Genomic DNA, 119,815 nt, shown 5'->3' on the forward strand with positions numbered 1-119,815 from the left:
TCAGCTGTCTTTTTTTAAGCTTGGGGATCTGGGTGTCCCATTACCCAGGAGGTAGTCCCTGGTCTTTTGTGAGTTTGGAGGTTGGGGTCAAGTCAGACAGTTCCAGCTGGGCTCTGATTACCATCTGATCTAGGATCTGTTACTAATGCACTTGCCCTACATTACACTGCTATTAATTGGTGAACTCACCTGACCGCAGAACTGCGGCCCACGCTGTAAGATTTTCAGGAGAGTCACAGGTGGCTGAATATGAGGGCTTGAATTGCAGACATCATAAATATTAGTCCTTTAATGAGAAAGAAAGATGATAGACAGAGAGATAGATAGATAGATAGATAGATAGATAGATAGATAGATAGATAGATAGATAGATAGATAGATAGATAGATAGATAGAGAGTCAAAGTCAAAGTAAACTTTATTGTCAATCTCTACAATGTTTTCACATACATAGAAATTGAAATTCTGTTTCACTTCAAACTCCAGTCTAACAGGGAGTCAACTTCAAATTACAGAATAAAACAAACAAACAAACAAACAAGGTGACTATAAAGTCACTGAAAATAAACTGACTGTAAAAATGAGAAAAAATAAGGTGACTAGTTTAGTTCTTCATTTTTAATTCATTTTTTACAGCACCAGTGGACTGGTGGAAGGTGCAGTTCAGTGGTGATGAGGTAGATGATGTGTGTGTGTCAGGGTTCAGCAGACGGTGGCAACGGGGCAACAAGAGGGGAGTGGGGGCAGGGCCGAGAGAGAGCTCAGCTTCATGGGCCTGGCCTGAAGACTACGTAGTCTCCTCCCGGATGGCAGCAGACTGAAGGACTTGTGGGATGGATGGGTCGGGTCATCTGCAATGCAGAGAGCTTTCCGGGTAAGGCGGGTGCTGTAGATGTCCTGGAAGGAGGGGAGGGGGGCACCGATAATCCTCTCAGCTTCCCTCACGATGCGTTGGAGGGACTTCCGGCAGGACGCGTTGCAGGCGCCATACCACACCGTGATGCAGCTGGTCAGGATACTCTCCATGGCGCCTCTGTAGAAAGTGTGCATGATGGGGGAAGGGGCTTTGACTTTCTTCAGTTTGCGGAGGAAGTGGAGACGCTGCTATGATTTCCGAGCCGGTGATGTGATATTATCTGACCAGGAGAGGTTTTCTGCGATGTGCACACCCAGGAACTTGGTGCTGCTCACTCTTTCCACCAATGTGTTGTTGATGGTCAGAGGAGCATGCTGAGTGTGCGCTCTCCTAAAATCTACAACCACCTCCTTCGTCTTTTCCACGTTCAGGAGGAGATTGTTGTCTCTGCACCAACCAGCCAGGTGGTTCACCTTGCTCCTGTAGTCTGTCTCATCACTGTTGCTGATGAGACTCACCACTGTAGTGTTGTCCGCAAACTTGATGTAAACGTCTCAGCTGTGTGTCGGGTGTGCAGTCGTGGGTCAGCAGGGTGAAGAGGAGGGGGCTCAGCACACATCCCTGGGGAGCCCCCGTGTTCATCGTGATGGTGCTGGATGTTTTGTTGCCGACTCGCACTGCTTGTGGTCTCCCCGTCAGGAAGTCCAGCAGCCAGTTACACAGAGGAGTGTTGAGCCCCAGCTGAGCCAGTTTGTGAATGAGCTGCTGGGGGGATGATGGTGTTGAATGCTGAACTGAAATCAATGAACAGCATTCTGACATATGAGTCCTTATTCTCCAGGTGAGTGGAGGTCTGAGTTCAGGTTCTACCAATAATATAGATATTAAGCAATGCCACCAAAAAACTGTTGAACAGTGCAAAGGAAACTTCCAAAGGCAAGAACATTCCGACTTACAAAAACAATAAAACACCGTTTTGACTGGAGGAAAAGAAGCCGCACGCGCCGCCATGTTGCATAGATAGATAGATGGATGGATGGATGGATGGATGGATGGATGGATGGATGGATGGATAGATAGATAGATAGATAGATAGATAGATAGATAGATAGATAGATAGATAGATAGATAGATAGATAGATAGATAGATAGATAGATAGATACATAGATAGACATTTGTGACATACAATTTATGACAGAATCTTTAATACTTTGATTCTGATAGTAACAAGCATGGTAAGAAGTACTTTAGTGAGATTTATTGAGTACATTACAATATTAACCGACCTGCTTTCTATCACACATAGGATTTAACGACTATTATGCTTTAATAGCTTTCCCAATGTCTACACTTACATGGAAAAATCTAATTTACTTTTCTTTGTTTTTTTTTGTTTTTTCTTTTTCTCAGAAACATTTAGACAACTTGTCAATTCTCTCATACATGACATTTTTTAGTGATTAATGCACAAAGCTAAGGCTTGTTTCATCAGACTAGCACTTCGAAAAAGAGCACAAAAAAGTCACAATTTTCTTTGTGACATAATGTTATTTTTTACCGACTACTTAAACGAGATTCTATACATAAATATATATTTAAAAATACATATGATATTAAGAATGTGTAGCTTATTCTTGGCTTATTCTGCACTAAACCTAGTAAAATCTTTTGCTTATTTTTTCAAAGTCGGTAAAAAAAATTGTAATATTCAACTCCCCAGTAATTTAGACTATGTACTTGCCATGCAGTTTTACAGTAGAGATTTGTTACCCCCTGGTGGTCAATATTTAGAATTACAACGGTCAAAGTCAACGCAGTGATGACAAATATAGCGCTTTGGCTCTAAACGTATGCGCATGTCCTATGGAATTATCCAAACTCATTTAGATTCATTTTAACGTGACTTTGCATTATCTTTGTGAAATGTGAGGTAGATTCAACAAAACACATGCAACGTTGAGACATTACAAAAATACATTGACTATTTACGGGAAATACATTTGGTATAATTATCAACTTTTTTCCCCCAATATTTCTTGAATACAAATATAATTTTTAAAAAGTCTATTGTTTGCGTGTGAATTAGGATCAAGTTAGCAAATATAAATTAAATGTTGTTTTTGTTAATCTTTTTACCTTCAAATTAAAAGTCCTGAAATAAATTACCATCGCCAGGACATGAAAAACAGTAAATATAAAATAATGTATGCTAAATCTACAAACCACATATCTATATAAAAAGCGCAAAGTATACAAATCTTTATACAAATGTCTTTCAATCTCCCGTAAATTGATTCGACACGCGCATTATTTTGAAAACTCTAACGGAAAAGCCACCAGGAAGAGCCGCAGCTTGAACGTGATGAACCGGCGGCTGAGGAGCGCACACAATCTGGAGATTATCATCGCAGGTGGAGAAGCCATCAATTTCCCATTGAGAGACGACAGAAGCAGGTGTCAAGCTGGTGCTGCTGAAGCCCCCGGGTCACGACACAAACCCCCCCGTCCACGGATCGAGGTCGCTGCTGTTGGATGTTCTTTGCCTTCCTCGAATGACCCACTATGCGGTCCTCGGCTTGGTTCGTAGCCCAATGCGCGCTCATCGCATGGACGCTCCGTGTCATCCATGGGGCCGAAGAACCGCGGCAGTGCAGCGAGGTGAGGACTACTTTTATTCTTTAGAAACAGAGATGCTCACACTCAGATCTCATACGGGATTCTGTAGTGATTTAAATATGATGACACATTTCCGGTCAGTTTAATTTAATGTGCGTCTTTATGAAAACCCCTCTACATTGATTGAGCAGATCATCATCATGGGGGAAGCTTGTAACGGCGCTGTCCTTTAAAAGCAGTCAGTGCAACACGACAGCATGAATCTCAGATGAGGTCTGGTGTCTGTTGAACTTCACCAGACAGTCCCAGTTGTTCAGAGGGTTATCAGCTTCCTGCACGGACTGGCTTTTCCTTCCCTCCGCCGTGGATCAGCATAACACCTCCTCCTGATGAGGCTGGCAGCACAGCTCTGAGACAGCAGAACAGCATTCTTGTGCGTTCTGATAACACAGTAAGGTGACACACAAATGCTGCCTATCCAGTTCTGGTATGATGTTCTGCAGATCTGATAGCACTTCCTCCACATGAGTTAGAATAATGCACGTATGAAAAACAGATTTGTTAAAATAATATCTGATTGACTGCAGCTATTATGGCAAAAATATCACTTAGTGCGGCATATCTCACTTAAAAAAATGTATTAACCAGTGCCCCTGCACTCTTAATGCCAGATCTGCAAACTCGACATTCCACTCTGCAGCCTGTATTTGCTTTAGTGTCAATATCCTGTTTTTCTGCAGGACTAACTTCAAGAAAACTGTCTAGAAGCAAGCCGTCCTTTTTAGGTAGAAAGAGCATTAAATCTATGATATAAATGTGTCAAATGCACTGATTGGATGCCTCGTCGTTCCTAATAAGCGTTTCTAGTGCATTGCCCCTGCTGCCATCGCCATGGAGACGATATGTTGCATGTCCAGGGCTGAAGAGGGCTTCACACTTGAGTGATAAGCCTCAACAGACACCCTTGTTTTTTTGTGTTATTTTTTAGCCTGAGCGTGTGGTAGTAGAAACTCAGATCAGTTAGCTGCTAAATACACAATCCTATTACTCTGTTCTGATTTGCAAAAACATATATATCCAGCCCAACATGACTCAGCGCCATCATTTGGGTGGAGAACCCTCACAGTGATTTGTTTACTCACCTGCCTCCGGACCATATTTGCTTCTTGTTCAGCACAGATCCTTTTCTTTCTAGTCATTTGTTGACGCTTTGTTTGTCTTTCGCAGGCTGACTACTATTTTGAGTACACGGAGTGTGACAGCACAGGATCCCGCTGGAGAGTGGCCATCCCGCGGACTCCTGGGGCCTGCACTGGTCTTCCGGAGCCTGTGCGCGGAACAGAGTGCAGTACGAGTTCTTCTAGATTTATGGAGAATAGAAGATTAATCTTGTTGCTTGCATAGGCCCCTCTGACCAGGGATTAAAACACAACAGTTCTTCTTCTTGCTTATGCTGACACGTGCCACCATGATAGTCATGATTTGGACTTTTCTTGAGTTTATTCACATTGGGTTTCTTCATAAAAAATAGGGATGCCAGAATTCTTGGTTTAAAACCAAACCCTATGTTACACCATTGAACTGAATTGTGGGAAACGTAAATTTTAAAATCTCTACAGCTACATTTGCATATGTTAACAAAGAAAGTGTCAAACACGTGTTGTAATATCGTTTTATGACATTACAGCAGGCTTAATAAAACCCCTATCCTATCCTATCCTATCCTATCCTATCCTATCCTATCCTATCCTATCCTATCCTATCCTATCCTATCCTATCCTATCCTAACCTAACCTAACCTAACCTAACCTAACCTAACCTAACCCTAACCTAACCTAACCTAACCTAACATTTTCTATAGATATATAAGATTTTTCATACTTTATAATGCAAAGGTTTTTCTTTATTGTTATTAGCAAAACCAAAAAAGGATTTACCTGAAGTTTTAGTTTTTTTGTTGTCTTGTAAACACAGATCATATATTAAACCAAAACAAAGCTGTGAATCAAATCGTGAGAAAAGTTAATCATCGCATCCCTGATAAATATCAGTGTTTCTCAAGGTAACAGTAAAAGTGCTTTTTGGGGGCTATGATGCCATAAAATAGCATCTTAAGATGAATCCAGGATGACAAGTTGTAAGCTTTTGTTTGATAAATGTGGAGCAGGTTTGTCCAGGGACTTTTTTTTACAGCCTTACCTGCTGTTGAATCACCTTTAGTGCCTCTTAGCAAACTGCAAAAAGCTAAGCTAATCATTCTACCACCCACTCTTGGTTGAGCGCCGTACATATTTTCATTTTTATACTTGTGTCTTTGAAGAAACAATTTATGGTCATGATTGTTTCCTTTAATATTCTGTTTCCTTGTTCCTTTTCAGAATAGAATTTTTTCTCAAAGCTTAAGAAACAAATATTTTCCTGCTGTTGAAAGATCAGAGGAAACTTTGAGATATCTGTTGAAGACGTGTCATAATAATAGAGAGATATGTTTGGGAACCCAACTTTCATGAAAAATTGATTTCCAAAAGCAAACTTATCCATGACGACTTGCCTGGAGGTAATCCAACGTGCTCCGGTTACTCACCAAACGGCATGTTTGCATTTCGGAAGTAAAGGCATTCCAGTGACATTCACCCAGGCCAGGTATGAGGAAAAGCTGACACTGTCAGACTCCGGTAAGAGCGGAGATTTCATGGCTCAGTGGCAAAAAAAGTGCAGAGGCAGACACAGTGTGTAACAGGATGCAAGGATTAAGCTATTCTCTCACCAGGGTGGGCAAAACCAAACGCAGCAGTGATTAGCGTGACTATTTGTCTGTCAGCTTTGTTTTCATGCTGAACAGCACGTTTGCTTTTATAAAAAGGAATGTGAGAAAATGTAAAGAAATGTCTTTTCTTTCTCCCTTTTTTTTTTTTTTTTTTTTTTTGTTGATCCCAGCCTTCTCGTGCAGAGCTGGGGAGTTCCTGGAGATGTCCTCTCAGGATTGCACCCAGTGCCCAGCAGGAACCTACTCCCTCGGCAGCGGGATTCGCTTCGATCAATGGGATTCCTTGCCGCCTGGTTTCAGTAGCCTGGCTACCTCACTGGAAAATGGACAAGACAGAGATATTAAAGCCACTTGTAACAGGTGAGTAGTGCAAAACATAAACATAGGCTATGTCTGAATTCCCTCCCTACTCCCTAACTACTAAAAAAGCCATCAAGTGGCCTGGATTTTAAAAGCAATTCAGACATCATGCTTACTTTCCCATTTTTTAACTGCAAGAAGTATTAGATCACAGATTTCCCAAAATAAATATAAACAAATAACTATGATAATCTTACAAAGACTAAGTAGAAGTTTAGTTTAGAGCTGCACTAAGTGATGGAGTTTGGACTAATCTGCAATGTTATAGCCAATCACGTTTTTTAACCTTTTATTCTTATCTTCAGCTCTTCCTGGTTGCCTCAGGGAAATTATCTGGAGTCGAACAGCGACGAGTGCACGGTTTCCCTCATTTATGCCGTTCATCTGAAGAAGAAGGGCTCCGTCAGCTTTGACTACCAGTATCCAGACAGCAACTTGCTATTTGAGTTCTTTGTGAGTTTTTTTTTTTTACTAAATATTTCACATATTATTTTGCTTGTACTTCAAATATGAATGATTAAGTGCAGAATACGAGAACACATCAATTACTATCTGATGACTCTTACTCGTTATGTTTTTGGCAAAAGAAAACTGAAAACACACTGATGATAAATACAGATTTATATACATTTTTCAGAACTTACATTTGTACTTTTTTTCTCTTTTTATTTTACAAATCATCTGCACAAAATTTACTCTGTCCAACTGAATGATTTGACTTGACAAAAATTTGATTGTGCTGCATTTTTTGCAGTGGCCAGCAGGGGGCAATAGCTTTCCTTTAAAAAAGTGTGAACAATATGTTTTCTTCTAATCAATTGTCTTCTAAACTAATCTAAATGTATCCTCTGCATCATCTTAACTCTTATCACGTTCATGATCTTCCTTTTTGGTATTCAGTGGCACAACAGCTGTCACTACATTAAAAAATGGAAAAATTGATCTCACAGAGAACTTGCTTTTATACATTTTAAGACAGGAAGATGTATTGATAAATTCCTGTTTTCAATTCTCAAACTGTTTTATTTTCATTCTAACCAAATTTTTTTTTATTCTCCATGATGAAAATGAATCAGCTGTTATGTCTATCAAATTTTAAAAATCTGTATGGAGGACAATTAACACACCCTGACATGTATAAACTGAGAATAAATGTCATTTTCTTCAAACATGATTGAGTTTAGTTAATCTAAGGACTTCCTATTTACACAATACATTTTATTTACTGTGTTGTAAGAAACCCATAAGGTAAAGTTCATCTGTGGTTAAATGAAATAATTTACATGCAAATGGACATTTTTGACCTTCAATTGTGTTTAGATCCAAAATGACCAGTGTCAGGAGATGGATCAGTCTGCAGACACTAAGTGGCTTAAGCTCACCAAACACGGCGAATGGGCATCCCACACGGTAAGTGTTTCCTCTTGCAAGATAAAAAAAAAAAGAAGATTAAAAGAAAGATCTGAAACAGCTGTTCCTCAGTAGTCCTTCAAAAATAAATCAGTTCTTTAAACAGAAGGTGAATGCAAGCAGGAAGTCTTTTTTTCTAATCATTTTTCTAGTCATGCTGAAAAACAAGTTTCTGCACTTGATCACTTTGAAGAGAGGGGAATAGAAGACACAAACAGCAGTGGGAAATCTGTATATCAAAATAATTAATTAAACCTTTTTTTCTTTATGTTTATGAATTATGCTTAATCATTTCTAAAACTGCTTCAAAAATCCTCTCTCCGTTTGAGGTAATATGAAATTAGGAAAAAATGGCAAAAGTTTTTTTTTTTTTTTTAGCATTGTATTCTCCTCAAGATCAGTCGTTTACTGTTTTCTACTGTTGTATCTTTACTACTTAATTTTTTGGTGAATTCATCTTTTAGTTGAATTTAAAATCCGGCACCAACGTCTTGTATTGGAGGACAGGAGGCATTCTAATGGGGACCAAAGTTGTGAAGCCAGTTCTGCTGAAAAATATTCAAATTGAAGGTCAGTGAAATACTTTCCTCGTGTTTATTTTTTAGAAAGCAATTTAGAAATGCATAAAACATTTCCACCCCCCACTCCCCCCCTCCAGGTGTTGCTTACACATCGGAGTGTTTCCGATGTAAGCCGGGGACATTCAGCCGAGCGCCAGGCTCCTCCTCCTGTGATCTCTGCCCTCAGGACACCTTCTCTGGTCACGGAGCCAGTTCCTGCACTCCATGTAACACCAGCACTCAGTATGCAGGTACCGCTCTGCTTCACCGTCAGGCACCAAACTCCAAAGCACCAGAAAGCTGCTCTTATTTTTATTGGCATTGGTCACTTTAGCTGGTAAAAGCCAGCTTTGACAGATGATTCAGACAGCTAATGGTTACCTTGAAACCACAACACAGGAAATGATTGAAGCAGCAGGTGGAAAAGAGAATAGATGAATGGCAACAAGCTCTGTACTCTATTTATTTTCTTAAACATTTAAAAAAAAAAAATCATTTTTGAGCTATTCATGTATCCGAAGAATTCTAGTAACTATAGATATAAGGACTTAACAGGAAGAATTGTTACGTCTGTCATATCAGCAAATTCCAATTTCAGTTTAATTTGCAACGTCTCTTCAACTATAGAGTATATATAAATATCTTTCACAGCTTTCAGCATCTAATTAGTTCTCTTTTTAATTTTTTGAGAAATAAAAAATATATTTTATTCTAACCCCCTACTTTGTTTTTAAGGTGAGGGATCAGATAAGTGCAAGGCAAGACCTCCCTGTTCCAAAAAAGACTATTTTAAGATCCACACAGCATGTGACAATGACGGCAAGGTAAGACAAGAAAATGAAAGCCTTTTATTTGCTTTTATTTTGAAGAGTCAATTAACAAAAATAGTCAACACGTGTATTTTTTCAGACTCAAATCATATATAAATGGATTGAACCTAAGATTTGTCTGGAGGGTGTCCCTGGAGCCCAAACACTGCCTTCAAGTGGCGATCGCGAGCCCTGCCCCCCCTGTAACCCCGGCTTCTACAATAATGACACTGCTACCTGCTCCCCCTGTCCACCTGGGACGTACTCTGATGGGATGAAACGTAATCAACTCAGCACTGATGTCACTCATTTTACTTTTTAAATGTGTTTAATGATTCGACAGTGTGGTTCTTGATCAAAATGATATTTAATTTGATCGTATCTAGAAAGAACCACAATAAAAATGTGTTTAGTTTTTGTACAGTTATTGTGGCTTTAAAAAAGGAATGTTACATTTTGTGATTTCAAGCAATTACCCTCTTTTTCATGTCTTAAAATAATGTCCTATTGCCATTAATAAAGGAAATCTTTAATAAACATTTTTTTATGTTGACCCAACTGTGCTTGTGTCTGTTCCACCAGCTTGTCAGTCGTGTCCAGCAGGAACTGAGCCCACTTTAGGATATGAGTATAAATGGTGGAACGTGCTGCCATCCAACATGAAGACGTCCTGTCTCAATGTGGGCAACTCCAAGTGCGACAAGATGCATGGTGGGTAGTTTTTCACATAGTTTATTGCTGTCTTTTTGTTCCTATCGACTATTACAGAGAAACTGACATGAAGTGATGTTTAGGCTCATTAAGTTGTTATAACATTTGTTTTCTACTTTGTGAAGAAGCAATGAACATTTTTTTTGCTTTTTCTTTTTCCCCACAGCCACTTTCTTTCATTTTGATCACTTATAACGTAGATTGCTCTTGCCCTTGGACTATAAATGAATACAAATGTTTGTATCTTGAAGACTTTAATGAGCATTTTAATGCTTATTGATCAGAGCTAAGCAGTTAATAAGGATTCATTGTTTGTATCTTTAGCCATTTTTGGTAAGTGCGTTTTTATTTCTTTAATTTCTAGGGTGGGAGGTAGCAGGTGATCACATCTATAGCGGAGCAGGGGGCTCAGACAATGATTATCTGATCCTCAACCTCCACATTCCCGGTTTCAAGTAAGTGTAATCCTGTAAACTGTCACTGTTGTCCCAGAAGATATATATTTTTGTTATTGTCCTGTGTCCAACTCTGCTGATGGTTTTTGCTGCCAGGCTGCCTACATCTGCATCCAGTGACTCTGCGACTGAATACGGCCGCATCACATTTGAGTTTGAAACTTTGTGCACGGCTGACTGCGTGATGTACTTCATGATGGTGAGCACGGCTTCTAGAGTTCATTTTCCTCTTTTTATAATAAAACACAGATACTCTCTGAGGGTAACATGCGGTTTTTATTTTAGGATGTCAACAGGAAGAGTACGACCATTGTGGAATCATGGGGAAAAACACAAACTAGGCAGACCTACACGCACATTATGACCAAAAATGCTTCTGTTGCCTACACCTGGGCTTTCCAGAGGACAGGCCAGCCTTATGATGTGAGTATAGTTTGTGAAGTTTAAACACATTCATTTGTGTAATAAATAGTCTACATATTTCCATGTCAAAGAAATGCTTCAAATTGATTACAAAGCTGCAGGATTACAATGTGTGATACTAAATTGTGTTAAATGCTAAATCATGTAAATTTACAGTTTTTGTTACACTAAGGAAAAGCGAGGAGGGATTTATTTTCATTTTATCCCCAGGAATATGCTTTTTAGCAAGTTAGGGTTTCCTTTATTATTTATGTGAACTGGCTAAAGCTCAAATGAGAGGGCTTCTGTGTTTTTCTCTCACTCTGGTAAGTTTAGAGAAGAACATGTTAAAAAAAAACTATTTCTAAAAACAAGTAGTCGAATGTTGTAAGACAACAGAAGGAAAGTCTACTTACACAACGGAGACCTCGTTATGGATAAAATAGAAGTTTATTTGCATTAAAGATTAAAGAGTTTCAAAAAAATATAATAGAAAGTGAAGAAACATTATCAAATAAAGTTGAATAAATTAATGAATTAAAATCAAACTGAATGGCAAGAAAAGAATAAAAACTCAAATATACAAAAATTGTTCAATTCAATTTTACAGAAAGCCTTTAAAAAAAAGAAAGTATTAAGATGTCAAAGAGAGTTTTTGTTGCACTCCCAAGCAGACAGAAAGTAGGGCATCCGAATGCTAAAGTAAACCTTTTAACCAGTTTTGGACATAAATATGCATGTAGATTATTCCAGATCATCATTTGAAGTCTAAACATGCTTTGAGGTTAATTTTACTAAATGGTTCAGTTACTTTTATTTATGGTTCATCTGAGAGATCGAGCGGCCATAGACGACAACAGGAGTTTATCAAAAATGAAAGTTTTAATTTTTCTCAAAAAATGTAAAAAGATTAACAAACTGGGCCCTTAAAGAAGGTCAACAGAAACATAATTAACTTAGGCAAAAAACTTAACTTTAACTTAAGCAACTGAACAGACTAAGTAACAGAAACAAACTGACCTAACCAAAGACACAACAGGGGAACATCTACTGGCTGATCAGACCACTTGAGAAACTTGGGGGGGAAACTCTCATAACCACACAGACATTTAACAAAGACTTTAAAGACAAGACTAAACACAACACTTGGTCTCTTAGTGGAAAAGAAAAAAAAACATCAAAAGTAGAATTAAACGAATAATAACCAACAGAAGCAAAGCAAATAAACATTAAATAAGTCCATTGGTTTCTCCCCTTGGAGGCTTCTGTAGATGGCGCCTGCCCAATTGCCTGACTGGAGTATTTAAAGGCTGTGAAGGCTTGAGCTCCTCCTTTGCCGGTTCTCCCAGCACAGCTCCAGGAGCAGAACCACAGCCACACCCGTAGGGACCAGTAGCACCCTCAGCACTGGCAACTCAAAAAACTGGTGGCATTAATTAAACAAACCCAAAATAAGTAAACTAAACATATGTATGTGTATTTGCTACAAATAAATACTGAAAACAGAATAAATGTATATTTTAACTCAAAGAAATGTGTGGATTTATTTAAGAATAAAGAATCTGAAATAATAGAATTAAAAAGAAAGTGTGCAGCGCTGGGGGGAGGTTACCGCCATTTTGTTTGTGGGTGTGGCAGGGTATGCTGCCATCACAGTTCAAATAAAATAAAAATTCCTTTCTTTAAAAAAAATCTAATAAAACTCTTTGTGAATTGACTTTCAAGAAATGGGTAATTTTATGGAAACACTGTGATGCTGAGTGACTATAAGCCAATTTACAGCCCTATTGAACCACTTTATTTTAGAAACATTAGATATTTCCAGCAGTTTGATATTCAAAGTACTTCATTTCAGAAGTACTCAATCCAAAAGCACTTTGCTTTAAACAATAATTCTAATCTTGAGTAAGAGCATGCGTAAGAGTATGCGTAAAAAAATGTCACTATTTGCTTTTTTGTGTGTGTTTTGCTCATCCAGACTCGTCTCTACATGAACGACGTGGCTCGAATCTACTCCATCACAGTGAACAATGCGGTGGACGGACAGTCCTCCGGCTGCCGCGTTTGCGCCCTCAGCGCTCAGTCCACCAGCTCGGCGTGTGTGCCATGCCCACCAGGGCATTACATCGACACGGACAGCAACCAGTGTAAGGAGTGTCCAAGCAACACTTACCTGGTCTCGCACGCCTCACTGGGCTCTGAAGCCTGTAAAGCCTGTGGGCCGGCCAGCAGGAGCGACGAGGTTTGTTTGACGCGGTACAGACCGTGCGCTCAGGCTGAGAGGTTTCTTCAAGGCTTTTTATCTGTTGCTTTCCAGGACCACAGACTGTGCTACAGTGACTGTCACTTCACTTACACGGACGGCAACCTGACTCTGACGTATAACTTCAGCCTCCTAGGCGCCACTGGGTCGCTGATGAACGGCCCGAGCTTTACCTCCAAAGGAACCAAATATTTCCATCTTTTCAATATCAGTTTGTGTGGAGGACAGGTCAGCAAGAGAAGTGGAAAGATGATGTTGTTTTAAATCGCTCTTGTGCTCCAGTAGGACTCAAGTACAGTTTTCTCTCGTTTTTTCCCCCCCATCAGGATCAGTTAGCAACATGCACAGACAACGTTACAGACTTATCGGTATCAGACTCCCAGGGAGAAAAGGGTGATGGGCCCAGTGCTGTCAAGACCTTTATCTGTCAGTCGACGATAATCCCAGCCACCGGCCGAGGCTTTAACAGCGCGCTCTCGTCGCAGTCCATTAACCTGGCTGACACGTTCCTCGGTGAGTGAGCAGAAGGTGCAGAAAGTACCGAATTTAAATACATGTTTCTGCTCCGTTGAAGATTTTCAAAGTGAGGAAAAAGATGATAACTACTCTATGAAGAAATGTGCACATACTTGTGGGTTAATTTATGTTTAAGGAGCCACCGTGGAGGATCATTTTGAGGGAATAAGCGCAAAACCCGACCAGTATCCTCAGATCTCTAAGAAAGTCCCAGACGTGAATTTCTACTACAGGTATTTCTGGAGATGTTTATTGAAGGGAATGCACATCAGTGATAAAGGTCTTCATGTTATTCTGCTCTTCTTTTTTTGAGGTCTTTAGAACCGACCTCGTCTTGTGAGTCGGGCCGGAGCACAGTGGTGACACTCCGCTGTAATCCAGAGATGTCCATTAAGGGGCAGCTCTCAGTTCCCAGGTATCATTTCTCTCCTTCGGTGTGCTGTGGTGGTCCCATTTCCAAACATGGACTTCTATTGAAGCAGGTTTTAGGTAGATTGATAAAGAGGGTCTGCTTTTGTTGTTGCAGTCAGTGTCCAGCAGGAACGTGTGATGGGTGCACTTTCTATTTTTTGTGGGAAAGCTCAGGGGCCTGTCCCATCTGCACCGAGAGAGACTACCATCAGATAGAAGGAGTCTGCAGAGGAGGAAACCAGGTGAGTTGGAGAATCTGAAAAATTCAATTTTTTGAACATTAAAATCTGCTCCCGTTGTTTAAAAACTGCTTGAGACATTTAGCTCTGTAAATTTTGATCATATCCTATCTTGCTCGGTCACATTCCCTCTTAGGAGATTCTGTTCGTGTGGGCTGAACCAAAGTTGTGCATGGGAGGGGTGACCTTGCCTGAAAAGAAAACCTTGCCCTGCAAGAGTATGGAGCTGTGGGTTCGGCTCAGTGCTGTGATGGGAACCTTCACAGCAGTGTTGCTTGTCTCTCTGACCTGCTACTTTTGGAAGAAGAACAAAAGGTTTTTTTTTTTTAATCACGTTTTGCCCTCAGGCACAATTGTTCTCCTCTCCTAAATGCAGTCTTTCAGCTTTACCGTTGCCCTTTACTTTTACTTTACCTCCTCACCAATTCCCTTGCCGTCCTGTTCTTTTTCTTCTGGGATTAAAACTTTCATGTACACATTATTCCTGGTATTAATTATCTTTTTTTTTTGTCTGTGCAAGGTTGGAATACAAGTACTCTCGTTTGATTATGTCGGCTAATAAGGAGTGTGAAATGCCAGGGGCTGACAGCTGTGCAGTGATGGAAGGAGAGAACGAGGGAGACATGGAGGATGAGGTTGTGTACACTAAACCTTCTATACTCGGCAAACTCAAAGCCATAGCCTCCAAGGTGAGAGTGAGCATAAAGGCACATTGAGGAAAGCCTCTCAGATGAAAAAGCGGTTAAAGTAAACATGTCTGCTTGTGCTTTTCAGAGAAACGGAGACCACTATGAAAACGTCCAGCTGAACTCGTCTCAATCCAGAGCTCTGGTTTGGAGCTAGAAAATCAAAAGGTCGCGAGGAGGGAAGGAGGATTTCGAATCCTCCAGACACTTTCACCCAACCCCTTTAACCACCTCCGTTTATGAGCTTTGGTAACCTGGAAAACCACCGGTGTGTACAAACACACATGCAAAGCCCCGAGATTCCCCTTAAAGCCAGGTTAGGAGAAGTCACACAAACACGGTGGCCTTACAGCTTGGTACGACAGAGCCATAGTATTTTGGAGCAAGTGTGATCATTTTCTGATTTACTCCTGATGTCAGGGAGCTGGTTTAGAGCTCAGGGTTAGACAAGAACTTGTTTGAGTTCTTGAATTCACATCTGTCTCTATTTATTTGATTTTGTTTGAGGAGTGTTGTATCTTTGACAGTCAACATATGCCATCAGTGTATCTCTATCAAAGTGGTTTGCTTATTGCGAAAAAAAAATCTTTACTGTCGTTTTTTTAAATTTCCTTAAAGTTCTGGAAAAATGCTGTCCACTGATATTGAACATGACATGAGGTTGAGGTGGTGGTTTCAACTGTAACTGTCAAATAAATTATGTATTTATGTACGTTTGGATGGAGTGTGGTTCAATAATAATGAGTATAAAAAATAAGTTTAAACCTAAATTTAGAGTTTATAACTGTTATTACAAAAACTCTCTTTAATTCATTTTTTCTCCACTTTCTCTTTAAGTTTTGATGTCTGAGCATTGAGACTCTTTATGATGCTACTTCCACAGGTTGTTGCCATGGGAACTGCAAACGTCAGATTAACAGAGATGAAAAAATTTCAATCATTCTTCCAGTCACCCAAGTTTGTAAATCAAAAGGAGTAATGAAAGGAATTTGTGAACAAAACCTCTGACCTTGGCACAGAAGGCCATTTAAAATTAAAACGTGAAAAAAGAAACTTATTCTTCTAGATTTGTGTAACTGACACAAACTGGTTCCTAGCCTTTGTGTATAGCATTTGGATCCGACAAAGCATTCTGAAGATGAAAACCATTTATTGATTCTCACACTTTTTATTAAATTTGACTGTAGTCCTCCTGAAATATACATTATTTGTAAAGACTCAGTAATTTTAGATATTTTTATACATACATTTTGTGGGTATATCATTTGTTTTTGTATGAGAAAAGCATTCAAATGTTAATATAGTAACCCTTTAACCCTTGTGCTATTTTATGACCCTTACATTGACGTGTTCTCCCTACCATGACAAAGGTGGATAAAGGTGAAGAGGATTTCATGTAATCCATGGACACCAGTGAAGATCACAAATCATTGAAGAAAAAGGGTCCAGTACACTGTCTTGTGGGGTCTAAATGACCCAACTCCCAATGTTAAAGTGCCTAGTATAGCACAAGGGCTAGACTGTATAAAACAGCATTTGCTTCCTTGTTACAAGATTTGATTAAACTTGAACAATTTCTACAATGTTGTCCAGCAGGGGGCAGAAGAGAATAGCTATTCTAAGAGTAAAACAATGAATGTAACTAAGTTGAAAGTATGAGCAGAGCCTTGTGAAAGTAAGTCTGTTACAAATCTGCTGCAATGTTTTGAGATTTACAGTTGCAATGAACCAAAGTAACCAGCAGAGGGCAATCCATGCCAGAGAATTGAGAAAGATCCCATCTGAGTACACAAACTGCAGATGGTCATGTAATCATGATCAAAAACAAACAGAATAACGAAAGTAAAAAAAAGAAAAAAAGAAAAGAAGCCACAAAATTGCTTGCTTTCAAACAAAGCAATTAAAAACCAACCAAACACAGATCCCTTATCTATAATTTCTATCCACAGTGAAAGAGCGTAGAAGAATGTGAAATAAAAATTGCTCTAAATCCAAACTTAGTATTTGATTAACACTTTTGTCCTACTTTTACTTCCTAGTAGTACCAGTATTAATGTAGATAATGATATAGGTAGTTAGTCCTTCTTCCTTTGATAGGTTTAGTTGTGATGCTGCATTGTTCTGAAAGCAGGGAGCACTTCAGTAGATGGTTTAATTGGAGTGCCATTACTTAGGGAAGAGATGAGAAAGAGAGTGCAAAGCCATCTTTCAGCTTTTGCCAACACACACTATGAATAGAGTCTGTGTTTTGCTAAAGTGATGGCTTTGCGAAACTTCTGTTCATCAGTCAGATCTCAACTGAGTTTTTTGGACCGCGAACATAAACCCTTCTGCTTTTTCCACACGGAAGATACAAAAGGATGAGCAAACCAGAGCATCTATTTGCTTCGTTTTCTTTATTAGAATGTCATCACAGCCTCATTATTGCACATATCATAAACACAGGACTATTGCTTGGTGACTGGTCAGCTCTAGAGATCAGAACCAACATCGGCTTCATATCGCTTTCAGAGATCCAGAGTCATTTCAAAGCCCAAAGGCCAAGAACACATTCTGTCACACAGAAGAGGCTACAGCACAGAAATCTTTGTAGAGCACATGGCAGTTGGCAGAGCCTGAATAGAGGAAGACGCCCACCGTGAATGCCTACTTGAAAAGGATATTCACAAGTAAAGCCAATTAAAGAAGTTTCTATTTAGCGTTTTTTTCTTTTTGGCCAGATGAGATGATAAATTCAGAAATTTAATGAGTTTTGGATTGATGCAATTTCTTTATAACTGAATTCCAATTTAAATGCCTCATTCAGTCCCCAGATTCTTTGTCTGACATCCTTTTATCCTCTCTCCAACCTCCTCGGGGCAGCCCTGATGACATGTGCAGAAGTGGTCTCCTAGATCCAAGTGCCCCGGCTCAAAGCTGCCAGTCTGTTGCTCTGGCTTAGGTGGTCTTGGCTGAGACCATTTGCAGAGCAAGTTTCACACACAGCGTGGAGATGAGGCGCACAAAGGCGGCGAGGGAAAGGTTGACGAGGTGAGACGGATTGTGTGAGAGGGGGTCAGAGGAAAAGTGTGAGACTGTTGTCCGAGACTTGTCTCTGGACTAAATTAGCAGAGAATCGGGGTTAAGTGCTCTGTTTATGTGGCCATTAAAACCTGCAAGTACAGGGCTCGCAGAGCCAAATCTCATCAGTCACTGCCAATTTAAATCAGCACAGAAAAACTCTTTCTGCTCAACTTTTCTTGACTGCTCCTCAGCCCTCCTCTAACCCTACTTCCTCCTCTTCACACAGACAAATAGTCCTTCCAGCAGCGGATGTGGTGATGGGGGTTGTCCATAGCAACCTACCATGCAGGGTGTATCTTGTGGGAGCAGGACCACTGACTGAATGGCTAAGCCCTCTTCTAACAAAGGCTGTGAATCTCTGAGATGCTTTGAGCTTCCACAGAAGCGCTGCGACTTCAGAGCTGTGGGAGCGCTTTACATAATCCAGCGGCAGCATCCCTCCGCTATGCCACATCTCTCCTGCTGCTCTCTGCACCTCACGGCCCCAAATGTAGGTCGGCTCATCTTGACACATCTTCTGAAGGTCTTCCAATCTATCATTCAGCAGTGATCACAGACTGGGCATATGCACCGAGGTTGACCTGTCAAGAGACGACAGTTCTGACCTCATCGATTTTTATCATGGACAGAGCAGACTGATGCTTCGAGTAAAAAAAAGTGATTCCAAATTTTTTTTTGAAAACATTAGATGTAACAGTCAGACTTTATTTTACATCTTACATGTAAACATTTCTGATAAATTCTGTAACAAACTCCTGTTATCCTACACACAACTTTTAAAAATGTACTAAATTACTTTTCTAATTCAGACAACTTTATAGTGCCTCCGTTCATTTATTATTATTTTTTTCAGAAATAGAGACACTTATTTTTTTTTTTTTTTGCTATCAATAACCACACTGCCTTCTTTTGTTAGCTGGGATCTGCCAGCAGCTGACATCGTGTGCTTTGCGTCCCCTCATGAGCCTCTCTGGGGCTGCAAAAGCCAGCTGCTCCACTGTGCCTCGCAACGTCAACACATTTAACACAGGCATGTAAACTGCACACTCCAGTAAGTAGACAACTTCTGTCCAAATATCTCTCCTCCTCTCCCTTCTTTTCCGTGAGTGTACAAAGTAAAACTGGTCGGATGGGTGTGTTCAAAAACATCCCTGTTGTCACTGGAGAAAGGAGGCAGTGGGAGGAGTCAGGTAAGGGATTTCTCTGTCTCAGTTCCATTCAGTGAAATAATTGATGCCAAAAGGCTGAATGTGTAATAAAACCAACTGGCATACCTTTGAGCTGTGCTCTAAACAGAGGGCCTTTAACCCAATGTAGACTTGCTAAAGTAAAACATCTTCTTGTTTAACATACATTAAGGCACATGGCCATATTTGAAACATCAACACATACTGCATTTAACGGGCCCCCAAAATGTAAGCTACTACTTTCCTTTAGGTGGAACAATATATGTTCAGCAAAGCAGGTCGTCTCCTTCCATTAGTGTTACATGTGGGCTGAGGGTTCATAATTACTGGGTAAGACATTGTTGTTGACAGAACTGTTGTTGACTCTATTGAGGATGAAAAAAAAGAATGCATTTGCTAAACTGTATTTTCTTATTCCAGCTATTAATAATTATTGGGGACACATCACTGCAGTATTTCAGTGAAGCAGCACTCAAAGAGTGGGAGTGAGATTCTACTGCTTTGCTCAACACAAACAATGGCCAAACAGATAAAGGGATTCCATTATTAGCATCAAGAAAATGAACATTTGTATCAAAAGCAAAAACATGATTTCCCGCTAAAACAGCTACAGTAGGTCAGTATACAAATCCTGGATGCAATGTGCATCTATAAATGTGAAAGGATGTGTGAATTCAAAGTAAGCATCTTTCTATCTTTTTTTTAAAATTTGCTTTCCCCCTGTTTTTTAGTCCATCCCAGCTGTTTTAGCCTGTCCAGTTTATGTCCACATTCAGTTTAGGGTTACAAGAACTTTAACATTGTGCTCTTTGAACCATCAGTAATATTATATACAAATGTACAGATAAACATTGAGAATACGTACAGAATTGTAATTACAATGAAAACTAAAAAAGGCATGAGAATAAAAAGTCAGTGAGTATTGCAGGTGAGGCAAGCCGAGCCACAGATATACATCCAGACTGAGAGACACAGCCCTCCTACCATGATTGAGTGCAATGTCTATTTACACAGCATCATAACAAAGCTATCAAAAACAAAGGCTCCAAAAAATTCCTCCTAAAAACTTTTTTTTGTTCTTTTGTTTCTCTACGTACAACAATGTCGATTTCATGTATGTACATCCCTAGAAAATAATTTAATTATAGTTACACACTTTCTACATTTGTGAAACGACAGAGTTACAGTCTTTCAGAAGGGTGTTTGTGCGTGTAGGTGTGCATGTCTTGGTGAGTGCATGTGTTTGTTTTTGGGTGGAGAAATGGAGCTGGATGCTGGATGGTGTAATGTTTGTCACCGTGATAACAGTCGCGCGGGGGGTGGGGGGGGGGCAGGTATAGAGCGGACTGGATGTGGTCACAGAGATGAGGTGGTGGAGTCCACTATTTCTCTCCCGTTACACACAGCTGGGACGAAGTGAGCGCTGACAGAAGCTGGATGTGGCGCAGCGAGGTGTGGGGGTTGAGAGGAGAAGAAAAGGAATTAGAACGATCAGCACTGAGTCATTTAACCAAGCGCATGTACACGCAAAAAACCTCTACGCTGACATTTATCCCGGTGGAAATTAAAAGGACATAACTCCAGGAATTCTACTGAATTCCATCATATTCTTGATCTAAATGAAGCCCAAGTGCTCCTTGAAGCTGCTTTGAAGACCCACACCAATGCAAATCATGTGTTTTTAACAAGTTCTTGAGGCATTTTTCTCATTATGGAGGACATTTATAAAAGAAAGTTGGGCTTAAAAGTGCTTTTTTTTCAAATTGTTGTGAATCAGGAGCACCAAAACAAAGTGCCACAGGAAAAGGCCTGTTGCAGCAAATTGATGGATCCATGTACGTCTTTATTTTCCTCGTCTGAGCTGGCATGAGGTAACCCTAACTGTATGCATTTCTAAATTTTAGATCCCTCTTTTGTAGAAGGACCTGTGTTGTATTTCATTGCTTGCAATGTAACAGCTGTAGGCTCCACCCACCAACACTCTGCTGAATGAAACATGGATTACAGTATGGGTGGGTGCCTATCCAAAAGGAAACATAAAGACACAACATGAAAGATTAAGATCCGAATGTCTTTTGTGTGGAAGCCAAAGCCTCAATGCAAACATAAACTGGAATAGATGTGTGACACTGGTTGTCAGTGGAGAACCGGAGTCATCAGGTATAAAGGGTTTCTTGCAATCTCCTCTATGAGATGAGTTTTTTTTAAAATATGAGTTGGAAGATCTTTCTAAGCTATAGAAAGAAATAAAACTTTTGCAAAAGTAGACAAAGAGGTACAGCTTTAAAAAAAAACGAACCCAAAGACTATTCATCTCTGACTAAAATCAACAGGAGTAAATGAATTCTGCTATAAAGTTAAGTGGGAACAAGTAACAAAAGTGGTATTTTACAAGGGTTGTTGAAAAAAGAAGTTGTGCTAAAATAAGTCAGACTGTTCAAAGGTATGTGCTGAGAAGGCTTGGATTCTCCAAAACCAAAAAGCTCAAAAGAAGTCTTTAAATTCACTTGCACAAATAAAAAGATTTTGAGGTTGAAAGCAGTCACGTTTTGAGGAGTGACATCTTTTCTGCAACAGGTTTGATATAAGAATCTACCCTGGGTTTCAGTGTGCTCCTGTTCTTTCCTTATTCACCCTGTGTCTAAATTAGCTGTTCCAGAGATCCCATAACTCCTTAACAGGGCCATTAGATATTGGTAGGACTCTTAGTGACACACACACAATATTTTGGCTTTAATAAAAGGACCTGTAAGATCAAGCACAACATCTTGATAACTCAAGGTTCAAAAAGATAATAGCACAAAGCTCACCATGAGATGCGTACGTTGCAGCAGCTCCACTGACGCTAAAGCGGTTGAGGTTAAGCCTGTGGCTGGTCACATTCTTCTGGGGCTGAAACATAATGATGTGAACCTTGGGAGCAAACATGCAGCCGAGCACCACAAAGCCACTCAGGCTGACTGAGATACACATGGTGGTTGTCTGAACCTGTGGGGAAATAATGAGAAAAGTTTGGTAAGCAGGTGTTGTTACATTTTGCCCAAAACATTTCCACTTTTCATCTTATAGATCAAAATATCTGTTAATATTACTGATCATGTTTAAAGATAGCCATTCAAATTAGAATCTAGAGAAATAATCCAAACTTTAGTATTGGTGGCTAAAATCACAGACAGTTGAACAACGGTGCCACGTGGAGCATCTGCTTCCTCGGTTTTCCAAACAGAACTGGAAATATATGCTTCACATGTCTTGAGAAGTAGTCTTTACATTATTCATTCTGCACAATCATCTCCCAGTAACAGAAAATTCCTAGGAACACATGGGGGAGTCTGTCTGTACGTAAAGTCCAACACATCAAAAATCAGTCAGCTGTTCCATCTAAAATATGAAATGTTCAAATTGTACCACACCAAAGGCAAAGCCATATTTCAGCTCTGTGCAGAAACCCCTGCTTTCTAAGAACAAGATTATCTGTGATGTGAGTAATAAAGTGGCCACATGTTTTTCATCTAGATGAGTCCATGTTTCCACCTTGCTTTTAGAGAAACTGATCACGGACTCTGCTTGGAGTAAAAAAAAAAAAAAGACCATCAAGGCTGCATTGAGCAGGAGGTGCAAAAGCCAGCCTCTTTGATATTGGAAGTGCATTAGTTTTCATGGCACTGGTGACATGCATGAAAGTACCACAGATTCAGAAGCATGCTCCTTTGTACACAGCCTGCATTAAAGTATTGGGGAAACATATGGCACCGTCAGGGCCATGGTTTATTTTTTGGGGTATTTAAAAATTTTAGCATGAGTATGCAAGGCTCCATCTTGCAGAGCTTGCAACAATTTGACTTCACAGACTGAAGCTGATTTGTGTGGAAAATCCTAAGAGCTAAAATGAACACACATTTCTCTGCAATCACACAGTCAGTATCCAAATTTACAAATGTTTAAAAATAGCAATTTAAAGAAAATACATTACACTCCTTTATTGGTGCACCAAACTCAAGCCTTGTTTAAAGTTTTCAAAGACAAGGAACTTAGTAATGACAGCCAGAAACCTTTGACGAGTTTTTATTTCACATTTACTTACATTTAAACTTTCACTGGGTGCAACATTTTTAAAATAACGCACTTTTTACTTGCACTTTGGAACGAGTATTTAACAACTGGCTCAATATCAAGCAGTGATTTAAATTTGCTCTACGCTCAGCCCCATGGTCTTGCAAGAGCACTGAGATTTACAGATCTAATGCTCCTGGTAGTTCCAGGGTCCAGGCTCATTACTAAAGGTGTTAAAGCCTTTTCAGTGGAAGCCCCAAAGATGGTGAACAGCTTCCCCACACCAGTTGAAGGTGAACAGACCTTGGAGGAATTTAAAGGAAGGCTCAACATCTTTTTGGTGCTCAAATCTGTCAATGCAGCTTCATTTTCTTTATATTTCACTTTGAATCTCCCTTTTGCTCTACAATGTTTCCTTTGAATTTAATGGTAGTTTTAAGTAAGCATTTGTGACGTTTTTATATGATTTAAAATATTAACAAAGCAGTTGTTTCTAAATGTGCAAAAAAAAAATTATGAATAAAAAGTATGGCAGAAAAAATAATGTGTGCTCTGATGTTTAACCAGGGAGCATGTGAACACATTGCTGTCAGACCTTTTAACCTTTTAACAGTCCTGAGGATAACAATTATGGAATGGATCAATAAAAGACAAGAGAGACCCCAGAGGTCGAATTTAACAGTCACTCACTGGTAGCTTTAACTTCATTTTCAGTGAGATTAATACTCAGTAGTCTGACTCTCTTTATCACAGCTTTGCAGAGGCGGACCCCGGTGCCCCACACAGAGTTCCCTAATCATTGCTGTAAGTACTATAGGGAATAAAAGTGAAATAACTCAGCAGCACAACTGAGCATGTTAATCAATGATCGACCTTTTGACATCTCTGTTGTCTGTGTGTGAGAATGAGCACTGGGACTGTTAGCTTGTAACAAAGTAATCTTAAAGAAATATCAAAAAGTAAAATATGCGCTCATACCAGCAAAGTAGACTCAGAAACATGAGGGCATCACTTGACATGAGTAATCTTCTCTTAGAGCCTTTCAAACTGCCGGCATGTTTGGGAATGTGTGCTTAGGTTGTGCATTTGTACACTTTGGAGTTGTATGGTTTATGCAAACACTGACTACCTTTTGCTGTTAGGTCTGGATGTGAGTCAGCAGTTTGATATAGCTTGTCACTTAAGCCATGAATGAAGATTTGGGAAACATGCCAAGGGGATTAGAATATATTTAAGTGATGACTCCACCTGTACAGAGAAAGATTTTACAAACTGTGTGCCCTTGTCAATCACGCTGAAGGGATTAAAAAGATTGTGTTCAATTTTAATAGGAAATTTTAATAGAGTTTTATTAAATTATTTTTATTTAAGTAGATAACAAATTAAAGTGTCTGAAAAGTTTAAAAGTGCCAATATATTGTATATTATATGTTCACCCAAAATTTAATAAATCTGTTTCTACAAAAAACATTCAGGAAAATGTTCATGGACTGAGAATAAACACAATTTGTGAACTTTGATAAGAAATTTTAAACTGATAAGCTAAAAAAAACAATATAACTAATGTTATAATTTCTATGAAAACAGTTATTTTGGTGACTAAAAGATATTTGTCTTTAGTCTTTCTGCCTTTGAAAACATTAAGTTATTAATGTTTAAGGAATTAGTTCACAACTAAAGTTGTCCCAAAGGTCTGCACGATAAGCAAAAAACTTTAACATTGTGCTTCATTAGTTATGAATATCTTACTCCAATTCAGTCTACATTATTCATTTTGGACACATTTGTCCTATTTGTATAATAACCACCAGCAGAGGGGACCAACAGATAACATCAATGGAATTTTGGTCTTATCCTTGGACTAAACTCTTGCTTATATTTTTTTGAAATGTAGCAAAATGCAACAGTTTCAAAATGCATGGTTATTGTGCAGGCATAAAAAACACAATTGAATTGGTTAGTTCAAAAGGGGCCCAAGTCCAAGAGGTTTGTTTCTCCAGGAAATTATTTTAATTACGTAGCTTTAAGGGAGGCTACACCAAATGATTAATACTTTACCCAGATTTAGCACCAGTTCATAGCTTACAAATGCTATAACATGAAGCACCTCACTTTTACAACTTTCAGAGGACTAGCAAACTAAAGTCTCTGGACTTGGGCCCTTCTTGAATTAAACAGGGGCGCTGCCATATTGGATAATTAGTGCTGCAATCCATGGGATAAAACAAAACCCATTCAAGAGAGGCCCAAGTCCAGGAATTTTGCACTTAGTGCATTTTAATTGTCAAGCATAGTCAATACATTACAACCGACTTGGGACTTTTTTGCACATAATCAGATAGCTTTTCCCTTGAAGACCATAGAAAATATAATATCTCCATTTTGAAAAATTGTGGACTTGGGCCCCTTTTGAACTAACCGATTCAATTTCACTGTGGTGAGGTAAGCTGGCTGAGCTTTTTTGGCAGTCTATGAATAAAATAATAGCAGTTTACTTTAGGTCAGTCTTCATGAGAACACCCCTGTCTGCATTTTGTGTTAGGCTATTTTCAAATCCGTTTTTGCTGCTTTGACTTTATGTGCTTTTTGTAAGTCTCAAACAATGACTGATGGATGTGAGTTGAAAGCAAAAAAAACTTAATTTAGATGTCAAAAAACACTTGAATTACATCTAAATATATACTAAAAAGGTTCTAGCCTGATAATTTAAAAATAGGTTTTACAAGGAGTGCAAGTTTTTTGCCTACGTTTTATGGAAGTTTCCTACTGTTCCTGGGTAATAACTATGAATTTAAATATTTAAGACTTGTTTATGTAATAGCAGTTAGCATGCAAACGTTAGTATATTATTAGTGTGCACATCTTTGTGTACGTCAAAGTAGTTACCCTGTAATCACTGGATGTGACATAGAAGATGGGGAGGAAGGCCAGCCAAATGATGCAAGTTGTATACATGGTGAATCCAATAAACTTGGCTTCATTGAAGTTCTCGGGGCACTTCCTGGTCTTAAAGGCATACCTAGTAAAAGAAAAACACAGGTCTTATCCAAGAGACATCTGTACGAAAAAATATTTACAATACAGAAGACAAGAAACCATTTTCTAAACTATAGCTGAACGGAAAAATGATAAATTCAATTGGTTTGAGTGGCAATGAAAACAAGTCCAAGAGACTTACACAGTACACAAGATAACCAGGAGCACGTCGTATCCCAGTGACAGCAGCATACTAGAATCCCGTACATTACATTTGAGGATGACAGTCTGTCTTCGTTCTGGCAAAGTGAAGCGTCTTGTCCCCGGGACCTCCAGCAGAAGCCACACTGTGACCATCACTAACTGGACAGAGATCAAACTCAGGCAGATGAACACCTGTAAAAATGGATAAGGGAGTAATGTGGTATCATTAAAAGCCACAGTTTGAGGGTCCAACCATCCATCTGGCTGATGCTGATGAATGGAACCAATGCAGCACTCGCTCACCTGAGAGAATGGACTAATGAAGCGTGGTCTCACTGCACCCGCTCCTTCCTTCACACCATTAAAAATCCTCGCAATTCTGTTGGTTTTGGTAAGGAGGGCAGAGTAGCACACGGCGAAGGATGTTCCCAGACCAAGGCGCCGCAGAGCACAGATGGCAGGGGACGGTTTGGCCAAAAAGAGGAAAGTCATGGCGTATGACATAAAGACTCCTGAGAGGAGTATGTAGCACAACTCCCTGCCTGAAGCTTTCACCAGCGGTGTGTTGTTGTGTCTGATAAACACCCAAATGACCAGACCAGTGCACATGAACCTGTGAACAAGGAAAAAGTCATGCAGCTACAGAAGATCACTGTCTATCATTTTTATGAGCAAAACTGGCCTCAGGCATAGGAAATACAAGTTGGCATACTAGTGGGGAATGGCTGATCACTATTATATTATATTATATAATATTATATTATATTATATTATATTATATTATATTATATTATATTATATTATATTATATTATATTATATTATATTATATTATATTATATTATATTATATCATATTATATTATATTATATTATATTATATTATACATCTGAATATTGAAAAATTCCTAATTTTGTGAAACATCAACAGTAAAAATCCTCCAAAATCTTCAATACTTTCATAAACAAATGATCTATTGTTTATTTATGGTCTGAAAAAGTGCAGCCTGCACTACCTACTGTCTTTATTTATACGTTACTATGACCAACTAAACAACTGTAAAAATAAATGTACATGGAAAATACAGACAAGTATTAAAAATGTCTGCAATAGTCAGTGAAGAATGACATTAGAATTAGCTGAGTAATTTAAGCCACCCAATGATCCAGGTGTTGCGCAATGGTCTCCGTGCACCGTTTTACCTCGCAACCTGCGCCCACCACCCCTCCCCTTCCTCTCCTTACACACACACACACACGTCTCTTTCTCAAAGGCGGGAGGACCGATTCACAATTTCAGGCCGTTCCATACTCTGCCATATATTTCACGATAGCAGAACCAAAGTGCCACAATTACTAATAGCAAGCACTGAATCGCCATCCTATCCAGGCAAGCACCATTGTGCCCGGGTCTTAATTCACTGTCCTCTTACTTAGTAGTGGCCCTACAGCACATGTCCGAATCCACTACCTATGCCTAATGCAAAGCACAACCCCGGTTTGTCAAGAAGGACGCTCACAGACGTTAGCGGACAATCATATCTGTCTGTTTATTTTGAACACACCCGCCTCAGCCAAACAGCATTAACCTCACTTCTGCTCACAGCTCCCTCACTTATGGTGAGCGATTTAACACACCCGAGATTCCCCACTTTCCATGATTCTTAAAAGCTGAAGGCGTGGCTAACCACCGGATCGCCACAATATATTGATTTGCCAAATGAGCAGTGCTATTTTTGGAGCATTCCCTGCGGGCGCTACAAGGGGGGCTCGGGGGCGCCCGCGGGCACAGGGTTGGTGACCCCTGCTTTAAAGGGCCTATGCCATGCTATTTAACCATTTTATGTATGTAGTAAACAATGTCCATGCATGTGATAATATATTACCTTCGGAACACAAGAGAAAGAACTTTTCATTAAATATTTGTTATTTTTCTGAGCTCTTTCCACTCTGAAGAAAAACGCCTCGATCTCTGAGGCACCTGCTTTTGCTCCGTGTGGGTGCCGCCCATTTCATTACGTCAACCTTGAGTTGGCTTTGGCAGCGTGTCTGCGTCCCGCCCATGAAAACAAACAATATCCAAAATTTTGCAAAGATGCGCATTTTGTGCATATAAAATAAAATGCATTTTTGCTGATCACTCTAGCTCATTGGAGAAAGTGTGTGTTTATCTTAGCGTGGGGGCGGTGCTGGTAACACAGACTCTTCCTGGAAGAGGCTGTTCTCACGGGTCTAGGTCATCTTGTGAAAATCCGCTAATTTTCATGGATTGGGAGGGGCTGGTGCTCAGACTGCAGGTTTTCAGAAGAACACTTAAAAATGTGTAAAAAGGTTTCAGAATTCTGCTTTTTTATTCATGAGGAATGAACATAATTATTCCGCTAAAAGCTCAAAAAATAGATTTTGAATGGCATAGGCCCTTTAAACATGTAATCTCATAGTGATCCAAATACATTTAAGAAAAGCTAAATCTTACCTAGCAGTGTTGGCGATGTAGTAGGTTTTAAAAAAAGTTGTGTTTAACTCCAAATACATTTTGACTACTGAAAAAGCTCTTGATAAATTTTTCCTCTGAATACATTTTGATTCCATTAAATGATTTGTCACTCACCCAACACATGCGATGGTAATTGGACCGATGGCCCAAGCATCCTCCCACATTATGTAGTCCTCGGGAAGGTCATAACAGGACGTTAGGTCATCAGTCGGCCACTGACCAGGAGCACAGGGCGCGCAGGTGAACTCATCTGCCAGATATTCATGGGCTTCACAGGCTGTACAGATCCAGCAGCAATACTCGCCTGGGAAATTGGAGAAGATTCAGTAGCCTGTTTTTCCAAAAGGCACTGAAGCTTGGCATGTTTTGTTCACACGTACAAACAACACATACGATGATGGTTTCCTACCTGCCTGCATTTTCTTCATCTCATTGCGCTCACAGGGGTCGCTGCACTGTGAGGTGGGCACCACTTCTCTGGGCCAGTGAATCAAATCACTGTTCAGAGTCAGAGTCTCCGCCCATTCACCTACTGGCACATAACCGTAACGCTCACTGGAGCGCTGGTAGCTGAAAATGTTGTATCTGCCCATGCCGTCGCCCTGGGTATCAAACTTCACCACCGTCTCACTACCTGACGGAGAGAAAGGGGCTGAAAAGAGAAAAGGAGTTTAGAGAGCTCATGAATAGATAAACAATCACAGGCAGTCATAAAGTTGATGCTCCAGTGCAGCTTTTTAAATGCAGTAGTGAGAATCAGGACATTAACCAATGCCCTACTAAGCCCATGAAAACCAGCACAGAGGGTGAAAGCTATTAAAATGAGGCCTTCATTACAGATGACCGCCCATTGTCACAGAGATTGGCAAAGAGGCTATAAATGTTCCGGTTGCTTGGTGATATGTATATAACAGGGTTCCTATTCTAAGACCACAAAGAAAAGTTGCTAAACTGACATTTTGTTGCAAAGTACATCAACACCAAATTGCCAATAAAAACATATAGTCAAGAAGGCAAAAAATTAAATCCCAAGGCAACGGAACAATTACCCACGCAATGATAGAACAAGCCTCTGGGTGTGCTCTCTGAGGGAACCACAGCGCTGAAACTGCCAAACATCTCTGTACACATGTTGTGAGAGGATTACCATCTACCCCGAGGATGTGGAAACAGAAGAAATTGTAAAATTGGTGCCATGCTGAAACCGTGAAAAAAGGGCACAAAAAGCAAGCAGAAAATGACTATGCACCGAAAACTTCTTGATGCGTTGCAGACAGTCTCGGGGCTGATAGTGCTGACAGCTGGTCATTTTGACTCAGACAAGGTGTGTATTTCTCTGACGGTGCCATATCTGTCCCTACAGAAGAGCAATCAACTTTGTGTTGCTGACACAGAGCAGTGTGTTATATGCTGCTATCTGTCAAACAATGATGTGACTGGGAATAGTGGAGGGTATGCTGGGCTTACAACGAATCACTCTTCAACATATAACAAGACTCTGTGTCCTCAGCAGATGATGATATGATGATCCTTGTGTCTCTTTGCTGGGGTTAAGGCAGGAATTTTCAGACTGGGTTCATTCTCCACACATACCGCTTCAGATCAGAGAGAAACATCAGAATGCAGCTGGAAATAAGCTGCCAGGTTGAAGACTGTTCATGACGATACACATGCAAATGCATGAGCGATTCGGTCTAGCGTTAAAGGTGTTGCTCTATGATGACCAACCACTACTCTGACCCTGCTCCTTGTGTGGATATGTAAGCACAAGTATCAAAGACACGGGTTAAAGCTGTTGCGAAAACTTAGTTTGCACTAAGAAGGATGGCGCGTCACATGGCAGCAGAGGGGGTTAGGGTTTATGAAATCTATAAATCACAGAGACAGCGGGACCATCTATCTCCCTCCTCTCCCCCCAATCACAGGAAATCCAAGGTGTCAAAGTCGTTCTTGGATTTCAGGGCTAAATGCTTAAATGACAGTTAAATGAAAATTATTTCAATAAGACTATTCTGATTATATCTGGAGACAAGGGAGAGTTATGAATTCATTATGCACCAAGTTGTCAGATAATAAATTTGCTAATAACACAGAACAACAGACAATAAAAGCTGGATTCCTCTTAGACAGACCTAAACACTGATAGAATTTTTTGCCACAAGGCTGAATATCATGTCTGTGTTTACCAGGACCTTAGATGTAAGCTGAAGCCTAATTATGTCTGGTAATTACATGTAATGCACACTAAAGTGATGACTGTAGACTACTAGGCTTCAGGCCCATAAGATTACTCTGTTTTATCCTTGACTTCCCTCAAACAGATCAAATTCGGAGAGTAAATACTTTGCTTGGACTGGTGACTCTTCCCTACAGCCAGCATAAGCAAGCATGCTGACATGACTGAATGGCTTATCAAAAGAGTGTTTGAGAGTGCCAGCTGGAGCTACCGAAAGTCGCCATGACTCCACTTCAGCAAAGAGCAGAGACAGGTATTCCATGTCTGACAAATGGGATGGATTCTTTCCTCAAATCGCTGGATGGAATTTTTACCAGGACAGTGCAACGTTGGGTTTTTTGGAAAAAGGGATTTTCACACTTTTTTCAACATCGCCTGTTCTTTTTCTAATATATTAAACTAGGTCATGGTAAGGGACACAAGGATAAGGTGGGAATATTGATTCATACTTGAGTTGCTATTTGTAGAAATCTGAACACAATTCACACTTGTGATTCTTCAAAATAAAAAAAATAGTTTAAACTACGTTCACTCAAACAAACTAACTTCAAATGTAGAATTTAGCCTGTAAAGCCCACTAGATACAAAATGACAGAAAATTCTATATTTTTTTGCAATTAATATAATTCTTAAAGCCTGTAATTAAATCCACCAAAATGTGCAATATAAATTATTTTATGAAATATAGTATCAATAGTGATACATTGGGCGATTTCTAAAGTTTTTACTCACAAAAACGTTAGTTTAAGATGGAAAACAAGTTTAATGTTCAAGAAAAATGCACCTCATGTACCCACTGTCTAAATTTTCATTCACATATTTTATGTGAAAGAATTTTTTAAGAATTAATATCGAAAAAAAATCCAACTTTCAATTCAGCAAGTAGTCATTTAATAAAAAAAAGTACAACACTAGATAAGTTACTCTCACTGTAAAGTTTTAAAAATTTAGCTAAGCTTTTCCTGCCAAAAGTGTTTTTGAGATTTCTTGGAAGCAGCCATTATGAGATGAGCAGGAAAAGCTCTTCTACTGCCCCTAGTGGAATGAAAATGCACTACATGGCAGAAAACATGGACCAAGTTGATACAATGGGATTTTAAGGTTAGTTGTGATCATGCTAATGAGATAGGGGTCTCCAGAAAGCAGGTATAAAATATGATACAAATGGTTATATAGGGTTCAAAGGCAATATATGTTGAGCATGTAAAGTTTGTACGTATATGATCATAACAATTACAAAAAAGGCAAGTTGAAGAATCTTAAAGCCACCAAGATAAGACTTCCAACTAACTTAATTGATCCCTAATTTTGCCAGATGCTCAAGCAATCTTATTTTTCTAGCTTAATTAGAAGCATGGTGTGTACGGGCATTTCATTCAGAAGCTGAGAAATTAATTATGTCCTTGGCCATGTCAGGCTACAGCAAGGCCCAAGGGGGATTGTGGGTATTAAAGGCTGGAAGACAGAGAGCAGGCAAATGGGTTTGGGAGGAATGAATAGGAATAATTAATTTAGACATGGAGAGATGTAAAAGTGTTGAGATCTATGCAGACTCTTGGTGAGAAGGTGACTCTTTTGTCTGTGGGGAAGCGCTAAAGCACAAACAGAGACACGTGACAGAGTGTAAACATATAAGGATGTACTCTCATGTCACAAATACACAAAAAGAAAGATCACTTTGGCTATATTTAATCTCCCATTAGATTTAGTCCTGTGGGGCGAAGGCACTGCCTGGGTCACACAACAGCAACAGGACACAAGGGGATACAAGAGCGCAGATAGAGTGGAAATAGGGAGTTGAGAATCAGGGAGAATATACCAGGAGAGTAAAAGAGAGTTGAGACCTGACTGAAAGAAAGACAGTGAGATAGAGGGCACAAAAGAAAGAAACGTCAGGCCAGAACGAGGATTTCTGGCTTGGAGGATGAGCCATTAGACAAGATAAGGGCAAAGAAAGAAGGGAAGTGACAAGTGAAGAGAGGCAGGAGAATAAAAGTCAAAGGGAAAAGAGATAGCTAGGCTGAAATACAAGAAAGTAATGTCAAGTCGGTGGAGATATAGGTGGATGGAAGAAAGTCTTTCCGGAATCCGCAGAGAATAGGTGAAGGTTGGATGGAAGGATGAGCGAAGTAAAGAAGTGGAGGTGCAGACCAGTGCAGAGAGACAGCAGAGGCAGAAGAGGAACCTTGTGAAGTCTGAGTGGGATGAGTGGATGTGCTTTTTTAAATGGAGAGAGAAAAAGGGAGAAGGCTACTTTCACTGTTAGAATGAGAAACGAGATGGAGAGATATCATGGAGATGAGGGAAAAGAGAAAGACAGACACAAAAACGGAGGGACAGAGGAAGACAGTCAAGTGAAAACAAGGCAGAGAATGAGTGAAGGTTGCTCTCTAGCATCTAAACATTGCAGTAAGCTCTCTGCTCAATATGGCCCTGAAGGCACAACGCCTCTGCTAACACAGACATATCACACGCACACATACAGGCGCAGAGAAGTGGGGATATCACATCTATCACCACTATTTCAACAGGAGACTGCATGCATGTGTGTATATACTGATCTGTTTGCTGCAGATTGGTGAGGTGGGTGGGTGGGAGTTGAATGATGGCTCTGAGAAGTGTGTGGGTTGGGGGTGTCTGCAATTTCATGCTGGAGGAAAAGAGAGCATTTGAAGCTGCCTCTTTGCTAAAAAAAAAATAAATAAATAATGAAAACTGACTGTTTTGGTTGTTTTTGTGTATGTGCCTTTCATGTGTGTGTGACTCCTAAATTGGCACAAATGTGTCCCTGTGTCTACAACTAGTTGGCACAGAGCAGATCCCCTGATCTATCAGATCACCTCAACAATCGGTAATGGTGCCAGTTTTATTACCATAGCAACCAGAGAGATGAAACTAGATGAAGAGAGCTGCATATAAAAAACACAGTCCTATCCACACAAAATAGTCACACAAAACAGCCTAATCACAGCTACCTACACAAGTCTAGTGTATTTTAAATAAAAACTTAACAATTGTATCTTGTCTTTTAGCAAATCTGGAGGAGAGATTGAACTTTGATGTACTACAAAAACAGTGCAATAAACATGACTGTGTGGAAAGGAGACAGGAGAGACAGAGTGCCGAGGAGTGTTGGTTTTTCAGTTTAAACTAAGAGCATTGCAGATGGTGATGCTGCAGTATTTATACCCAACATTCAACATCAACTCCCCACAGCTTCCGCCTCCCATACTGTAAATGTATAGATACGCTATATATGTACAGGAGATAGAATGAGTCATTCAACAGAAAAGCAACACATAACCGTATCTCAGATTGACACAACTGTTATCCAGTAACATGAATTATATGTCTGAGGGTACATGTACACCTCATGAGCATCTCAGCAGGTGATGGTGGGAGGGGAAGTGGGGGCTGAGGGATTCAGTAAAATTGATGACAGTTAGTGCCTTGACGACTGTTGCTCTAACCAGTTTAGCTCAAACATTTCCTTAATTTAGCATCTACATGAAAACAAAAGCATACCATATCTGGAAATAAATTCAGGTGTCAAAGGGTTAAAGAAGTGGCCAGTTACTCAAATTTTTCACTTTTTTCTAAAATTTTTATGTAATTTTGAAATATTTTTAATGACTGTGTTTTATTTTGAAATTCTCTAATGAGGAATGTCACTTTTTAGTGACTTTTAAGGAATTGAAGGCTTCTAAAACGCTGTTTAGATAAACTATTTGTATTGTGAATAGAGTTGTGGTATAAAATAAATAAATAAATAAAAATACATCAACCGTGCAAATTAGTAACTCACATTTTCTTTCAAAAGCAGTGCCCCGTCTTTTTCCTTTTCTCTTCTTGGGAATGAGATATGAGATAGACAAAAGGTAACCTTATGGTATCATTGACGTGTTCTTCCTACCATGACAAAGGTGGATAAAGGTGGAAAGATTTCATGTAATCCATGGACACCAGTGAGGTTCACAAATCATTGAAGAAAAAAGGTTCAGCGCACTGTCTAGTGGGTCTAGATGACCCAACTCCAAATGTTAAAGTGCCTAGGATAGAACAAGGGTTAAATGACTGTAAAGCTGGTATTACCTAATCCAGACTGAATGCAGCCTGCGTTTACATTTCCACCGGCCTGCAGGCTCCCGTCAGAAAAATCACTATGTGGCCCTCACCACTTTGTAAAAACTGTGTGTATGATTTCTTGATTGTAATTGGCTTAATTCCGTTATTGGCCGAGGTAAACCAGTACCAAACACTGTCACTGCTGCCTTCAGTGAGACTTAGTAGTTCATTTCTGAAATGTCAACTGTAAACAATAAAAAGAAAAGCGGACAGCAAGAGCCGGTAGTGGAAATTTCAGTTTTTAAAAAGTATAAAAAATTGTTTCTGTGGTTTGTACTTTTAATTAAGATAAGAATTTATTTCTGAAGTTTACAGTGAGCATTTGAAAGTGAATTTTATGTGAACCCAGATTTCTTGATTTTTTTTAAGAAACTTTTTCTTCCTTTTATTTCTAGTCTCCAAATACAAAATTAGCAATAATTTTGAGAAAAATGTATTTAGATATAGTTCTGTCCAATGCAATGAAAAATATTCCATTGCAATGGAATTTCATAAAATAGTTCATTTGTGCCTTGGGTCAGACTGGCAACCTGTACAGGGGGAACCCTGCCTTTGCCCAACAGAAGCCAGAACAGGCTCCTGCGACCCTTTGACCCTGAAAGGGATATAGCAGGATAAGAAAATGGGTAGATGGATAAATGAATAGTTCATTTGCAATTAATTATAATATAAGGGTTCAATGAATGCAAGCCGATTGGTTGGCACTCACACATTACCAGATCTGATCCTATTTGCGAAAGGTTTGTACATCCCTAGTATAAAGCATTCTTTGCATAATCCAACACTAAGGGTACTGTGGACAACTCCATGAAAAGATGAAAATCCATCTGTCGCCTGACTGCCTACGTATCTCACAAATCTCCCCATAAAAAATATCAAGGTGTTTGATTCATAGCAGAGATGTAGATAGGGGATTTCAAAGACAAATGTCCTCTTTTCCTGTTAAAGTAAACATAGGAAAAAACCCTCAGTGATCACTTGTTCTTTCCATCTTTCATTCTCTCTTACTTTTTTCTGCCATACCCCCCCTTGGCGCTACCTCCAACTCTTCTCATTTTAGTCCCCCTGCCGGTTTTATCTGTAAGCTTCCTCCCCCATCCCTCCGTAGATGATGTTATTCTTCAGCCCTCCATCCATCCCTCCAGCTCACTTTCCCCAGTGTCCCATGGCAAAGCTGCTGTGTTAATGTTTTTTTTTTGGCGTCTATCTGTTTTGATGTTTGCTCCTGGTCACGGTTGGTAAAGCACTAAGCACCTCTATACCTGTGTCAGTCCCTCAGACACAGCAGTTTATTTTTAACGCTTCCTTTGTACGCAATCTGTCAGTCAAGCCAATCCACCGTCTCTGCACTCCCAACTCTACAGAGACTGACAGACAGACAGGCAGCCTGCTATAAGAGCTATTATAACACACACAATCTCATTAGCGCAAGAAAGAAGAATATGGCTGACGGATTAACTGCAGCTCCCACTCCTCAAAGGAACTTTGTAGTGTCGCATCAATTACGCATGGGTAATAGGTGTTGTTGGCAACCTGGTTCTGACAATACATAGCAATTAAGTGGATTTGTTTCACTACTTTCCATGTTCTGCGGTTAAGGAGAAGGACAACAGAAACAGGTTCATTAGCGGACTGCTAAGTAGGCACTGGGCTCACTTTTTCTGCACATCCTGTTATCTATTCTCCTGTTTCTCCAACATTCCCACTTGTATTTTTACTTGGTATCCACCTTGAGAGCCTTATCCAAGCTTTTTCACTCTCTTCAGCACAGCATTACTCCCTTACCTGGGAAGCTGACATTAAGGATGTAATCCCTGTAGAGTTTGCGACCATCCAAGGGCTTCATGCCGTCACACAGCTTGCTGGTGTTGAAACATAGACTCCGCTGCATATTGTGAAGAGCATGAGCCATGGCATACACCGCGTTAACCACGAACATGATCTTGGACTCTGGCTCAAAATGATTTTTGTCAATTGACAAGTTCTGGTCACACGGTGGCATGTGTGACGTCTCTCCGTGTCCTGAACTTCCACCCAAGGAACACTGGAACCTCTGCTCCCAGAATTCTTTATACCAAGGATTCCTATGGTTTCTGACAGGGTTCAGACTGAGGAAGTAGCGGTTGAATTCTGGTAAGGGGTTGGCGACCAGTTCGAGTGTGATAGCTCCTTCAGCGGTGACCTCATTCCCCTTGACAATGCTTTCCTGAGCACCCCAGCCATCGCTGGCCACCCATATGAAAGAGGTGTTAAGTCTGGCGGCTGCTGCCAGCAGCTCCCTGGCATCATCACTGCGGAGGAAAAGGACTGCCACACGAGCGTTGGGCTTCTGGAGAAGCTGACGGATCACGGCCTCGTAGGACTTCTTGGCATTGGAACGCCCAACCTGAAGTTGAAGATGCCATAAAGGAAAGAAGAAATGTGAGTACTTCATTCCACTGTTTTATCTAAGAAACAAGCCGAACAAATGTGTTTTACAGTTTTACACCCACATGCAGCTCTGTAGCAAATGGCATGAAATCTGTACCCATGAAATCACGCAGAATGAGTTTTGTAGATAAGCATCCATTTTCTTTCTCAAAACTGATAACAATAGTGTCATATTTAGCTCCAATTCAGTGTAACAGGAAATTAGCCAAAAAACTTTCATACAATGAACTCACAAAGTCAGTATTAATTGTTGCTGGTCTAGAAATAGGATGTAATGTATATCACAGTAAAGATTTCTTTAATAATCTAATTAATATTTGTTTAATAAGTATAAACCACAGAAAAAAATAGAGCAGGAGTGCTGATGATTGACTTGCCTTCTCTGAAGTGGCAATGCAGATGTTTCGCATACGTGCTTCCTGCTCAAAGGCCTCTATACCAGTTTCACCATAATCCCCCTCTGATGCCACGGTAGAAACGTATGTCCAGTTGAAGAACCGGAGGATCTCAGCCATGGCTTTAGCTTGGTAAAAGTCAGGGGGTACAGTGCGGGAAAAGTAGTCGTAGCGTGTCTTATCACTGAGCTTAGCACTCGTTGAAGCGTAGCTTATCTGAGGGATCTGGAAGAGCCTGAGAAGATTGGCAACCTGACAGGAGAAATGAACTGATATGAGACATAAATCACGTAAAAATCCTCCAAACTTCCTCTTAAATATTTTATAAATAAGACCCCAAAAACTGGTAAAGGTTGAAACCAGAATTTTTAGATAAAAGTGAATAAAATATTAAAAAATTAGTTGTAATCTTGTTAAATGCCACTAAAACAGTCTGAAACCTGGACGTTATATCAGAAATAAAGATGTCAGTCAATAACAATAAATCTTTTCATCGTTTGGCCATATACAAAATGTAAAATACTTTTGTCATGCCAAATTCAATAGTTTTAACTAATTATTCTATGTTTGACACATCCTTCTACAGATATAGATTTTGTTGTTTGTCTTATTTTTGTAGGGTTTCTGCTTTGGTTGCTTAAAAGAAACCGTTTCAAAATCCGAATCCCAACTTCTGAATGCTCTAATTTAAAGCAATTATAATGTCTCTCTTTTTGCACTTGCTCCAGACTTCCAATTGATGCAGATAAGAGGGGTTTAATAAACAAAACATTACAGAAATAAACTTAGACTGTAGTGTTTTTTTTTTATTTGAGTTTGGACTTGTTTTAATTACACGATTCAATATGTTTAATTTAATAAAGAATTGTTCTAGAACTTTTACAACTGAGTATTTTGGAAGTCATTTTGAGGTCCAGCTCATTTATCATGTCAATACAAAATTACCTTTTTTTACATCCAGACATAAACTCTGTTGCTAAAAAAAATCCATTTGATTCAAAATATTTAAAGTTATCAGAGATGAATAAGGGTTTTCCTTCTTTTTTTTTTTACTCCTGTTGCTGTGTGAAGTGGTATATATGGAGGACTCAGATGCAGGAGACAACAGGCACATTGAGGAAAGCAATTTAAGGAGTAAACTAAAACTTAAAGAAAAGGTAATTAAAAAACAGGAAGCAGCTACGGTGATTGCAAACTAAACCAGCTGTGAACACAATTAGAAAAACAGAGCTAAGCAGGAACTTTAACCAATAAAAAACAAGACGCAAATGCAAGGACTCTCAAAAAAAAATACAATTTACAAATGATTATATACAGAGCAAAAGCGGGCCAAGGGGAGTTCAAACTTAACCCCTTATATAAAATCAAATCAAATAAAAAAAACAGCTTTTGCGCTTTTGTTTCTGTCATTTTAAATACATTTTTGAAGATGCCTGGCAAAAGAAAGGGAATAGCAGCAATTAAAAATTAAGAGGAAGGAAAATAATTGAAAGGGTTTCGATTTCATTTTACAAAATATTCAGTGATTAATTATATGACATAGCTCAAAATGCATAAAATACGGCAAAATCTGAGTGTTGATGCATCATGAGACGAAAATGTATTCATCCTATGAGTCACAAATCTCTTAGAACATAGCTGTCGCTTTGAAAAAAGTTGCCTATAAACACCTTTCAGTGCACTCAGCATGAATGTGACTTATCAGCAGGGATCTCAGGTACAAAAAAATGTTTTTTTAAATGGTGAAGATTCCTAAAAATAACCTTTAAAGGGCAAGAGTGTTTTTGTACTGTTTGCAGACTTGTGATGGGAAAATCTGCAGCAGTAGTATCTAAATATGACCAGCTTGTAATTTTCATTATATCCATCGACTGTGTCTCCAGACTTCGTCAAGTATTACACATTGCTCCAGGCAGGGGAAGTGACTTGATGCCAGGATAGGTTTTGTGTAAAGCAAAAAAATCTGCCAGTGGAATACTGAATATGTGCTAAATTGCAGAGCTGTGCTCTCATGATTTGTGAATTCAGGAAGAAAAAACACACACTTGTATCATACATTTTTTATAGAAATCGTACCCGTCCCATGATTTTTCTCTGGCTTTCTATTATTGGATACATTTTGCAACTTTTTTTGGACATTAAGAACTATAAAACCTGCACATACAAATACATTGAAACCACACAGTTTGTTCCTGCCTCAGTTTAATCCTGTCAGAGCGCATCATTCTGAGCTTGTATACATTTCATTCATAGCTCAGCTTGATGAGCTGTTTTGACAACATGTTGGAATCTCATTAGACTAATAACACAGAAGATTAGAAAACACACAGGTCGACACATTTTCACACACTAACATTGACATACACGTTCACACTGCTTAGAATTCATCCTGCAGGTTTTATGGCTTGAAGATGCGAGTTTAGTTAAAGTCGTCTCCCCAAAAAAATCAAGCTGTAAAATATAAGCACATCGTAATGCAATAAGAAAACCTTAAAATTAAAATATTTGTAACAGACAAATTATTGATCTGTAGTTTGATCTGTAGTTTGATAGCTAACTTCCAGTAAACATTTACTCTATTTAAAAAAAAACTCTAAAAATGAAAGGAATTACAGTTATAACATATTTTTACAGTTTGAGCAAACAAGATGATTTTGTATATTGATTATGTTTTAGCTGCCTTAATAATAAATATCTGTGTGAGTCTCCACCCTTATAAAGCAAAACAACAAAAACAAAATTCCTAATGCTTTTTAAGCTCCATCATTGGACAAAAGAAACTCACTCTCTGACATTGCAGGAAAAGTAAATTTAATCCACAGTTATTTCAGGAAAATTTATGTTGACATTTAAAAGTCTGGATCTTCTTGTTTACATTTTCTGGTTGCCTGAGGAACCTGTGTTCATCTGTTCAAACAAAAAGTCTTAAAACTATGGAACCAAAAAACCATCCTTCTGCTCTCTGGGATATAAAATTATTTTAACCCTTGTGCTATCTTAGATGACCCCACCCTTGCATTGACATGTTATTCCTACCATGACAAAGGTGGATAAAGGTGGAAAGATTTCATGTAATCCATGAACACCAGTGAGGTTCACAAATCATTGAAGAAAAAAGGTTCAGCGCACTTTCTTGTGGGTCTAGATGACCCAACTCCCAATGGTAGTGCCTAGGATAGCACAAGGGTTAAAAAGACTTTAAATTGTGTTTTTTACTAATGCAATCTGAAGAGCTGCTATTTATAAAATATGCCTAAAATATGCCTATATATATGTATATATATACATATACACATATACACATAATGCACATTCTCAGGTTGCTGTTTGAAATCCCTTTAAGGCGTATTTTTATAGGAATGCAACAGACAGATCAGTTTAGCCAATCAGGGAAGCATGAAGGACGGACTCTAGGAAGAAATCAGGGAGCTGGAAAAGGTCTTGTAAACAACACTCCTCAATGGAAGACAAAAAAAAAATAAAATAAAATAAAAAACTGTTTAAAAAATGGTGATAAGAGTGCACTGTAAGAAAATAAAAGGAAAATATCTTTTTAGATGAAGGGCAAAAGGCAAGAGAGTTATTTTAAAAAATGGCTGCCAAATGAGGAGGAGAACAAGAGGGCTGAGGTCAGCATATACTGAACTCTCCCAAAGTAGCCTGAGGGAGAGCCTCTAGATGCATATAAAGATGGAGGAAAAAAGGGAAGGAGGAAGTGATGAGAAGTAACAATGCAAAGATTTAAAAAGGCTGAAGAGACGGAGAGACAGTTGCAAAGATCAGGGATTTAAGGACTGATAGGAGGAGACTTTTGTGCAGTCACAGAGGGGTAAAAGAGAGAGGGGGTTATGCTAAACTATTTAAATTAACCAGCTCTGTATAAAGAGCTGAGAAAACAGAAAAATTCTGACAGAACTTGAGTCTAAGAAATGATGATGCACAGTCACATCTATAATAATAATAATAAAAAACCTCTATTGTCATTTTTTCTTACACAAAAATGACTGAAAGATGAGATGAGAGGTACCTAAAAGATGACAATGATTGTGAGTGAAGTGTTCAGCTGCATCACTTTTGATTACCTGTATAGAGACACTGCTAAAAGATCCTCCAATGACTCCCGCGATGGCGAGTGGGCTGTCCTCTTGCAGGGCATAAGATCCATCTGGACAGATGAACTCGGTGTCATCCACCTTGGTAAGAGACGCTCTTACAAACTCCAGAGCCTGGAAAAGCACACAAATATTTTTAATAAATGTAACATGCAATTTCAGTTAACTCCTCAAGTCAATCTGAAGGATGTTATGTCAAAGAAAATGTATCACATAAATAAAACAATTTTTTCCCCTCTTTATTTTATAATGCAAAGTGGCTGCCCTTTTGAACGGACCATAAATGGGTTTCACTGCACACTGGGGGCTCCTAAAGCTTTCCGTAGAAAGTCCAAATTGCAAATTAACTCCTCTGAGATTAAGGAAGATTATAACATATTAATGTTATAAGGACAAACAAGTATTGAATCGGCAGCCCATTCGAAGACACCAAACATCGGAAATCCAGGGTTTTTAAAACCATCCAGGAATCTCATTTTGTAGGATCAGTAGATGCATCGTCTCTAAATAGCTTAGTGGTTTTTTTTTTTAAGACAACAATCCGTAAAGGCAAAGTGCTGTGCTTTTTTTTCCTGGCTCATTTCCCTTGTTGAAAATAGCTTAATCTTCTCTATCTCTATCTTTTTTCAGTCATTAGATACTAGATCAACAGCTTTCTCAGCTTTTGACAATATATTTTTTTTTGGCACAATTACCTCTCTTGAATAATAACTAAACTAAGAACTTAATAGTTTTGTTATTATAAAAAATAAAACATGGCTCAAATCTTTCTTAAAACTTTTTTTACATTCAGAATAAAAAATAAAAAATCAATTAATACCATTGGAACAAGCTTTATGTTGAAAAACTTGGCATTGGTTTAAAAAGATTTCATGTTTCTGTGGATACATCCGGAAGTTTTCCGATTGCTAGGCTATTCACTAAAAAAAGAAAATAAGAATATTGCTTATTTATTCTAAAGGTCTTATTTCTGCCCACAAGTAATTATTGTGGGCACTAGTTTACAGGGTTGATGCTCACCCACCTGCTCCAGTGCGTAAGTATCTTTGGAGCAAGTATCGAGGATGTGGACCCCGAGGGTGACTCCTGGCAGCAAAGAGTTGTCTGTGTTGATCCTGTCTATGGCAAACAGCATGGCCTCCAGCCTCTGGATGCCTCGATCCTCATTCACCCGACCACACTCCTCCATTCCGGCTCCTTTTTCATGCACAGGGAACAAACCGCCGAGGACCAGGTCGCCCTCGATGCGGATCTCACGGCGTGATGGCGGTGGGTCTGAGAGCAAGGTGCTTTGACACATCATTACCAGAACCAGAGCAGGAATGCAGGACACCATGTTGGGCTCAGGGAGGGTTTGGTCCAGCAGAATGTGAGAGACTCTGCAAAGTGAGACAGGAGAGCAAAGTGCCGTGGAGTGGAGGTTAGGGGTCAGGGTGGGGGAGTGAGGTATACAATGGGATTGAGTCAAGCAGCAGTCTTGGGAGCTTGAGTGTGTCTGTGGCCCATGAAATGGTCAGGGAGAGCTGAAGTGGACCATGCTTGGACGGGAAAACCATTTGGGCATCGGTTCTCCTTCAATGAGAAAGAACAGACCAAAGAAAAATAACTAATTAGAGCAGTTTTATCAAAACAATATAGCTTTCATAATAATAATAAAAAAAAGACTCGAAAGACATTAAATCATAAAATGAGATCTTTGTACTGAAGGTGTTATTTCATCAACAACTGTCCCTCCAGGTAACCCTAGTGATGCTGCCAAACATCACATTAAATTTGCCAAACTCCTTAAAGACCCACTGCATTGAAAATGTTATTTTAAAAATAAACCCACGTGTCCCATTTGTAGAGGAATGTGGCTGTAATTAAAGAATATAATCGAAGACAGTGCTATGACACAAACAAAAAATACACAGTTGTCAGTCAGACAACTCATGCAGTAAAGAAGATTTATTTCCATAATTCTTTTATTTTGGCATAAGGCTCCGTTTAGATACATAAAACAAAGATCTCCGTATTAAACTACCCCTGACAGAGCTCACAGGTGGAAACCGGGGAGGAGGGAGGGGTGACCAACGCAGAGCTCGCTGAAATGGATGAAGAGGGATTGGACTGCACACCTGGAACTTAAGTAGGACGCTGAACAGGTGAGTTAATTAGACTGAACCACCCGCAGGGAGGAGTAACCAGGTAAATGCACTGCTCGCGTTGCCTGCCTGAAATACTCCCAGGGTCGTTCATTTGCTGAGAGGCTAAGTACACATAGTTTGCACGATGCTTTGGTAACATTGCAGAACAAAAAAAAGAAGAGAATTTTGAGTTGTTTTTCTTTTTGCTGTCGATGTGGAAACTGCACCTGTGTCGATTCAGATGGAGCTGATTGAGCTGCAGTGTTTCGGCACACTGAAGGCAAAGTACGACACTGCAGAACCTACACAGTTTATTCTCCTCATTCCTGCAGAAATGCCCCAGCTCCGTCTACATGCGGCTCCAACCTTGTGCATGTTTGGCAGCACATTTCTGAAGCTCTTCCTAACAAAAAAGCACACAGGTGTCATCTCACTGAGGAGCTCCTGCAGTCCATCTTGAGAATCTCCACAACACAGGACCTCACACCAAACACAAAACCAACTTGACACCTGTGTGGTGTTTTGTTAGTCTTCATCATTGAGAAGAGCTTCAGTTTGCAATGTGGTAGCAAACAACTATTACTTCTAAGAGAGGAAGGGGGGCAGGGTTCCACACAATGTGCAGAACTTACAGTCCCGCCTACAACTCAGAGGCAAATTTTTAACGAACTACTGTCGCTCTGCAGAAACTATGCCCTAGAAAACAAGGGTTTTTATTAATTTGGCTGCTAAAACTGCAAAATCATAATTAAAAGACCACTGCGACCGCTTTTAAAATCGATCAAAAGGTAATCAGAGCGGGACTTTAAACCTGATGTCAACTTTGTGCAAAACTGTTCATTTTCTAAGATACAACCAGAATCTAGTGTATTCTTACGGACCTAAATAAGATAACATATTCCTATCTATGATATTTGAAATGGAAAAAATATACATTTGGATCCTTTTAAATCAACACATTTTTATCAATGCCTTTTTTGGCAAAATAAACATTCATGGAGAATTGAAATGAAATGTGTTTGTACCACAAAGCAGAAAAAACACCAATGCAGACAATCAGTGAATTTGGGGAGATTGTTAACAAGTTATTTTTGTCTCAAGATAATGCCAAGCTCACAAAGTGCTTTGAAACTTTCTCATTCTACTCCACGGTTCCCATCTGTCTGTGTCTCACTCTAAACTTTCTTACTGTATGTGCATGTCTGTGTGTGTGTGTGTGTGTGTGTGTGCGAGTGGCTAAGTGTTGGACCCTGGTCGTATCAGGATAAGACAGCTTAGATGGTTGGTTGATACACAAGCCCAGCCTTCTCAACCCACAGATCAAAGAAGCCTTTCTAATCTGATCTCTGTTCCTACATTTCTCTGCTTGTCCATGAGTTCATACACATAAGTATGTGTGCAAGTGTGTGTGTTATCAGATTTATTGCTCCTCCTCTTACCCGTATAATTACAGTGTGAGGACTGAACAGATTTTTAGCATGAAAGATGCTATCTGACAACAAGGAGCCCGATGACGGCTGACGCTGCTAATCACAGTTTATGACTCAATTAAAGCTGTGTTTTGACTATTTCTTTATCCGATCAGTCTCCACTTCCACTTTTGTCAGAAACAGCCTGAAGTATGAAACAACATGAAGTGTCTAGGACTAGATTTAAAGATTTACCTCCAGATTTCATCTTTTGCTTGACAGAGACAGTGTAACTCAGTGTGTTATATAATGTCCTCAGTAAATCCAGAGGGATTTTTTTGTGTGTGTAAAGTTTTTTAGCTTTATCTGGAATCCTGCTTTAAGCCTGATATTATATAATATTAGTCAGGAACAGGATATGAAAATCCTTAGAACTAGTTTGTTAGGTAGTTTAGGTATTGCTTTTGTTTGACAAATCTCTTATTTTGGGGAAATATGGTGTGTGCTTTGAGCTTCCAGACTTCAGTTTGACAGCATTTTTTAGATGTGATTTAAATCTATGCCGAAGAATTGGTATTGGGTTGCATACACAAAAAGAATATGCAAGTTGTTGTTGTTCACCTTTCTGCATGTTCCTTCAATGCCACAGCAAATCAGCTTTCACTGACTCACACAGGTTTACATACCCTTCCTGACACAACCCTGCGTTTTATCCGGACTGGGGACCACTAAATGCTCATATATATATCTGCGTTTTGGGTATTTGCGATCAAGACTCTTGCGTTCACATGCCACTACGCAAGTTTTTAACCCTTGTGCTATCTTAGATGACCCCACCCTTACTTTGACGTGTTATTCCTACCACGACAAAGGTGGATAAAGGTGGAAAGAGTTCATGTAATCCATGGACACCAATGAAGATCACAAATCATTGAAGACAAAAGGTTCAGCGCAATGTCTAGTGGGTCTAGATGACCCAATCGCCAACGTTAAAGTGCCTAGGATAGCACAAGGGTTACGCCAGTTTTCAGGCTCTTCGTACAAAACGCGAAACGTGGAAGTTAAAATTTAGACCAGTTGAACTTTGACCAATAAAGTGCAAACCATTTGCAAATTTTAACCTACAGTAGAAATGAATAGTTACGGTTTGTGCACAGCCAATAGTCTGACCACAACTCAGAGGCAAATATCTAATGATCTACTGCCGCTCTCCAGAATCTATGCCCTATAAAACGACATGTTTCTTGATTTTGCCCAGAAACAGCATAATCAGAATGAAAAGATCACTGAGAACAATTTTACAATGGATCGAAAGGGATATTGGATTGTGACTTTAATTAATCTGAACTTCTGTGTTATAGGCTAAAAGCGATATGTTAGTAACTGCAATAAGAAAGCAGTATTGAGACGGACAAACTTAAAATCACTGCAACATTCGCTACCGTTTGTTAAAGGAACAAATGTGGAAGCAATGTTTTCACTTCCACTGTTTCCACAGTTTTTGTTGATATGACTCAACTGACCTTTTTCCTAAAATGAAAAATGACTGATTTGCTCTGTAAATGATGAAATACTGGGTGAGTGTGACACTAAACTCTAAAATGTGACTTTCTTTCACATAACTTTTTTCCAACATGCTTGATAATTATTTTTGATTTTCACATTTTTTTGAATTTTTGTTCTTCATCTTCCATTACATTATTTTTCATATTGAATAAGAAAAAGATAATAATACGTTTGAATGCTTTTCTTTAAGTATATTGGTCTGCACAGTTTTTCCGACTTGATAGAAAGAAAGTGCAAGATTGATTTTATAACCAAAAAAAAAATCAATCTTGACCATGGATCAAGCATGTAGAGAGATTCCTGTTGAATGCTGTTGGTGTTTGTGTGTGAAAGAGAGTGAGAGCGTGTGTCTTCCCTCTTTGGTGAGAAGGGAGGAGGATGAAAGCGTCTCTTAGATCCACAGTGCTCAAATTTTTCTGGAGGCAGCTGCCATACCTTTACCACTCTGCTCTGTAATATGACACACACGCACGGACAAACACATACACACAAACACCCAACCTTTGCTTCTCTGAGGGGTTGACCTAAAAGCAGTATATTCCTATGTTTTGGCTCCCTTTTCTCTCAACCAAAACAGATCTGAGCACCTTCAAGACACATGTGAAAGAGGATGGATCTGTGATAAATACCAAAAGGTTATAAAAGGAAAGACTGCGGAGCTGATGCATCATTTTAACCACAAAAACAATTTAAATCCTGTATTCTCTATTAAGGTGGCTATTGTTTCAGTCATGCTTATTTCATCACATTTCATTGTATTTTATGTCAAAATCAGACAAACTACCTGACATGTTTTTTTTTTTTCACTGACTGCCTGTTTTTATCAAGAGTGACACTGATGATGTCTATGAAACATTCATATGCACTGTCAGAGGCATCACACTTGCATCTGTTTTTGTGTCCTCAACAAAAAGTGAAATGAGGACTCCACTGCAAAATATCAAGTTGCTGGAAATAATCATTTTTGTGCAAGCACATTCCACCTTCATAAGGCTTTAACCTGTCATTTTTACACTTTATTCAATGCATTACTTGGTTAGCATTATTTGCCGTGGTTGGTACTTTAAAGTAGGTGAAACTTAAGTGAATATATGCAGATTATCTGCACAAATAATCTCACTCTTCTCCAAGAATTTAATTTAAAAGTAAATGTTTACTTCATTATAAATTCTTGGAAAGTGTCTTAGCTCAGCTTTCTGTCGCATGAACAACTGTGCAAACAAAAACCCCCAACTGTGTTTTTTTGGCTTTGCATTTAGAATTGAAATTATATTCAAGGTTATTCAAGCACAGAGACATTTATTTTGAAGTAGTTTTGCATGTTTATTGCCCTCTATATGTAATGCATACATTATATACAATACATCAGTGTATTTATGTCAGGTCAGAGCCGGTGTTTGCATCATCTTTCAATGAAAAATAATTATAATAAATAAAAATAAAAATAAATAGGAAGCACTAGAAAAGGTTTACAAAAGCAAACAAATGTATAAACCAAAGATGGACCATCTAGTTTATTTTGAATGATAGTTAATTCAATCTATGCACAATGCTATTTCAGCTTAAATAGATCTTTCCAGCTGGAAAATGTATGGTCGACACACATCCATGCTCTCTTACCTTCTTATTACAAGATGATGCAAGGGTAATTTTCTATAATTTTTCAAAAAACAAAAAAGTACTAATTTGTGGTACCAGTGGTTAAAAAACAACCTATGAAATATAGAAGTGCTGCTTTTTTGACATCTTAGAAATGTTGTCTTGTACAGATAAAGTAAAGAGGAACTGCGTTGGCAGAGTTTCTGATGTTTCTATGGGCTTCAAAGTCAAAAGTCAAAGTCAGCTTTATTGTCAAATATGCTGCAAACACATGACATACAGCACAGATGAAATTCCTTTCCTCTCGCACCACAGTGCAAGCAGCTTATAAAATAACAATTATAATAAGCAATCTAAATGGTGCAAAAGAGCAATGAGATGGTTTACAAAAGAAAACAAATGTATAAACCAAAGATGAGCTGTAACACCAGGCTTACTTTCATTGCAGGATTATGAATATTTTTGTGTAGGGCCTGAAGACAGTTTTCACCATTATAAACATTATTTTCCAAAGTTTTTATTGATACAATATGCAGAATTTGTGACGATTCCCTGATCTGTTTTTTTTAATTTATTTTTTAATTTGGTAAGCTTTTTGAAAATGTTGTCACATATATTAGCAAAAATGTATAAATAACGATTAAAAATCCTTAAGCCATTATCTATTTAAAAAAAATATTAGAATAATGATCATTGAAATTGAAGCTGAGAGAAATCCTAAATGCACATTTATTTAATAGAATTACTTACCTGAATAAAGAAGGGCAAGAGAGGAACAGACGATGCCAGCTGGCACATGTCAACAGCAACAATGATATCTGTTAGAGACACAAAGAAAAAACAGTGAATAAACAACAGTTGGTAAAGAAACTATGAAAAGAAACATAAATAATGAACAACGAGACCTGTTTGGGAGATTTACGGGGGGGGGGGGGAGTAAGTAAACAGCATTTGGTGAGGAAACTCTAAAAAGAAACATTTATTTTAAAGAGTAGGAAATGCACAAGAAATGTTTGTGTCTGTGTGTGTGTGTGTGTGTGTGTGTGTGTGTGTGTGTGGGGGGGTGGGGTGGCTGACAGCTGACCATTTCTCCCAGGGAGCAATTATGTAGAGTAACATCTGACAGAAAACCCTGTTTCACCTCTGACCCGGCCCAAGTCACAGAGGATGCAGCTTTCACATCACTGCCCTTCCCTGTTGCTTCTCGTGTTTCCCTGAATCTCTTCCTCCTCCCTTCCTGTTCCTGTTTCATCCTCTCCTTGCTGGTTTTCCTCTCTTCCTCCATTTGTTTCCACCTCCCTCACATCCTTCACAGCCTTCACTCTCCCCTAACAGGCAGGGAGGCTGTGGCTGACACGTATCCAGCTGAGAGCAGCCATGCAGGGTCGATGGACCACAGTACACTGAGCCACACAAATAGTGTGTGTCTGCTGTGTGTCTGCGTGTGTCTTGTTTTAGTGTGTGTTCCTGCGTGTGTGTGTGTGCTTGTCTATTACAAAGCTTGCACAATTCACAGATGCACTAGTGACGTGAATCTCACTGTACAAGGATGCCATATGTGCAAATTTGGTTTAAAGAGAAAAGAAAATGGATGAGTGGTGTTACGGACCAACAACGATCTGCACAATTTTATAAAGTATTTGAAGATGTTAGTCTCTCCTCACACAATTGTGTCACTTTGTCAATTAAGAGCAGGTGGGCTCATTAACATTTAAGGAATTCTCAGTTAAAAAACAAATAAAAAACCATATCTGTATCCCCAGCGTAAAAATTTTAGACCTTTAGTGTTTTTACTTCATGCTTGACAAAACAGTTGTGATGTGGGTGTGCGGGGCATCTCAAATAGCTTTGAAGGGTGCAATGGGCTGTGCACATTTATTGTTTATGAAGGCAATTTTAGGCAGGAAAGACTAATGATCTGTAAATAAGACAAAAAGTTATACAAAAAAAGAAAACACTATTAAACAGTCAGTGCAGTTCCATTAATATTTTTTATGTAAGCACGCCAGACCAAATGCTATAAAAGAGTTTAGGATTGACCAATAAAACAAATCTGAGTGAAATTTTAGTGGGGCTTAAATTGCCATCATTAAATTGACAATGCTTGTGTAGAGTGTTGGTGTTGGGTCTACTTTGGGCTTGACCTCTTTCATCGCTTTTTGCCAATTAAAATCGATAATCAGGTACTTTGAGCTCAGCTTTTCCTGTATTGATTAATGAGTCTGTTGCGTGCCCAGCATTAATTCCAAAGGTTAAAACCCATGTCATGTTAGAAACATAGAAATCGATTTTCTAGACCTTAAGGACAGCTGGAATGAAAAAGATTTAATCACAATGCCATTCAGTTTTTTCATTGTAGAACTACATTTTTGCACTGTCAAAATTGTAATCTACTTATAGATAAAAAAAGTATTTCTATAATAAAAAATATATTAAACCCCAAAAGAAGAAGAGCTTGAAATGCTTAATTGCTCTCTTGTGTGCAGTAGGTACTTTTGACTAAAACATAAAGGACTCTGCATTTTGAAGTAAAAAAAAAACATTCAACCTCATGAAAGGGCCACTAAATAATAGTATTTATGCATAAAACTGCAATAAAACCATAAAAATGAACCTTAACATTTTAGTCAGTTGAACCCTCCTTTGTTAATTTAGTGTTCAAGGAGGCAGAGCTACTTCAGCCTTTTCGCTCTCTGTGTTAAAAGACAATACATTAGGATTAAAGCCTTGAGCAAGTGACAGAGGTCACAGAGCTGGACTTACACCTGCTGGAAGGGGAGAAACCAGCACACTGCAGAAGACAGTGACAATACTCTGCTAAATGTCAAATGTCTTGCAGAAGACGGGTGTGATGAATTCCCCCTTACTTTCTCTCGCAACGACAGAAAGGGCTCCGACCCCTACCCCATTTGTGGTTAGCTGCTCACAGAAATCTGCAGTCATCCGTGGCGGTTTCTTTTAAGGTGTCTGCTTGGTGGACGACATTCCAGTTGGTCAGCATCAACGGAGGGAGGTTTTCTGTATGTGTGAACTCAGTCAATACCAAGTCATTGGGAAAGAGTCCGTGACGGAGGCATTCATTTCACCATGCACCACACTCACCTCAAGAATCCACACATGATTAATTCTAACCTGAATGACTCAAAGGCTGAAACTTTAAATGCACTTTTATTTATGATTTAAATAGGTGCCTTAATGCCAGAAATAAACATTCCTTTGCTGAGAATTGATTTCTAAGGAAACTGTGGAATTTCATTTTTTTTGACGTCCTCCATAAGACATATTTAATTAATGAAACGTACATGTTTTATTGCTTAAAATCCTCAACAAAACACACAAAAATGTTATATTCACGTTTTTTGTTTCATTGGAAAAGGTGAGTTGCGCTTTTCTTTTTAATTTAAATCAGCTTAAAGATCTCAACTTTTCAGTGATTTGTTGTTTTTGCCTGTTAGTGTTTGTCATTTTACTGTATTTACTAAGAGCTTCAGCTTTTTTCAAGGTCAAGAGAGAGCTTTAACTTAGTTGTTGCCTCCATCCTCTTAAAACAGAATTTCAATGGAAATTGAGTTTTTGGTGTTTTTAACATCTTGTTACATTTTTCTTATGACAGAGGACATATATAAAGAGAATAAAGCTTAAAATGGCATTATTTCTTTATTCAAATCGTTGAGAATCAGGAGCAGACAGAAAACCTAATGTTCACTGCTCTGCTTCATTCTGATGCATCCACTTGTAGATGAATAGATCCATGTATGTCTTCATTTTCTTCATACAAGCTGCTGTTGGGCTCAAAACTGTACAGCAGCTCTTAGCTCTTCAACATTTTTTTTGAACTGGTAATGTTAGGTTGGTGTTGCGAGGGGCTGTTGGCTAGCAGGAGAGCGTGTAAACAGATGGATGTTGGGAAGTAAGGGTAGGCTTACTCCACGTCAACAATCCTGCCCAGAAATAAGAGACAAATGTCTAATGAACTGCTGCTGCTCTGCAGAAACGATGTCCTAGAGAACAACACAGGTATTTTTTTTAAATTTAGGCTAAAAACGGAATAGTCATGATTAAAGACGACTTTGAACGCTTTTACAATAGATCAGAATATGACTGGAGTGGGACTTTAAATGGTCTGTTTTGGCGCAAAACAAAAATAACTCTTTAAGATTTAGAATGAATGAAGTTTGAAATCAGAAATATTGCTGTTTATTTTAAAAACATCTTTGGAAATACTGGTTGCGTGTTCTTTCGTTAGATTAAATGCCATCAGCAGTGCTACGAGTCATTGTTCCCAGAGCCACTACACCACAGTCGAGTGAGAAAGCTTTGTGTCTTCATTTTCCTCTCATCGCACATAGTTTCATGATCTAGAGAAAATCTGACATGACATGACTGAAAATGGCTACTCGGGCTAAAAACAGAGCAAGGTTGGGGTTTGTGTGAAAACATTCATCAGATCGTCATTTCATCACCGTCAGACGGAGAATTACCCATCTGTGGATGGCATCTATCAAATTAACTGTCATGTAATAACCCTGTGAGACATTATAGAGCATCAGTCAACCTTGCTATGGCACAGGACTTGCTGAATCCTACTTAATTCACGCTCACGCAGCCGCCCATCTGTCGTCACTGTTGTTGATGCACAATGTTTACAGAGCAACGATGAACAGGTAGGGAATGATAGACAGAGTTGAGCACAGACCGCCTGAAACAAAAGAATAAAAAGATTTGGCTTGAATCGACACTTAAGCCTCTTAGCTGGGGAGAGGACCAGTAAGTTTGATTGATTTAAGCCAATTACTGCAGTCTTTCCTAACTCATTACCAAATTTTAATAAACGTACTAATGTTGTGTTTTGCTCTTTTTGGTTTTCTGTGAGTTCTTCTTTACACTGTTGCTTAAATGGTTTCAGATTATTGTATTTAAACATGTAACATCATATTTGTCTAAATAAAAGTTAGTAGCTGGTAATTCTACCAAGAAGGATGAGACATTTTTTATGCTCCCGGGTCTTTTGTTCCATTTCACAATTAAGCAAATTTCCCCAAATTTTGGCAGTTAAAGAAATAAATAAAAAAAAGATACAAACAAAAAATATATTTATGTTTAAGGGTAACTTTTGTTCAATGTTTATTGCTTAAGAACATTTGCTATATAACCTGTTCAAATTTAATTTAACAAAAACACTGTAAAAAACTGAATCTTAAGAAAGTAGAAATATCTTCTTGTCTTATTGTCTGTCTTGCAAGGAAAATAATCTTATCACAAAGGTTTTCAAGCAAAATAACATGTCTCAGTGACTAGATTTAAAAAAATAAAAATAAAAATTATCTGTCTCATTGGCAGATTTTTTTGCTTATTAATTGACACCTAGTGATGCAAATATGCATCAAACATCTTCAGCTCCAAAGTTATCTACTTGAAAGCAAAAACATGAATGAATTATTTTTTCCACAGTTGTAAAAGTAAATTCAAGCATCAAGATGTTAAAGAAAATATTTCAAATTTAAAGAATTTGTCTGGGGGATGGCGGGGGTGGGGGATTAGCAGTCACCAGTCACTAGTCATTAGCACTCGAAAATGTTGGATTGAGTTTTTTAGAGCTGAATTGAACAATTTCTTTTACTTCAAAAATATAGTTAAATTCATACCTTTACTAATGTGCTTTTCCTTTGAGGCCTTTGCATTCAAATATTTACCACTTTCATGTTTTGACTTGTGACTTTAAACCTAGTTCAGTTGAAATAAGGGAAAGTTGGGATTGCTGACGGAAACTGTCACATTGTCCTGAATAAGACCTTTTTACAGGCCAGGAGCTCCTGCCAGCCTTAGTGTCCACTCTGTGAAGTCGACGAACAAAGACAAAGGCTCTGGGAATGACACAGCTGCACCACAAGACACCAGCATGCCATCTCCAATGAAAGTAAATAAAGGCCAAATCACAGATGACCACACACACCATTGAAACACTCTGCAGCAAAACCTTGAGATAGTTTAAGACAAGATGTATATATTTATAAAAAAAAAAAAGACATTTCAAAACATTATTTATCCAAAACAGATGATAGATGACCTCTCAGCTGTCTTAATTAACATTGGATAGTTTAAGACATTTTACTATCATTCATAATTCATGCACTTAAACTTTGTTAGGGAACACTGAATCCATTTTTACCTGCACATGACTTTGGAGAAGAATAACTTGTTTTAAGACTGAGTCCAAAACACCTGTATTTACGTAAAATGAGATGCAGTTTCAATTCAGTTTGGGTTGAATCTGAAAAATTTGCTGAGGTTGAGTGAAGGTGCTCATAATGCTACAATGTCATGCTTGAACTTTTTTTCTTTGAAATCTGCAAGGCTTATTTTTGATCTTAGACACACTTGCTGCTGCTACAAAACCATTAAAACATTTTTTAATTGAAAGCAGGTGTCATTTATGAAGGTTCTTCAGTCAGCATCAAGAAGAGGAATAACCCAATTTTATGATATAAGAAGTGTCACGCAATTTGCAGTCTGAAAAAATAAGGTTTAAAGAAGAATGTGTCTTTCTGAGTTCTGTCTAAGCTTAATTTTAATTAAAAGTGAAAGTATTACAAAAGCAATCAATGTTTCTGCTTGGGAGCCTGCATTTAGATGATGAAAGGGCTACTACCTACAAAAAAATGACAGAACACAGCCTTGTTTCTTTGTTTTCAGCTAAGACAAAAGCTGATTTATCTGGTTTCTGTCTCCTCATCTTCAGCCGACTTCACATCATGCTACAGTTATCACACCTTAAAATTTCATAAAACAAAGAAGAAACTCCAGTTTCACAAGAGGCACACACCATGGAGGTGTGATAAACAGAGGTGTGAAGATGTAGTTGAACAGAGTACTGTGAAATTATTACCACAGACATTTCATTTATGCCTGAAGGAATTGTGCCAAATACTGAAGATGGGTGTTCAATGTTTTTCCTTGGAACATTTTGTCCCTTGATTTTTACCTTGAAAACTTTGGTTGTCCAGCTCTATCAAGCTGTAAAAAAAAGGAGAAAAATAAATCTATATTGAAACCAACTATTAGTGAAAGTTTTAATTGCGTTAGTTACTCAAGTCTAGTTCCATTAACAGAATAATGTTGTTATTTTGCAGGATTTTGATGAGAAATTTGATAATGATGGTCCGCTCTAGTTGGAAGTGATTAAAAAACACTTGATCAGTCTGACAAGATATTATTAAAGTCCCACTACCATCATCTTTTGATCTATTGTAAATTGTTCCCAGTTGTCTTTTAATTATGATTATGCAGTTTTTAGTCAAAATAAAAAAAAGCCTTTGACGTTTTCTAGGACAGTTTTGGTGGGAGTTCATCTGAAATTTGCCTTGTTGTGGGCGGGACTTTTGGCACGGAGTGAGCTTCCCATCATCTCTCAGTTTACATGCTCTCCTGCTATCTTACAGCCCCTCACACCCCCAACCTAACATTACCGGTGCAAGAAAAATGGTGAGCAATATTGGAGCTATCCATCCAAAATGAAGACGTACATAGATCTATGTATCCACAAGTGGATGCAGTGGAAGGGAGCGGAGCAGGAAACTTGCCTGCTGTAGTACCTATGTCACAGCTACAGGTTTTTATAAACTGCATTTTTTTCTGCTCCTGATTCACAACAATTGAATAAAGACATATTCAGAAATCCACTTTTAATCTTAATTTTCTTTGTATATGTCCTGCAAGATTATGCAAAAACACTCCCAAAACAGGATTTTTAATGGAGTGGGTCAAAGTGCGAAAGACGAAAACAGACAACAAAAGTGATCTTACAGGAAGCAATTGTACTGTTGTGTTTATGTGGAACAGCACATTCAGGAAGAATCTCATGGAAAGATGATTGTTTTCAGCATCCCTTGTGAAATAGGCTTTTTGTATAGTTAGAACACAAATTAATCAAATCCCATCAACCGCAGCAGCAGCCATTTGGTTTCTAAATTACTGTGGGCAAAACAATTATGATACACTGTTGACCACTGACTTTGCTTTTATAGATATCTAGTGTTATACTGTTGGTACAGCATTCTACCTAATGTTTCCCCATCACTTACAGAGGCTTCAGTGCTGTTATCACACTACAGGAAGGAAGTGAACACAATGCTAAATTCACATCCTCAGATGGTTAAATTCAGAATCCTCACCTGGTTGTTTCACTACAAATAGTCATTTACAAATGTCAGTAAATTTAAACTTTTCTAGCTTTCAAAAATGTTTGCCTTAATGGAATTTCATTAACTGATACAAATAAATGTACATGACAACTATAGTGCATGGCCAGTAGGCTACCTTTCACTATCCATCTCACACGCTTTTGTGCTAAAATCATCATTTATTAAAGAGTCTGATCTCTCTCTGAGGCACACCATCACAGCTGTACATTCCACTGGCCTTTTACTGCCTCATCCCCAAGTGCATGTGCATGTGTGAATGTCTGCGTGTAGAGAACAGGGGGGTGTTGGTGAACAGGCGTTGAAGTGCGCAGACCGTGTATGCGTGGAATTCAGTATGTGTGTGTGTGTGTGTGAGTATGTTCAGCTCAGTGTTTGTTGCAACTCCTCTTAGTGACGAGAGGTGAGCCATGGAAAGCAGCAGTGATTTCCAGACTCCTCCCTGCTTTCTCACTGGAGCAGAACAGAGTTAAGGAACACGCTGAGCGAGGAAACTCTATTTTCTTTGGAAAAAAACCTCAGCTACCAAAACTTTAGAAGATCTTTCTTCAAACTAACAAACCAGGAATAAAGGGAACCCAACACCACAACAGAAAATCCATGTTTGGTTTTAAATATATTTCTTTTACTCAGGACACCATTCATTTGAATGATTTCCCATCACATCGTTTGTCCCACACCGGGATAATGTTTGATTTGTTTTAACCACAATCCTGTGAGTAGATAGTTAAATAACGCAAATCATTTGCATCAAAATAGTAAAAAGGATGGTCATAAATAAATGAAATGATTTTTTAAACATTCCTGCAATTAATGTTATTTTGCTGAGTCTAAAAAAATCCTAAAAAATAAGAACTCAGAGATCAAAAAATGTTTTTAAATTATAGATATTAGATTGGATGTATAATTTCCGATGGAAATAGGATTTGTAGTTTGAAGGTTCATCAGAATTTAAGTTCTCAGACAAGTGAAAAGAAATAAAGATACAATATCTGAATGTTTTCAACTAAGGTTTATTTTGAATGTGTGATCTGCTCTTAAATGTGAAAAGGTTGAACCATGTTTAATAAGCAAAACAGAATAGAAAAATGTTATGAGTCAATGTAAAAGTGCTGATTACTTGTTTTAATGCTTCATTTCATTTTAATTATTATTATCTAGCTAAAATAATTGTCTTTATGTCTTAAGACATGATAATTTGCATATTTTCACCAAAGTAAATTAAATTATTAAAACTCTTGATGTGAAAATAAAATGTGCTCTTGTCTGAGAGCAAACAATTAACAACTGTAAAACTGGATTTAAATAACTATGATTTAAACTTCCACTGTTAAAAAAGCTAATATTTCTCCAAAGAAAACAGCCCTTTGCATTGAATTTGATAGCTTGTTCGTTGTTGTTTGTGTCACTTTCTCATATAGAGCTTTTTGGCAATTGATCAGTGTAAATAATGTAAACATGTTTGGGACAATTTCTGCACCCACTGGCTGCACTTATTCTCTTGTTTACAGTTAAAAATGTCTGAAAATATTTTAGAATTTAAAAAGGAAATGTTTTAAAGTCTGTTTTTACCTGGTTCTGCTAGTTATTTGCAATGGCTAAAATGGGCTCATAAGGAGTGTTATCTAACTCCCACATGCCAGCAGAAGTGTTGCTGTGATGCCTAATACTTGGCTATGGTACCTTCCAAAAAGACCAATTACATTTTAGGTTGAATGGGATTGGAGCTAGTTTATTTCCACACCAAGGGCAAACTGTACTAGAGTCCTCTAGATAGCAAACCACACCACCTCCTCAAATGAACATCAATTTTTGTTTGGTCTGGACCCTAGTTTGAATGAGTGTATTCACACCTGTACAGCTAAGCTCTCATTAGAAACAAACTCTGCTCCTTTTTAATTTTAACTTAATGACTCAGGTAGGAATACATCCTTAATAGAATGTAATATCAGCAGTAAGTTCTCATGACATTATACTACAGTATTCATAGGAATATAATGTGTAAATATTCTGTTTTAGTCCAGTAAAAGTATATCAAAGACGTCATCCTATGTCTTTTTTTTCCAGTCATCAAACACCAACCAGAGCCTCAAAGTTCGAGCTAACTGTTAAAACATTTGTCCTCTCCTGTATGTGAATGTGTGTAGTTCAGTTGTTGGATTCATGACAGAAAATATTGTGACACTTGTGACACTTACCTGTTTTCAGTGGGTTAGAGTCCTGTGCACTGTTCTAGGTTTTGAGTCCATGCTTCCATCCTTGCTTCTTAAGTATTGGTAAACACATGAAAACAGACAGAAAACAAAGACAAAATCAAAATAAGATAGCACAATAAAAGTGAATAGATTTTTTTTAATTATAAATCAGTTCAAAATATGTTGTTTTGCATATAATAGAGGTACAGCTGAATGAAATATCATTTCAGCACCATGGATAGCAACACAACAATACTCTGTATTTTGACCTCTCAAACTTCTGTGACCCTTTAGGTATACTTCTTGTTGTAATTACCCTTTGAAACATTTCTCACAAAACAAGTTAAAAGTGATATTAAAATTTTTTCTATCTGTGGTTTAGGAATTTTTTTCCTTCTCAATTGATGTTGTTTTTTTGGTCAAAACATAAATGGGTCATTTACAAAAATGTTCCAACAAAATGATGACATGAAGGATTTTTTAAGTTTGTAATAATAAATAATTTATTAATACGCGACAAAGGCATGATTGAATTATTTAGACTTTACTTTTAAGAAAAGAAAAATCTGAAAGACTGACAGACTTTAAGTGCACTATGTGAATGTGCCATTTGATACATTTCTGAAAGTCTGAGAAAAAAATTAAACAAACAAATAACCAAAAAAAAAAAAGTTTCTCTGGCTATAATTCCTGCAATTAGAACTCCTCTTTAGCAATTGCAACTTATACCAAAATGAACACTTTGCTCCCACAAAGGATTATATGTCTGATGCTTGTTCAAGTTTCTGCAAGATTTTAGCCTTTATGGAGCACAGTTTGAGTTTAGATTGAATTTAGCCTGTAAATATTTTATTTAAACAAGGCAAAAAAAAAAAGAAAAAGAAAAAAATCATACAGCTGTGGTGTCTAAGCAAACGCCTAGTGAGACATGTGCTGAAATGTTCATAAACATTTTGTGCCACTTTGGTAAGTGAAATCATTAGACCAGTGATGTGCAGAACGAATGGATTCAACATAGAACAAAGATCAAACCACCACCGTTGAATTCAATATTTCTGTATTATTTAATTATTTTCTGGCTGTACTAGAATCATTTCTAACTTCACATGTTCTTAAATGCTGCCAGTGCTCAGCATCATTCAACATTATACTGTTTAATATAAAGGTAAAATCAATTGTAATGCTTATTTAAAAGTCAATTAGGATTGGAATTATTGCCAGTTTAAAGGTAGGGTTCGTGGCTTTTCTCCCGCATGTGAGTAAACAAACACAGTTTGGGTTTGGGTTAAGCAAATTCCATCAATAGAAAAACTGATCAAAGGAGAACTATGTTTCAGGAGAAGGAAAAGCCTTCACTGATAATTACAGTATAAAGCTTCAGAAATCAAAGCTACCGTTTTAAGACAAACACTTCTCCATGCAGCATGATAGTACAGCTAGTAAGGATCTGTGCTGCCTGCAGTCCAGTGAGATAAGCTGTGTCAAAGCTACAAGGCCAAATCTGCACATTAATACACAAAGACATACTCACATAAGCCCACTTACTAACACCAAAACGCGTAAACTAAAGGCAAAATTCCTTTATCTTTAGAAATGTTCCACTCCTTTGCACACAGATTAGCTTTTTTTCATCATGTGTACACAGAAACACATGGGAGTGCAGCCTTGTCAAGATCCCTTTAGGATTTGACAAGACCACTAAATGCCCACCACTCCTGCGGCGCCATCTCCTGCACTGTCGTTGACCCCCTAATGCAGACAAACATGCACAGAGACTTTTACTGATAAACTGTGCACACAGCAAGATTTGAAGAATTATTGTGTGACTGCAACAAGTTGCACAAGAAAACGAGTGAAAAGAAAATAACTGCCCAATGGCACATGTTTAATTACTGAACAAAAGCACAAAGTCTGGGACACCATCACATAGTATGCAGACATTTTAATTTTTCCTGTCATTATTAAGGTTGTTGCTGTTGATTTCAACTTCTAATGCTTCAGTGTTCCCCCCAAAAAATATTTGTTTTGATAAAATAATTCCAAATTTACATTTAATTAATTTGTACCTCACAAGGTAAGAAAGATTTAAAATTATGTTCAAATTTTAGAATATTTATACGTCTTTTATTGAAGCTAATCTTTCAATTCAGTTTAACCATTTGATCTAACATTGTACCACTAAAGTTATTCACACGCTCAACAGAATATCCATATTTTGTGGAATTTGATGGCAGACATAGAATCTCAGCACCATTGGAAGTGTGTGACAAATGGATATAAATTTGATCTCTGTGGAAAATTATGCTACAAAAATTAATCACATTTACATGTGCTGTGTTCTTTTGAGATTAATAGCAGTGAATTGTTGTAAAATGAGGCCACTTAAGGGTCAATCGTGAATATTGTGAAGACACAGCTTCAACACAAGAATGCAGCCACCTGCTTTGAGAAACAAAACATGCTGACAAAATGTGAAATTAATAAAAACTATTCAATTTGGCTGCATGGTAATTGAGAATTTCAAATATAAGAATAAAATGTTTTCTATATAATTCTATTTACAAAGTCTTTTTATCACATGGATTGGGTTGCCAGCTGTACCTTTAGCACAAATCCATGCGCATTCTCTCTGGTTTGGAGCAGTTGTTCAAAAATGAGCACAGGGTAGTCAAACAACAAAGATAAACACCAAAAAGATCCGCGGCTCCGATCACTCCTTTCATCCACCTGTATCCTGAGGCACATTACCCACCCCTCTCTCCCTGTAGGACGCCTAAATCCGACGGACATGCCTCAATGTGGTCTGCGTGAATCCAAATAACTTCTTGGTGCAGAGTGAAACACTAACTGCCGACACTCTTCCCTTCACCCTCTGCATGAATCTCCTGCAGAAATTCGATGTTGGAGCTTCTATCACCATCAGCACCCATCCACTCCATCAAAGTGCGCACAAGCACTCTCTGCATCAGATTAAAAGGCATGCATAACAACTATATGCAGCACAAGTGGGTGTTTAAATCCTGCGCAAAGTTCAAAGCAATTGCTCCCCATCATAAGGGAGTCTGACACGCGCTCGAACGCTCCCGGACTGCCAATTTTTTACTGCACTCGGTCGACAAACCTGTATGTAAGACTCCAGCACAACTGCTCACCAGTAAAGGATGTGGTATCCTGGACCTACCTTGGCTGACGCTTTGAGGGTTGCACAGAAAATCTCAAGCTGCTGGAAGTTTGACTTACTCCTGATCCCTCGGAGGAGTCGCACTGAGGGAGAGGACGGGCGCCGATGCACAGCGCGCCAGCTTCGCTTGTGTGTGCGTGCGTGTGTTTGTGAGTGTGTGCGCGCGCGCGTCCACGGGCAAGGGAGAAAAAAGTAAGTGAGAGAGGGACGGGGAGGGAAACAACAGACGCGGGGAGCTGTAGCCCCTTTGCCAAGGATGCTTCAGTCTCCTAGCAACAACAATCGATCTGGCAAGGAGACATTTTTATTGGATAAAAAGAAAACTTCGCCATTCACCTCCCTTAGCACATGTTAAACACTCAGAATAACAACTCCTGCATTGACGAGAGAAGGCAGAGACTGACACAGTGAGGAGACGCAGAGCGGGGGGATGGATGCCTCCGCAGGTGAGCAGTTTACGCGGAGGTCCACAGTAACTCACAGAGACGCCGATCACCTATGTGTCCTTGCAAAGTGCTTCAGATCTTATCCAGTGGAGGAGAAATTAAATTCTCTTTGAAAGCTCGGTTGGTATTAACATTTCAACTGTGTGCGGGGTCATAAAAAAGAACGCACAGCACATTTGGTAAAAACGGTGACTAGTTATCCACCCATAGAAATGTGACCAGAAGTCTGCACACAACCCCATAATGCATATATATATATATATATATATATATATATATATATATATAGTATCATGTCAGCAGAAACAAGTGACATTCTTGGTCTGTGTGTATATAAAAGTACTATTAAATGTGCACGTGCATGCACACTTACAGATCTGTGTTAGCATGATTTTGCATATAGATTCATTAGAATGCAAGTATGCTAGTGTGCCCCTTCTATTGAACAGAAAATCCTCTTCACGCATGACTGAGTCACAGACCATCCTCCCCTCTGTGTTCAACACAAACAGACATGCACAAAAAATCTACAAACACACACATGTGCGTGCACACACACAGGCACTCAGGCTAGAGGTCTGATTTCAGTATTGTAAAGTTAGTCAAGTGCAGAGAGATACACCATCTGAAGACTTGCTTAAAGTTGTTTTTGTGATTGCAGCTAAAGGCCACAGTTCTTTTTTCCTTTTTTTGCCTGCATGAGAGGCACTTCTTGTCTTGCTCAAATGTTTTCTAAGTTTGCAGCACAGAGAAATTCTAAGAAAAAGAGATAGGTTAACTCACAGAGGAAGTAACAGCATCCACTCATTTCATACACACGTACCTGTATAAAAGAAAGAGATGGGAGCTGCTTGTACATTCTGGTGCCCAGTGTCAATCACTGCTTTCTCTGACTTCATCCCATTTTTTCTGCCTTTCCAGTTTGGAGATGCTGGCTACTCAAATAAAGTCCTCATTGTCTACATTGCATGCATATGTGCTAAAAGCTTTGAAAGCCAGCTTTGTCCCGTACGGACTGCTCAGCGAGAGAGCTTTGTGCCTTTCTCCACTGACAGCATGGAAGAAAGAAAGAAAAAAGAAAAATAGAAACAAGGAAAGAATGGTGATTGACAACAGACACCCAGACAATATCAAACTAAAGAGTTCCTGTGAGTTTAGTGCGTGTACATGTAGAGGAATTTAACACTTCCCATCATGGTCAAGTGCACCGGCTCATGCAGCAGGCAGAAGCTCCGCCGGGATTGTGTTTTCTCCTTCTTTGATTCCCCACAGATTGTTTGTGTCCTCACACTAATAGAATTAACCATGCTTCATTTCCCATGGTTTTCTGTCCTGTCTTGGCCTCATGATGGATTGAGCTAGGCTGAGTGGAGTGAGTGAGCTGAAAACGGTGCTAAGCATTTGGGTGACAGCAAGATGACGGACAACCAGAGGCAGCAACTTGACTCACTCATTGTGGTCACTAATTTTTTGCTAAACAAATAACTGAACTTGACCTTAGTTGCACCATGACAACAGCGTTTGGGGCCAAAGTTTAGGAAGGCTTTCTTTCCCCTTCTTTGGTGCTGAAATGGTGTTTTGTTAAATGAGGCTAGGTTCTGAGGTGGATGCATTACTCTGATACTGTATTTCATGGGCATAGTCCAGAGGGGAGAGCAGAAGTCTCATGTGGCCAGCTTAACCCTTGTGCTATCTTAGATGACCCCACCCTTACATTGACGTGTGCTCCCTACCATGACAAAGGTGGATAAAGGTGGAAAGATTTCATGTCATCCATGGACACCAGTGAAGATCACAAATCATTGAAGAAAAAAGGTTCAGCGCACTGTTTAGTGGGTCTAGATGACCCAACTCCCAATGTTAAAGTGTCTAGGATAGCACATGGGTTAAACAAGCTTTGAACTTAGCTACTACAGTGAGTATAAGCTGTTGTGGAAAATTGTATTTTTTATAGCGGGAATGTGGGATAAATATTTTAAATAGTTTAAATTCAAGATGCATATGATAAGTTAATGTCAAGCTAAAATTAAGAAACTTAAAAAAAAAAGTTTGAAACAGGTTAAAAGTAAAACCAATATTGTACACAGGTATGGAAAAAAGTTTAGTTTGAACTTTTAAAGTTCATGAAAATTTAGTAAAACATTAAAACAGTAATATATCTGTTCATATTCCTTTCTTTGATAATTGTGGAGTAAGTTTTGCCAACTTTTCTTTATTAAAATGTTTTGATTTATAGCAGATTTTGGAACATGTGCTCTTTTAAGGTCTTTTAACCATTTTCCTGATCATGTCTGGCTCATTTTAAAACATTGATGATTTATTTTCACACTTTCTGTTGTAGATCTAGTGGTGTGATTGCTTCACATTTTTCTCCTTGCTGTACACATGCTTTATGTCAGAATCATCAATTAAAAAAGCAATAATTGTAGTGGGACTGTGTTTTTAATTGTAAAAATGTTTTTCTATGACATAATCAATGTGCCCTCTGTGTTTCCGGTACTGCAGTGTAGGAACTAGTGTCTGAGTTTTGTCTTTAGCTGTTTATAGCTCTTATCAAGGGGTTGGTCTCTAATTATCCTGGTTACAGAGGCATGGCCGACAGACTGCGGGCCACACACACTTCACAGGATGCGCACTGATCCAACTCCTGGTCGTCTGCTCACATGTCCTGTGCAAACACACACAAATGTGCACACATTTATCCACCTAACAGACCTTCTGTCCGGACTAATGTGAACTTAGATTTTGCTTTATTGTTAGTTTCCATTTTATGACTTCATTGTTTGTGTCTTTGAGAAAGGATTTTTTTTTTAAAAGACCCTCCCTCTCCAACGAAAATTGTGTTTGGTGTTTTTAACATGTTTTCTGTAGCATTTTTCTCATGGAGGAAAATAAAGCTTAAAATTGCATTTTAAAAGTACCGTTACAAAAAACCTGTAGCAGTGACGTAGGTGCTACAGTTGGTGGGCCACAAGCCTGGCGTCCAATCGGGCATCTGGCTTAAATCTGTACGGCTGGATAGCTCCAATATTGCTTGACATTTTTGTTACACTAATGTTAGGTTGGGATTGTGAGGGGCTGTAAGCTAGTAGGATAGAGTGTAAATAAAGGGACGATGGGAAGTCAGGGAGGGCTTACTCGACGCCAATAGTCCTGCTTACAACCCAGAGGCAGGTTTCTTTTTTTTTCTGACGAACTGATGCCGATCTGCAGAAACTATGTTCTAAAAATACAACACAGTTTTTTATTTTATTTTGGCTTAAAATGGCATAATAATCATCAAAAGACGCCTGGGAACACTTTTGAAATCGACCCAAGTTCTTAAAAAATTAAGAAAACAAATAAAAATACTCTAGACTTGATCGCACACTTTTATTACATTAAACTTGTGTCATATTTTATAGCTGTGAACTGTGTTTATTTACAAGAATTTGAAACTTTTTTTCTCCTTATCGTGGTAAAAAGTTGAGTGCTTACAAACCAAAAGAATTGTTGAAAAATGTGTTGAAAAATAGGGACTTTTTTGCACATTTACTCTGTACTAAACAAACATGTAAACTTTGCATGTGCAAACCTCCTTTATACATGTTCACAGACATTTACATCTTTATCATACATTCACACATGCACAAACATTCTGTGGATAGTATGTGATTTGGACTCTCCTCTGAGCTTTCTCACCATGACCACAATTCATTAGTAATTGACCGCAGCAGCCTCACACATTAAACATTAACTGCCTAGTGGTGAATAATTGATTAATGATATGAGTACGATCTGCACCAGCATTCTGACAATAAGAGTGCATAGATGAGCTGAAGGAGAGGCCTCAACACATGATGCAAACACTCACTTTAATAGTCAACAAAATATTTAAACACATGCAATTTTAGCAGCTGCATGGCTCCTTTAAAATGGTGTCTTTACCTTAATTAAAAAGCCAATGTTTTCCTTACAGAACACACTGCATTGTTTCTGCCTCTACTGTTACTAATGCATTGTGTTTGTGATTTCTGTGTCCAGAACACTGCAGTGCCTGGTACTTCTTTTTTTTGTCTTGTTTGTTGGAAAATGTTAGGCTGATTTCTTCTGTAAAGGAGAGGCATGATATTAAAAACCAAAAAGGTAAGCAGTTTTTTTCTTACAGAGCTTATAAAGGTGGACATATTAAGCCACATGTAAGATGTGAGTGTTAATGACTGACTTTTGATTGGTTTAAAAAGGTGTCTTTGCAAATTCCCATCTTTGAAGATTCTTCTCATGACCATGCAGGTCATGTTTTTGTTTTGTTTTGTATTGTATTTTTAAATAGAAAATTTTGAACCGGTAGAGTTGGTAGAAAAACTAATTACAGAAAAGAACAAGCTGACAAGGTTAAACACAAATCATTGATCCTTTGAGATGTTCCAAAAAAGCAAACAAAATCTTCTGACTTGAAGCCCCCAATATAAAAACATTGCCTATTGTTAGTGATCCCCCTGTCATCATGGGGCAGTTTTTCACAGGAAACCAAGAAGTGCTTTGATCCCATCCAGGGAAAGATAATGATGCTGATTTACATTATGTAAAAAAAAAACAACTCAGGAAATCCTAACTGGGGACACGTTAAGATGAGGATTAGGATTGGTGCCTGTTAATTTAACTTTGGTTGCTTTAGTTTCTTTCCCTGAATTCAAGTTATGTTCTGTTTTCCACTGTTTTTTTCCGCCCCTGTTATGCTCCACTGTTGTTTTCTGTTAGATATTTATTCCGCAGTTTATCTAACAGCTAGACCAGGCCTTAGACCAGGCACACACACCCACACACACACATACACCCACACACACGCACACACACACACGCACAGGAGGGTTTGGGGAAGAGAAGGAGGGTGTCACGGTGGGGGGGTGGCTCGAAAGCCGGTTGGACCCAGATGCAGAGGCAGGAGGCAAGGATCAGGGCTAGTGGGTTTTAATGCACAAAAAGAACAAACAAAAAGCGCTGCAGAGCAGGATGACAAAGGAAACAAAAACTTACTTGGCGTGGCATGAAACATGGACGAGGAACATGGCATGAACACCATAACAGGGGTAACTAATGGACCAACACAGGAGGAAGGCAGAGACAAGACTTAAATACAGACAGGGCAGACAAGACACAGGTGAACACGATCAGGGCAGATGGGGACCAAAGGAAGTAAAACTCACGACACAAGACAAGACAGGAAACCTTTCAAAATAAAACAGGAAACAGAACTTAACCATGACAGAACAAGACAGAAAGCAAAACCAATACAAAAGAACCTCAAACCATGACAGTACCCCCCCCTCAAGGAACCGCTCCGAGGTTCCCAAAGTCAACTGAGGGGGGGGGCCCCGGAGGTCAAACCTCGACGGGCATAAGAGTCCAAGGAGTCAGGAGGACGGCCGGGGGTCCGCGCCGTCCGGCGAGGCAGGTCCGGAGGACGGCCGGGGGTCCGCGCCGTCCGGCGAGGGAGGTCCGGAGGACGGCCGGGGGTCCGCGCCGTCCGGCGAGGGAGGTCCGGAGGACGGCCGGGGTTCCGCGCCGTCCGGCGAGGCAGGTCCGGAGGACGGCCGGGGTTCCGCGCCGTCCGGCGAGGCAGGTCAGGCGTGGAGTCGTCAGGCGTGGAGTCGTCAGGCGTGGAGTCGTCAGGCGTGGAGTCGTCAGGCGTGGAGTCGTCAGGCGTGGAGTCGGGCATGGAGTCGGGCATGGAGTCGGGCATGGAGTCGGGCATGGAGTCGGGCTCTGGCGGGTCGGGCCAGCAGTCAGGCTCTGGCGGGTCGGGCCAGCAGTCAGGCTCTGGCGGGTCGGGCCAGCAGTCAGGCTCTGGCGGGTCGGGCCAGCAGTCAGGCTCTGGCGGGTCGGGCCAGCAGTCAGGCTCTGGCGGGTCGGGCCAGCAGTCAGGCTCTGGCGGGTCGGGCCAGCAGTCAGGCTCTGGCGGGTCGGGCCAGCAGTCAGGCTCTGGCGGGTCGGGCCAGCAGTCAGGCTCTGGCGGGTCGGGCCAGCAGTCAGGCTCTGGCGGGTTGGTCCATTCTGTCACGGTGGGGGGGTGGCTCGAAAGCCGGTTGGACCCAGATGCAGAGGCAGGAGGCAAGGATCAGGGCTAGTGGGTTTTAATGCACAAAAAGAACAAACAAAAAGCGCTGCAGAGCAGGATGACAAAGGAAACAAAAACTTACTTGGCGTGGCATGAAACATGGACGAGGAACATGGCATGAACACCATAACAGGGGTAACTAATGGACCAACACAGGAGGAAGGCAGAGACAAGACTTAAATACAGACAGGGCAGACAAGACACAGGTGAACACGATCAGGGCAGATGGGGACCAAAGGAAGTAAAACTCACGACACAAGACAAGACAGGAAACCTTTCAAAATAAAACAGGAAACAGAACTTAACCATGACAGAACAAGACAGAAAGCAAAACCAATACAAAAGAACCTCAAACCATGACAGAGGGAGTTAAAATGGTGTGCCCTGTCTAGGCTACCCCACCTTGGTGGGACATAGCCTGGGTATATAGATAGATAGATAGATAGATAGATAGATAGATTATCTAACAGTTAGTATTCAGAGATTATTTAACTTAATGTTAGTTTGTTTAAATTAAACTTAATAATAACTATTTCTTTTAAAAGGCTGCTAGAAGTTGAAGCTGGGGTAACTATGGTGCACTGGGGTTCTGTCCTCTTTCCTTTTTTACTTCTACCCTTCCTCTCCTCTATTCTTGATCATAATTTATCATTTAGTTCTCCATGCCTCTGTTTGGTGCAGTGCGATTCATGTATTGTCCCTCTTTTCCTCTCCCCTCCTGGGGAGTGGGAGTGCTTCCAGACTCCAGTTGGCTCATCCGTGCTCCTGTTCCTGACCGTTTACCTCGCCTTTGCTCCTGCTCCTACACCTGGCTGTGGATCCTGCCTCTGGCTCATCTCTGGCTCGTCTCTGCTCTGTGCCTGACCGAGTACCTCGTCTCTGCTCCTGCTCCTACACCTGGCTGTGGTTCCTGTCTCCGGCTCGACTCGCGCCTTTGACTGTCCCCACAACCACGGCTGGATGAAGCTCGTCTGCTGGACTTTTATATATGTAGTTGTAGATTTAGATAAGTTAATTCTTCTCTAAGAGTTCTGGTAAATCGCCTGTCCGTCCTGGGGGAGGATCCCTCCTTCATGTGGGCACCCCTGAGGTTTCTTCGTTTTTTCCGGAATCCGTTTTTTTTTGGGAGTTTTTCCTTACCGCGAAGGGGGGTCTAAGGGCAGGGATGCCAGTATAGCTTAGTCAGTTTGTTAGTTCATTTTAGTATTTTTCTATTGAACTCTTTGTATTCGTGATCCTTTTGATTTCATGTTTTACTTCGAAGCCCATCGAGACGACTGTTGTTGTGATTTTGGGCTATACAAATAAAATTGAATTGAATTGAACAGTTGGATTTTCAGTTCATCTTTGTCAGAAAATATTCTAGTCATTATTCCTGGTTATTTCCGTGTTTTGGAATTTGCAACCCTCCACCATCTTATCTGACAGTCATTTGAGGGAGAGTATGGTCAGAACGCTTTTGTGAATGGGGTTTTCTGTCTTTTAGATTAAAGTTTATTTATAGAGCACTTTTCCTGTTGCAGAACACCGTGATTTGCTTTACATAAAATAAATGAAAAAACAATAAAAATAACAGTGTAAACAAACACACATACACGCTATACAAATACCACCAGAAACAGTTCATGAAATCAATTCAAACATAAAAAAATGTAAATCCTGAAAAGTTAAGCTAAAAACATACATTTCAAGGTATTTCTAGATGAAGGACTCACATCCTCATGCAGGCTTTATCCTGTTCTTTTATTTTTGCAATGATTAGCCTCCTTTTTGACCTCTACCAGCCGTTTCCGTGTTTTTTTCTGTATTCTTTCGTTTCAGACCCATATCACTGAGTCTTTGCTGAATTTTTCTTCTTGATATCCTAATTTTACTGGACATTTCCTCTCCACAGCCACCCAATGCATACTCAGTATAGGGATTTCAGCAAACACCTTTTAATGATTTGGAATGTTTGTAACGACAATAATTGTAAACATTTTGCTGTTTGATTCTTCTTTGTTAGCACTTGGGACAAACTCAATTGTGAGCTGGATCTTTGTTGTTTAAATAAAATTATTTAAACTGAGATGCTACCTTCAAAACGAATCTGACTCATAGAAATCTGGCAGAGTCCAACCACTGTAGATGAGTCTGGGTGAGGGGGGTGCTCAGTCCATTGCAGCGACTAAGTAGGCTCTACAGTATGCGTGTCTGTCACATTGCCTTAACTCAAAGAAGCATGTCTTATGTGTTTTGTAGGTAGACCGATAGACTGATTTATCATCACAAGTTTTATGTTTAATTTTGAAATTTGATTTTGTAAAAAAAAAAATCTTTAATAGAGTGATGCATTCCTGAATATTAAGAAACCAGTCAAACTTCTTTGGTATGCACTGATGCGCTGTCTTTATGTTATCCCGTTGCTTGTTCAGTTTAAACAGCACATAAACAATATCGTATCTGCAAATTTGTCATTTGGAGAGTTATCATTCTGTCTCGATACAAACCTTTCAAATAAAGTGTTTCCTTTTCACGACTTTGCTTATTCACCTTTTTCATTTCCTTCCTATCTTTCCTTTGTGGCCATACAAACTGACAAAGAGAAAACTTTTAATGAGCAGCAGCTTTGAAGTCCAGATAAAATTGTCTGTAAACACCTTCTTAAATCAGGAAAACTTTACACCCCACCAGATAATGATATTGAATTTCACTCTCACCAGTAGAACGCCGCCCCCATTACACATCTCTGGCCATCAGTGCTGCTATTTCTGCCCGTGCTTGTCGCACCAGGATGGCTGTTTGGAGGAAAAGGCTTTGAAGAGTTGTCCAGGTGAGAGCTTGGCAAAGGCAAAGCAATTCTGTTTTTTTTTCCAAGTACAGAGTGCCCTTCTGGGACTGAAATTGCCCTGCAGTAAAAAAAAAAAATAGATCATCTCTACTAAAATCACACAAAACACAAATAAATTAAAGGTTTATTGATATAGTCCTTTAAAAACAAAAACCAGTTGACCAAAGTGCAGCACAACATAAAACATAAAAATATAAATACTTTAAATTATTTTCAATCATCTTTATATATAATAATCTGGACCAAGGTTGACCATGTTAACCTTGACAACTAAAAATCTCCAATAAATGAGTTTATTAATGCAGTATAGCTTCATCAAAAAGAACTGTCCACTTCTCAGACATTCTGCTGTCCATTTTGGTCAGTGGTCCATTTTGTTGTAAAACAGAGGTTGAACAACTTAAATTTAAATATTGAACTAGGGCACATTAGCAGGTAAGCCAACACTGCCAAATCTCAAAGCAATTAAGGTGAGAGTAGATCAAGGTGAGTATGTTTAAGGATGCATTTCAAACTACAGGCCTCAAGGACCAGTGTCTTACATGTTTTCCAACTATCAGAATCAGAATCAGCTTTATTGGCCAAGTACAGTGCATGTACAAGGGATTTGTCTTCGCTGTCTTGTGCTGTCGTGCAAAATAGCAAGGTATAAAAGAGTGTGAGGGGGTAAGACAAAAGGATAAATAATACAAAAGAAAGTAATATAAGGTAGATATAGGAATAAACAAACATAACTAAATAAGAAAAATGACAAAGTAAAAATGCAGCAGTAGTTCCGGTGTGACAGTTCAGTGTTCTTAAGTGGTCTGCAGTCAGGAGTTCATTAGAGTGAGAGCTCTGGGGAAGAAGCTGTTTTTGTGGCGAGCGGTTTTGGTGCGCATTGTCCTACAGCGCTGCCCTGACGGGAGGAGGCTGAAAAGGTGGTGACCGGGTGTCTTTTACGATTCTGCCAACCCGCTTCCTAACTCTGGATCGGTACAGGTCCTGAATGGATGGAAGGCTGGAACCAATAATCCTCTCAGCAGATCTGAGGATTCTCTGTTGTCTGTTCCTGTCGTGTCTGGTAACTGTTCCAAACCACACCGTGATAGATGCGGTCAGGACAGATTGGATTATTGCCGTGTAGAAGACGGTCAGCAGCTCCTGAGGCAGGTTGAACTTCTTGAGTTGTTGCAGGAAGTACAACCTCTGCTGAGCCTTTTTCCGGAGTAAGTCAATGTGAGAGGTCCACTTAAGGTCCCGTGAGATGGTGGACCCTAGGAACCTGTGTAAGTCTGTTAAGGGTACAGTGGTGTTGAGAATTGTGAGTGGGGGGGTGAGTGGTAGGGTTTTTTTTCCTGAAGTCCACTGTCATCTCCACTGTTGTAACCCTTGTGCTATCCTAGGCACTTTACCATTGGGAATTGGGTCATCTAGACCCACTAGACAGTGCGCTGAACCTTTTTTCTTCAATGATTTGTGAACCTCACTGGTGTCCATAAATTACATGAAATCTTTCCACCTTTATCCACCTTTGTCATGGTATGGAGAACACGTCAATGCTAGGGCAGGGTCATCTAAGATAGCACAAGGGTTAAGTGGGTTCAACTCCAGGTGGTTCTGGATGCACCAGAAGACTAACCTGCAATTGAAGCTCCTCATTGGCTAAACACACCTGATCCAGGTAATCAACAGCAGATGAGGCAAGATTTCCTAAAAAAACAACAGGATGCCAGCCCTGGTTGAAGGGGTGCAACTGAAGAGAAATCAGCCTTACTTGAGATTGTAAGGACAAATACATGATTATATGGATAAAGGGATGGCTGATGACTACTAACAAGCTACGCTGAGGTAAAACACTCATTTAGAGTGAGGTAAAGTATAACAGCAACATGATAATATGCCGCCAGGAGGTGGTGAGAGTGAGCAGCTGAGAAGAAGAGCCAGGAGAGGAGAAAGAAGGGTAACACTTTATATTAAGATTCCTTAACAAGCTCTGTTAACACATTAACAAGCATTATAAATGAATTTATAGGGTGTTAGTAAGACATTTATTAGTACAATAAGTCTAATAAGGTTTATTAAATTACTTAGTTAACACATTTACAAGCATTATTATTAGGATGTTTTCAAGATGCTAATGATGCATTTACTGATATTATAGGTGCTTAACAAATGTGTCAGTGTTAATAAGCTTAATAAGATTTATTAACAACCTTTGTTAACAAATTAAGAAGTATTATTATTGTTTGGGGTTCTAGTAAGATATTTATTAGCATTATAGACGCCTGACACAAGCCGAAGTGTTCATAAGTTCAATAAGTTTTATTAACTAACTTAACAAATTGATAGGCTTTATTAATAAGTCAGATGCTAGTAAGATACTTATTAGCATTATAGATGTCTTGCAAATACCTGAAAGTGTTAATAAGATATATTAACATCTAAGGTCAGACCATTGTCTTCTAAATCCATATTACTAAACTGCTTATAAGCTTTACAAATGTATTAATTAACTTTGTTAATAGTTTATTAATTGTTTTGCAGCACCTCATCTAAAGTGAGGACGCTTTTTAGCACAAACAACCACAAAGCATAAAGATTGTAAAAAGAACTTCATGACATTAAAACAGACTAAACATACACAAATCGTTCTGTAAAAGATATATAATAATTTAATTCAGACAAATAATTTAAAAAAAAAAACATATATACTGGTGTTGGATGACTCTAGCATCATAGCTATAAGGATAAAGTATTAGCATCTATCCTGAGTGAAACATTCATTGCAAATCCCATCACCAGGAGACAATTCTCTGCATTCAATGCCAACTGCATTAAACCACTGTTGCCTTGCTTCAAAGTCCACAAGAAAGTTGCACAAGCCAGTAATTTTTGAAGAACGACGACAATAAACCTACAGGAGCCATGCTAAAGCTAACACGCTAACGACCGACCGGTACAGAATTAAAGATGGGCGGGGCTTTTTTCGTCACCTGTGTGAAAGCAAAGTCTAAGAGGCCATTCAATTGGCTGAAATCGAGCATGCCTGCTTTGCTGATGAGTTTAATTGACAGATTCATTAGCCAATGGTGACATTGGTTAACCTGCCCATCTTTGATTCATAAATGGGCAGGTTATTTATTTAATATTTATTTAATAAAACTTATTAAACTTATGAACACTTCGGCTTGTGTCAGGCATCTATAATGCTAATAAATATCTTACTAGAACCCCAAACAATAATAATACTTCTTAATTTGTTAACAAAGGTTGTTAATAAATCTTATTAAGCTTATTAACACTGACACATTTGTTAAGCACCTATAATATCAGTAAATGCATCATTAGCATCTTGAAAACATCCTAATAATAATGCTTGTAAATGTGTTAACTAAGTAATTTAATAAACCTTATTAGACTTATTGTACTAATAAATGTCTTACTAACACCCTATAAATTCATTTATAATGCTTGTTAATGTGTTAACAAAGCTTGTTAATGAATCTTAATATAAAGTGTTACCGAAAGAATTTGTAGCCTGTAAGTGCATAATGTACACTTGCTTAAAATAAAATCTCCCACAGATCGTAGTTGTGGTGTTTTTTTCACAAATGGAGAAAGGAATCTGTAACATTTATTCCACAGGGAGATTTAATAGTGTAATCCAGAAAATTATCTAGGTTCAATAACAGTAATCCAACAGATAATATAGAGGCAGAGGCTTGGTCATAGGAAGAAACAAGGTCAAAACACTGAGAACTTGACTTGGTTGATCCATGGCTGAACCATGTAGTGTGGATTCTAGGTGGATAACATCAGCACAATCACAAGACGGTGAACCATTATGATCAATTTTGTAACAGTGTATACAGTAAATGGGGATTGAGCCCATGATGCATTTACTAACACTTTTCTGCCAATGCCAAAAAGCTTTTTTATAATTTTTCATTTTGAGTAAGATGTTACCGGTACCCCCAGGTTTTAAGTCATGAGAGCCATGTGGCCCCAGGTTGTTTGTGGGTTTCTCATCCAAGCTCGGGATCTCCACAGCATCTTTGTTGTTCCAGAAGCATCACTTCTCTGGACTGAGATGTTTGAAACTTTTCCAGGGATCTGCTGTGGCTTCTCCATCAGTTTAGTGGTTACAACCTCGGCTGCTTGATGTGAATTAGTGTTAAGGTAAGATCGGTCTTTTTCACCTGGGAGACCTTGCATCCTGGTTTGGGTGAATTTTGTGTAGGGGTTCTCATGCAAGATTTCAGACATTCTACCCAAGACGCACAAGAGTATCTGACTTTATAGGCACTATAAATACCTGTAGCCAACAATAAAATTACGTGAAGTATCCATGACAATCTAGATTAAAACGTGAATGCCATCCATCCATCTTTAGAACCTGCTAAATCTCTGTCGTGGTCATGGGGCTGCTGTTGTGCGAAGGAGACACCCTGAACAGGTCACCAGTCCATTGCAGGGCCACACATTCACAGACATCATCTAGGGATAATTTAGACATACCAGTTAACCTTTGAAGCATGTTTTTGTACTGTTTGAGGAACTGGAAATCCCAGAGAAAACTCACACATGGACAGGAAGAAGTTGCAAACTGCAAACAAAAAGGACCCAAACCAGGGGATTCTAGCTGTGCAGAGAGAAAATCAACAACAGCGCCACCATGCACTGTGAAATCATCATGCACAATCCTTACTACAAGTACCGATTAATGAGTTAATAAACACAACAGCATCAGTGATCTTAAAAGCAGTACCTTCTATGGCAGGGGTGTCCAATCCTGGTCCTCAAGAGTCGCAACCCTGTTTACATTCCAGTTATCCATGACCAGTTTGCTGCTGATTTGCTGACTCAAGTTATTCCATAAGTGGATTGACTGAATACACTTGATTTTAAGCAGGGATGTCAGAATCCAAGACTCATGGGGATGGTGTTCAAAATGTGTTCCAACAAAAAACCAAAGTGTACTCTAAAAGGAAAGACTCACCAAGGCAAGATGGGAGACTGAACAACAAGACAGAAGAAAAAAAGAAAACACCCCACAGTCAACTTATTATGAGTAGCAAGTAAGAACTTTGCAGAACAAAGATCCAACAACCATCACAGTTGCAACAGGTGATAGAAGATTTGTCAATGCAGCAGAATCTAATTATATCCCCTATTTACCTGTAGCCTCACTCTACAAACTTGTTTGATGTGAACTTGAAACTAGTTTTTAAAAACTCACATTTCCATTTCTGTTTTGGTCCACGTTCTTTTAAATGTATTCTTAAAAAAACAATTTGACAGTCATGTCTGCAAAATATAATTACAACAGATTGATACACAGAAAAGAAACAACAATCTGCACCATAAGCAGCCATTGTGAAATATAAAACACAGAAACATACAAATCTTGTGTTCAGAAGACTCACATTTCAACATGTTTATAAAAGCATTCACATCAGCATGTGAGATGCAGATTGGTTTTACAAGTGGACTGGTGTGGGTAATAAATCATTTCTTGCTCACATAATATTGCAAATGACAAACTATATATAGCTCAGAATATATTTGTTCAGGAAAGTATATGTGTGCTCTGGTAGAGATTTTTTTCATTTCCAGAGTCCGTGTGTGTGTAAATGTGTGTATATGCATCTAGGGCTTTAGCATTTGTGTGATCTGTGGCATTAAACCTTGGGGCCTCAATTTTACACTGCAGCCTCGAGGTGGACTTATGAAGTTATTCAAGGCACTTACAGTGATGCACCAGGTTAGGCATTGCTAATGGATGACATGATTTACTACCTTTTGAGCTTTTATTAAACAGGCCACATCATGCTGTTTTAAGGCTTTCTAATCTTAATCATGTTTGAGCGTTTTGTGATGTTTCAAAACAAGATTTTAGATTAACCTATTTTCTTTGCTCCTTCCGTTGGTCTGTGTTGATTTATTCAATTCTGAGGGTGTAAAGTGCTTGCTGTTACTAAGCTCACTGTTCAGGGGTAGAAGGGACTGTAATCTTTATGCAGTGCATCACAGACAAATGGGGGGAGATTTATAAACGTTCGGATACATTTGCAGTTTCAAAGTCAAATTATTTCAGCCTTTCAAGCAAATTTTCATAAATGCCAGGCCAGAACATTAGTGGGCGAAACAAAAACAGCAGCCTACTTCTATGTCTGAAGATGCCAGGTGAGAATAATCACAATTTCTGGCTTTATTTTTTTTTATCTGGCTATCCCTGGTTTGATTTATTAGAACAACTAAAGTTCAACTATTTTAGAGGGTTTTTTTGGATATGGAGAAAAGCACCAGATTTGTGTTGAATAACTATGGTTAGTATTTGGTTGTTCCCGGTTTACTTTTTATGCATGTTTCCCTCACACAGTCTTAAGATTCCTTAACAAGCTTTGTTAACACATTAACAAGCATTATAAATGAATTTATAGGGTGTTAGTAAGACATTTATTAGTACAATAAGTCTAATAAGGTTGATAAGGTAGTCTGTTTTAATGTCATAAAGTTCTTTTTACAATCTTTATGCTTTGTGGTTGTTTGTGCTAAAAAACGTCCACACTTTAGATGAGGTGCTGCAAAACAATTAATAAACTATTAACAGAGTTAATTAATACATTTGTAAAGCTTATAAGCAGTTTAGTAATATGGATATAGAAGACAATGGTCTGACTTTAGATGTTAATAAATCTTATTAACACTTTCAGGTATTTGCAAGACATCTATAATGCTAATAAATATCTTCCTAGCATCTGACACATTAATAAAGCCTATTAATTTGTTAAGTTAGTTAATAAAACTTATTAAGCCTATGAACACTTAGGCTTGTGTGAGACATCTATAATGCTAATAAATATCTTACTAGAACCCCAAACAATAATATTACTTCTTAATTTGTTAACAAAGGTTGTTAATAAATCTTATTAAGCTTATTAACACTGACACATTTGTTAGGCACCTATAATATAAGTAAATGCATCATTAGCATCTTACAAACATCCTAATAATAATGCTTGTAAATGTGTTAACTAAGTAATTTAATAAACCTTATTAGACTTATTGTACTAATACATATCTTACTAACACCCTATAAATTCATTTATCATGCTTGTTAATGTGTTAACAAAGCTTGTTAATGAATCTTAATATAAAGTGTTACCAAAAAGTTTTGTTGTTTCTCACTGCTAAAAATTAAAAGCCCTTACAAATTGATGAAAGGGGTGTGGAAAAGTTCCAGACTGATTGAGGGGAGAGCAGGTCAATCTCAACTGTTAACTTTAAACCCTGGGTTGTCTAATTATATTATATGACATTATAGCAAGTCTTTAAAATAACCAACATATAATTCTCAGGACATCCTGAGTGAATGCACTTGAAAATATAGAGATATTTATACAGCTGACCAATTTTCATTGGTTGATCTTTAGTGATTTTTCTTTCATTTATTTCCTCATTTTCACATTTTTTTCAGTGACTAAGGAGCTTGTTTACATGAACAACAATGGGGAATCACCCTATAGTAGTGGTGATTCCCCATTGAAAATCAACATCTTCAACCAGTATAACTCAGAGATAAATACCTGAGTACTGAAGAGTGCAGGTGAAGTTTTCCAGATTCCTTGTATTTCTTGCAAGATAATCAAGTGTAAATTAATGTGTGGAAACAAACAAGTAAACAAGAGTGAATGGCAAATCCATTCACATTTTAGTTTCATAAAGTTCAGCCCACAGTTGTTTTCCTCACATAAAAATAATGCAAACAGAACATTATCAGAACATTCTACCACACTGTATGGTCACATGACTCTGCAAATTTCAAAGGGTTTCCACACATTGGACTGGAATGATAGACTGATAATTTTTTGCTGTCATTACATGTGTGTTGTCCACTGTGACGCACTTGGTCATTTTTACCTTATAGTAAAATAAATCTACCGGGCCTCAATCCAAATGGTGTTTTCTAACATCAATATCATTGATTTATTTCATTTTAAAACTTTTTATTTATGGAATAGGCCAATTAGATTAACAACTTGCTTCTGAGCGATATGTTTGGATGTTATAGGAATCTAAATTAACTAAGTCAATTAATTGTTATACCCACACCCTGTAGATATTATTTGCCCTATAATGGAAGTTGACAATGAAAAAACACATTAACGCACATTAAAGTTCATACATTTTGCAGATTTAGATCTGCACATGTAAATGTAATGAAAGAAGCTGAAGTTACAAAGTAGTAAATAAAAAAAGTCAGTTACAGGTTTAAGTCAACAGCTCAGTTCTTTCTCTTGAAGTACAAACGGAGGGCAGCAGCAACCTGTTTATTTTGAAGACACAGCATAATCAACCTGTGTGCTCTTCCCCCCAGTCTTGTAAACCAACCTATACTTCTCTCTTTTTTGGAAAATTGCATTCATGCTGATGTTTCCTTTCCTTTATCAAGGGGCACCACTATGTGCCTTTCTACATTCTCGTTCTGAAACGTACCCTTCACTTCCCCATCATCTATGTTTCCCTTACACAAATATCTAATGAAGTCTGCCCCAACCATCACTTTCTCCTCTCACTGGATCACCTTCTCCAACTTCCTTCATATTTTCTCTTTCTCCTCTTGCTTACATCTGCATTGAGGTGCATAAGCATTGACAACATCCAACAGCATACCTTCATTTTCCAGCACCAGACTCATCACCCAATCTGACACTATTAACCTCCAGAGCATTCTCAAACTTCTCCTTTATAGGCTCACTCATATTCCATTCATTTTTCATAAACACTATGATGAAACAGCTTCAGCCCAACTTCCAATCTGTAAACCTTGTAGCCAATCTGATCAAATCATATCCACATTTCTTCTTTCCATCATGTCTCCAGTTTCCCTCTCAAAGTCCCAACATTCAAGATTCCAACTCTAAGTCTAACACTTCTGTGTTATTTTTACTCTCTGTCTCTGAAAACATGCCTTCCTTCTTCTTCTTTAACTAACAGTTGTGTAATTTTCAGTGGTATCCTGTAGGTCAACAGCACCGGTGGAGGGAGGTGTTAACCCAGGCCACAATTGATCTGGTAGAAAAGTTCCTTCAGTGATTTGCATCATTGATTTGACTTTGGTTTTTCATTGGATGCCCTTCCTGACATAATCTTCTGCATGTACCTGCATTTGAGACAGACACAATAGATTTTTAAAAATAAAGCATTTAGTAGACTAAAAAATATGGAGCCAAATTCTTTTGATGATCTTGTTTAAAAAATTGTTTTACATACAATTTAACAGAAAATTGCAAATATCACATTACTCTCATTTATCAGAATTTTGGAGATACGTTTTTCTAATAATAATAAATTATTATTTTGTCCAAATGTTTTTGCTTAAATGCTCATTTAAATATAAAATACTTGAATACATGTTTTAATTATTCACCCCTCCCCTGAGCTTAGACTAGATTAAAAATTTTTGGATTGAGAATTAGGGGAAAAAAAGACAAATCTGAGGATAATCGTCCACAGCAGTGTAAAAAATTATTATTATTTTTTTACCGGTGGATCTTTTATTTTTTTCAATTTTCAGTTCAGTATTTCAAAATAATCTCAAAACTTTGATAAGACATATTTTTCCATTCTTGATTTATCGTGAAATTGAATTATTTGCTTTTTTAAGGGTTACATAGGGTCAGACTGCTTATGAAAAGTGGACAACTCAAAATACTGTTAATATGATCAGTATACGATGTCTAGGTGAAGATGAAGTTAATCCAAAGACCTGGCAGACTCAAAGGTGATCTTTCTTTCTCAGGATGCAAGGTCAGAGACATGAACTTAGACCAAAGCTAAGTACTGGGCATAAAATTATGTCAACAAATTTGGAGCATGGTCACAAGTTGGAATTTTGTTGGCAATATGGAGTTGATTTAGATGCAAAATTATGTTGGAACAAGCAGGTAAACTAAACCACCACCAGCATGGAAACACTGAGAGCATTATGTACAGGAGGGCCAGGTGAACAGAATGAGTTTGATTGGATTGGTTGAGGAGACTGAGAAACCAGAGGAACAAAATTGGTGAGTGAAAACACCATGGCAGAGGAGTATGTCATTTCATATAAATGTATATGCCAGCACGAGCTCATAAAGACTGATGAGATGATATATGTCTCATACAAACGATCTGATATCAAGATAAAGTTCTTGTACAAGTAATTTTGCCCAAACCAGTTATTAAGATTCTGGCAGAGAGGTTGTGGTGGGATGGAGCAACCATATTTTGGCAGTACCTACCAGTGAAGCAGGGTCATTGAGCTATGTAGGCTTTAATTTGCTCTGCACTCCATCATAATTGGGCAGAAAAAAAACCCAATTGAAAAATATGTTTTTTATATGCAGTAGTCGTGTTCTCCCTTAAATGATTTAATTCAAGAGGAAACTGAATCAATCAGCTGCTTTTAACGTTTTTATTTTGTTTATGTAATTTTAATGTGTTGCTTTCACATACTGTTTATTGAGCCTTTCAGTTACTGCTCTATTGAGCTTTGGCATCTCAGCCATCTGGTCGAATTTACTCATCAATTATCACTTGATAATTTTTCGAAAGTTTCTGGCTTGTCATACAGAATTCAAAATAGCTCCTATAAAAAAAAAAGAAAACAAAGCAGCAGTTTTTTTTTGTTTGTTTTTTAGGAGGGGTGTGTGTGTTGGGGGTTATTGGCTACCCTTTGTAGCTATGGGAGGAGTTCCACACAGACTGTTAAACACTGCACAAATGATCAAAGATGAAACTTAAAATTTTTGCTCACTGGTCACGGTCATGTTGTTATGATCCAGCCTGAGGATGGGAAAAACAAACCCAACAGTTTCTGGAACACACCTAGCTTTCATCTTACCTTTGCTAATTTACAATGCTTATGTGTTGTACAGATTTAAACAGTTTGCACTTTTGCAGAATCACTCAATCTTTTTAACACATCTTCTGGTAAGAAATATTGCATGTAAAAAAATGTAAATTACAAAATAAGACAGTGCTATTTCTGTATGACATTGTTTTATTAGATAGATAGATAGATAGATAGATAGATAGATAGATAGATAGATAGATAGATAGATAGATAGATAGATAGATAGATAGATAGATAGATAGATAGATAGATAGATAGATAGATAGCAGTGACGTGCGGTGAGGTTAATGGCTGGTGAGGCACTGACGTCATCAGTCAGATTTACAAACATATGAACCATGAGTATAAATAACTGAGTAACTTATTCACCATTTGATTGACAACAGTTAACGTTTTGTTTAAAATATAATTTCAACATGTTTTTTTTCATATACAAACTGCAGCATAGAAAAAAGCACAAACGTTATTATCGTCTTACCTTTAGTTGTAAATAAAGTCCATACGCCGCTCCTTCTGAAGAAAATGACTTGCCGCTTGCTATCACTTCTTCTAGTATTTTTAGCGTCATAATCTCAGGGCTCACCGGCGCCCCCTAACATGAGGCACGAGAACTGCAACATGAGGCACGAGAATGTCTGGCCTCACCCAGCGGCTTTTTCGCCGTCGTTTAGCGCTCAGCACAAGAAACACGTCCCTCACATACAGTTATTTATAAAAACAAGCACTGTGCATCATATACATCTGCTAAATTATTTAAACTCAGCTCATATAGTACAAGTGATTGAACCGACATACAGAGAGACAGCAGTACCGTCTGACTGCATAGGTATTGCGCAATCCAAGGTGAGGCTCAGCGGGCTGGTGCCTCATCGCAGGTCACTTAGTATCTGAACGGCAAATGCGGGAATTCAGCGATTTTGAAAAGAAAAAACACCCAAAAATGGTACATTTAAATGGAAAATGACCGCAAAGCACAACTTACTGATTAAATATAATAATTGAATTTATTTTTTCTCTTTTCTTCCCATAATGACAGGTGAGGCTGTGCCTCACCTGCCTCTCCTGACTGCACGTCACTGATAGATAGATAGATAGATAGATAGATAGATAGATAGATAGATAGATAGATAGATAGATAGATAGATAGATAGATAGATAGATAGATAGATAGATAGATAGATAGATAGGCAGAGTGTGTACACAGCAGCCGTTTGCTCTCACTGTAATACGTTGTATGATATTTAAAGTGATCAGAGATTGTGCTGACATTTGTTCCCATACTGTGGATCTATTAAACAGCTTAGATCTCTGACAGTGCTGCACTCATACTGCGGAAACGGGAGAAATTTTTGAAATTGGAAGTGGGAGTTTGATCGTTGCTAAATATAAAAGTCGACTGCATTAAACTAAATAAAATGAACTAATAAACTAACTAAAATTAACATGCTTTAGGGTAAGGGTTATGGTATGAAAATAACATCTTTTCATAAAAAAGAAAACACTTTTTGACTTTGATTTTTTTATTTGTTTCTTTAAAGACCTTTTACATTATTAAAAATTAGAAATGGTTATATTTACACAACTAATCCATAAAGGTCATTTGAGATTCTGCAAGACTTTGCTCTTGTATGTGTTCTTCAAAACAGAAGTAGTAGCAAAGCTGCTATTCTCGGTGTCAGAATCACCCAATTTACATTGATTAAGTGAGCACTTCACTACTGTAAAGTGTTCAAAATCCTCTGGAATCACATCAATTGTGTCAATGGTTGAAGAGTTATGGTAGTCGAAAAAAATATAAACACTGGAGCTACAGCTGTGGTGTAAAAGAGTTAAAAAAGGCAGGTGTATAAATAATGATTTAAACTCTGCTAGATCTTAGCATGCCTGCATACAATCTATAGAAACAGATCCTAAATCAGTTTCATGGCTAAATTAAAGCACTTAGTAGCAACACATTGTAAACGACTCTTAATGAGTTTCTCAGCCTTTATTTTCTGCACTATTAGACAGCACTATGGTAGCACTGAGATGTCAGCCACTCCTGCTGGGGCTAATATCATCTAACCATCATGATGACAAAGCAACCACTCATTCACACACACACAGGTAATTGCACGCTGTAGGCATTTATTGTATATATGTGTGTCAGTCAGTTTATGTGAAACATTTTGGAGTTTGCAAGAGGATACTATTTGAGACTAAAACAAAGATAGGAAGGTCAGAAAAATTACAATTTTACACTTTTGGATATTTTTAAGCGGTCCATTAATCTCTCAACCAATACAATGAAGTGTCATGTCTTCAGTGCCTCATTCCTAAGAGCTTATAAACCAGCTCTCTTACTATTGCACCTCAGAATTAAAAATGCTTCGTGGAGAAGAGGTTAAACTAAGTTCAGGTGACTGATGTTTTGCATACTACTTTGATGAAATCAACCTGCTGAATATGATTTTGCAGACACCTAATGCTTAGGCAGTTTTGATGTGTGCCCCCTGTCTTTTAGTTTACATTGTCTCTGCTGCCTCCCTCCTGGCTTCCGGAAGAGGGGTTTGTACTGTAACCCCAGTGACAAGTTTTTCATCAAAAACTTTGGCAATAAGCCCCATGCCCTCTCCTTGCTCACTGAGTCCTTGTAAAATGTATGTTTTATATTTTTGAACTTCCAAAATTCAACTTTTGTCGTCCTTGGTAAAAATGGATGCCGGTGTTATATCTGTGGTGTTAATGTGCATTATCGCGTTGGCACGTCAACTTAAATACAAAACAAAATTTTATACATTTTTATTTTGATATACCGTATTTTCCGGACTATAAGTCGCTGCGGAGTATAAGCCGCACCAGCCCAAAAATGCATTATAAAGTAGAAAAAAACACAGATAAGTCGCACTGGACTATAAGTCGCATTTTGACCGGAAATTTATTTGACAAAATCTGAGACCAAGATATAATAACTTGCACAAACTCATATGACACAATCATAGCAGAATGTTTATCTCATAATTTTACAGTAATTCTTTCTCAAACTTTATTTATTCCTTTCATGAAGCATCATTGGCCAACTAATACTCTGTTTTCATCCTGTATTTGTAGAAACAGTTGTCATTTTTATTGCATTTCTGAATATATGAAATCATTAGAAAATAGAATATTATGTTGTTAGCCTTTGAGATCTTACTGTAAAAAAAGGTTTGCTGATTCTCTGAGTCACTTAACATACTCTTAACACTTAACATACCTCATACATCAAATTGACCCAGGAACATCATCTCTGTTCCTCACAAATGAACATAACAGGAGGGTTAACAATGTATTTATTTCAATTTAGTTCTAATATAAGTCGCTGCGGAGTATAAGTCGCACCCCTTGCCAAACTATGAAAAAAAGGGCGACTTATAGTCCGGAAAATACGGTATTTACTTTTGGATGTCTGGACATGATTCCCGTTTCTCTGGATTTTTGGGGCAACATTGTGTTGCGTTGTAGAGAAACAGACATCAGACATGTTGGTGGCAATGCAAACATTGTAATTAATGAATGAACATTCTGTTTTTTGTATCAACACAACGCAACAGAGACGTAACACAAATGGACCAATGTAAATCGGACTTTGAGTATGTAGTGCTGAATGTGCTAATACCCAGTCAGAGTTTATAAGCCATTTGTGTGACACAGGTTTGTGCTACTCTTCAACTTTAAACATATTTTTTTAAACACAGATACTTATTTAAACCAATAACAGACTGAAACTAATAATTAATAGGTTTTTGATCTGATTTACCTTAGTTCTTATTGCTGTCAAAGTAGTATTCATTGTCTGACTGCATTGTTCCAATTGTGGAATTATGGGAATAGCTGAACATAAATATGTTCTTTTGGTCTAATCCTTAACCCTTATTTAGTTCTAGCAACGGGCGGCCATCATGCTTCAGCATACGTTACTGTAAAGCAGCAAATAGTTAGAGGCTGAGAGCTTCTTGCATTGAACAGATTTTAGTGTTAATAGGGTTTGTGTTATTCTAGTTGTGCGTTGAGAGAATCAACAACAGCGCCAAACATACATGTAATCATATATATATATGCAGAAAACAAATGTAACAAACAAAAACCTATCCTCAAATGCATAGACAAAGCCACATTCATATATCATATGTTAAACAGATTTGTCTGGAAAATGTGTATAGATTTGCCAATAATTCTTGTTTAGTTGTACACATATTTAACAAACACAGTAGCCCAGGTGGCCCAGGACCCTTAAAGTCCCCAACAGACAAGGAGCCCAGGAGATCCATTCCCAGAAAATAAAAAACAGCGGAACAGGGCCATGGGGCACCGCCCCAGGACCACCCACCACTGAAGAGAAAAAGGTTGCAGGAACGGGGAGAACACAAGTCCTGGGCAGGATCTGATGATCTTTCATACCTGAGGTCCACTCCAAGGCCCAGTCCACCCCAAAAATAACCCACCTGCTATGAATAAAGATCTGTAGCATTCCCTGCTGCAGTGTCCCAAAGACGAACTCACGAGGAGCTAGGCTGACTCTCCAAGGCACAGGTGAGGATTAATCCTCCTGCTGTAAATGGCACGCAAGTCCCTGACAGAATGGAAAGATGGGGCTCTAAATGTGCTTGGGCCCCAGCCGTCTGAGACAACAGTGGAAAATGAGGAGAGGTCTAATACATTAAATGTGCGACACAAAACCACACTCTGTGGGGATATAATCACTGATTTGGACTTTCATTCTTCTTTTAGTAAAACTCATTTTTAAACTGTTTAAACACACACATACAAAAAAAGAGTTTGAACTATTCATAATTTACACCAGTTAACTCCTGTTCAGGGTCACAGAGTTGCTGTAGCCAACAAAGCTATTTCTGGGTAAAAGCAGGGTACACCCTGAACGGCTAACCAGTTCATTGCAAGGCCACACAAAGGCAACGACATACACTCACGTTTGCACTTAAGAGACAATTCAGAATTGTCAGTCAACCTATAAATATGTCTTTGAACCTATGGGAGAAGAGTGAAGTCCCCAGAGAAAATCCACACATACACAGGGAGAACATGCAAACACATAGAACACAGATATTTAAACCTCAGTCTTCTTTGAGTGAGAGTACCAACCAGTACACCACCATGCAGCCCCAGTCATATGGATCGGTTGTTAAGAACTTCCCCAATGGGGGATCAATAAAGCCTTATCTTCTCTTATCTTGCACTGAATTTATTTCAGTCACCGTAAAAATGTAGTTATTTTACCAATGTCATCAAAATGTGTCTTGGACCAGAAATTCTCATAAAATTATGTTTTATGATCAAAGATAAACTTTGTTTTTGTTACAATTAACCGTAAGGGGTTTGCCATCTGTACATAAAAAATGAAACAAGTCACTTGGAACTTAAGGGCTGGGTTTTGGTCAATGTTTCCTTGATTCTTCAGCATTTCCAACTGTATGAAAGAATGTTGAGATGTATCTTACCAGATGTGTGCTTTTTTATTAGGCTACTGTAAGCCTTAGCTACACGCACCAGTACAGGGGATTGACTTGTACAGGTGCTGTGGGTTTTTGATTTGCCCGGGAGTGGCTGCATCTTTAGGGGAGCACAGGTGTGTCTTGCAGTTACCTTGAGGCTTGTGCGGCCACCTCAAAGGATGCCATAAAAATGGAATTCTTGATCATTGTGTGTGTGGTAAGCAATCCAAGTATTTGTGAGGCATTTGTAATTGCATGAACCTATGATAAAAGGGCAATGCTGTCATCCACTCTTATGCCACTCTCTAGTTGTTTAAAGGTGCAAGTATCACCCCCTTACTGACCACGCATTAATAATGGTCATATGTAACGTAACAAATAAGTGCCCAAAGGATGCACACATAAACTTCTGTATAAAATACATGCTTCTCACCTACATTACCTTTGGTTACTTGTTGTATAAGTGTTTGCTGTGACCTGTCGCCCACAGCATGCCTGTACAAAAAACGTGTATGAACAATTTTCCTCTGTGGGGTCATTGAGAAATCTATGACCTTACTACTTGTGTGGGTCTCCTGTGTGCCCTATACAGGTTTGTTATTTTTTTTGCCCACAGACAGCCTGTATCCATTGTATGGGCAGTGGGGACTAAGGTTTAAAATGCAAGAAAATCACTCTTGCCAATATTAAGACATTTGGGGAAACACTTAGAGAGACCGTACACAATTTGTGAACATTCTTTCAAACAGTAAAATGGCTATATAGACAAGTTATATATTTACCTTGTTATTAATAAGAGTAGGAGTTTAGTCATTTTGTACACTTGGACAGTGATCTCACATATCCCCCTGGTTTCTATTTGAACACTCAACCAGAATCTCTTGATTGGTAGGTACAGTATGTCATGTTTTCAGAACTTTTAACTTGAAGAAGTTTTTATTGCCAAAGGCTATACCATCTGCCTTTAGGGGAAGTCAGGATACACCATGTAAAAAACGCCAATCTATCACAGACATGAACAGATGCCCTTTTACAATCTAGATCAGTCAGGCAGGCCTTTAGATTGGGGCAGGAGCCATAGTGCCCAGAGACAACACAGATCCTCGGGTCCAGCTGTTTGGCTGGACCCAGGAAGTCCTTGCTTTGGGCCAACCATCACACCTCTATGCAGCGCTCTGTGATCATCTACATAAGACAGTCATCAGTGAGCATTTATAAAGGACCTCAATGGAGACCTTCTTTAAAAACCAGTAATATGATATATTGAAATAATTTGTCAAAAAATCTTTTAATTTTTCAGAATAAAAGTAAGAAGCATTGGAGAAACAAAAACCCAAGTTGACCTTATTCACAGATGATCTCTCTAAAGAATGGGTGGGAGATGGGTCGGCAGTCAGAGGGCACAGTAACAATCTGCTGGCTGATGGAAAAGGGTTAATAAATCGTCCAAAAAACTGCTGAACAATTCTTAGGGTTGCCACAGGGGTTAAGCAAAACCTGCACACTGACTCAAAGGAAGTGTCTAGAATTGCACACACAAACACATATCCACACAACCAAAAAAGGACAACAAGGAGGAACAGCAGCATAGAAAACATGACAGCATTGGACTTTTCAACATTTTCATTTCCACATTTGAATGTAAGAATAATTTTTACATGAAATTCTATTGTAGTGTGTACAAAGGGTAAACGACAATCCAATAAGCCTGCTAAAATCCTGATGAATGCTGCATTACACATGAACATAACATAATCTGAGGATATTACATCACTTCTTACAGCTAATCTGCTTATAGGAAAAGGCAAGAAACAGGAGTGCTTCATAGAGTGAAACAGGACACAAATGCTAATCTCAAAAGAAAAAATGTTTGGCCTTGCAGTTACCATATTCTCTTTTCAAAATTCTGTCTTATGCTTTATTCTTTTTTCCTCTCATGCTTGATTTTCTCTAGAATTTTGAGGCAAAAATACATTTGGTATCACAACAAAGGATTTTTATTCTATAATTTCAAATAAATATATTGTCATGCAAATATCTATATGACATAAAGCAGTTTACCAAAAATGCAGATTTTACAAGCCTATTTATAAATACACAAAGTTTTCTTTGCACGATTGTGACATCAAGAACCGGAGGCAATGAAAAGCCCCCTGCTGTCTCTCTTACCCTGCCAATGTCTTGGCAAAGATTAAAAAAGAAGAAAGACAGAAGTAGAAAAACACTTAAAAGCACTTGACTCACTGCAGTCCTCCCCCCCTCTTCATTAGTAAACGAGTCATACAGAACAACAGAAAATATTGTGCACAAAACACTGGTAGCATGGCCACTAACCAACCAGAGACAATGTCAGTGGTGCCTTATCTAGACTAAGCACAGAAACATTTGGACTGTTACTTGAGGGCACATAATCCAATTTGGTTAAGGTGGAGTGTACAATTTTACCAGTAAGTAATTGATGAGTCACGTCATCTGCTGGTGCTGGACTGCAATGTTTGATCAAGTTTAATTATGGCATAGCCACCTACCAGGAAGTTTTGCAGCTCTTTGTCTCACCCTCTGCTTAACCAGCTTCATGAGGATGCTAATGTCATTTTCAAGCACAAATTGCAGGTTTAAGGACCACAGTTTCCCTTTGGTTGATCAGTAACTGAATGTTAACTGAAAATTGAGGTGGTTTGTAAAGAGGGAGACACAAGATCTAACAACACATAGGAACAAACCTTGATATTCAGAGAATACAGAAAAAGTCAGCAAAACGAAGATTGATCCATACATGCTATGATGCTACATTGCAGTAATTTATGCAATAGAAGCCACATCTAAGTATTGAATACTAACATGCTGGGGCCTTTTTTTTCTAATTAATTCAACATATAAGTGTTTAGTTTTTGTTTTGATTATCCTATGTAATAGTAAAATGTTTACAGACGCAAAATCTGGAAACATCAGCTGGTGGTACAAGCATCAACACTTAACCCTCATAGGAAACGAGATCTCATTTGATATGCTTTTTATAATTCTTTTAGTTATTTGGGCTTATTGAAACCAGTGTGGTACAGAAAACTAAGAATCCTCTTTTGAAATGATGTAATTTTATAGAAAAATGATGTGCACGTATGTGCACACCAGGTCTGAATTTCTATAATATACAATGAAGTTACCATTGTGTGACAGCGTATAAAATGGTTTTATGGTCCTCAACACTTAACCCCACCTTACATCTGGTGAAAGGTTGGCGCCAGTGTTCGGCAGCGGAACCGCCACCAGTGTGTGAATGTGTGACTGGGTGACTGGGTGAATGGGACTGTGACTGTGAAGCGCTTTGAGCCTTGAAGAAGGTAGAAAAGCGCTATATAAGCATATGCCATTTTCCATTTACTCCAGAATGTTTGGGATCAGTGGAGTAGCCCTCCAACACATTCCACGTCCTGGACAACCAGAATACGAATAAAAGCAGTACTTATTGTAAAGTAAATAACACATTCACAGCTCAATCTAAGTGGGTTTTATGTGAAATTTGAAGATTTAAGTACAAGAACAGTCAAAATAAGAACATTCACCTTTACTCGACTGCTCCTGAGGGCCTGGTGCTAACGTTAGCTCTTTTGGGCCATCGTTTAAACCATACGTGTCAAACTCAAGGCCCGGGGGCCAAATGTGGCCCACCATGTCATTCGATGTGGCCCGCGAGAGCATAAAAGTTTTTAATTTCTTAAAATAAACTTTTTTAGTCGATTACATATTATTTATGTGTAGCTGCTGTTGTATTTATTCAATGTTTGCAGGGGCCTGTTGCACAAAAGTAGGATAAGGGATTAAGCCAGGATATCTTGGTGATCCTGGCTCAATTGATCCCCAATCCGGTTGCACTAAAGCTGGATAGGGGGCAGGAGGATATGTTATGGTATAAGTTACCATGGAGATTTATTCTGTGGAGCTAGCCTGCTCCAGACCAGGCTAAATTCCAGGATCTATTTAATCTCATCCCTAATGTCAGTCAGCAGTCGCCACAAATGGAAACCAATAGTTATTTCATTGCTCACTATACATTGTTATCACATATAACTAGACCCGCTGTCATTATTTAAACGTTCGTGAACATTAATTTCAATCATTTTGGATAAATAATGAGTTTTAGATGATGTTGCTATCATTAGATAATTTACAGTTTCCCATAGACTATAAGGCTATATATAAAATGATAGAATATTAGGGCCACAGAGGGAAAAAAAGACAAGTCATAATATTGTAACCAGTTGTTTTAAAGGAGGACAGTTGTTAAAATGACAGATGTGGGGCATTTCGTGAAATTGTCCTTCAGTATGGTTTCATAAACGAAGACATGCTGATGTGCCAGAATATGAAGTATTACATTTTCATAACTATCAAAACTGTAAAAAGAATATGTTGCTTTTCTGCAGAAAGAACCAGCCTCGTAAATTTATGACTTTATCCTTTTTTCCTTAGTGGGCCCTAGTACTCTGTCATATAAAATAATACACATTCCATTAAAATATGAAAACACAATGTGTAACATTCTGTTCCTTTATTGAATAAGGACAAATTAAAGCAGGTAAACTACACTCAAAAAACGTTTACTTTGAATGAACATAAAAAAATTATGGAAATGATTTCCACATGATTAGATAGCTTTACTTGAACAAAAATGAATCATATTGGTCCTACTCAATGTACTTAGGTTCAAACTAATAAATTTAAGTTGATTCAATCTAAATACTGCAGTTGGACCCAACTTTAAATTAATATTGTTGCTCACTCTCAAAGGATAAAAGTTGATCCAACTAAATTGAATCACGTCAATTGGTCACACCTCATTAAATTAAGTTTATTCAATTTAAATTTGTATGACTACCCAACACAATTTATGTGGATATAACTTAATTTTTTGCTTTAATTTTATTTATACATCTGACATTGATAAAGTTTTCCAAAGTTTCAACCAATGGGTCTTTTAATTTTCACATCAAAGACATTAAATACGCAGTAATGTCCCACATCACAAGACAGGAGCTCAAATAACGCGAATTCTGTTTTAAGTTACATGAACAGTTTACCGCACAAGGGGTTTGTTCATCATCCTCTCCCACACTCTAACTCATGGTGCAGAAAAGAAATAAACATATCAGTTTAAATCACTTGTTAAAACAGAGTAAAACAGCTAGACAATAAAACCCATGGACAAAAACTCACACTTAGACCCCAATCTGCCCAGATAGACAAAGAAAATGGAATCCCACAATTCCTTGCGATTACTAATGTATCCAATTTAACGGTATCATATTGGATCAACATAATTGAAATTAGTAACTTTTAAATGTATTATTTTTATGTACGATCGACATGATTCATTCACGTAAGATTTACAAACATAACATTTTCTGGTTGAAATGACAACTTACATTTTCATAAAATTAATTGGCTGGTAATTTAATTTAAAAAAATCTTGAGTGTGCTTTATCACTGTGGTGGTGTTGCCTTTCTTCTTAATTATATCTTTTACCTCCTCGTATGCCTCCATGAGGATTTGTGCTTCCGACGGGGAAAGGTACGCGGCTCTAGTTGCCATGGTAAATCAGTTTATCTGTGATCTTCGGCGGGGTCTGTTTGAGTGAGCCGTGAGCGCGCACCTATCCAGGATTGGTTACACCTGGCTTGATGAATCCGTGTCTGCTCATCCTGGCTTGGTCTTTGTGCAACCGATTAAGCCTGGACGCACATGTTTTGGATTCATTGAGCTCAGCTCAGTCATTTATCCCGGATGTCTTAATTCTACTTTTGTGCAACAGGCCCCAGGTCTTACGTGTATGTCTCATGCAGACATATTGTTGTCATCAAACCATCAGTTGGATGCAAGGCTGTGTGCAGGCTTTTTTTGGGTAAAATGTCACACATGTAATACATGTTCTTTCTAGCTCAGTTCAATGTTATTTTTCTTTATTCACTTGGACAGTTTGATCCTTCATTAATGGAGTTATGTGGATTTTAATAAGCGGACAAAATTTAAAAGGATTTATGCTAGAGTAACAATCAAACATATGTTTTCTATGCAACTGTAATTCCATCCATCCATCCATCCATTTTCTTAACCGTTTTTCCCTTTCGGGGTCACGGGGCTGCCGGAGCCTATCCCAGCCACTTGTGGGCGAAGGCAGCGGACAACCTAGACAGGTCGCCAGTCTGTCGCAGGGTAGAATGTCACACACCCATTCACTCTCACACTCACACCTAGGGACAATTTAGAGTGACCAATTAACCTGTGAAACTATGCAACTGTAATTGTCACTTTAAAAACTTATAATAGGTAAATAATGAGTTATTTAACATCAAGGAGTAGTTGCATTTATTTTTCATTACATTTAGTTACATGTATAAGTTATATCTGGCCTTTTGAGGACAGCCACTATGCTGATGTGGCCCTCGGTGAAAATGAGTTTGACACCCCTGGTTTACACAATCAGCCTATATCTGCAGAGTTTGATGACAACATCAGGGAGAGTGGGGTCTGGAATAGAATGAACCTACACCAGTCAATTAATCTGTCGAGTGTTGTAAATTAGCATTTAGCTAAAAACAATGAATGGTGTTGCGTCGATAGGTTTTCCTCCCCTCCCACCCCCAACCTAGCCTGACTACCTAAAATAAACAGATATCCACTGCATTTTGGCTAACAATTATATCCACCACTGAGACGTTTACATCCCCTGCTGTGGTCAGTGGGCTGAGGAATGCGGTCTTTATCACCACTACTGTTATCCTCACTGCTGGTTTCCTCCTTTGGTGGGAGTTTATAATCAGCATCCAGGACAGCATCATTATTGTCAGAAAGCTTTTCCACATCTGACTTGCCTTCATCAATTAGGTGCATTAACTCCAGTACCTTTACAGAGAAAGATGCTTCAAAAATAAAACAATTGAAAGATCAAATACATATCTATGTAATTGATGCATGTATTTAATTGTTTTTTACATTGGTAAAACCGCAGCATTTTAGCTGCACCAGAATTAGCTGTAAACAGATTTACACCAACCTTTCCTGGGTGCAATAATACTTTTGTGGTGAAAGTTTAAACAATAAAATGTAATACCAATGTTGTTTTCTTAATTGCAAATGGTTGTTAATTTACCTTTTGATTTTCCTTATTTTTTTATGCACTGAAATACTTTTTCCCAGAACAGATATGTGATCTTGTTTTTTGTTCAAATTTATCCCAATTTCCCTTCCATTTAATCTTGCCTCAGCTCCATCTTTCTATCCCCACAATATTTTCCCTCCTTGCTGAGCAAATGGCACTGCAGCAGAACTTTCTTGTCTTTGAGACGGCAGGAGCTTGATCTTGGAGGAGTACATAAAATCTAGGTATCATGCCTTGCTGTGCTTGAGGGATCTTTCTTTATGTATGTGTGTATGAGAGCGTGCAGACACCCACGTGTGTGTCTGACTTATATTCCCGAGAAAGATAAAAGCCTTAACCCCGACATTGCTCAGCTGCCTTAAGTAAAGCAACAAGAATAGTTTACCATTTTAGTTGAAATGCAGCGGCTTAGTCTTCATAAATCTTGCAAAATGTTGTCTTGATGAGTCATTTTCATTATACGTCATCACCCTATTACACACAAACTGCATGTTTCTGTGTTAATGTATTATATGAATTTCACACAGGTGGAAATACAATACACAGACTGCACATCACAACGTATAACAGAATTGCAAATTACAGTGCAAAAGCATTTGCATATTGACTTCGGTTTACTGGATGGACGATGGCAGAAACACCCCTGAGCTTCAGCAGAAAATTGGATAACTGACAGTCTGTGTTTGGCCTTGAGTTTTCCAACAATTATTTTGTGTTGTTGTTGTCTATGTTGCTGAGCCCCACCCTTCTGCAGATGCTCTGCAGAAATGTCAGTGCATCACTGTAATGTTTGAGTAGGTGTGTGTGCATTAGTCTGCTTTCACTTTTTCTTTTTTTCGGCTTGAGATCAGCTGTAAAAATATTTTCAGGGTACCATGACCTGACAATTTGACCTACATTCACCATTTTATAGTGATAAACACACAACGATTTTCTGAAAACCTCACTGCCCACACCGTTTTGCATTAGATAACCATTACATTTCCGGTCCCACAAGGACAGAACCAAACAGGTGCTGCTTTTAGAAGAGTCAATATATTTTTTTATGTATTCATTTTTTTAGGCTTGTGTCTTTCGAATTGCTATGTAATACTGAATTCGTGCATTTGTTCAGGGAATAGAAGATGTGTGTTAGAAGTGCAAAAAGCATCAAGCAAGTGTTGCATACTGTTAGATGACTTTGCTGCCAGATGAAACACACAGAGAGGGGGAGAGAAGCAGACACAGAGCTGAGAGACAGAGATGAACTTAAGTCACCCTCTACAGTTTCTAATACTTTGAATTTAACAAGAATTCTGCTGAAGAGTTCAACTTTTGCTGCCTGAACTTTTGCTGAGCACTCAAGTTGTGTCAATGAAGAAGTAAACCACTTTTTGAGTCCTGTAACTACACTTTTAGAAAAAAATATCTCACAGAAAAATATCATGTGTGCTGAACAGTGAACAGTTACAATGTGAGATCCGTAGGACAACAGTACATCATCTCACTGTCACAGAGGCTGCCTTCCCTGTGTGTATTTTCAGCTGTTTAGGAATTCATGCAGCATGCTTTTGGTTCTCATAAAAATAGCATTAGACTGGGGATTAGTGGTGGGTATCATTACCGTTACTGCCTGTGGATATCAGTGCTTCTCTTGATAATTTGATGGAAAACATGAAAGTAACTGCACATGCAAGAGGTTGTGAAACATTACAAATAGACGGTCATTTCTGATTAGAGTTTTTCTGTCATATCTTCTCTAATCTAATATATTAGGTAACCTGGTGATTATCTCCAGTGTACCACTTTTTTTATGAATTTCTAAATTGTTCAGCTGATACTTGGTGCTTCCTGTTGCTCTTCATGCTACTTTTATAGTGGGCATGTGACACGCTAAACGTGCATTCATGAACATGCGCTTAGCATATGGTGTTCACACTGACCTGTTGCTACAGATACCTACACATGTACCTATAGTTGGAAGACACTTGGTACAAAATGTTGAAGCGGTGCAAATCTCATGAATATTGCTCCAGGCTTTTTCTTTCACAGCTCTGTTCCAATAGGGAAAGACTTGGTATGATACAATTCTGGCCAGGCAAAGATAAGGGACATTAGCTGTGGTTACATGTGCAAAATATCTTTGATTGGATTAAAGATCCGGATTAGAATTGTACTGTGAGGATGGGCTGAGAAAAACTTTATCCAATTAAAACAAACGTTTACATACGCCAGACCTTCGGCTGGAATAAATCATTTTGACATGTGCAGAACTATCTAAAATACAGGAAACGACAGTAGAAGAAGAAATAGCTCACCTTTGTACTAATAGTTTGCGTGATTGAATGAAATATCTCACACTAGTTGGTTTAAAGGCATAAGTATGCGTGTGTGAACACTATCTGTTTTGTGTACATGTTGACATGTGGACATTTTTGCAGCTAGCAGGTGTGTTGATAACATTTGAGTGTGTGTGTGGACAGGCCCCGCCCTTTTTGAACTACATTTGAACCTTACCGTAATGATAAACAACCAGTAAACCTGTTGCTTTATGCTGCTTCATGGTCTTATCCCCCCCTCCTATTATCACCCTCCCACCCCCTCTCTCTAACATCCCTCTCTCTTCTTCCCTCCTTTCCTTTTCCGTCCGGTCCAGCACCAAAGATTTTCAAACATGATTGAAATTAATAAAGTTTGGCCTCAATTACAAAAGGGGTTTATTCAGACATACCTCTGGTTTGTCAAAAGATTCATTACCCCTGTTGTTAAAGTAAAATATGTCCAACACAAGAGGCCCTCAGTTCTCATCTGCCTGCCCAGCTGTTGGACAGGACAAGCTAAAAGAAAAAAAAAAAGAAGAAATAGTGAGTTCCGTTGTAAACAAACAAAACTGGGGCACAGAGCAAGACGATCTTCTAAAAGTGCTTTTATTATTGTTATGATTATTATTAAATGCCTGTTCCTCATAAATTTTTAAATCTGTGCAAGTGCTTCATTCTTGGCCGAACAGACCAGGAAGAAGGGTTAGGATTAGGGTAATACGTGCTAACAACATTTTCCGGGTGCACATAAAAGCCATGCGGTCAATGGCGCAATGTGCATCTTGGCTGCACATAAATATGTGATAATAATGTCAGCCTTTATTTTGTCTGGACACGATTGGAAACACGAATTCACGTGATTGTTTACACGGTTTCTCAGGACTGTGCTGAGCGGCATTTCTGCATTAAAAAGCCCCCTCCGCCAGCTCACAAACCATCCCAAAGCCGCTCCTCTGCTTGGAGACACGGTTTTCCTGAGTCCAGCAGCTCACTTATGCACAGCAGCCGGGCGGACTGCGGTCCAAAGCCTCCTCCAGAGCGCACACCATAACAAAGCACCCTCCCCTGCCCACAAACACGAAGCTACGAGTCGGGCAGCTCTGCTCAGAAACATGGTTCGCTCGCGCGGAGCAGCCAGCTGGTCTTTTTCGTGCTCCAAAGCTTTCTCTGGAGTGCCACTCCTCTACGCATGACCTATAAGCCACAGCAGTAGTGATCCACAATCTGAATAAATTGTTTACAAGCACCACAATTGGATCAACAAAGAGCATAACCTATCTATCTCGATTGGAAGGAAATTTTGATCTGAATGAGTCAGATTGGGTCAGAGTTTTCTGAACGGTGTGTTTATATGAAGGATGTCATAAAATTACACTCTGGCATTGGTGCCATTTGCTTTTATATGTTTATTGATACTTTGCTACATAGCAATAAGAAGTCAAGCATTACAGCTAAAATAGATCATTCGTGTGCTTCTTTCCTATAGTTTTGGATTGGACTTAAATGAGAAAACGTTATTAAATACAAAAATGTTGTCAGATAATACTCATGGGAAAATCCCCAGGACCTGCCTCAAAGCCAGTCATCATAGCGGCCTCCCTGGCCCTTTTGGGGCATCTTTAAAAACCTATCATCGTTCTATTTGAAGTAAATACATATACATCCTCAAGTGCTTCTTTACTTTCTCTCTATTTGGTGATGTTGTTGTTAAAACTTCTGAAAAACAGAAAAAAATTACCATTTAAATTTGCAAACGTTGTACTAAATATTAATGATACAACAGCAAACTCTTTTTGTGTTTTAACTTTAAAGGTAATATGAAAAAAAATAAAAAATCTGAAGAAAGGAAATCAAATAAAATACAACAAACTAACGATGAGTTTTAGACTTTGCTTTCCTCAAAACTCAAGGATGAACTTTTTCATTTGGTCAAATGTAACCTTTTTTGCACTCTCATTTGTGTGAATACTGTTGCAAAAAATGTTGTTTTTCTGTCCTTGACAAATGCCAGCAGAATTTTTTACTCTTTTTTTTTTAAAACATGAGCAATGCGCATTAGTTGAAACATAGAAATAGTTCAGAAGGGAGAGAAATGCAATACATACATCAATGACACACACTTTTGTGCACAGTGGGTTTCTTTTAGAGTGGCCTTGGTTGATGATTGACGACTGATTTCTGTCTTCCGTATCAAAGAACTTTCTTAAACACATTTTTATCAGATATCAATCTTTTTTTTCACACAGGTCTCCAAAAAAAGTGATAAATACCTCTTTCACACAGGAACAAAATCACCTTGAAAAGGTAAAGACGAATGACAAACCTTGTCCTCTAATTCTTTGGTGGTACGCATTCAAAACAAGATACAACTTATGAAGGCAGCACACTTATTTTCCAAGACAACAGCATTTGCATTGCAGGAATTTATTTCAAACGGTCATAGTGTTATGTGGCCACATAATAAGAAAAGCACGGAAAATATAAGAAAACTGATGTGTTTTTTTTTTATATCAGTCTTTTTGCTAGTTGTCTTACAGATCAACAAAAGGGTAATATAAATCTACCCTGGGTTTAGGTTTAAGAAATAGTGCTCAGGTGTGCTCTGTTTTGCATGTCTGTTTAAATAGCACTATAAAGCAGCAAAAATTAATACCTAACACAAATATTCTGCAGCACATCATTAAAAAAACTCGTTTTACTAAGTAATGAAGTTGTTTTATCACTCTTGCACCAGTTTTTCATTTTTTTTATTTTAAGTTTCTTTTAGCTGGCCTGATGTAAAGGTAAGGACATCTTCAGCTGTAGAAAATGAGGTGCATGAATAAATCCACTGGTTTATCGCTCTCAGCATGCGGTTCTGTTTACAGGCAGCCTGTGAGGGAATTTAAATTGACTCCACTCTGGCTTTACTTTAGGTTTCTTTTGTCAGACCCAAAAAAGATTGAGTACCTCACTTATTCCTCCTTCACGCTCTTGACTACATTTTTTTTTTAGTTTCTCTTCGCGTAGACTGCAGCACTCTCTAGTCATAAAAAGGCTGCTGAAATAATTTTATTAATGTGGACATACTTTCTGAGTGAAAAAGTGGAAGCTCAGCAAGAGGTGCAATGATGGCCTGAAAACAAAACTGTGTTGGTCAGTTCTACTACTCTCCAGTGGTTGGCTGCCAAAACCCTTTGGCTCTGCTGGGTTTACTGCTTCATGAATTGACTGTCCTCCAAAGTGACTGAAAGAGATAAGAACTGTGTGCATGAAAGAAAAGCTTCTCTGGGCTTTGTGGTAGTTTGTTCCTCTCATAGTTTAAAGAGATAAATGCTGTTTATAAATCCTCATTTGACAATTTGAGTGCACATAATATAGTTAATATCTCCAATTGTAAACAAACTGTGTGAGCCAAACACTTGGGACATGTGTTTTTTTTCTCATTAGTGGTTTGCTATATATGAAATATTAGAACAAATGTAATGAGAAATAGTCAAATACTGATTCCGAAACGAACTGAATAGATAGATCACTGACTGCAATAAGTGATCTCTCCCCCCTCACATTCCAAATAGGAAGTACCCACTTGCTCAGAGAAGCCAAAATAGACTTCTATTGAGAAATAAACATCTATTCCTCAGTCATTGTATTTGTCAGAACAGCCATTCTGGCTCTGATACCTTTTCTTTTTATTTGTTCTTGATAATCTAGTTTTTTTATTGTATTTATATATATATATATATATATATATATATATATATATATATATATATATATATATATATATATATATATATATATATATATATATATTATAATTATTATCATTAAAGGTATAAAAAAGCTTTGAAAAGACCAATCGATGTCTCAAGAAAAGCATGTAGTGCACACTGACCCCGCCTCAAATGTTAAAATGTTTGATTGACAGACTCTTCTGAGCCATCTTTCAGTGGAAGGGGTGTGGACTTCCAACAAGCTCACTCATTGGTTGACTCATACCAACCAATCACATCGTTCTGACTCCGAATGTGGGCATCCCTATTGGAGAAAAATGGCGACTGAATAGGATTTATTTCGCTAAAGTCAGAAATAAGGCATTTTCTATGTGTGACATCACACTCGCTCAGTCCAGTTCTCTTACCCAATCAATGGGATAGATACAACAATAAGGTTGAAAAACCAATGCAAATTAAAATTTGAAGACAATCGTGACTTAAAATCCAAATCTTTTTTGCTTCCATTTTTTCCGAATAAAAAATGTCTAAAACACGAATAAACTGGTGTCTCAATTGTCCCCTTAGGTGTGATTAGGAGTGTGTTGTTGACTTTGTGTGTCCAAATAATAGACTAGCAAACTGTTCTGGTTGTGTCTCATCTTCAACCGACAGTATTTGAGTAGGCTCTTGTGGCCCTGTGACTCCTGAAGGGACTCAATGGGCTTAGAAAATAGATAATGAAATGTGAGAAGTAGCACCAAACTTCAAGACAATAAAATATATAGTGGTGTAGAGCTGCATCATTCATCCATGCTCTTTAAGTTTAATAAATGTTCTTCTGCCACATTTGAAGAAACTTCCTACTCTTAAGAGTTCTAAGAAATGAATGGTTATGGTTAATCAGCTCAGGATTCTTGCTTTAAAATCAGAAGTTGGGACTTTTCCTTGAGTTGCACTTAAGCCTCACATGACGCAACTATAACTAACTAACTAACTTCAGATTTATAGTCCTCCTACTGTAACAGTAACATCTGTCCAACACAAGACGCCTTCCGGTCTTATCTGTTTGCTCAGCTGCTGGAAAGGACAAGTTAAAATAAAAGATAAAAAAATTTGGATCCGAGCTTTGGGGCTCTTGAGGTATGACCCTTATGTGTCAGTGTTTCACAGGGATTTTTGTATTCAGATGGCTCATGTTGACAGCTACTTGTGACCTGACAGAGACTTAAAAGTAAAAAGATGATTTGGAATTGTGAGTAAACTTATGAGTTTAAACAAAGTTAAATTAATTGACTTTTAATGATACTGCTTCACTTGCTCCAAAAAATTGATAAGTGGATTTATGATTTTTCCTAATGTAACATAATTTTGCACATATTTTTAAGTTGATCAAGTTTTGCAATGAAGATTTCTGAAACAGTGTTATGTCTGTTTTACTGATATAGTATTACTTTTTAATCATATCAATGATTTTTATAAGTAACATAATCTTCATATATTTTGGATACTTCATTGCCATGTTGATTTCTAAAAGTTATTTTTACAAAATAATTTAAGTAATTCATCTTTGTCATGTGCTTTATTGATACTTCAAGATTCTTAATCCTGTCTGATAAAAGTTATGAACCGGATAAAGATAAATCATGTAATAAAATGGTTATAGTAGAACAGGGGTGGGATTATATAAATTCGCTTCCTTCCACTCCCTTTCAAGCAATATTCATTAATATGTCTAATTATCCTAAGTTTGATTAGTTATTGTATGAATGTATAAGTGATGATTGTATTGTTTTTGTGTATTATTTCTATTTGACCATTTCAAAATAAAAAAATAAAAAAAGTGGCAAACAATTTAAAACGGTTTATTGGCTAACTCAATATTTAATATTATTTTGCAGAAATTAGCTCAAAATGCACTTACATTAAAGTACTCAAATAAATAAAAACCTGCCTTGTTCACTTGTGTCATTATGTTAAATGAGTGGATCCCAGAAATGTGCAGTGCTCAGGAAAGGTGCAACAGAATTTAATAAAAAGCTAATGGGAGCTCACACACACAAAAGATGTGATATTCACTCAGTACTGTAACTGTCCAATATTTCCAAGCATCCTGGACAGGAACTTCTACCAGGAGTCTCCAGACAGATGACAGAACAAAAAAAAACCTTGAAAGTACTTGAAAGGGACAGTATTGATCTAAACAAACAAACAAAAATACCAAGAGATCGTAGAGCCGTACAGTCAAGGGGTATGCAGAGATCTGTGGTCAGAAACTAGAAGCCACATCAACATGGGGAACAAACGGAGACTTAATAAGGGAGAAGATTCTCTGGCAGAGATGTTCACTGTGTGAAGCCTACTTAAACAGGCAGCAACACAGGTGGAAAGCAAAGGGTTGATTACCTGAAGGACCTGCAGGCAGTGAGTGGTGCAGGAGCATGACAAGTTGCTTTGGGAATGTCTTTTCTCCATACCTCTTCTAACTGAAAACACTCTAAGAGAACCGTTAAAACTCCTGCCCCTGTGAAACTAGCAAGGATCGTGATTGTCAAGCTAAAATAAGAAACTGTCACATTTTTCCTGATTTAAAAAACACAAATTATGAAGAAAAATCAATGAAATAGTAACAACTAAAGAAAACCAATACAGTAAAAATTTCAACCCACTAAAACACAATAAACATTATTAGAATTTTGAATACTTAAACAAACAAAATACTAAAAAATACTTAAACAAAAATGTTAACAATGTTAGCTAAATGTATTTATTTTTTGTGCACAATGAGAAATATTTAAAATACGGTGGTGTTCAATATCAAAATGAAATGAAATGACACTGCCATACGTAAGTGACGTAAATGACTGGAGTCCAGATGAAGATCTATATTGTGGCCTATTCGCATTAAGAATTTAACCCTGAATACCTATTAATCTGTACAACAGTCTCTACAAGTCAAATATTTATTAGCTCTGATTAGGAAAGTCATATTTTAGATATGACTGTATCTCATTCCTCTCAGCTCATAAATATTCACATCATTTCTGAAGATATCCTCAGAAGATTTAGGACTAGACAGATTTTTTCTGTCAATGGTTTTGGCACGTAACATATCATTAAAAGTTTCTTTAAAAACTTTACTTTGGTTTCAGAGTATCACTGGACGACTGCATGGTGGCGCAGTGGTAAGCGCCTCTAGCAAGAAGGCCCCCGGTTCAAGTCCCGGCTGGGGAACCTGCAAGAGAACATCATTGGGGGGGCCTTTCTGTGTGGAGTTTGCATGTTCTCCCCGTGCATGCGTGGGTTCTCTCCGGGGTCTCTGGCTTCTTCCCACCGTCCAAAAACATGCTTCATAGGTCAATTGGAAACTCTAAATTGTTCCTAGGTGTGAGTGTGAGAGTGAATGTGTTTGTGATTGTGGCCCTGCGACAGACTGGCGAACAGTCCAGGGTGTACCCTGCCTTTGCCCACAAGTGGCTGGGATAGGCTCCGGCAGCCCCGTGACCCTGAAATGGACAGAATGGTAGAAAATGAATGAATGAAAAGGATGACTGAAAAGTTCACTGGACATCTCCTTATGATGAGCCAAACTACAACATCACTTTATTTTAGTGTATAGTAGTAAATGTTTTCTTAATGTGTAGATGGTATTTCTGGCATTCCAGATAAATAGGCCTGGGAATCTCTCAGGGAAGAATGAATTCTTCAGTATAAATTTGAAAAGGGAGTAGAGACAGAAAGGGTGGTGGTAGCCAAATTAGACTGAGATCAGACAAGGCTAACTCAATCCTGTTTTTGTTTGTGATGAAGGATGTGATTATGTGTGTTTGTGCTCAGTGGCAAAGTAGTGTCTTTACAAGCTGAAGAGACCTCCTGTTGCACTGTATGGGTCATGGGAACCTGCTCTTCCAGAATCTCAATTGGCCATCTCGAAAAACCCACCACACAAACACATACAAAAACATCAGTGTGACACGGTGCTCTTAATTGCTAAGACCTCCAGAATTAACTTTTTCTGCCACAGTGGATCAGCAGTACTTGTTTTTGTCATCTAGTTAACATGTTTTAACCTGCTGTCAAGCCTCAAAGAGACTATGATATCACTCTATCACGGTGAGGTGTCACTTACCTAGATTTAACAGGACACACATTCTGAAAAAACTGTTGAAGAGCCAAATATTACAAAAAAAGTTTTTAAAAAAAGCTACATTTCTGTCTCCTGCCTTAACATCTAAAAGGACAGGAAGAGGAAAATTGCAGAACAAATTTATCGAGTCCCTTTGAACAGCTTGAAATATAATGCATTACCCTAATTTGGCTTTACTTGCTGGGTTTTGCAAGCTGTTAAACAGTATGTAAATTGTGCTGACTGGCATGCTTGTTTTAGGAAATTGGTGCGGGATAAAAGCAAAGAGTTACAGAAGTGTGGGCAGTGAGTGAGAATACTCTAAAATTGGCTGGGCTAATGTTCTCAGCTGCAGGAAGAATAAGGTACAGTTCACACAGATATGGGCCTAAGTGCTATATTTGAAAGTTCAAATGGTAATTTTGCCAGTTAACCTTTTATGTTGAACAATAATTTAAAACATTTAATCTAGTAAAAACTGCATCAAAAATTGACAGAAAATTAATTTGTTTTTGCTCTTACCCATGTTTGTTTAAGTTGCAAAAATATTGCACCTTATTCACCCAGTGTCTCAAATTTGATACATGTTTTAAACATGGTATAGCTGAATTATAAATAATTAGTTATCAACAGATGTCGCATTATTTGAATGCAGCAAGTACCCATTTAAATAAATGAGTTATTTTCACCGTACAATTTAAAAAGAGCAGGAAAAACCCTTCTACTGCCCCCAATGGATTGATGATAAACTACAGGCAGAAAACATGAAATAAATTATATACTTTTGAGGAAAGTTTGGGTTTTGCTAATGAGATAGAGAGCTCAGAAATGTGTGTATGAAACAGAATATGGATTTTAAAAAAGTTGTCTGTTTTTACCATTTATCCCATATTTTAATTGGAATTTTGTAAAATTTTAAACATTGTGACCATTTTTGAAAAAAAAAAAAAAACTATTTTGGCATGTGATATTTGTGGTTAAAATAATTAAATAATTAAATAATCAGATTAATTTTGAAAACAACTAAGTAACTACAAATAGAGCTGATTTCAAAGAAAATTGGTCAAACACAGAAGATCACCTGGCTGCCTTTTTGGTCCCTTTCTTTAGTTTCTTTTAGGGAAAAAAAGTTTGACCTGTAATAAGCTAATCCATGTGCAGCCATGGTCAGAGACTGTGTTCTCTCAGGCTGAACGATTACTTTTCTGTCGCCTTGTACTTAATGACTTTCTGCTCTATGGAAAACCCAGGCCAGTCAGATTACATAAAAAAAGAGAGAAAAAAATGTAGAGGATGGAAAAAGAAAAAGAGAATTTTTCTAGTTCTTCCATCCCAAAAAAAGAAAAAAAGAAAGAGAAAGAAAGAAAGAGGTGGGTGTGGGCATTGAGGCATGGCTGTGTAAATTGGTTTAGACTGGGATTGATCTGATTACTGATGAGCCTTGGTTCTGTTCTGCCCAACAAATGTTCCAATCTGAACCACCAAGGATAAAGGTTGCCCTTCTCCCTCTTATCTGACCCAAATACACCCCAACAATTGATCAAAATAAAGCTTAGCATTACTCTTTGATTTTCTCACCTTTAAGACATGACATGTATCAATGGACAGTAGGGATGCTCATAAAGAAAATCCATTCAGCCTCAGATTTATAGTACTTCTAAATTGTGTTTGTACTCTTCATAACACCTTACATTCCATGTTTAGCTGCTTACACAAAATTAGCGCTTTAATTTGTTATGCTTTGGAGGTTGGAACATTTTGACATGATTCTAAATAATTGAGAAAACATGAGGTTAACATTCAGTTTGATGCGTTGGTTTACGTGATGAGGAAATTAATGAGTAATTACTGATGAAGTGATCAATAATTAATAAGTAAGTCAGTTGCTGTCTAAAAATATGACTTCTTTAAAAGGATCCGCCCCCTCTAGATTTTATGCAAAAAGAAAAACAAATGTGGGGAAAGCATAACCTGTATTTAGGCCACTGACACAGCAACGGGCTGCATACTTTAAACCACTTCATTAGTTTGATTTATTCACAGCTGTTGTGTGCTAAGAGGGTAAAATTCTAATGTACTGTCACTATTATGGTTTCCTGTTGAGGCGTCAGTAGATGAAAGCAACATAAAAGTTTGAAAGGATTTCCCTCTCATCAGCTGTGGGTGTCACAGAAGTCCAAACACAGATTTAGCTGTGGTTTGGCTTGGCAAAAATAAATATTTTAAAGTGTCAGTTCATAAAAGGCTCTTCAGGAAACTGGCAACCTGTCCAGGCTGTTCTTTGCCTTTGCCCAACAGTAGCTGGGATCCAGCAACCCCACAAACCCCGTAGGAGTTTAGGGCGTTCCCAATACAGATGGATGGATGGATGGATAGTTCATACGAAACAATAATGAAGTAAATGAAGCATGGAAAAGGCCAAAAAATTGGGACCAGAGATTCTAACCAAAGTAACTGAAGTTCAGTTCCTTACAAGAACATAAAAATAAAAAGAGCTGCTGCAGTGATTACCAATTCAAAACAAGTCAAAATTGAAGTCAATGAAGTCACCTTCACCCAACATTAGCCGCCGTTACATGTGCAAAATGTTTTGATCGGATCAAAGATCGGATTAGAATTCAACCGTGTACATGGACCCAGAAAAACATTTTCCGATTATAACTAACGTTTACATGGGCCACACTTTCGGTCGGAATAAATCATTTGGGCACGCACAGTACTCTCTAAAATACCGGAAGAGGGAATGAGTCCTGCTGTAAACAAGCCGAGCTGCCATATACATAGATATGTGACAGCTCGGTAATATACGAGATGATCTTATAAACGTGCTTTTATTATAGTTATGGTTATTATGAAGTGCCTGTTCGCTCACCACTTTATTTTTAATCTGTGTGGTCAGTACACAGGGCGTCCGTGAGCAGCCGTTCGGTCATGTTTGCGCTCCAAAGCCTTCCCTGGAGCGAAACACCTTCAATGCATGACGTTAAACCACAGCAGTAGTGACCCGCGATCGGACTGAACTGTTTACATGCACAGCGATCGGATCAACAATCTGAATAACTCACCTATCTCCATTGGAAAGAAATTTTAAACCAAACGAGTCTGATGGGGGCAGAGTATTCCGAACGGCGTGTTTACATGATGCCTTTTTCTTCCGATCAGGTGTTCATTCCGATTACTTTTGTCCATGTAAACTCAGTTAGAAGCTGGGAAAGACTCCAGCATCCCTGTGACCCTGAAATATAATAAGTGGGATTGGAAATTGAATAGATTGGCTACAATTGCAGAAAGAAACAGACCAAAATCTAAGATCCAGTCAATGCAGCAGTCCAGGTCAAATGACAATTGCCAAAATTCCATCATGTGACCATGGCTATAAGGTCAGGGATGTAACCCTTTTCAAAATATAGATTTTTTTATGTATGATGAAGGATGTTGTGTTTGTGAGAGTTGGAAGCGTGAATATCTCTGAATTGTATTAAACCAGCATTTACAGTGTTCTAGAAATTCACAATTTAGCTAACAAAATCAAATACTTCACCTTGTACATTGCGTTTTTATTTTCAGTTCTTTTCAGCAGCTTTACAGTTACACATTTACAAATTTGTGTTTATATTTATTTACTTGTGGGAATTAGCTGTGAGGAGGAGGATCATGTGCAAGGACACTGTTTCTGTTCACACCATTACTCAATATCACCTGGAGCTAACCAAAACAACCACAAACATGCCCATGGACACATGGAACTAAAACAATTTTGAGTCAAGGGCCTTGCTCAAGGACCCCACAGTGGGGTTAATAAGGGTGGGGAAAACACTGTTGGACATTCATCCTACCCTAATTTTCCTGCTGGTTGAGCAATTTAAACAATGGCCCTCTGACTTTAAATCCAAATATCTATGTAACAATCAGGCCGCCAGTGCCACTTATAAGAAAGATGGAGGTGTAAAGTGAGCACTTTGCCCTTTAATATCCTTAAAACAATTCCCATTTGATTTTAAGTAGACTTGATCAGACTGACTTTGGTAGAATCTAGCCAAACTCAAGCCTTAACCAATTGTTTGATGACTTGAAATGTGTCTCTTATTTCATTAAATAGAACTGACCCTGGACTGCAGTGGTCGGTACTCTCACCCCATAGTAACTAGTTTAAATCCTGGCTGGGACCTTTCTGTGTGGAGTTAGAATGCTCTCACAGGTTATTAATCATTCTATATTTTACCTAGGTGTGACTATGTGTGGTTGTGTGGTCCTGCTGACGACTTGTCCAAGGTGCACCCAACAGAAGCTAGGGTAGCCTCCAGCAGTCCCATGACCCCGAAAGAGATTGAGCAGGTCCTGAGGATGGATGGATGGATGGAAAGCTGTTATCTCTTTACTTCAGTGTTGAAATGAAATTAAAAGTCTGTCATGAAACTTGCTTTTTTTCCTCTTGACATAATAATGATGTAGACCACATAGTTGAACTTAGATTTTATATATATATTTTTCTTTCAATCAAAAGCAACTTTTTTATGCCCAAAGAGCTGTCAGGCCTTTGGATAAAAGCACCACATTTCATGGATGCGCAACCAAGTTAACCAGTGCCAACTCTGATTTCAATGCGACTAAGCCCAACAACAATACCATTATCATGCAAACTGATATTTTCATAAAAATAGGCCCAAATACAAACAACTTTGAAAATGCTAATGCTTATAGATGAAATAAATGCTCTGTTTTGTTATGTGCTTCTCTGTTTCCTTTTCCTCATGTGCCAATTACAGGTAGAGCAGAATTAGTTCCTCCTATGTTCATTTCTCATCCTGTGACCCCTGTGCTCATTCTCATGCTAAACTACTTTTCATTTGCTAACAACGTGGCACAGCTTCAGTCGGCAGGTCTGAATATGTATGGCGTCTGCATGGAGAGAACAGGTTTTATGGAGATGTGGATCCATTGCTGTCCCTTTCACTTCCGTACTGCCTGCTATTATTGATGACACTGTGCTTATAGTACACATAGCAGCAGAATTTAGTTTGTTACTGGTTGTGTTTGTGTATCTCAGGGTCTATCTGTATCAATGTATTTGTTTGAGTGTGTGTGTGTGTTTTATCTGTAACCTCTCGTTTAGTCACCCCTAATTTGGTCATTACATCCACTAATGCAGAGTATGCATGGCTCTACTCATAATCACCCTTCTCTGATATGCAAAACAAGCTCTCAACTGCACCTGGCATACAGACACACACTACTCATCAGCAATAGTCTCCTCTCTTTAATTTGCTTCCTGTTGAAATGTAATAGGAAACCACTCATACAGGAAAAATGGTTTGTTTTGTTCGCCTTGATAATAACGTGTTAAGGAGTTTTGCTCAATGTGGCTGTGTGTATTTGTATGGAACAAAGGCTTTATTCATATGCGGGAAAACAACTGGAAAATTGGAAACACAACATCGGGCTAAGGATGGAGATAATAGAGTTGCGACAGGTGTGTTAAATTTTGCACATCCTAACATTGGTGTAATAATCTCTCTTTTGTCTGTCACAGTGAGGATCAAATCATGCGCTGTGCAGACAACCTTTTACACCCCGACGATCTGGTGCATGTATTACCTCGACCAAACCATTTTCAATTCATATGATAATTATTTACACAATATTTGTGTTACTTTCTGCGTCCTGTGAGGCACTTTGTGTGTGTGTGTGTGCGTGTATGTTTGTTTTTGCATCTCCATGGGCAGCTGATGGATAAGGGGGCGTGAAAAGAGGATGTGACCACAGGCTACAGATAAGACAGTCAAGCCTGTCTACCCATGCCTTTCCTTTTCTCTCTTCTCTTCCCCTTGACAAAATCTAAATAAGATCAGTTGGCCATTTAAAGCCTTGGCGGTGACCAAGCCTTCACATCTCCTCCTAATCGATTACAAATGCTCAGCAGAGGAGCTCTGCCCTGAGAAGTTGCAATTTAGGTGGTGCAGCACTTGGATGTGAGTTTAGGGGAGGTTAAAAAAAACATTGAGGTAAGTCAAAATTTGTCAAAACAACAGAAATAGTGGCGCTATTTAAAATTGTTAAATCCTTTCAAGGTGTTTTGAGGTTTAGCATCCTTCCTGCTACAAGTGTGGGCGCGTGTGCTCAGCTTGTCCTCACAAGGGAGGATAAGTAAGTAGAGAATTTTTGTCCTCAGCACTGCATCCTGTCTACTTCCTCAACAAGCCTGTAATATGGTATGCCTTCATGGTAGCTCTGCTGCATGTGTGTCAGATTGCAAAGCAGGAACAAGCCCCGCATACCTATCTAAAAAAAGGTTGGGAAGGGACACATCACCATGACAACACAGGGAGGAGTAGAATGTACGCCATTAAAATCATCTGAGTGCAGAAGCAAAAAAGAAAAGAAAAAAACAAACGCTTGTGTGTAAAGGGGAAGTAAAAACACGTTTACACAAAAAGCATGAACTCACAACCACACAAAACAAATGCACAAGCACTTTGTCTTCACTGGGCACACAACTGCTTAATGCACACATTTCCTATTATCCATTTATTCAGTCATTGCCTAATTTGCCACAGTGATGACAAACTGAAGTAATTTCCTCCACATCTTTTTATTCCAGTTCAATGAACTCTTAAACTATTCAGCTTGAACTTTGATTACTTGCTGCTCATTTACATATTCTTGCTCTAAGCCAGTCTGTCCTTTCCTCCACTCATGCGGGGTGACCTTAGAGTACATTTGCGGGGGAAGAAGTTTGCCAGATTTATATGGCGAGAAACACGTGTTGTCAATTTGTTTTCATGGTTACTGCTTACAAAACATCATTCTGCAATCACACAATAAAGGGTTTCTATTGAATTTATATAATCATATTCAGGAGATGACAGAAATTTGGTGCAAGTTTTGACAGTCGTCAGCTTTTTTTGGCCAAAATGTAAAAAAAAAATCTCAGTAGAGATCAAAACAGAGTTAACAGTGACATCTAGTGGAAACTTTCTGCTGTAAGAATGAAGCAAACTCCCCATTTCTCACTTTAGAAGCAAACCTCCAAAAGGAAGCTCAGGTCTTTGATTTTTCTTTTTGCTTTTTCCATTAGAAAACATATAATCTTGAATAAATATTAGTTACAATGCAAACATTTTGCTTTGTTTTTATACCTGTTTGAATACAAAAACACATGCATTGTTATTTTTAGTTCACTATTATTTCAGTTTGAGACCAATTTGATTCAATCAATCCAACACAGTCCCAGCTGTCCGACATGAACTGTCGGCCAATTATCTTAATGTGATTTGCTCCCCGCGGTTAACTGCTAAATGTCTGATTATTATGTAATAGGATGCTGAGTGTACACATAGACACACACTTGTGAACTTTCCCGTCCGTGCTCTCATGTCATCAGATAGGCAGCATGAGTAATGACAGGACAAGCTGTGACAAAGGGAAGCATACAGAGACTTAAACCCCAGGAGAGGAGGGGTGATGGGATTGGGGAGCAGGATGGATGCAGGGATAAAAAGAAAGATAGACACAGAGCCTGCGGGCCCTGGTGGAGCGTAACCGCTGCTCCAGTGTCATCAAATCAAAACAGCACGTCCAGCAGAACAGTGAGGCAGACATCACCCTAACTGCGCAGTGACAGGACAGACGAGATGTTAAATGCACATTAGGGAGGGAGTAGGAAGTCACAACCCCTACAGGGAAGACTGAATGGAACAAGACAGAGGGAGATGACAGATCCGCATATCAATGCCGGGCCTCACAGTTTCTAAGAATTCAGGGAGAAAGGACTGATTTTTTCTTGCAGTGTAAAGACAGCAACTGTGGTGGAACCTAAACAACTTTGTGATGACAGTGTAGAATGACGACAAACAATGAAATGGTATCTTGAAGTGGTGAAACGGTAGAGAATCATGCAGCTGACTGTGTGATGTGTGTCACCTGATGCTTTGTTACAAATGTTAGGAAGCAAAAAAGAAAGAAAAAAAGTTTTTTTGGGTGCAATATGTGAAAAAAGAAGTGAAAAAATCGGTTTGACCTGGTAGGCTGTAACCTTGTGTGATGAGATGGCAAAAGAGGATAATTTGCACTAAAGGAATGATGGTTAGTCCAACATTTTTAAAAACAGAGCCCATAGATGTAGTTAGTTATCTGCTGCTGTGTGTATAATTATTATGTCAAAAGAAAAGGAAAACCTTGTTTTGTTTTTCTTGCTTTTATCCTCATACTAAATTATTGAGAAACATTTCTTTAAGTTGGCTCACGTTTTTTACTTTCTGCAAACTTTTATATTTTTTTCTTCATGAACTCACCATGGAGAAACTTTAATTTACCTTCATTCTTTTCTGGAAAAAGTTTTAGTGCCTATATTTTTTATTTAAAATTCTAATATTTACAATGCAACTCTGGCTTAGCAGCAGCAGCTGTTTGCGAGTATTTATATCAACCACTTGAACATAAGCAGCCCTATTTGGTGCAGTGTAAGGGCAATTGGCTCTTCTCTCAAGTGTTTCTTATTGTATTCTCCTGATATGAGAGCTCCGCAACATCTGTTCTGAAAAAATGGCATACCTACCATATTTTTCAGCTGATTGTAATAATTTCTTCATGTTACATCTATCACCATCAACACCTCATCAGAAAAACACCCAAATTAATCTTCTACATGTGTAAGAGGTCTTGATTTGGGTCTAACAGCCAGCAGGAGGAGAATCTGATCTTCCCCTGAACTGCTGTTGTGTAGACAGAGCCGTGCCTTAATAATGGTGTCCCCGTCCCTGTTTTTAATTTCACAGTCAATGGCCTCCATGTGGTTAGGCTTAATTGGGGGTATTATCATGGGAGTTTTCAATCTGTATGTCTCAGTGTGTTTAGGAGAATGTGTATATGACAGAAGGCTTTGCAAACTGTTTTTCTTTTTTAACTTGTGGTAGAAAGTTGGATATTACACTGTAGAAAATGCAGTGCCATTACCATGCTTTATTCCTTATACTTGTATGGGTATTGTGCTCTGAAATATCTCTTCGGAGTGACATGGTTTCATCGTTTGCTGATGCAAACTTTGTGAGCTCAACTAATTTTTCAGACCCACGTATGAACAGAGAAAAAAAGTGCCCACATTTAGAGGTCTGTTAACGAGTCTGCATTGAAGAATTGAGGAAAAAAGTCATTTGCTTCCACTTTTCATCTATCTGATGAAATATTACTTCAATAGGAAAGTTAGGGTGAATTATTGCTCTGATACAGTTTGATTGCTATGGATGTATGCTTTTCAGTACTCGACCTGCTATATGCTCTGCCCAATTCATGAACATCAAACACTCAGTGAACTTTTTCACTGACCAGACATCAAAGGTTTCTTTGCCTCTGGAATCCATCCGTCCTTTTATTTCTTTTAGTTACTACCCAGACACGAGGACCTCAGCACCTCTTTTGGATAGACAGTCAATGAACCATTTCCTTTAAAAGGTAATAGTAAAATTCACTGCTCTGTGGAGGAGATCGAGTTCTTGATAATCATTTTGTAGTGTTCGGGCAGTGACAGGCCCAGGACATATACTGCAGACGCCTAATCATATTTGAAAGGTTGCTGTGAACACTTCTCATTAAACCAGTGCACTTTTAAACTTTTCTAGCTTAAAAAAAGAAGAACACAGTTATGGTATAAATATTTAATAATATTATCATAAACACATGTAGGTTCACAAGTTTCCCGTTTTACAGCTTTGGCCATAAACATCTGTTTTGAGTAACCTTCGTGTTTGAATGCAAAAGTAGTTTAGCAGCTGCAGGAGTGTAGTTGAAATTCCTTGCATTAATTTTTTAAGCAAGTTTTAAGTTTCACATGTTGCAATAAGTTTAGATTGAATACCAAGACTCTATATAAATGCTGTATTCTTCTTGTGTTATGTTCCTGTGTAACTGCAACTCTTCTGTTGTAGGGGTGAAACTGGTCATTACTGTTTATATGTCTTCAGAAGCTTGACCTGTTGACTGATTTAACTTTTTATTAAAGAAAAAACAAATAAAGAAATGTACACGTCAATGATGGCTGTATCAATTCATACAATTAATCACATGGTGGATTTTTTTCCTTCCTTTTTCTTTTTTGCTTATTAATGGTTGCTTACTATGGCTTAACACACTTTCAAAAATGTACAAAATGAAAATACTGAACAAGACCGACATGAGTGGTCTGGTCCACTATAGTGAGCATTTTAAAATGGACCTATTTCACTGTGCGGAACCATACCAGTTTTGGGCCCCCGTTGGTTGTAGGTCCATAAATAGAAAAAGGAAACAGAACGGTTAGGGCAGAGCTGCATCAAACAATGAAATGATGATGTTCATTGTGACAAAAGAATGCCCCGTACCTCTTCGGCTGTATTCCTTTTTGCTACCCGTAATCTTCTCTCAAGCAACATTAAATGACTTGTTTATACAAAGTGCTGTACTTGCACTGATGGGGATGCTTAAATCTCATTGTACTATGCACGATGACAATAAAGCAAATATAATCTAATCTAAAGACTCAACTCAAACTCAAACTTATTTATTTATATAGCGCCTTTCATTTCAGTTAAAAACACAAAGCGCTTGACATGAAAGCAGATAAAACAGTCATAAAAAATGAACAAAGAACAATCACACAAAGATGGGACCCCTCCCTAGCCCCCACCCCCACCCCACCCACCCACCCAGTTACCCCAGTAGAACCCTGAGCAGAAACAAAGAACTCACTCTTAAAGAAGGTCTGGCTTGGTACTGCTGTGAGGAAACAATATCATGGGGATCCATTTATTCCAAGGCCCAGCCGGACCACAGGGTTCATCACCACAGTGCCCGCCCAACACAGAGCAGCCCAGGGCCCACTCCATGACTATTGGACCGCAGAGCGGGACCCCAGCATGCCCAACGAGAACGGGCACCGCAGCAACAGCACCCTACAGGTTAAGCTGGTGGTGCCCCAGAACAATGGATCCACAAGAGGAAACACTGGAGTAAAAAACATCAGAATAAAAATTGTCATAAAATAACAACAATAAAAATAGAAAAAAGATAAAAAATAAAATAAGACATAACAATGTAAGTAATTAAAAAAATATGTAAACTGATTAAAACATAACCCACGTAACATTGGTAAAATAACAATAAAAAGAATAGCATATTAAAAACAGAGATAATAATAGTCCTTACAAATAAATAAATGAATAAATACGTAAATAAACAAATAAATTAATAAATAGATAATTAATAAAAGACATAAGAAATTATCAAAGTCATGTAAAAGCCAGACTAAAAAGGTGGGTCTTGAGCCTCTTCTTAAAAACCTCTATAGTCTCTGCGGGCCTATGGCTCTATGCCAGGCTGTTCCACAGGCGAGGACCGTAATGGCAGAACGAAGCCTCACCGGGTGTCCTGGTCCTCACCTTAGGGGCAACTAAGAGGCCAGTGCCAGAGGACCTCAGGGTCCGCGATGGCTCGTATTTTAAAATACTATCATTTAAAGAAGAAGGTCCAAGACCATTAAAACATTTCTAAACCATTAAAAGAACTTTAAAATCAATCCTGAAACGCACAGGGAGCCCATGCAGCGTCTTTAAAATCGATGTCATGTGTTCCCGCCCTCTGGTCCTCGTCAGAACTTGTGCCGCAGAGTTCTGCAATAGTTGTAGATTTGAGATAAACTTTTTCGGCAAACCAGAGAGAAGGGCATTACAATAATCTAAACGACTAAAAATAAAAGCATGCATTAGCACCTATGTACTGGCAAGAGAGAGGAACGGGCGGACTCTGGCAATGTTCTTAAGATGGTAATATCCTGTTTTTCACAACGTTTCTGATGTGCGGAATAAAACACAGCTCAGAGTCAAAAAGAACACCCAGTTTTCTCACACATTGAGAAGATTTAAAATTCCTAAGTTTGGGTAAAATTATCTCTCTTTTGTCTTCAGGACCAATGATTAAAACTTCAGTTTTGTCCTGGTTGAGCTGCAAGAAATTTTCTGCCATCCACAACTTTATATCTAAAATGCAGTTTTAAAGAGTGTTAACAGGTTCAAGGTCATCAGGAGAGCTGCTGGATGACCACTGTACTCGCACTACTATGATGCATCCACTGTGTTGGTCCAACTTTGTTTTTTTTCTTTTTTAAACTTGTCCTGTCCAACAGCTGAGCAAACAGATGAGAGCTGAAAGTCTGTTGTGTTGGACATATTTTACTGTTACAACAGGGTTTATGAATCTTTTGACATACCAGATGTATATTTAAATGAACCCCTTTTGTAATTTAGGCTAAACTTTATTCATATTATTTATATTTGTAACAGTTTTTTGTTGGACCGGACGGAAAATAAAAGGAGGGAAGTAGTGAGAGGGATGTTAGAGAGAAGAGGGGTGGGGGTGGGAGGGTGATTATAGAAGGGGCATGAAGCAACAAGTTGCTGGATGTTTATAATCATTACAGTTAGGTTTAGAAGTAATTCAAATCTAAAAGGGGACCTGTCCACACACACACTCAAATGTTATAAACATACCTGTTGGCTCCAAAAATGTTCACATAAAAAAATTTCAACATGTACACAAAACAACTAATGTTCACACACAAATACTTCTGCCTTCAGACCAAAACGTAAAATATTTTATTCAGTCAAGCAAAGTATTTGTGCAAAGGTGACATAGCACCTGTGTTTGAGTTAGTGTTTATGTTCTTCTAAGGTGGATGATGGAATGTAAAAGGAAGGAGGGAGAATGCCCAGTCATCCGCCCACCAAGGCCCCCGCTGTAGCAGCAGCGGCACCCAGGAACCCCTCAACACCTGGACGGTAGCAGATAAAGGACATTCGCCCGCCGGGCATTCACACCTGCCACCCAGGCCAGGGCCAGCCGGACTGCCACAGGGGCCCCCAAACTAGAGAGCACCAAGGGGCCCTAAATGTCTAAGTTGCAGTTAAAATTGGCAGGTAGGGAGCTGAGTTTTCATTTGACTGTTGGTTCAACTTTGGGTGGAAACGCTCACCTGAATTGTCTGGACCATTCTAAACCTTTCCATATACCGCTCAGTGCCAACAAGGCTTAACGAAACCAAAAAGGGTTTCTTTTTAAAGAGGATAATGCCCCAACCGATCGAAGTTGCGGATATTGAATAAATGGTCCATAAATGTGTCCATGATTCATTTATCCCCTTTTCATCCCAGTCTCTGCACACTCCAGCAGTCCGTCATTAGGCTTTCAACGGCCACATTACTGAATACATTATGTTTTAGTAGGTGAATCATTATGAAGAAATATTTATGCTCAATGGCTTAACAAAAGCACTACTCACTTTATATTACCTTTGACCTGGCACAACATGTATAACCCATCATAATTATTAGTATATAACAAATTATAGTTTTATGCTATTTGAGAATTTAATGTATCTCCTCCAAACTGTAAAAAGTCCCCGGAAACCCCACCTGTTCAATCTCCTCCATTAGCAAACAACACAGGCACATTTTCTGTATGGGAAAGGGCTCAGATAAAAAGCAGGTGTGTCACACAGAGTGACAAGGTACATTTATTTTGGCAGTCTCTCTCTCTCTTTTTTTAGATAAGAAAGGAGAGACAAATAGGCAGAATGAGTTATTGGGGAACTCCAGTTAAAAACTGATAAACAATCTGAGCTCGGGTCTTCGATGTTTTTTTTTTTTTTTTTTGTGAACCAGGTGTGATATATTAAGCTGTCTGTGGCTTCCCAAGTACACAATAACAGGTCTCATTCCCTGAGAAACTCCAGCATCATTGCCTGCATTACTGACTTGCATGAGAGCATGCATCTGTGCGGTGTGTGCGCATACACATGGAAACAGGAAACTAATCAAGCAAAATGCATTCCAAATTAATGTGATACATTACTGCTGAATCTGATCTTGCAGACCGTCAGAGGGAGAAATTAATCTAGTTCATTTCTAAAAAATTTAACACAACAAACAGTGAATTGCTACCCATTCTGCAGACAACTTGCAGTCCCATTTTGTACCCAAAGATTAAAGCAAAGGACCTCTGCTTCTTTTATGAAAAATGATAGGGATTTTCTACCCCCCCCCCAAAAAAAAAAAAAAAAAAAAAACGTATTATTTGAGTCAATTACGCAATGACATAGTGAATTTGAAAACACAGACAAACAATAAAATAATGAAATTTTGATGTTTTCAACAAATGAAATACTATAAAAATACTG

The 119,815-nt window shown here is 38.5% G+C and overlaps 2 protein-coding genes across 16 annotated transcripts; one reads left to right on the forward strand and one right to left on the reverse strand.

Annotated features, from left to right (window-relative positions):
* Positions 1–3,171: 3,171 nt before the first annotated feature.
* elapor2a (endosome-lysosome associated apoptosis and autophagy regulator family member 2a) lies at positions 3,172–15,773 on the forward strand. 2 transcript variants are annotated; one of them, XM_020704113.2, is made up of 23 exons: positions 3,243–3,514; positions 3,772–3,923; positions 4,700–4,820; positions 6,410–6,599; positions 6,905–7,052; positions 7,920–8,009; positions 8,474–8,579; positions 8,668–8,820; positions 9,305–9,393; positions 9,479–9,659; positions 9,961–10,089; positions 10,454–10,544; positions 10,641–10,743; positions 10,830–10,967; positions 12,925–13,188; positions 13,264–13,437; positions 13,536–13,722; positions 13,862–13,958; positions 14,039–14,140; positions 14,252–14,378; positions 14,512–14,690; positions 14,896–15,064; positions 15,150–15,773. In XM_020704113.2, the coding sequence occupies exons 1-23, from the start codon at positions 3,409–3,411 to the stop codon at positions 15,216–15,218; spliced, it is 3,165 nt and encodes a 1,054-aa protein (XP_020559772.1). In that variant the 5' UTR covers positions 3,243–3,408; the 3' UTR covers positions 15,219–15,773. The 2 variants fall into 2 exon arrangements, with proteins under 2 accessions (XP_004069724.1, XP_020559772.1); XM_004069676.4 differs by lacking the exon at positions 3,772–3,923 and having other exon boundaries at positions 3,172–3,514.
* Positions 15,774–17,438: 1,665 nt separating this feature from the next.
* Positions 17,439–63,902, reverse strand: grm3 (glutamate receptor, metabotropic 3). Of its 14 annotated transcripts, none has more exons than XM_023955898.2 (15): positions 62,612–62,753; positions 59,434–59,500; positions 56,020–56,051; positions 49,788–49,855; positions 43,362–43,909; positions 42,308–42,451; positions 38,208–38,477; positions 37,186–37,786; positions 29,449–29,691; positions 29,154–29,343; positions 26,848–27,157; positions 26,543–26,736; positions 26,251–26,383; positions 22,122–22,299; positions 17,439–20,744 (listed from the first exon to the last, which is right to left on the reverse strand). In XM_023955898.2, the coding sequence occupies exons 5-15, from the start codon at positions 43,671–43,673 to the stop codon at positions 20,668–20,670; spliced, it is 2,652 nt and encodes an 883-aa protein (XP_023811666.1). In that variant the 5' UTR covers positions 43,674–43,909; positions 49,788–49,855; positions 56,020–56,051; positions 59,434–59,500; positions 62,612–62,753; the 3' UTR covers positions 17,439–20,667. The 14 variants fall into 14 exon arrangements, with proteins under 14 accessions (XP_023811666.1, XP_078804969.1, XP_078804970.1 ...); XM_078948843.1 differs by having other exon boundaries at positions 59,434–59,497; positions 62,612–62,741; XM_078948844.1 differs by lacking the exon at positions 62,612–62,753 and adding an exon at positions 62,032–62,312 and having other exon boundaries at positions 59,434–59,497.
* Positions 63,903–119,815: the final 55,913 nt, after the last annotated feature.

The sequence above is a fragment of the Oryzias latipes genome, chromosome 6 (genome assembly GCF_053564925.1).
Source record: "Oryzias latipes strain Hd-rR chromosome 6, Olatipes_Hd-rR_3.1".
NCBI classification, from domain to species: Eukaryota; Metazoa; Chordata; class Actinopteri; order Beloniformes; family Adrianichthyidae; genus Oryzias; species Oryzias latipes.

Coding starts and splice junctions, on each gene's coding strand:
- elapor2a (XM_020704113.2), top strand. CDS start 3,409: ATGACCCACTATGCGGTCCTCGGCTTGGTTCGTAGCCCAATGCGCGCT. Junction 13,189..13,263: donor CGGCCAGCAGGAGCGACGAG/GTTTGTTTGACG, acceptor GTTGCTTTCCAG/GACCACAGACTGTGCTACAG. Junction 13,438..13,535: donor TCAGTTTGTGTGGAGGACAG/GTCAGCAAGAGA, acceptor CCCCCCCATCAG/GATCAGTTAGCAACATGCAC.
- grm3 (XM_078948838.1), bottom strand. CDS start 43,673: ATGGTGTCCTGCATTCCTGCTCTGGTTCTGGTAATGATGTGTCAAAGC. Junction 22,300..26,250: donor TCACATCCAGTGATTACAGG/GTAACTACTTTG, acceptor ATTTCCCCACAG/GTTCAGACAACCACCATGTG. Junction 20,745..22,121: donor TGCAACGTACGCATCTCATG/GTGAGCTTTGTG, acceptor CGCCACATCCAG/CTTCTGTCAGCGCTCACTTC.